This window comes from Cupressus sempervirens, chromosome 3 (assembly GCF_028749045.1).
Source record: "Cupressus sempervirens isolate cs-2001-9-10 chromosome 3, ASM2874904v1, whole genome shotgun sequence".
NCBI classification, from domain to species: Eukaryota; Viridiplantae; Streptophyta; class Pinopsida; order Cupressales; family Cupressaceae; genus Cupressus; species Cupressus sempervirens.
In genome coordinates this window covers 967,157,629-967,301,807 of record NC_143120.1, presented here as the reverse complement: position 1 = coordinate 967,301,807, position 144,179 = coordinate 967,157,629, and positions in this window count along the sequence as shown.

The window sequence follows — 144,179 nt, the reverse complement described above, 5'->3', positions numbered from 1 at the left end:
GCAAGAAGTTTTAATGATAGGAAAAGCACTAGTGGTGGAGCATTCTTTCTTGGTAGAAGACTAGTGTCTTGGACAAGTAAGAAAAAAAATTGCATCTCTCAATCCATAGCAGAGGTAGAATATTTGGCAGGAGTAGTTAATTGTTCTAACATTCTTTGGTTCAAACAATTGTTGTAAGGAATGAAGATAGAGATCAAGGATCCAATAGTCATATACTATGAGAACACCAATGCAATCAACATATCAAAGAATCCAATGATGAAAACAAAAAAAACCAAATTGCTATAAAATATCACTTCTTAAGAGAATTGGTGTAGGATAAAGAAGTAAGATTGGAATATAAAAATTCAAAAGAATAGATTGCAAACATATTCATCAAGTCATTACCTAAGAATGCATTTCTGTATCTAAGAGGTAAGCTAGGGGTCATTCCCCTATTTGATGCTCCCTAAATAAAGCTTAGTGGTGTATCAAAAAGAGCTAAGTTGAATATCAATCACTTGGTGCAGAATTGACAAGGGCATATTAATAGCAAATGAATTAGTACTTAAGGTACATTAATATTAAAAAAGTTGTTGTCTTTGGCATGTGTTGTCAAAGAAGGACAAGTTTATTGTCATATCTGATATAAATTTTTGTCACTCTAATGAAGGAGAAATTTTTTGTAAGAGGAAGAAAATTCTTAGCAAAAGTTATTGCATATAGAAAAAATCCAGTGAAAGTAAGAGCTCATACTAACAGAGGGAGTTCTCAAGAATAAATCCAAAATTTCATTATGTTATGACATGTTGTGTTGCCATCGATGCCAAAGAGGGATATTTTTGGATACAATTGATTAATTGTGTATTGTCTTTGATGTTACACAAATGTCATATCATTATCAATCAGTATATGTCAAGCTCACTCAAGCAATGAAGATAGTTTTTTGTGTTTACAGAGCATTCCTATGGTTGCCTAGTTTAGAAGGTAGTGTCTACCAAGTTAACTTAAGCATTAAATGAAAGTCTGTAGAAGATGCATGTTAACTGAGCTCACTCAGTTAATGAAGGAAAATTGGATGGAACTAATGCTAACTGAACTCACTTGATTGCCAAAGCATATTTGAAAGTTTGTAGTGTTAACAGAACTTCTATTGGTTAACACAAGAAATTGCTTCTAAGTTGGTTTCTACCAAGCTAGGTTGGCTAACAAAGGAATTTATTATTTTGACATATTAGCCAAATTGATTTATCTAGCTAATGAATATTAATTGTTATAAGTTGTATTTGAGCCAACTTGACAATATGAAAGATATAAGTGTAAGGTCAAGTTGAGAATTCTAAGTGTGTGAGTATATGATGAATATATTTGAAGATTTAATGATGAAGATAGGAAGTGAATTTGAAGGATAAGTAGAATATCCATGTGGAGCGAAAAAGCTATATTTGATTAGGAAGAATCAAGTACAAGCTAGAAAAGAGATTTGTAATTAACAATTTAGTTGCATTCAGATCAAGTCATCTCATTGTTACTCTCTAACCATTGTAGAAGTGATATAAATCTCCTAATAGAGTTGGCTAAATAGATATTTTTAAATCCTCTAACAAGGTGGTAGTTCTATCAAATTGTTTAAACACCTCTACAAAGGCCACTCCTAGTAGGGTGATTAAATCATCTAACATGGTCACACCTAACATTGTGTTTTATAACTTTTAATAGGGTTGGCTCCTAACAAGGCTCACTTTAGAAGAGTGAAAATAGTAACTAGTTGCAATTGGTAATTTTTTCCAAATTAAGTTTTCACATTAAATCCTATTGTCAAATGTGTTCATGTTATTTTATTTTATGTGTTTGAAACTAAGTTGAAGTACTGGTAATCATAGATATCATCTAAAGTTTACATGTTTAAGAATTTATCAAGAATAATTAGTACTTACTAAGTGACAACATTTTATGTTTTTTTACTAAGAATCAACAATATTTAGTATCTAAGGGATATGGGATTTATTTTAGTAGTAATTGAGTCACCCCTCCCCTCTTAGTTACTCCTCTTATATTTCCAATAAGAAATAACTTATATGGATGATGCATAAGAATTAATTAACTACAATAACATCTTATAATTAGCTCTCACCTTCCTTAGTTTACTTTTTTCCATTAAGTACTCTCCTTCAAATATTTTAATGGAGTTGGATCCCAAATGCAATCTATATGAATCTTTGATGTAAACTTGTGAAGATATTCACTAATCTACACCATGGTTTGGTAGACCATATATCCCTTGACCATGGAACCATCAGGATGTGGTCCCTATCAAACCAAGCCCTTCAAAAATTTCAATTTCCTCTCAACCATTTACATTGACCTAGTTGGTACAGGTCCACTCAACTCAATCTCCTCAAGTAGATGTCTGAGGTAGTGTTCTTGTCCATTGAAAAAAGTTGAAGGTACACACTTTTGCATCTCACACAAAAGATGAGAAATTTTTCTCTTCCAATGCTTTATGTCTATTTTTATCAATTTCTTTAGGTGATAACCACCTAGAAGATATTCATCATACAAAAACATATTAATGAGTCTAATAACACTTCTATACAAAAAATCTAACAAATAACACTTTTAACCTCATGTATTTCCCAATATAGTATATAATGTGTTTCATACTCAAGTTGTCAATGTTGTGTGGGAGAGATAGAGGTATAATATATTGCAATAATAATAAAATGATCTTTTCAATATATTATAAAATAAAATGATCAAATGTATATGATGTTTTACAAATTTATTATAAATAGAGAATAACATGACTTACCTTGATGAAGGTATGCCAACCATGCATTTGCTACCTAGACCAAAAATTACCTTTTTTTATATGAGATTGCTTATGTTTAGAAAAACTCTTGTGGAAATTTAATTTTTATGACTTCATATATGGTATAAGTTTATTTATGTGTTAATAACCAAGGAATGACACTTGTATTAATCTAGTTTCCATTGCTATTCAATTCAAGGGAAAACTTCAATGCATGATTGGATTTATCAATGTCATTACAAATTTTGACCATTTTTTTCTTTGTCACACCTTCCATCTAATATTTTACATATTGTCTCTATTACATTATTTCCAATATGCATAGCATAAAATAGATACGTGATTGGGAGGTGCTCGTAGTATGAGAACCTACTAAATTGTATAGAATATCTTTTGAGTCCTTTTGGAAGCTTCTCATCACTGCCTTGCTGAAATTCACAAACATCAATTATATCATTACTAAACAAAAGAAAGAATCCAAATTTTAATTTCATACCAAAACATGCATCTGATGGAGTGACATTACCTCAATGATTCATTCTATTATATTTCAACTTTCACATATGAGGTGTCATTCTTCATGGCTTTGATGTTGTCTCTTCTTTTCCATTGAAAAGATGTTATTTGATAATTCGATACTTATGATTTTTGTGGAGAAAGTGTTTATGCTACTCAAACACCTTCTTTAATAAACTTTTTAAGTGACAAGATTTCATCTTTGAACCACAAATTGGACATGCAAATTTTCTCTTTATCTCAAGACCTACAAGATTTGTATAATTGTATGACACATGTACTAGAAAATTCATATTTACAATTATAAGACACAATTTAAACATAAAAAATAAAATGTATTAGAACTATTACATACCAAAAATATGTGTTAATAATTTTACATACCACAAAAATGTGTTAGTTCAGGGGCATCAAGTATTTTCCATACAAGCATTGTACGAAATTGAAATTGTCTTTCACCAATTGCCTAGAGATGTTGTATATAGTGACCTCATTGGATAACTCCAACAACTCATCAATAAAGGGCTCAATAAATGTACATTCACATCTTTCACTTAGTACTTACCTACTTGAACGAACATAAAAAAAAAACATAGTTATTATGGCTATTTTGATATTGTTCTTATAAATTAATTTAGATGATTATTAAATGGAAAAATAATTGGTACAATAATTGTCAACATAATGTGATCCCTCTTTACAAACATCCAAGAAGAAATGTTATTATTAATAAAAAAAAATAGGCTAGACCAAGTAAAAAAATCTCATCTCTCCAAATGGATTGACAATCTATTGCAGATGAAAGCTTCAAATTATGAGGTTCTTCTTTAAATGTTGGTCACTTATCTTCTATGTCCTTAAATGGAGAACCACACATAGGAATTCACATAATTTTATCTTTAATTTTGTTCTGTGCATGGTAATCCATAAATTGTGTCAAGCTAGTACAACTAAATAATCATTGCAGACATGGAATAATGGGAATGTGCTAAAGAACCTCAAGAGATACCTTTTTGTTTATTTGATCTTACCAATATCTACTAATGTGACAATTAGGGGATTATGTTGCCAATTCATGTTTTTTATGATATATAATATGATCATTGGGACATGCATTTATTTTTTGATATATTCTAATATCTTTCATAATGGTTGATCATTCTCAGTAAGAGTGAGGTAAAATGTTTGATGGTGCTAACAAACACTCACCTATAAACCTATGGAAAAAAAATGTTAATATAAACAATATCAATGGTATGGTAACATAGAAGATGAAAAAAATGACACTATACCTTAGCATATGTGAGATTGCTACATTAGATATACCATTCATAACCTTCAAGTTTACTAGCAACAATATAATCAAGAGAAGCATTGTTTGGGAGCCTAGGTACAGGGGCTGGTATACCTTTTATATTATAGATATAACAAGGTTTTCTTCATCATCATCATTATATGTGTGACTATCATTGTCTTCATCATCTTCATTAGTTGCACTAGTAACATCCTCTTTAGTCCTATTCTATAGCACATTATTAGTTGCACCAATACCAACATCTTCAATTGTGTTCTCTACCTCAGGATTGTCTTCTTCCAGGGGAACATTACATTCTTCTTCAACATTCACACCTCCATGTTCCACCTATTCAAAATCCACATTCACCAAATGATTATTTAAACCCTTGCATTTTTTGCAAAGACAATAACATTTTCCATCACATTTTCTTTTGAATTGAAACCATAATCTAGCAATGGTCACCTTATTTTGTTTTGGGTTATTATTGTTAGGTGTGGACTTTCTTTACAAGAATATTTGGGCTATAAAATAATATCAAATATAAACATACAAGCATTAGCAGTATCTTTTATAAAATTGATAATAATAAAATAATTCAATATTATTATCTCTTTAATAAGGGTGACATTTAAAAAACTTATATGAATTTTATATATATATAAGAAATGTTTTTTATTAGATAAATATGTTTTACAGGGACCCTAAAACCCAAGAGTTAAAACATAAACAAGGCTGATAATAAGTATTAAAAGCCTAGCCAAAAAAGAACAAGTCTAAAGGTGTATAATAAGCACTAGGCCCAGCCGAACAACAAAGGCCATAGGAAAGACCACACTGTTTTTTGAAAAATGAAATAGGCAAAAGCCAGACCAAAAAGCAATAGCTATAAACAAAAGGATAGAGAAGAAATGTTGGTGCCTAAAATGTTGGTACCTATTCCCATTATATATATGGTACATGATTCATACATTCACCATGTTGTTGAGCTACCCGAAAGAGTTCTAGAAATCATAAGAAGTTTTCATGAATGTAGTAAAAGATCCATTTTAATTAGTTTGAAGTAAGAGAGAGAAGAAAAGGAAAGGAGAAAGGGAGGATTAATGTCTCTCCAGATAGCTATGCTTGTATCCCAAATCTTAAATTGCAAGCCCACAATTTTTCTTTATCTGTTCTTTTTTTTTGTTTTAAGTATGGTGATTACTATTCCTCAACATAATCCCCAATGGTTTTATTATCTTTGATTCATTGATTAAACCCACCCTAAAGTTTACCTGGATTCTTCTTGCCTTGGATTTTCTCTATTTTTAAATCATACCCATCTTGTTTGTTTTCATATTTTTAATGCATATTATATACAAGTCACAATATGTGTAGGTGAAAAGAAGTAGAATTATAATTCATGGCTGTGAATGTGGATACTCATTTTGATCACATGAGCAATACTAATTCTTCTTTCTCTTTAGTGACACTAAATTTTGCCCATAGTTTTGTTAGTGATGTGAGTTCTCTTAGTTTTAGGTGTTCTTTTGAATGGTCTTCCAATGGGGTAGGATATAGTAGTACATGAAGAAACATATATAAGATATGAAATAAATTCTATATCTGATTGCAATCCCTAAATTTGTAATTAAATACCCTAGTAATAATATGGGTAGTGTCTTAGGAATAGTAAATAATAGATTCTTTTATTAGTAGATATATGGGTAGTATTCCTAGCAATAATACCCTATGTAATGATTTGAAAAAAATGTACTATTTGATACCTGATGGAAATTTTCTTGGGTGTTTCTTACCACAAATAGGAAGTTTTATCCAAGCCAACAGGGAGAAATGCCATGGCAATATCAATAGGAAAGAAGCAGTTGACTATAATGCCCATCACAAATACTACCTTCCAAATCATTGGAATAAAAGATAGCTTTGAAGGTGAATTTTTTGCAAAGAAAATGGCTAGCACTATTAGAAATAAATACCACCATGTTTCTTTAAACCTCTCATTTTAGCATAGATAGGCTGAGAGGAAAGGTATTGATTGATGTGATATAGCAACTATAAAAGTAGAATATATACTAAACTATAAGGGACACCACTACGGTATGAAGTAATTCATCTAGAATTTGATGGCATACCATTTTTCTCACAAGTAGCCTGAGATGATATCAAGTCCATTGACAGATGAAAATATTTTCATAGAACATTCCCACGTCCATGGAAATCTTATTGAAATATAACTAAAAATTATTTAATCAGATAGCTTTCATGTATAAATGAAAAATTATTCCCACTATTTCTTGATTATGATATTATAACCTAATAGTTGCAATTGAAAAAATTAAAAAATAGCTCATAGACATTATATCATATTACTTTTTTTTCATCTTGGAAATCTTTACCAAATCTTTTCATTGAGACTATTACTCTATTGTTAAAAACTAGTGCTTATACTTTGATTAATTCTAAACTTTCTTCATATGTTCATATAAAAGGAAAGGTAAGATAATGATTTTCTAGTCATATTGAAGAGCTATGGGAATAAATTTAGTACACTAAGTTACGTACATAGGTTGAGAGGAAAGGTATTGATTGATGTGATCTGACAACTATAAAAGGAGAATATATACTAAACTATAAGGGACACCACTATGGTATGAAGTAATTAATCTAGAATTTGATGGCATACCATTTTTCTCACAAGTAACCTAAGATGATACCAAGTCCATGGATAGATGAAAACATTTTCTTAGAACATTCCCAAGTCCATGTGAATCTTATTGAAATATAATTAAAAATTATTTAATTCGGTAGCCTTCATATACTAATGAAATTTTTTTCCCACTATTTCCTAATTATGATACTATAACTTAATAGTTGCAATTGAACAAATTAGAAAATAGCTCATAGATATTATATTATAATACTTTGTTTTATGTCTTGGAAATCTTTACCAACTATTTTCATTGAGACCATTTCTTTGTTGTTAAAAAGTATTGCTTATACTTTGATTAATTCTAAACTTTCTTCATATGTTCATATAAAAGAAAATGTAAGACAATAATTTACCAGTCATATTGAAGAGCTACAGGAAGAAATTTAACATAGTGAGTTGCAATATTGGACAAAATATCCCATTCTCTATGTGGAGTGTATTAATAATCAACATATGACTAATCTTTGAATCGCTTATATCATCATATTTACTCCATTCATATATTAAGCTTACCAAACACAAGAAAACACCAGCTCAAGTCATTGCAAATTTTTTAATCAATGTAAAAATTGCTTCAAGCCTTTAGGTCATGAAATACATGGATATCTCTAAGGAAAAAAGGTTTGATAGTTCTACTTTTAATGTTTTCTTGTAATAGAAGAATTTATATCATTCACGAGTTTTATTTAATACTTATTCAATATATTTTATAAAATTTTTATGAATTTCCTATATTTTTTATATCTTTTGAATTTAGACCCTAGATGAATGGCATAGTTAAGGAATATCCTTCAATTTTTACCAACTAATTCAACTATAACTCTATTTTCTAGTCATTTGGATTGCTTTTTCTAAGGACACATAAGCTCAAATTCTTACATTTATAAGTTTCATCTAATAGCAACTACTGAATTAATAGTAAAGAAGGGGAGGATGACTATTATATTATGACATGTGGAGGTGAGACAACAATGAATAGTAAATGCCTTGTGAAGGCAAACAAACAATAGTGATAAGTGATAATAGATGATGATTAAAAAAAAAGCAATTATAGAAAAGCTCCAAATTATATTGATAGAATAAGAGGCAAGATATCTATCATACAAACTTTCAAAATACAAGTGACATTATGACACATAAATATTCACCAAAATAAGCCAATTCAACATGGTGTTGATGGTTGTAGGTGTGTGATCGATAGAAGATGGACACAATAGATTTCGATTTGTAGAGAAGAATGTAGGGCAGCATCAACTATTCGAGGGATATTTTGTGAAAGAATTGGCAAAAATATTCAGAGGCCAAGAAACTGTACATCTTGCTAAACCTTTTTTCGTGAACCCTAGGTTTCATTGTAGTCACTTGTAGGACCTGCCACTACATACAATATCAAATTTAGTTCTCATTTGAGAAGTTAGTAGGTGGGTGGGAACTATAGTAGGTTGATAACTCATTGCAAAATAAGTTCTCTATCGAGGCCCACCTATATCTATGGGCATGCAGAAGTTGGATCTATATATATATATATATGGACATTTTTTATCATAAAATTTTAGGCTAGATACATACCAAGTTGATTTAGGTGCAGATACAATAGTCTATGCTCATTTATTATATCTATAGTATGATGAGTAAAGAATAAGGATCTTCATGATAAGTGATGATTTGGAAATTGAAGGGTCTCCACTAAGTTCAAAAATAATTCATATGTGAAAACCATCCTCAATAGTAAGAATCAAAATGAAATTTTGTTTGGCTAGATATAAGAAAAATTATTAACACAATCAAATAAAACTTACCTAATTAGTTGTGGTTCCACTTCAACCTTGGCAACCATAATTTCCTATATCAAAATAAAATGAAGTTTAACTTTTTTTGTCTTTATATCCTAACAATGTTGAAATTTTGATGAAAGTACATAAGTATCATCAAAATTTTGACAGAAAACTTAAGTCTCATCAAAATTTAAACAAAAAATTCAAGTATCATCAAAATTTTGATGTTTCTGGGCTCATATTAAAAACAAAAGTGAATTTGACAAGCAAAATTGGCCAATTGTCAAAAAATATAGGTAAAAAATGGAACCCAAATGTACTAGTATGGGGTTAGTTACCAAAGAACTCAATAGTAACTGAGTGACCCATTTTTAGTCAACCTCCAATAGATTAGTTTAATCCATTTGTTGGTTTATGCAAGAAAAATTAGTGAATTTTATTTGTTTGTAAGGGTATTCAAGCCAACTAGACATTGGGTTTCATATATATGAAAGGTCAAGTTGTGGACTGAATTCTGCAAGTAAGAAGATGTGTGGAAGAAGATAAGATGTGAATAAAGAAGGATTTCTAATTAAGGGTAGAACATCCAAGGAGATACATAGAATATTCTAATCAGGGAGGATCTAGAGGATAAGCCAGAACAATGATATGAATCTGTAATCTAGTTACTTCATGAATTAGGCCAATCCTTATCACTCTATAATAAATGTTGCAGTTAATAAATCTCTTAACATAGTTGACTTAAAAATAATTTTTTAAAAGAACAATGATATGAATCTATAATCTAGTTACTTCATGAATTAGGCCAATCCTTATCACTCTCTAATAAATGTAGCAGTGAATAAATCTCTTAACATAGTTGACTTAACAATCATTTTGCAAATCCTCCAACTAGGTGGCATTTTAAGATTAAAGTGTCTTAAGACCTATAAAAACACCACTCCTAACATGGTGGTTTAATTTTTTTAACAAGGTCACACCTAATAGTGTGTTTTTTAACCTTTAATAGGGCTCTCTTTAGAAGAGTGAAAAGTTATAACTAGTTGCATTGGTGGTTTTCCCAAATTGGGTTTCCACATTAAATCATAGTGTCACATGTGTTCATGTTATTTTTTTATTTCTTTATCTTTCTACAAATAAGTCGCTAAAGGTTAATGCACATTAATAAATCAGATTGCTTTGTTAACTAAGTTGCAATATATATCTAATTCTAACCAAGATATGATTTTAAAGGAAGTTTGTATTGACGTCTTAGGGATTTGGAATTGTGCTAGTAGTAACTGACTCACCGTCCCCTCTCAGTTAATCCTCTTATTTTTCTAAGAATTGGTATTAGAGTTATTGGTTCTTGTAGAAAAGATTTGAAGGACTTAAGATAAAGATCAAGATGTCTTACATAAGAGAGATTCCAAATTTGAACAAAGACAACTTCAAATCATTGCAGGAACTTATGAAACTTCATTTAGAAACTATTGGAGATATGTGCCTAACATTCTTAGACTAAAATTATGGTTCACCTCTTGATCCTTTTATTGTGGATCAAATGGTACAAAAGAAGAATCACAACACAATGATGATTGACATTTCTTTTGCTCAATTATGTTGAATTTGATGAAGTCAAAGATTGTCCTACTACTCATGAAATGTGAAACAGGCTTCAAAATATTTGTGGAGGAGACAAAAATGTGAGGAGAGCCAAAGCATAAAGTTTAAGAGGTCCATTTGATCAAATAAAGATGAGAGAAGATGAAGACATTGCAAAATACAATAAGAGAATCAAAGAAAGTGTGAGTGCAATCAGCGCCTTAGGTGGAACAATAGAAGATACAAGTGTGGTTATCAAGGTATTAAGAACTCTTCTTCCTTTTTATGCAATTGGAATTTTAGCTATTCAAGAGATGAGATGTGATCCCAAAAGCGATATAACCTTGGATGCACTGGTGGGAATATTGAAAACTTTTGACTTAGATAATTTTGATAGCTATGTTCTTGGATCTCGCAACAAAGAATCATCATTTACAACCAAACTAACTCTTGGTAGAAAGGAAGGAAACTCAAAAGGAAAATAGTGTGATAGTGAAGAGGAAGAATAATCTAATGATGGAAGCCATTGAAGCCCTACTTGCAAGAAGGTTACCAAAAGGAAAAGGTAAATATAAAGGAAAATTTCTATTGAATTATTTTTCTTGTGAAGAAGTTGGTCATATTTCTGCAAGGTGTCCAAATAAGGAAATTAAAGATGATAGAAAATCCAAAAACTTAAAAGGAAAGAAAGTTTTAAAAAGCCTCAAAGACTACAAAGACAATGTAATAAATCTTGTTATATTGCTAAATATTTTGATAGTGATGATGAAGATATAGTGGCATATATAGCTATTAAAGATGAATTAGATGATGATGAAAATGAAAAGATGACACTTATTTCTCATGTTAGCAAGATTGACACATGGATTATAGATAGTGGTTGTTCTCATTGTAGACACCTAAAATCCTTTAGAAAATAAAGTATTTTTATTTTCTGAAAAAGACCTTGATGACATCATCATTTATTAATTAATTAATTATTTAATTTATTTATTTATTTTTATGCCATTAAATCCCTTTGTCTTGATTAAAAATATTAATTAAGGAATCCCTCCCAAAAATGTTTAAATCTTATTTAAACATTATTTTCCTTATTTATTAATTATTTTATTAATAAATTGACTAAAAATCCCAAAATAAATAAATAATTTATTTTTTGCCCAAAACTTGGCCAATTTTTTTAAGACCACTAACTTCTTCCAAAATCTTCTAATCCTTCTTTAATTTCGATTAAAGGCTAATCCCATCATTTTCTACCCTTAATCCCAACTCAAAATATTTAATTAAGGTTAAATATTAATCCTCATATTTCTTAAAAATGTTTTAATGAATATCTCCTCAAGTCAAACCTTTAAGATAAATAAACTTTATTTATCCTCATCCTTATGAAGTTCTAGACTCTTCTAAAAGGACTTTATTCTCTTCCTAAGCCTATCTCTAAACCTCCATTTTAGCCTAATCCACCCCATTCACCCATACTAACCAAGCTTAGCTACTAACTCACCAACCCTCATTGAATGTCATCCACTTGCATATCTCTAACAAGCTTAGTATAATCCTAAATCACCTCTAATCCCCCCCTAACCTTGTCACATTTCCTAAGCAAGCTTAAGACTTTCCTAAGCCAAGCAAAGTCAACAGTCTCAACTCCCTCCAAAATATCCTAACCACCCAATCATGAATGCTCTTACAAGTCCATAAAGACTCTTACAAGCCCATTCATTTCTCTTACAAGCCATTTATGAAGGGTCTTTATGAAGATATTATCCCTTGAGCCTCCTTTGTTGACTCGTCTTTGCCCTTTTCTCCATCTACTCACCCTGTGACATGTGTCACTCGCTGATTGGCTGTAACGAAGCACAATCCATGTGCTCTCATCTCATGCAATCTAAGCCCTCCATGAGCTTTTCCCCATCCTTGCATCTTAGCCCTCAAACCCTCAAGCCCTTAGCCTATAAATTAGATCCCCTCTCAAGCTATTTCATCACAATCCTTGAGTTAAAGTTATAATGCCCTTTTGAGAAGCCTAAATTCATACTTTTCCATAGACCCACGCCCAAATACCAAGAATCCATTGAAGTTAGTTTGAGAACCTTGAGCACACATCTTAAATCCATATCCAAATCAGACTCATCCCCAAATCAAGAGAATAATCTCATTGAGAGAGCCCCTTAATGGCTCACATTCTCATTTGAGTTTGTTTCCTCTTTGTGTCTCTTAAAGGTTATATTAGGGTTGTTAGTTAATATTTTGTTCTCTTAATAGATTAGTGTTTCTTACTAACATATTAGTATATATATTTTGGCACGCCCAATGGGACCCCACTATGGGTCATTCATTCATCCATTTCACCTTATGTTTTGTTCTTATAAACTAACCATCTAACGTTTGTTGTTATTTGAGTGGGTTGTAAGGTGTTTTTCTTGTTTTTGCAAGTTAAAGGAAACACTTAGGAAGAAGACACACCCTCTAAAAACTCAAAAATAATCAAAAAAATAATTTTTTTTTGGAAAAATCTATGCATTTTAAGTTCTGTTCATGCAGTGTTGTCTCCACAGTTCAGCGTCTTTGTAGATTGTTGTCTACGCTTGGTGAACTATCATCTGCGCCTGGTAAACTACCATCTCTGCAACCTCAACTGTCGTCTTCATAGATTGGCGTCTGCACCTGGTGAACTATTATCTGTGCCTACTAAATTTTCATCTCTACAACCTCAATTGTCGGCTCCACGGATTGGCGTCCATGCTTGGTGAACTGTCGTCTGCTCCTGGTAAACTGTCATCTCCCTCGTCACCTCTAATCTTCTATCATCTCTACCACTGCCAAACTAAACTATCATCTTCTTAGTTTAGCATCTCCACCTGATTTCCTATTTTCTATGTTGCCAAACTAAACTATCGTATCTGCCTCTTTCTCTATCGTCTCCGTAGATCACCGTCTTCGCAGTTCAGCGTCTCCACAGTTTGGCATCTCCGCCTGATGAACTGTCATCTCTGCCTATTATTGTTGCATTTTTACACCTAGGAAACAGAACAAAAAAAGTTGATTTTATTTTCCTCATAGTTAAGCTTCAAATTTTGAGATTTTTGGATTACTAATCAAATTGGCTTTTGTAGCTATGCAGGTTGGAGCATCTATGAAACCATTAACCATGTTTCTTGCAAATTCTCCTTACATGGTTTAATGATCTTGAAAAATGAACTTGAATGTTTAAACATTTTTCTTTGAATGAATGTTGCTCAAACACAATCTTGAATGCAAAAGATTAATTAACCTTTGCAATATCTCACAGTTCAATTTTTGGACATAAAAAAAACCTAACTCCACATTTTAAAAATTTTCAAGTTATAAAAATTAATAAAAATGCTTTGAGTGAGTTTGTAGTTGGACTCACCCTCTTTAATCACCCATCATTTTAACCATTGGTTGCAATCTCAGTGCCATCTATGGGTATGGGTCTACCTAAGAGGGTGTTAAGTGCTCCACAAAAATCAAACTTCACTTACTTGAGTTTTTATTAGTTTTTCTAAGTTAGAAAATTCTTTGAATGTGCATTAGTCTCGCTAACACTTCATTTGGGCATAAAAATTGAACAAATCTTAACGTGAAGGGCCTTCGGGTGCGTGCTTGACCATCGAGTTTCACACATCTTTCTTTTGGGCTTAAAAAAAAATCACACCAACTCTTGAATGCCTTAAAATAAATTAATCAACACTTGACGTGGAGGGCCTCCAGGCACACGAGTTTACTTTCTTATTGACCCTAACTCTTCTTCTTATTTGCATTCTTCGATCAATTTTACTTTGTTGGCACATTTCAAAGTTGGAATTGAACATTTTCATTTTAAACATGAGTCCTTGCAAAGTCTAGATCAGCACACATAAGAGTCAGTTGGTAAAAGAACAAATGTGTTTTTTAGCCCAAGATCATCCAAGTCTTCTCTCCTCTTGTCATCTTTCGAGGCCATCTTTGGTGCATAAGATTAGGATCCAAAATCTTGTTTAAGTTTTAGGAGGCTTGCTGGATTTCATCACCCCTTGGACAACCTCAACTCCAGCATTCCGGCGGAGTATAAAAATTAGGAGGTGAATCCAAAGACACCTCTCTTGAAATCAAGATTTTGTCACTCGAGCTAAGCCTCAAAGAACCTTATACCCTTGAGAAGTGAAAGAGGAGAAGTGGGTTACCACTCCTCTCGGCTATTTGACATCTTTTAGGTTTCATCTACAGATTTGGGCCTCACGTACCTTGGGTATATCAAGGACTCTCTAGCTAAAAAAACTATTAGCCTTGTAGACAACCATCTAGGGTGTTAATGTGTTTGAAGTGACTGATCAAAACATTTGTAAAACATACACACTCCTCGGTGCAATTATCACATTCTAAGAATCAAAAACTTCTATCTGGGTGTTCCTATCTATTCCTTGATTTTTTATTTGTTGAATGAATGTTTGCCAAACTTGGTCAATCCTAGCTTAGGGCATACTTAGTGTAGTCACTGCCTATTCCAAAAATTGAACAAGTTGAAGCAAAACAACCACGATCTCTCAAAGCCAAGCAAATTCAGGAATTCATGTCAGAACAACCCAAACCTAAATAGAAGTCTCACAAAGTCAAACTCAAGCCATCTTAGGCATACCAAGAACTTTCAACCAAGAGAAAAGAAATAACACCAAGCCCTCAAATTGCCAAACTTCACAAAGAAGAGGACAAAGCTACCAAAGAAGCCCTTCAAGATGTCGGGTTAGATCACACCATCCAACTTAACCAACATCCAGGAGTTAACCCTGCTTATGCATTACCAACTAGGCGTGATTTCTATGATTAGACCCCCTTGTTTCTCCACATCTTCTTGAATAAGCTCCACTTTAGAGTCATCCTTGTAGGTAAGCCAGCCATCTTTAGTCCTCCCCTTAAGCATTTTAGCTCATCCATCTCATTTAGAACCAAACCATCTAGCCAACAATCAAAAAACTTCACATCCAAGCTTTCAAAATTGTTGTCACCTTGCCAAAAGTTTTCCATTCCTAACATCTTCCAAATCCACCAGCCTCACCAAGGTTATCCCTTTGACAGAGCTTCATCTAGGGTAATCTAGCTTTGTTACTTGTTATCCCTCATCACCTTGAGCTAAAGGTTGGGATCCACAAGTGGTCAATCTCGTGTTCTTCCTAAAGGATCATTAGTCTATCCTTAAGTTGACACAATCACCACCATGCTTGCACATAGGAAAGCAGACCTTTCATGCTTTGGCATAGAAAAGCCTTCCCCTTTTGCATCCATCAACATTATTGCATCTCATCCCTAGGAAACATTCTACATTTTCATGCCACCTGTCACTCGCTTAGCCAAGAAGAAAGAAACAATGGAGCCCTATCATTTGGATCAAACAAAATCGCTCCCCTTGAGTAGTCAACCATCCTTTAGCCCAGAGAACACCATACCATCACCTACTTACATTGAAGCTTTCATGAACCAACCAAGAAATGTAGTATTAGTGAATTCCATTATAGACAAGAACACATAAACAATCATGGCTAACTTTCGAAGGGACAACATCGAAGTCTTGGACTTTGGAAGACCTCCTCCCTTATTAAAACCATCTCACCCATTGTTTGGGCAACTACCACTCCTGTTAAGCTCTTATGATTCAAATTATCCTCAATATATTCCAAAAGAAGAGCCTCAACCCACCCCATATGATCCAACAGACCCAAACATACCAGCCTCCACTCAAGTTGAAATCTCCCTTCCATAAGCCAATCCAGCCACCACCACTCCACCATTGGTCCATACCACTCCATCCCAAACCCCCTTCGCCCAAAATAGCTCATCATTCACTCCCTTCACTATTGCTACTACTGCTCTCCAACCCAACCTTCCAAATCCACCCATCTCCCAAATCAGTTCTAGTATCTTTGGCCAACCTCAGCAATATACAACATGGATGCCACCCATGGAGCCAAGTAATCAACCCTTCATCACCCCCAACTTGCTTACCTCAGCTCAGAACACAATTCCATCATTTCCACTAGGTCCTTGGAGCTCAGTCCCATCAACCACAAATTCGCAAGCTACTACCCTCACTCCACAAAGCTATCAAACCCCACCAGCTACTACCAATGTTCTGCCAAGCTCTCAAGTGACCCAAGCTCTTGCCACCACTCTACCAAGCTTTCAAATCCAGCCACCAAGCTATCAAACCCCATCAATTCTATTTCCAAGCTTTCAATTCCAACCACCTCCACCACCAACTAATCCATTAGCTCCTATTACTAACTTATTTTCTATGCCACTTCTAGGAGGAAATCCACCACCACCAACCACCAATTGCTTGGCCTCCTTTGCCATGATACCTTCCCAAATGGGGGAACAACCCATATATATTGGTCAAACTCCTCAAATCCAAAGTCAAGTTCCACAAGCTCCTTGATCCTTTTCCCAAGCTTCACAACCATCTTATACCTTACCTCCACAAAGCAATCCATTTATCCTACAGCCAGCCTACATTCCTCAATCCCAACCTCAAATCCAATATCAACAGCAAGCCTCACAACACATGTAGCAATATGTGCCACCTCCACCTTAGCAACCCATCATCCACCATTCAGTTTCCCAAGCCATGTACAATCCCTACCAACCCATACCTCAAAGCCATCCATATTCCATTGCCCCATCTAGCACATACCTACCTCAGGGCATTCCTACATTGGGGGCACCCCAGCCATCACCCATTAATTTAGAATGGGAAGCCATGAAAATAGCTTTGAAGAACATCCAAGAGGGAAATGATCCAAAAACCTTCAAGTTTGAGAATGTGTGTCCTTACCCATTTGACAGAGCCATTACCATGACACCATTTCCCAAGCATTTTGAGACACCCAAATTTGAAAAATTCAGAGGAAAAGGAGACCCTGTCACACATATCAAAGAATTTTACATGTACTACAAAGAAGTGGCATACGATGATGTCTTCCTCTTGCATCTCTTTCCCAAAAGCTTGGCCGGACCAGCTCTTGAATGGTTTTATAAAATACCATATGGCACAATTAAAAACTTTGCTGAATTGTCTAAGGCATTTGTAGCCCAATATGCCTATCTTGTTGAAACAGAGCTATTAATAGTTGATCTTGTCCACACTAAGAAAAAAGGTGGAGAAAGCCTTGCTGAATATTTGCAAAGATGGAAAACCCTTACCACTCACATATCTTGCACCTTGCCAGAGTCTCATTTGGTGAAAATGTTTATTGATAATGCCCATCCTAGCTTGGCTCACCACATGACCATGAACTGTTTGCATACCTACAAAGATATCAAAGAGAAAGGAATGATCCTTGAGCAATGACTCATTAAAGATGGTGTGGTCAAGATTTACAAGGAGGCCAACCAAAATCAATCACATTCCAATGACAAGTCTAGGTATTGGAACAAAAATAAGCACGTTGCAACAGATGGTGTCACTGACACCAGGCATGTGAATATTGTTGGTCCTTCCCAAAACTAGTCCAACCCACCATATCAACCAAAAAATCAACAAGCTATCAACTACCAATAGCAGAATAACCAAAGCTATCAAAACCACAATCCAAGACCCAACTTCCAAGGGTCTAGCAATCAAGCTAATGTCATCAATGTAGCTGCAGAGAAAAAGCCTAGATTCCAACCTGCACCTAGAAACTATACACCCCTTGGTGAGCCATTGGATGTCATTTTTGAGAAATTAGTCAAGGAAAACCTCATCAAATTTCCTCCTACCCAACAAATCGACCCAAGCCCATCCAAAGCTGCATGGTACAAAGACAATGAGTACGGCAAATTTCATAGGGTAAAAGAAAACACTACCCTCAGATGCATGAAACTGAAAGATTATGTGCAGGACCTCATTGATCGAAAAGAAATCATCGTTGGTACCCAAACCTCTCCCAATGTAGGCTTACAAATCAATCAAAATGCTTTTCGCCCTCACAACAACCAAAATCTTGGAAAAGCACCTATCTAAACCAACAACAACAACACCAACAACTGCCAACCAAACCAACAGCATGGGAAGAACAATGACCACACTTCATCCTATATAGATTATGGTAGCCTCATAATAGGTTTTATATCAAAGAAAGAGCCTTCTGTCAATGTTATCAATGTCCAAGGACCAAACAATGAGTGTGCAGTCACCACTTGAAGAGCACGATTTAACATTGCAGGCCCACCAGTTTCACTAGCACCATCAGCTCCATCAAAAAGCTAGTACAATATCTTGGAACACCTTGGGAACCTACCAACCCAAATCTCCATTTTAGACCTTCTCTGCACCAGTCCTGTGTACAAGAACATCCTTGAAAGTGCTCTCATAGAATCCCATGTCCCTTTAGATATCAATGCCACTGATTTTTGTAATCTTGTTGGACACCTTTCATCCTCATGTGCCCTATCATTCAAACCCGCCAACATACCCGTGGTCAAGCTAGATCACACCCTTCTACTTCGCATAGCCATTATGGTATCCAATTTTTCCGTAAAAAGAGTAATGATAGATAATGGATCAACCTTGAATATTTGCACCCTAAAATTCATAAAACAAGATGGGTATACTGAGGCAGATATCATCAATGAAGTTATCACCATCAAAGCTTATGACAACTTGGAAAGAGCCACAGAAGGAACTATTTTGCTGCCAATCAAGGTTGGGCTAGTCATCCAAGAAACACTCTGCCATGTTATTGATCTAAACCTACCATTCAACATCCTCTTCGGTTGCCCATGGATTCATGCCATGAAAGCTGTTTCATCCACTTACCATTAGTGTGTCAAATTTTTGCATCAGGGCACTGAGGTAAACATCCATGCCGATCCAGAACCCTTTTCTTACTGCAATGCAATTGAAGCCTCATATACAAACCATTATACTAGAATCAATATCGGCACATCCATCACTAGTTCATCCTACACTTGTAATGACCCAGAAACGATCCTCGCCTCCACCCTGTCTACCGTGAAGATCAATAAAAAAGGCTATGGAGAGCATAGTCTGTTAGATGCATTTGTTGTAGAGGCACTCCCACTTGATCCACCCATCCATGGATGACTGACATATCACAAAGATAAGGAAATTCCACATCCTCAATACAAATAGTTTGGCCCAATAACCTTTGTATCCTCGAAAATCCCTCTTCATGAGAAGCTCACTCTGGATATCAACAATTGGTTACATAAGGATGCACCTCCAAGAAATCAAGGACGCCTTGATCACTTCAGCTAGAAGTATCCCTAAGAACATAAGCTCATCACTGGAAAATGGAACTATCAAGGTGGTGGTCTAGGACCAGAGGAAAGAAGCATGCAGTGCCCCATCGAAGCACACAAGTGGGAATTGAAGTTAGGTCTTGGCTTTGGCATACCCACAACTGGGGGCACCAATGAGAACGGTCATGCTTTTTTGAACATTCACTGCGACCTTGTCAAAATCGAAGATATTCCTAAGGAAGTTGAAAAGAGAGCCTATGATGATATCCCAGACCAAATCCTCCTCGAAGACTCTGTTCTCCAAGAACTATCCATCCATTTCATTGACCTACCACTCACCCATCCAGAACACATAGATTGGGACCAACCATTCATCATACACATTGATGAGTTCACATCAGAGGAAGTGCTTCTAAGATTCATGGGAGCTGAAACACCTCACAAGAAAACAAAGCCAGATTCTGCCTATATCTATAGGCTAGATCCCAAGGGGTATTTTGGAGAAAATCCCCAACCTAGTTCCAATAGACCCAAAACTAGAACTAATGGTGAATCTGAGACTAGCTAAGGCAGCTAAGGGAATGCCTCAGCAAGAAATTCTAGAGTGACAACCAGAAAACAAGGATTTAGCATTGTCTCCTCAAGATAATCGACCAGAGGTGTCTTCTATTCTAATTGAGGATACTAGAGAAGTCAACATCGGTTCTTCAAAGATCCCCAAACTTGTTCACATTGCTGCATCCCTATCACAAGACCAAGCTAACCTCCTCTTTGAGGTCTTAAGAGAGAACATTGGCTGATTTGCATGGTCATATCAGGACATGCCAAGGCTTGATCCAAAGCTTTTAATTCATCATCTTGTAGTTGATCCAAAGATCAAGCCCGTCAGACAAAAGCTTAGAAAAATGCACCCCAAGGTGGCATTACTGGTCAAAGCTAAATTAGAAAGAATGTTAGTTACTAAGGTTATCTGGCATATTGACTACTCAGAGTGGATCTCTAACATGGTCCCCATCACTAAATCCTCTAGTGACATTAGAATCTGCACTAATTTCAGAGATCTTAACAAAGCTTGTCCAAAAGATGATTTTCCCTTGCCTAACATAGATATGATTGTAGATCTTACAGTTGGACATAAAATTTTGTCCCTCATGGATGGATTTTCTAGGTACAATCAAATCAAGATTGCAAAAGAAGATCAGCATAAGATAGCATTCACTACCCCTTAGGGAAACGTTTGCTACAACATGATGCTTTTTGGCCTAAAGAATGTTGGGGCTACCTATCAAAGAGCTATGACAGCCATTTTCCATGATCTTATCCATAGCATTTTGGAGGATTATGTGGATGATATCTTGGTCAAATATCATACCTTCATGGATCATCTTGCTAACTTGGAGAAATTCTTTGATAGGTTAGCCAAATATCATCTCATGCTGAATCCCAAGAAGTGTGTCTTTTGGGTCACATCTTGCAAGATTCCAGGCTTTATAGTTTCTAAACAAGGTATAGAGATCGACCCAAAGAAGGTCAAGGCTATCTTAGACATGCCTCCTCCCCACACATTGCGATAGCTTTGCACTCTTCAGGGAAAGCTTTAATCCATCTGGTGCTTCATCTCCCAGCTTGCAAATAAGTGTACACCATTTGCACATTTACTAAAGAAGGATGAGAACTTCAAGTGGGATCCTTTATGTTAGAACAGCTTCAATCAGCTCAAGCAGTATCTCACCAATCCCCCTATCTTGGTTCCACTAGTTCCTGGTCATCCCTTGATTTTGTACATATCAGCAACACCTACTGCTCTAGGGGCACTTCTAGCACAGCTTGATGACTATGGCAGAGAAAGATCCATCTACTACATCAGTAGAACCCTAGTTGGTTATGAACTCAATTATACTCCTATGGAAAAAGCTTGTTTGGGAGTTGTTTTCTCAACTCAAAAGCTTCGCCACTACATGCTAAGTCATACCATCCAACTAGTCTCCAAGATTGACCCTCTCAAGTATATGCTCTCTAGAACAACACTTACAGGCCATTTGGCCAAATGGGTTATGCTCCTTAGCGAATTTGACATCCAGTATGTGGATTGAAAGGCAATCAAAGGGAAAGCTATAGTAGATCACCTAGGTGATGCACCTCTAATAGATGCATATCCTTTGATCATAGAATTTCTAGATGAGCATATCTGTCTAATAGAAGAACAACCCCCATGGAAACTTTATTTTGATGGCTCATACAAATCTCATGGATCAAGGGTAGGAATATTGGTGGTCACACCTCAAGGAGATTACATTCCAAAAGCTTTTAAGCTACAATTCTCTAGCACCAACAATATAGCTGAATATGAGGCTCTCATAGCAGGATTAAAAATAGTTGCAGAATGGAACATTACTGAGTTACAAATCTTTAGCAATTCTCATCTCATCATCAAGAAAGTCCTTAATGAATATCAAACCAAAGATGAAAAGCTATTACCCTACAAAGAGCTAGTTGATCAACTAATCCAACATTTTACAAAGCTTCAGTTTACACAAGTGCCTCGAATGTAGAACAAAGCAACAGATGCTATGGCTACTATCAGCTCGCTCTTGGAAATTCCCCAAGCAGCTACATAGTATGAGTTTTTAGTCAAGCAGCTCCTCACACCTGCCTATGCAAATGAGGATTCAAATCGTGTTTGTATCTTGGTTGCTCCCCAATCCCCTTGGTACCATGAGATTTATTCTTACCTTAACAATGGTATCATATCCCCTCACCTCACATGTACCCAACACGAAAACCTCATCTAAAAATCATCTCGCTATGTTATCATAGCCAACACCCTATATCGTTGGGGTTATCACGATACTCTCTCTCTCTCTCTCGATGTTTAGACCAAAATGAGGCCGCGATGGTGTTAAAAGAAGTGCACTCTAGACTTTTTGGTGCCCACACAAGTGGTATTGCCCTAGCGCAAAAAATCCTTAGAGTAGGCTACTATTGGCCTACCATTGAAGAAGACTCCTGTGACTTTGTTAGAAAGTGTCTCCCATGTCAGCAGCACGCAAATCTTGTGCACGCTCTAGCACAGGATCTATAGCCTATTGCACCACCTTGGCCTTTCGCTTGTTGGGGCCTTGATCTAGTTGGAACTATCACACCTCTCTCATCTGATGGACATAAATGGATAATAACAGCTACAAACTATTTCACTAAATGGGTGGAAGTAGTTCCTCTAGTCTCAGCTACAGGAGTTCAGGTCTCCAAGTTCATCTTGTACCACATTGTTTGTCGCTTCAACATCCCATCCACCATCTTCACCGACTACAGAGGTAACTTTGAAAATCTCAACATGGAAGAATTATGCACTTCCCTCTACATCCATCACTACTTTTTTAGCCCATATTTCCCACAAGGTAATGGCCAGGTAGAGGCAACTAACAAAACCCTCCTCAAAATCCTAAAGAAAGTTGTCAATGATTCTGGCCGCGATTGGCACCTACAAATAAATCCAGCCCTATGGGCCTATCAAACCTCCTTTCATACATCCATAGGCACAACTCCATACTCCTTAGTCTATGGTGCCAAAGTAGTACTACCCATAGAGGTTGAACTTCCCTCCTTGCGCATATCTTTGTAAGGGAAAATATCAAATGAAGAATACAGAGTAGCTCGGCTCACCTAGCTAGATCTCTTAGATGAGAAGTGACAACAAGCCTATGATCATCTCACAGTCTATTAAACTTGTCTCAAAACAAATTTCAATAAGAAGGTGCTTCCATGAAACTTTCAGCTGGGCGACATGGTCCTCAAAGAAAACATGAAAGTCCAAGCTAATCAAGAAAAGAAAGGCAAGTTTGAACCTACCTAGCTTGGTCCTTATGTTGTCATTGCCTCCTTTGGCTCTGGAGCCTATCAACTATCTACACCAGAAGGAGAACTCTTGAATGATCCTACTAACATCATTCATCTCAAGAAGTTTTATGCTTGAAGATCCTTGGTATAACCAACTTTTGAAAAATACAAAAAAATAGTAAAGAGAAATAAGCGTCCAATGGTGAAAACTTGACAATTTAAGCACCTTGGATAGGTACCTTGGTGAAAACCTGGTAATTTAGGTGCCTTGTGTACTAAGACTAATCCATTATCTATCACTATCCTATCCCTCATCCATTCACCCACCATCCCATAACACACCTACTTGTTCCTTTGGTGTTCTAACCAAATATCCAAAATTTGATGAAGCTTGTAAATACCTCTTGTACAGCTTATAAATCTTGTACCTCAGCTTGTAAATCTTGTATCATCCCTTGTATCATAGTTTGTATATCCAAATCTTATCCAAAGCTTGTACCATATTCTATCTTGTAAATCTTGTATCCTAGCCATTATCCTATCACATGCACACAAAGAATCCCATTTTCCTTAAGCTTTTTGCAAACCATCTACCTATCCGCCTATCAACTATTACAGACATCCCACCCTTCACAAACATTTCCATCTCACAAAACCACAACATGAACAACCTTTTACATTTGTAACATATCTTGGTCCGTTAGCTTGTACATCCTCTTTAGCTTAGTACCATTGTATCTATCCAACTTTCATGTCAGTTCCTCCTTGATCAACATCTTGCACACATCGCACAACCCTTGGTTAGCTATTCTAATGCATCCTTTAGCTAGATCTCCTATCACCAAAGTGTTATCCTCTTAGTTCAGCTTGCCAGATGCATCACTCATCCAGATCCATCACCTTAGGTGCTCTCCGATAGATCCTTGTAGGATATAGCTTTCCTCATGTTTGATCTTTGTCCGTTAGTACCTCATCCTACCCATCTCATTGGCAAATAGTTCTCTTTTGGATTTTTACTTTCTTTTGATTTGGAATCTTCCCTTTGGGTCTTGAAGTCTCTTTTCCAAGCAATCTTTTTGTTCCCTCCTCAAGGTTGCCATGATCTTCCATATCATGGTATATTGTGAATGGGGCAATCTGAGCGTAAGGTCTTGATTAGGTCTTTTGTTTGTTTTTCTTTTCTGCTTGTGGGTTATCCAGTGTTAGTTCCACTCTGATTCTTTCAAGAATAATGTGTGATGTTGGGGCAATCCTTGTGTTCTTGTTTTGAGTTAGTTTGTCAGTCCTCTGGACAGTTGGTGAAAAGGCCTTGATGTTCTTGGTAACCTTGGAAATTAACGAACAGTCCTATAGCAAATCTAGTGCTCAACTACATGGTGGTACTTCTCTTTGAAGTATCCCCCCACTCAATAAGCTTCAATGGATTCCCTTCATCTCCATTAGCCCACATCCATATCTAGCATTTGTCCTACTGTAGCTTATGCATCAGTATCTCTTTGAATCAATCTCCACTTTTAGCTTTAGGGATCCACAATCCTAGTCTTAGGGATACACCAATTCAATCAATCCACCAAGCCTCATCTTTCGAGATCCACAATCTTAGTCCTAGGTATCTCTGAAACCCATCTTCTGCCCATCTAACTCTTTGAAATCCAGTTTCATTAGCTTTATAATCCCCTAATCCATCTCCCTATCTCAGATTCCTTTTTATAGCACTCCACTCCTTCATCCTCCACCTTCCCTGAAGTCTTAAGCTTGCTTCCTCTTGTGCCTTTGACCTCCCTTTATCATTCTCCCATAGCAAGATTTTGAGCTAATTCAGCCCCTTCTTGTTTCCAATCTAAGTCTCCTCACTCATCCCATCCCAGATTCTTGTATTTTTTCAAGAAGCCATTGAGCCTCACTTTCTCTTCCCGCCGCCTTCTTGAGGAGGCATCTCATAGTCCATTCTCTCCTCTTCTACTCTAGCCTTGGGCATCTTATTTTCTTATCTTTGATGCCATGCCACTTGCAGCATCACATCAAAGAGGAGCAAAATGTAGACACCTAAAATCCTTTAGAAAATAAAGTATTTTTATTTTTTGAAAAAGTCCCTGATGACATCATCATTTATTAATTAATTAATTTATTTATTTTTATGCCATTAAATCCCTATGTCTTAATTAAAAATATTTAATTAAGGAATCCCTCTCAAAAATGTTTAAATCTTATTTAAACATTATTTTCCTTATTTATTAATTATTTAATTAATAAATTGACCAAAAATCTCAAAATAAATAAATAATTTATTTTTTGCCCAAAACTTGGCCAATTTCTTTAAGACCACTAACCTCTTCCAAAATCTTCTAATCCTTCTTTAATTTTGATTAAAGGCTAATCCCATCATTTTCTACCCTTAATCCCAACTCAAAATATTTAATTAAGGTTAAATATTAATCCTCATATTTATTAAAAATATTTTAATGAATATCTTCTCAACCCAAACCTTTAAGATAAATAAACTTTATTTAGCCTCATCCTTATGAAGTTCTAGACTCTTCTAGAAGGACTTTATCCTCTTCCTAAGCCTATCTTTAAACCTCCATTTTAGCCTAATCCACCCCATTCGCCCATACTAACCAAGCTTAGCTACTAACTCACCCACCCTCATTGAATGCCATCCACTTGCATATCTCTAACAAGCTTAGTCTAATCCTAAATCACCTCTAATCCCCCTACTAACCTTGTCACATTCCCTAAGCAAGCTTAAGACTTTCCTAAGCCAAGCAAAGTCAACAATCTCAACTCCCTCCAAAATATCCTAACCACCCAACCATGAATGCTCTTACAAGGCCATAAAGACTCTTACAAACCCATTCATTTTTCTTACAAGCCATTTATGAAGGGTCTTTATGAAGATATTATCCCTTGAGCCTCCTTTGTTGACTCATCCTTGCCCTTTCCTCCATCCACTCACCATGTGACATGTGTCACTCCTTGATTGGCTGTAAGGAAGCATAATCCATGTACTCTCCTCTCATGCAATCTAAGCCCTCCATGAGCTTTTCCCCATCCTTGCATCTTAGCCCTCAAATGCTCAAGCCCTTAGCCTATAAATTGGATCCCCTCCCAAGCCATTTCATCACAATCCTTGAGTTAAAGTTATAATGCCCTTTTGAGAAGCCTAAATTCATACTTTTCCATACACCGACACCCAAATACCAAGAATCCATTGAAGTTAGTTTGAGAACCTTGAGCACACATCCTAAATCCATATTCAAATCAGACTCATCCCCAAAGCAAGAGAATAATCTCATTGAGAGAGCCCCTTAATGGCTCACATTCTCATTTGAGTTTGTTTCCTCTTTGTCTCTCTTAAAGGTTATATTAGTGTTGTTAGTTAATGCTTTGTTCTCTTAATAGATTAGTGTTTCTTGCTAACATATTAGTATATAAACTAATCACATGACTAGTGATAAAATTAAGTTTGAACACTCAAAAAACCCAAATGGTGGAAGTGTAAAATTTGGAAACAATGAACCATGTAATGTGAAGGGGAAAGGTCACATTGCATTAATTGATGGAATCAAATGTGATAATCTTTATTGGGTTGAAGGTCTAAGACACTATCTTCTTAGTGTAGCAAAACTAAACACCATTGGGTTCAAGGTAGCTAGGCTTCTAGATGGTAAAGAGAACCTAGTTGGAACTAGTAATTAGAAAAAAGCTAACCTATTATGTCCTAATCTCTCTAATAGTTCATGCTTCTTGGCACATGTAGAGGAAAGTAGATTATGACATAAAAGGATGTGTCATTTACACTTTGAGGATATGGTTACTATAAGGAAAAATAGAAGTGTAAGAGGTATTCCAAATTTGAAGAAACCTAAAATGGCCACATACAAATAGTGTTAGAGTAATTAGATATTTCCTAATTAACTTTAGTTTCTTAGGCTAAACTTTAGGCATTTAATAATTTATTCTTCTTTTAATTATTATTATGCAACCTAGGTTAGACCTTTTTAGGGTTTTGAGCTCCTTTATAAAGATGATCTCTGATTCTAAACATTGATTGAGATTATAATGAAAATAGGAGCAATGAATGAAAATAGGAGCAATGCTTCCTTAATTCCACTAATGCAATCATTAATGGGAATTTAGTAATTTTAAGATGTTTCACTTTTCATCAAGTCACAAGGCCATGAAAAGTGCACTTATATGAGATGAAAAGCTATGTAGGAACAAGATGATGATCTCTTCTTTAACTAAGTACATTAGCAAAATTTGTAAAAACTATAGAAAATACCAAAATTAAAAGATCACACAACCAAAAATAATGCAATAAAATTTTGGTTTGATTACATTCCATGAACATAAATCTATAAAATATAACACACTTAGGCAAGAATCGCTACATTCCACACCAAAAGAAAATTATTATTTCAGAACAATGGCGGCCTCGATTAGATATTTTAGTCCAAAATTTATAAATCTATTTATGCACAAACTATCTATCTAACTTGTGCTAAGTAGGACTCCATCCATTTTATATCATTAATTGGATGCATGAACCTTCACATGTCATAAAAAAAATAAAGCATGAGAAAATAAGAAAGAGAAAGCCTTCATTTGATGTAAGAGTGACTGGAAGTGCCAAAAATAAAAACTCAAACTTCACTAGGTGCCTATAGTTGTTAAACTACTATCATAATGCATTTTTGATGCATGGAAAGCTCTACTTTAAGAATAGATAGTTAACTATTGGCACACCTATGATTTCTTCAAAATATTCCACAACATTATTGAAAAGGTGTAGGTGTACTTGTGCACCTAGCACACCTAGCACAACAATGCATCTCAGAAGCAAGCTCCAAAAATGCAAAATTTCACTAAGTGTCAAAATTGAAATTTTGGCATCTAGGTTTTGTTCCCCTTTTTACTAGAGCTATCTTTGGATATTTTCCCTTGAATTTCTCTATTATCTTAATGACTTGAGCCACATCTAACAAGTATAAATCATTGTATTTATCTTTCCCTTTTTTCTTGTAGTTGTCCACTTTGATACAAGTCTTAGAAAAATCTCCAAGTTTCTCAACTAATTCTTACAAAGCTTTTTCTATTCTAAATGCTTGCCTAATGTCATCATCATTAGCAGCTTCTTCAAAAGTTATCCAAAATTTCTCAACTAATTCCTCTACTGGCATTATCTTTTCCAATGTATCATCTTCAAAAATGTCCAGACATGCATCACTATAATGTTTCTCAGCTTCCAAAATTTGCTCTTGGGCTTGGTCCTTGAGACTATGAATCTTTGCGTGCAATGACTCCATTACTTTATTACCATCCACAATCTTTTCAATCCAATCATCTATTTTATCTAGTTCCTCAGCTATATATACATCCATCAACATTTGATACCTTTGGCCTTTTATTTCTTGTAATGTCTTCAAGTCTTTTCCCTAGGTATGTACCTCATCCATTAGACCAAAATCTTGATTCAAAATTGCTACTAGCTTTTCTATGTTCTCCTGCATAACATGTAATAACTTCATATTTCATTAAATATTCAATACACCTTTCTCCTCAAAAATTTATTTCCATTGCTGACAAGCTCTCCAAAATGGGTCCAACTATATCACACCCCTATCTCTTCTTTCAATTATTGCATTCAAGGTCTCATCAAGATGTTTAGGGTCCAAGGGACCAACAAATTCACTTAGATATCCCTTTAGGATTTCATTTTGTTTCCAAAGTGATATTAGTTCTACCCAATCTTGCTCTAAACTCCTAAATACCTCCTTCATCCTTGTTGTAACCATCAGCTTCATAGTTTCCAAGGTTGGCTTCCCCTGCATAACTTCTAAGATATAATAATGCCTTGGAGTCAATTCTTCAACATTTGATTATAGAGGAGGGATAGTTACATGAGAAAATAAGTCCTAGCTCTAATCACTCATTATGAAGGCTGAAGCTTGTGCATCCCTTGATGGTGATTTAGGTTTCCTTAAAACTTATATCAATTCCATTCTATCCTCCTCTTTGGTGGTGAATTGTTGTTTCTTATTTCTTATCACATCTTTCCTCAGCCGCCTTAGGATATTGCACACTATGGATTTTCCTTTTGAGGATATTGCACACTATGGATTTTCTAAGAGATCTACACTAGGAGTCTTTGTATCTATGGAGCTCATAGTTCTCACCTCTTTGTCTTGGGAAGTTTGCTTTGGTTGTTCACTTATCTACCCTTCTTCTAACACTTCATTAGTAGATACTTGTTGTGACTCTTCTACATGTACTACTTGGAGCTATTCAACTTCTATACCTAGAGGAAGAGGGGTTGTTGATCCCTTGTCTACATAGAATGTGACTTATTCTAGGGATGTCAAAACTACCTCAGGTCCTTTTGATTTGGGGGGCATATGACACTAATCCTCTTATTGAGGTTGATTAGTTGGAGTGTCTCTTATCTTATCCTTGACCAACTTAGTACCCAAGAGCATAAAGTCAGAATCTAACGTCTGAAAGACATCAGTGCCTACCATGTCTTACTCATATATCCATTATTACATCTCATCTTCTGATGTTGTATTTTGAATGGGTTCATATAGGATAGATGATGGTGTGATCATGGAATTTCTCCTCCTCTCTAACATTTTAGATCTAGCAAGACAAGTTCTTTTGTTCAAAGGTAGATTTTCCTCTTCATTGTCATCACCCTCTTCTTCTACTTCTTCTAGAATTGGTTTGGGAACTATGGGGAAAGGAATCACTTTCTTGATCACCTTTTGCCTTCTTTTGACTAGAGTCCTAATCTTTCTTATTTTAGGTGTAGAGGGGAAGGCTTTCTCTACTTATCGAGGTAGGGAAACCTCTTGTACTTCCATTTATATTTTCTATTAGCTTAGTGTAGCTGGCATCACTTAGGGATCCTCTAGGGCTTGTGTAGCTTCTATATTTTTAAACCCTTGGAAATTATCCTCTCCTTGCTATGGAGGTGCTTGAATTTCTCCCTCTTTTGGCTCAGCTTGTTGAGGAGAATTCCTCTTCATGTTTCCCTTACCTTTACACTTTTGAGCCTGATAATACCCAACTGATCTATCAAGTTGGCGCACCATTTCTGGTCTTACTGGTGACTGGGTTGCAAATGTAGGCATCATGACCTTTGCTCCTTAACCTTTGGCTAGGAGGGCTTGAGCATGAAAGACTACTATTTGATGAATTGGATCAAGTTTGAATGGTTTCTTTATCCAATCCTATGTCAATTCGATGGTGTGCCTTGCCCTAAGGATGATATCTAAGTTTTCTTCTTTGTCTATCTCAACATTCATGATAGGCTTGTCACCAATCTTGTCCCTATTAAATAATAGGTTGAGCAACTCATTTTAGTCTTTTTACAATATCTTTAATAAGATCTTTATCTTTAAAGCCCTCTCTACTAGGTACAAATTCATCCTACAATAATCCTTTATGCAGATATTATAGTCATTTGTTGCATTCATCCAACGATCTTCAACTACTTCCTCATGCTAGAATGTTTTACCCACTAAATATTGCACTCTCCTGATATTGTCAAAACAAGGCCATAGAGAATTATACTCTTCCAAGGGATATTTATCCCATTCACATTCAAAAGACATGATGTCTTGTCTTTGATCCACCTAAAAAGGTCCTATAGTCATAAGCCACACCCAACATGTTTTGTGCTACTTTCTAACTCTGTCATATGAAAAAAAAAATTGTTAGGAGATCTCCAGGAGAATAAGTCTATCACTAGGACACCTAGGGAGCTTCTTAGGGTTGTTAGTTATACCTGCTACCCTTAAATATGTAAATGTCCATAACTGGATATAATAAGCTCTAACTAGTGATATCTATGTAACTACCTCCTTTGATATTCTCTTCGCATAATCAAATTCTATGAAATAGATTATTGCAAAGATGAAAGCATCATTCACTATCTTTTACTCCTTTATTTTCTCTAAAAGCTTCTTTTTGACCAACTGAGGGTATACAATATAGGGCCATGCATTTGCATCCTAAATGCTATCCCTCTTATAGAGCTCCAAATAATTTGTTGCTCTTGTAGCTCGTAGGTATACAAAATATGAAGTCATATAAAATTTCATATTATTCTTCGCTGATATTATCTACTCTCCCAAGTTCTCACTGAGAATGGAGGTCCAATCAAGTGGCATCTTTGTCATCTTCATGGTCTTAATAAAATGTGCCATCCAAATGTTAAGATTCCCTAATGCTGGCAAACCCATGACTCTGCTTAGTAATATGATGGAATATCCAATGTCTTCCTTCATGTATACTCTTGTCATGTTTACTTTGCCTACTTTCTTCCCTAGAGGAGTTTTCTCTATAAGGTATGAAGACTGAATAATCTCAAAAGCTTCCTCCACATGTTCTATATACCATTTTTTGGCTTGGTGATAGGTCAATCAAATGAATTGATCAGCCTTTGGGACATGGAACACCTTTTCAATGTTCTTAGGTCATAGATCAAGGACAATCTCTCTATTTATGCTTTGGACTACCCTCTCTTTAGTAACGTAATGCTCTACCAGTGTCATAATCAACTCTAAGGATTGCACTAGCATTGGATGTGATGTTATGTTAACTATTCCTAATCTAATTAAGGTGGAAACTATTGGTGATATCTTTGTTGGTTTGTTACATAGTGTCAAGAGGGTTCCCAAATTAGTGTGAACTAGTTTAGTATCTTGAATCTCTAAGTGATCATCTTGAAATCTTGATTTGGTCAGGACATCATGAAATTTGAATACCACCATCTTTGGAGCCATTATCTCGACAAAGGAGGATGATGAAGATGCCATAAAATCTACACAAAAGTACATCCATTAGCTCAAAATTGGAGAAATCTCAATTAATTAAGACCCTATGTTAACATGAACAAGAACCCTAAAACCTAATTTCTCCCTAAAAATTGTGTAGCAGGTGCACCTCATGGGTGTGCTTGGTGTACATTTTCTTAAAACTTATGGAAAATACCTAGTGCACATTAGTGCACCTCATGGGGTGCATTGATGCACACCTAATTTTCCCTTGGGTGTATTATGTTCAAAGAATGCATAGTGGTGCACCTAGTGAGGTGTGCTACTATGCACCCTAATTTATTTTAGACTTTGTTTATTTATTTTTTAAAGTTTTTAAATTTTTTAAATATTATGGAAATAAGAGTCATGCACTTGGGTAGATGTGTTGATGCACACCACTTTTATGTTTGACTTTTTTGTTTGTTTATGGGTGAAGGTGGAAGGGTGCTACAGAAGATGGACCTGACTTAGGGTGCAAGTGCGGTTGGGAGTCTTGGAGTAGGAGAAAAAAAAAATAGTGAGGAAAAAGGGACACCCCCAGCTTATATAGCCCCAAGGGCCCCGCATAGCTTTGTGTTGCACAAGTGTGTAGGTGCACTATTGCATAGTTGCACAACATACAACGTGTCTCTCTTTATTAGTTTGGTGCACTAGTGCACCTATGTAGGCGTGTTGGTGCACCTTTTATTTTGCAAAAAATACTCCCCATCCTAAAAACTCTTATTTTGGTCAAGTGGTTTCTCAGTCAGGACCCAGACATGAACTAGGACACTAGATGAAACCTCAAAAGGACGTAAACCCTAGACTAGGGATCTAAAAAGCCAAAAAAAAAGAAGTAGGGGGTCCCCATTTCTTGAAAAAATAGGGCATGCATTATGAAACTAATTTTTCTTCAACATGTTTTGGTTGATGCATCACTAAACTTTATTTAGTGAGCTTTAGATACAGGAATGACCGCTAGCTTACATGTTAGATACAAAAATGCATCCTTAGGCAATGGCTTGGTGAATATGTCTGCAATTTGTTCTTTTATGCTCACACATTCCAATCCGACTTCTTTATTTTGCACCAATTCTCTTAAGAAGTGATATTTTATAGCAATGTGCTTTGTTTTGATATGCATCACTAGATTCTTTGATATATTAATTGCACTAGTGTTATCACAGTATATGACTACTTGATCCTTAATTTCTACCTTCATACCTATCATCAGTTGTTTGAACCAAGCAATGTTAGAATAATTAATTATTTTTGTCACATATTCTACCTCTACTGTGGAATGAGAGATACAATTTTTTTTCTTGCTTATTTAAGACACTAGTCTTTTACCAAGAAAGAATGCTCCACCAGTAGTTCTTTTTCTATCATCAATACTTCCTATCCAATCATCATTTGTAAGTAATTTTAAGTCCAAATTGCCTCCCATTTTGTACCATAAGCCATATTCTTCAATACCATTTAGATATCTCATGATTATTTTGACTACCATCAAGTGATTTTCTTTTGGATTTGTTGAGAACCTTACCACCATACCAACTACTAATGAATGTCAAATCTTATATGCATTACATACTAACATTTTCCAATCATTGATCTATATGTGGTCTGATCTACCTCTTTGGAACCATCATTTTTTGAAATCTTATGTCTAGTAGACATAGCAGTTCCAACTGGTCTTGAGTCTTCAATTCAAAATTTCTTTAGTATCTCCTTGATATATTTAGATTGAGTAATGTAGATACCATCTTTCTTCTATTGAATATATAATCCAACAAAGTATCTTATCTCTACAAATATATACATCTCAAATTCCTTACTTATTTATTCTAAAAATTCTTTACACAAGTCATCATTTCTTGTGAATAATGCATCATCAACAAATATTTCTGCCAACACAATCTTCTAGTGTGGTCCTTTTTTGATATACAGACTATTGTTATCATTTTTTCTTTGAAAACCAATCTATACCAAGTAATTATGAAGTCTTTAATACCAAGCTTTGGGAGCTTTCTTTAGACCATATAATGCCTTGTGTAATTTGTAGATAGCGTCTCTTTTGCTAGAATCTACAAAACCTTCTAGTTGTTCAATGTAGACTTCCTAATCAAGAATTCTATTTAAGAATGTAGATTTAACATCCATTTTATAAACTTTAAATCATTTGTTAACTGCATATGCAGTAGAGTTCTAACATTTTCTAATCTTGCAATAGGAGCAAAATTTTCACCATAATCAATACCTTCTTCTTGAGAATAACCTTTACATACCAATCTTTCTTTTTTTCTAGATCCTTTTCCATCTTCATTCAGTTTGTTTTTGAATATGTACTTTGTGCCAATTACATTTTTATCCTTGGGTCTAGGAACAAGAGTCTAGGTTTTTTCCTTCTCCATTTGTTCTATTTCTTCATTCGTTGCTTCAATCCAACTTTCATTTTCCAAAGCATCTTTAACAATTCTAGGTTCAAATTTAGCAAGTAAACATGTACCTTTTAATTTTCCTCTTGTCATTAGTCCATTTGATTTATCTCCAATGATTTGATTAGGTGCATGATTCCTTCTAACATATCTTGCTAACATAGGTTCTTTAGATTCACTAATTTCATTATGAACTTCAATGTCAAGCTCAGGTTCTTTTGTCTAGGACTCAGGTCCATTAGACTCAATTTGAGCTTGAAGTAGGTATGGTTTCTTTTGACTATGACTCAGGTTGCACTATCTATAATTTAGTAGCTATTGGAGATATTTGTGACTCAAGAGATAAATCCTCCTTTATTTTAGATAGATTTGGCAGGGTATAAAATTCATAGTAAACAAATCTTCTATAATCCTTAGGCTCTTTATTGCCTTCTTCTTCACTCTTTTTTGCAAACTCATGAATTCTCACATGTACACTTTCTATGATTTTATGAGTAGACAAATTCAAACATTTGTATGGTTTACTTCTGTATGAGTATCCTAGAAATATTGCTTCATCACCTTTGACATCAAATTTGCCTTTTCTATATTCTTTCAAGATGTAACATTTTCTACCAAATACTTTCAAGTAAATTACATTGGGTTTGTAGCCATATCATAGTTCATAAGGAATTTGATTTGAGTCTTTCTTCAATTGTAATGTATTCAAGATATGTATTGTAGTACTAATAGCTTCCTTCCAGCATTTGATTAAAATATTACTTTCTATCATCAATGTTCATGCACAATCCATGATGGATCTATTTCTTCTTTCAGCTATATATCATTTTGTTCTAGTGTATTAGGGGTTGATACTTATCTTTTAATTCCTTTTTCAATGCAAAATTCATTGAATTCATTGGAGATAAATTCACCACCTCTATCTAATCTTAAGCATTTCAAATTCTTTCTAGTTTCTTTCTCTACTCTTTCGATGTACCACTTGAAATTTTTGAAAAGCTTTAGATTTCTCTTTTAGATACATTATAGTCATCATTTTTGAATAATCATCAACAAAAATAATGAAAAACTTTTCTTCATTATAACTATGTATTCCGATAAGTCCACATAAGTTTGTATGCACAAGCTGTAAGACTTATTGAGAATGATAGTTTTCACCTTTGAAACTAGTTTTTCCCATCATACCGATTTGGCAATATTTGCATAGACCCATATTAGGTTTCTTCAAACTAGGAATACCTCTTACTCTTTTGTGTTTTCTTATCTTAACCAAATTATCAAAGTTTACATGAAAATCTTTTGTGCCATAACTAGCTTTCTTCTACTTGAGCAATAAAACATGAACTTTCATTGAGATCAAGATAAAATAGGTTACATTTTGTTTGCTTGCCAAATCCAATTAAATTTTTTTTACCATCCAAAATTTTGGTATTTCCATCTATAAATTCTACCTTGAATCCAATGTTATTCAACTATGCCACACTCCATAGATATGTTTTGGTCCTTCAACTCAATTAAGCATTATCACATACAAGTTCATTGGTGAAAGAAATATGACCTTTTCCTTTTATGCAACAAGGTTCATTGTTTCCAAATCTTACACTACCTCCATCATAATGTTCCATATTTTCAAAATTTGTTTTATCTCTATTCATATGGTGTGAGCACCCACTATCAATAACACATGTCTCATTTTTCTAACATAAGAGATAAGTGCCATCTTATCTCCTTCATCATTAGATTCATCTTTTACAACAATATATACCATTTTATCTTCACTATTATTAGAATCTTTAGCCATAAGACAATATTTCTTACCTTTGTCCTTGTAGTTCTTATATTTTTTGAATTCCTTCTTGCCTTTGTACTTATTAGTTTTCTTCTCATCCTTTTTTTCTCTATTTGGACACCTAGCAACAATATGACCAACTTCTTCACAAGAAAAATAGATTAGAGGAATCTTGCCTTTGTACTTTTCTCTTGCTTTGGGGTATTTCTTTGCGAGTAGAGCTTCAACAATTTGTAGATCACTATAAGAACTATTTTTTGTTTCTTCGTCACTTCGTGATTAATTGGCCTTTGATTTCTTGCTCTTTTCTTTGAGTGAGAGTTTGGCTTGAAATGCAGATTCAATATTTTTTGAACTAGGAACATAGTTATCATAGTTATCTAACTCAAAAGCTATCAATCTTCCAACTAGAGCATCTAAAGTTTTTTTTTTATTTGGATCACATCTCATATTTTGAATATATAATACTCTAATTGCATAAATAAGAAGAAGAGTTCTAAGTACCTTGCTTACAACTATTTTTTCATCAATATCCCATCCAGATACTTTGATTGCACTTGCACTTGCTTTGATTCTTTCCACAAACATTTGTAATGTTTTCATCTTCTCTCATTTTCATCTAATCAAAATTATCTCTAAGAATTTCTACTTTTGTTCTTCTTACATTTTCATCTCCTCCATAGATGTCTTTTAGTTTGGTCCACATTTCATGCACCATTTTATAGTCCATTACTTCATCAAATTTTGCATAGCTAAGAGCAGATGCAATATCAATCATCATGATGTTATGATTCTTCTTTTTAACAATGTCTTCTACTGATAATGTTCTAGTAGGAGTCTTGTATTCAGCATCAAGATATTTACAACCTAAATCACTAACAGTTGCTAGATGTAATCTCATAAGTCCTTGCCATGCAGCAAAGTTGTCTCTGTTCAACTTGGGAATCTCTCTTCTATAAGACATCTTGATATTTAGATTAGGTCCTTAAAACCTTCTCTACAAGTAGCAAAAGCTCTGATACCAATTGTTGGAAATATAAGAGGAGTAACTGAGAGGGGAGGAATGAATCAGTTACTACAAAAATAAATCTCAAATCCCTTAAATGTTAGTACAAAATAACTTTGTGAAAACTTAACTCTATTGAATCTTGGCAAAAACACATCTCAATAAACATTGAAATAGCTTGGAAAATACTTAACATTAATTTTTTTATTATATTAACTATGATTAATATTACTTTAACTTAGTTGCAAATACATAAGAGAAATAGCATGAACACATTTGACACCAAGATTTAATTTTGAAACCCAATTTAGGAAAAACCACCAATTGCAACTATATACTATTTTCACTCGTTTGAAGTGAGTCCTATTAGGAGCCAACCATTTTAAACGTTATAAAACACATTTGTAGGTGTGACCCTATTAGAAGATTTAATCACCCTATTAGGAGTGGCCACACTAGAGGTCTTTAGATAATTCAATAGAACTACAACCTTGTTAAAGGATTTACAAATAGCTAATAAGACAACTCTGTTAAGAGATTTAGATCACTACTACAATGGTTAGAGAGTAACAATGACATGACCTGATTTGAATGCAACTGAATTACTAATTATAGATCTCAATTTTGGCTTTTACTTGATCCTTCCTAATCGAATGTATTCTTTTAGCTTCACTATGATATTCTATTTATCCTTCTAATTTGCTTCCTCACTACATCATTAGATCTTCAAAATCTTCCATGCATTCACATCTTTATGCACTTCACACACTCTAATGCTCAACTTGACCTCTTTATTTATATCATTAATATTATCAAGTTGTCTCAAATAAAAATTAATATTCAACTACTTAGTTAGCTAGAGCCATTAGATAAATCAATTAAACTCAATATGCAAAAATAAGAAAATCTTTTGTTATCCAAGTAGACACTAACTCAGAAATGATTTTCCTGTGTTAACCATTTGAAACTTGGTCAACACTACATATTAACAAAGTTCCTTTGTTAATTGAGTGAGCTCAATGAATATTGATTCCATCCCATGTTTCCTTCATTACTTGAGTAACCTTGGTTAATAATCATCTTTCATAGACTTTTCTTTGACACCTAAGTGAATTTGGTAGATATTGCTTTCTAAATTAGGCAAACTCTAGATTGCTTTGTAGACACAAAAAGCTATTTTCACTACATAAGTGAGCTTGACATACACTAACTAATAATGATATGACATATTGTGTAACATCAAAGACAATTCATAATTAATCAATTGTATTCAACACTAACATCAAGAAAAAATGTGCTAACCAAAGGATCAGACACTGAATCATTTTTATAGCTGATACAGAGTAAATCTCTTAACATAGTAGTTCTAAGAAATTTTTGTAAATCTCTTAATAGAGTGCTTGGTGCAGGAGCACATCTGCGACAGGAAGACAACCTACAATATGACTAAAATGCAGGGCACAAAGCAAATATCAAAAAATTTTGAGTTTAAAATCTGAAATCTGAAATGTTTGTGTGTGAGTTTAGAGTTTTATGTTTTAAAATAAATATCCTTTTTTTTGTGGTGGAAATGTTTAGGTGGCATTCTTATAAGCCTACCCAACATTATCCACTTAGGACTTAGTATGAGTTTATTTTAGATTATTTTGGGTGTGTTAAAGGTTTCTAATTTTTGAAAATATTTATGGGAAAAATCAAAAGGAAGAAAATGATGAATATTCCTAAAGCACCATGTGTAGGCATTCAAAATGTAACCGCCACAAGAAAGCTATGATGGATTTTTGGGAGTTACATTAGAAGGTGAATATTCCTAAAGCACCATGTGTAGGCATTCAAAATGTAACCGCCACAAGAAAGCTATGATGGATTTTTGGGAGTTACATTAGAGGGTTTTTCAAAAAGAGAGAGTGCATATTGTAAGAGAGATTTTTGAAGAAAGATTTTTGAAGAGAGGTTTTTTTGGAGAGAAATTTTTTGGGAGAAAGTAAATAGAATGAAGTTCTTGAGTTTTCTTGTAATTTTCTTAAGTTTCTAGTGTAGTACAAATGTGATTGTGTAGTATTCTACATATATTTTTCTATTTGTATTTAGATCAACATCTTGGAAGAAATGTAAAAAACAGATCTTAATAGTTTAATATTTTCTTATTTTTCATTTCCTATCAGCCGGATCTCTCTGTTATTTTGAGAGTGGTTTTTGCATGGTGATTTTATAAAGGTTTTGAAATCCTCTGCATCATTTTTGGTATCAGAGCCTAGAAAAAGATCTAGGTAGGGAAAGGTGATTGGGTATTTGATTTTGAAGTTATATGGGGTTCCATGGAGGAAAGAATCAAATCACATATTTGTTTATGAATGCTGAAGGAGAAGGGATCCAAAGGATTTTTGGATTTCTTTGTTATTAAATCACTTGGATGAATCAAAGGAAGTAAATCACTATCATTTGAAAGATAAATATTTGAAGTTGAAACTATTGCATGCATGTCAACATTCCTTAAATCTGAAGCTTCCTGATTTCGGGCAGTGTGGTGGAAATATTTTCCTTATTTTTTCATGAAGTATTTTCTTGTTATGCATGATATATTTTTTAAAACATCATTTAATGTACTCTCATCTAGTTCAAGTTTGGTTCATTTTCATTTAGAAATGAGCAAGTTATGCACAATTCTGTGAAGCTGGTATGTTCAGATTTTAGATTTACAGTCCAAAACTTTTTTTATAGCAGTCATTTATTGTTCCATAGAGACCCAAAAATTTGTGGGAGGATAGCTCATTACATTTTGAACAACTTTCATTCTTTCTAGAAAAATTTATCTTGTGATTTGAGGGGTCAAACAAACCCATTTCTAAAAACTGTCATATTTACTGTCACTGTTGCTACAGGAAGGCAGCAGTTTGTAAAGTCTTTTCTTTCTTGATTTTCATGGTGTCTAGAAGGAATGTGGTTGAAATAAATTCAATTTTAATATTTGGAAATAAATTCTTAGCTCCTAAATCAGTAGTATTGAGTTGGACAATTTGTTTTGGTCATGGTTAAAGTATGGTTAGTTTTCTTTAGTTGAGGGGATAAGTGTTTGACAAAATTCCTGTCACTGTGAAGACACAATTACCACTACTTGGAGTCAATGAGTGAAAGAACAAGACTAATTTTTTTGGGTGGAAAAAGATTTTTTTTGTTTAAGTCTCCTATGTTGCTAAAACATTTTATGTTCATGTAGCAGATTATGTTACTGTAGCAAAATACAATGTGTAGATTGTGAAGGTTTCTAGATTGATGAGTTTGAGCCTTTGAAGCAACCCTTTGAGTTGAGTATATCCACGAAAGGTTTCCAAAGTGTAGCTCTGCATCATAATGGAAGAAGAAGAATTAGAAAGACAAAGCTATAGCCAAAGACATTCTATATTCTGAACAAAGTGCAAGTGCAAGAATAAGGTATGCAAAGTTATAGTTGACAGTGGTTCCTTTGAAAATATAATCTCAATATAAATGGTTCAGAAATTGAATATTCCAAGAGTACCTCATGATTTACCTTACAGATCATATGGGTTAGGAGATGAATAATGGATTGATGTCTTTGAAAACTCATATGTTTCTTTTAATATTGGACCATATTTTGATACCATTGAATGTGATATTATGCCTTTAAAAGATTGTCACTTGATTTTGGGAAGAGCATGACAATATGATAGGTCAACTATATATGATTGTAGAGAGAACACATATACCGTCAAAAAGAATGGGAAGAAGATGCTTTTATTTCAATTGAAGGATGATGAAACATGGAAGGAATCAAGAAGTATAGGTCTTATTGATAGGATAGCATTTCCAATGCATGATGAAGTGAAAGAGGAAGTGAAAGAAGTTTTGGTAGAGGCAAATGAAACTACAGAGAAGGCAGCCATAAAGAGTGCAAATGTGTGTGAAGCTGGTACATAAATCTCAACAATGATACATGTAAGTTGTCCTTTGAAAGGGAAAGAACATGAAGAGCGGAAATAAGATAAATTGCAGCAAGAAGCAGTGCAGCAAGTAAATGTTGATGAGAAGAATAAAGAGGAAAGTCTTATGGGATTTGAGTGTGATAAAGTTATGGTTAGAACAGTAATGTGTCGTTTGAAAATAGAGATGAGTACAATGCTGAAAGGTACTCCTATGAAAGAGAGTTTGGAGGAAAATAATGAAGCCTTCAAAATACATGGTGTACTGAAATGTCAAGAGCAATGGCATGAGGATGGAGATAAAGATTGTGTAGCAGCAAGTTTTGAAGAAGAATTTGATTAATGGGAAGACTTTACAACCATCATGGGAGAATGGAAAAGGAATGATGGTAGTATGGAGACTCAGCATGAAGAAGTTTCCAAAGAAGAGGTATCAGATAATGCTATGGACAAAGAAGATGAGGCTGAATATATTTATGACAGGGCAACAAATTATTTTCAAGACATAAAATTCCGAATAAAAATTCAAGTGTATGCAACAATAATAAAAATTCAGAATGTGATGAAGTTACAAGTGTATGTAGCAGCCAGACAAATTCAGAATATGATGAAGTGGATGCATAGTGAGTAGCAAATAATTTTTATCTTATCAATGGAAAACAAACCAAAGGTAAAGATGAAGGAGAAAGAGAAAATTCAAATGATACAAGTTCAAGAAAGGCCAAGTTTTCTAATGGAGGAAAAGTACAAACCAAAAGTCAAGATGAAGGGATCCATATGTTTTTCTAATGCTTTGTTTTGCAGGTGTTTCTAAGGGACTTGGAAACTTTTGAAATATGGTGCAGGAGCACGTCTGTGACAGGAAGACAACCAACAATATGACTAAAATGCAGGGCACAAAGCAAATATCAAAAAAATTTGAGTTTAAAATCTAAAATTTGAAATGTTTGTGTGTGAGTTTAAAGTTTTATGTTTTAAAATAAATGTCCTTTTTTTTGTGGTGGAAATGTTTAGGTGACATTCTTGTAAGCCTACCCAACATTATCCACTTAGGACTTAGTATGAGTTTATTTTAGATTATTTTGGGTGTGTTAAAGGTTTCTAATTTTTAAAAATGTTTATGGAAAAAATCAAAAGGAAGAAAATGATGAATATTCCTAAAGCACTATGTGTAGGCATTCAAAATGTAACCGCCACAAGAAAGCTATGATAGATTTTTGGGAGTTACATTAGAAGGTTTTTCAAAAAGAGAAAGAGTGCATATTGTAAGAGAGATTTTTGAAGAAAGATTTTTGAAGAGAGATTTTTTTGGAGAGAGATTTTTTGGGAGAAATTGAATAGAATGACGTTCTTGAGTTTTCCTATAATTTTCTTAAGTTTCTAGTGTTGTACAAATGTGATTGTGTACTATTCTACATACATTTTTCTATTTGTATTTAGATCAACATCTTGGAAGAAATCTGAAAATCAGATCTTAATAGTTTAATATTTTCTTATTTTTCATTTCCTATCAGCCAGATCTCTCTGTTGTTTTGAGAGTGGTCTTTGCATGGTGATTTTCTAAAGGTTTTGAAATCCTCTGCATCATTTTATGGTGCAGGAGCACGTCTGCGACAGGAAGACAACCTACAATATGAATAAAATGCAGGGCACAAAGCAAATATCAAAAAATTTTGAGTTTAAAATCTGAAATTTGAAATGTTTGTGTGTGAGTTTAGAGTCTTATGTTTTAAAATAAATGTCCTTTTTTTTGTGGTGGAAATGTTTAGGTGGCATTCTTATAAGCCTACCCAACATTATCCACTTAGGACTTAGTATGAGTTTATTTTAGATTATTTTGGGTGTGTTAAAGGTTTCTAATTTTTGAAAATGTTTATGGGAAAAATCAAAAGGAAGAAAATGATGAATATTCCTAAAGCACCATGTGTAGGCATTCAAAATGTAACCGCCACAAGAAAGCTATGATGGATTTTTGGGAGTTACATTAGAAGGTGAATATTCCTAAAGCACCATGTGTACGCATTCAAAATGTAACCACCACAAGAAAGCTATGATGGATTTTTGGGAGTTACATTAGAAGGTTTTTCAAAAAGAGAAAGAGTGCATATTGTAAGAGAGATTTCTTGAAGAAAGATTTTTGAAGAAAGATTTTTGAAGAGAGATTTTTTTGGAGAGAGAATTTTTGGGAGAAAGTGAATAGAATGAAGTTCTTCAATTTTCCTGTAATTTTCTTAAGTTTCTAGTGTTGTACAAATGTCATTTTAGAGTATTCTACATACATTTTTCTATTTGTATTTAGATCAACATCTTGGAAGAAATCTGAAAATCAAATCTTAATAGTTTAATATTTTCTTATTTTTCATTTCCTATCAGCTGGATCTCTCTGTTGTTTTGAGAGTGGTCTTTGTATGGTGATTTTCTAAAGGTTTTGAAATCCTTTGCATCATTTTATGGTGCAAGAGCACGTCTACGACAGGAAGACAACCTACAATATGACTAAAATGCAGGGCACAAAGCAAATATCAAAAAATTTTGAGTTTAAAATCTAAAATTTGAAATGTTTGTGTGTGAGCTTAGAGTTTTATGTTTTAAAATAAATGTCCTGTTTTTTGTGGTGGAAATGTTTAGGTGGCATTCTTACAAGCCTACCCAACATTATCCACTTAGGACTTAGTACGAGTTTATTTTAGATTATTTTGGGTGTGTTAAAGGTTTCTAATTTTTGAAAATGTTTATGGGAAAAATCAAAAGGAAGAAAATGATGAATATTCCTAAAGCACCATGTGTAGGCATTCAAAATGTAACCGCCACAAGAAAGCTATGATGGATTTTTGGGAGTTACATTAGAAGGTGAATATTCCTAAAGCACAATGTGTAGGCATTCAAAATGTAACCGCCACAAGAAAGCTATGATGGATTTTTGGGAGTTACATTAGAAGGTTTTTCAAAAAGAGAAAGAGTACATATTGTAAGAGAGATTTTTGAAGAAAGATTTTTGAAGAAAGATTTTTGAAGAGAGATTTTTGAAGAGAGATTTTTTTGGAGAGAGATTTTTTGGGAGAAAGTGAATAGAATGAAGTTCTTGAGTTTTCCTGTAATTTTCTTAAGTTTCTAGTGTTGTACAAATGTGATTGTGTAGTATTCTACATACATTTTTCTATTTGTATTTAGATCAACATCTTGGAAGAAATCTGAAAATCAGATCTTAATAGTTTAATATTTCCTTATTTTTCATTTCCTATCAGCCGGATCTCTCTGTTGTTTTGAGAGTGGTGTTTGCATGGTGATTTTCTAAAGGTTTTGAAATCCTCTGCATCAGTGCTTACTTAGTTGTGATTTTAAATCCTTTAATCAAGATGAGAACTAATACTCTTGTAAGGCTTTAATAGGATAGATCTTTCATAGGGTAGATCATAGTTTATGATTAAAACTTTGTAGCCATGATTGGCCACACTTTACAACTATAGTAGTGAAGATTTGTCAGTGTCATCCCCACCCCAATTTTACCTTCTCTTTGGAGGGTTTTTGGGTAACCAAAATATTATGTGTTATGTTTTAATTTACATTATACTTTGGATGTGATGTTTGGTTACTTATTGAAGTCTACATGTTAGGTTATGAGATGGATGAATAGTGAAATGCTTTAGAGGTAAAAGTTTTATGTGTTGATTCACCCCCCTTCCTTATAGATCTCACTTTCCTATTGTTATTTCCAACACTCTATGCCCTCTCCCTTTCCCTTCCCTTTTTACATAAATATTCCATAATAAAAATAATAAAATAATAAAACTCACTCAACCAATACTAGGTGACTTACCTCAAGATCTTGCACAAAAATAATGCAGACCAGGAGAAATGGGAAAACTTCGCAAGAAATTTTACAAAAACATATCATAGTAGATATTTTTAGAAAGAAACAAACCATAACCTAGTAAAATTAGTTTAATTTTTTATTAGTTGGGTTGATTAAAAATTTCTATAGAATTGTCATTATATTAGTTACAATAAAATGAATAATCAACTATTCCCAACTAGCAGTATCAAATACATTTTTCCAAGATGATAATATTGTGTATGTAGATGCATCACTTGCATGACATGCATGAAGAAAATTCCCCAATTTATAATGAATAGTTGGATATAAAGTCTCCATATGTTGGCCCAACATTGGAATCTAAGGATGTAACCATGCATGTATTGGCATAGTCTCCCTGCAAGGATCCCAAGTATCTATTGATATTGTTAAATAGGGCATCACTATATGATCCAAAATATTATGAAGTATCAAAGCTGGGAATAACTACTCCCATGTCCCTGGAAAATGTAGAATAGGTTCAAGGTCCCTTGGCTCCCAAGAATTTGTAGCATCTATTCCTACTACTGGAAGAATAAATTCACTGAACAGTGGAGTGTAAGGAGTTGAAGAAGCAAGTTTTTCTTCTATATAAATGTCATCATCAAAAGGTTCATCTCCTTCCAAAAGCATCTACCATAATGATATTATCTCTAAACCATGTAAAGGATATTGAAGTGGTCTCCAACCTTGAAACACTCTTCTAAGAAGTGGTAGAGCAAATGTAGATGCAATACATGAAAAATTGTACAACTTGTAGTCCTCCCAATACTTGGATTGTAAATTAACAAATGTATTTGCAAGTGATTTCAATGTCATGTTACCTATTGCAACACTTTTATAGATTTTATCCAGTGCTCCCATAATATCCTTTGTGTTGTCTAGTTGTTGTTTCTATCATATATTCTCTTTCTAAAGAAAATCCTTCTCCTTCTAGTATATTTACATAGTCTCTCTCTTGTTCAATTATGGTGCATCTCAACTAGCTACTCCAATGATTCAATCATACATCTATCTCCAGATTGTGTAAGCACTTATTGTTTTATAGAATCTAGATAGATATTGAAAGTTCCAAAGCCATAAACTTGAAAACTGTCATATATGAATCCCAATTTAGGGAAAATTTGGATGTCATGTTCTTGTGCATATGCTTCAATTACTTCCTTGATAGATTTTGTTTCAGCATTCAGGTTTTCAAGATTGGTCAAGATCCTAGACAAAAATAATGATGACTAGGACTAATAGGTAGAGTTTGCAAGAAATTTTACAAAAACATATCATAGAAGATATTTTTATAAATAAATAAGTTGTAACTTAGTTAAATTGTTCTAGTTGATGATTAGTTGGGTTGATTACAAATTCTTGTAGAACTGTCTATAGATTAAGTACACTAAAATGAACGATCAGGTTTTCCCAACTAGCAAGATCCAATACAACATATATAGATGTATGTATGTATGTATGCATGCCTTATTATATTAATTTATATATCTATTTGTGTGTGTGTGTGTGTGTGTGTGTGTGTTTATGTATGAAAGTATGTATTTACATATATACATGTATGTATATGTATATATACATACATACACACATATGTGTGTGTCTATGTATGTATGTTTGTATATATACAAAGAGATCTTGTGGATAGTGGATTGTGGATTATAAAAAAATAGAAAATAAAACATCACATTAATCATTCCCTATTTATTTTGATTGATTCTCGAGAGCTGCATGCAAACGAGGGTGAAGATCTTTGAATGTCAGTGGGCATCCATGGAGATTTAATATTTTTGTGTTGTTCCCTTGTGATCACTACATTTCATTTTTGTGCCCTTGTATATGTATGTATGTATTTATATTTATGTATATACATATGTATATGGATATATGTGTGTGTGTGTGTGTGTGTGTGTATTTTATTGTATGTATTTATGTATATATACATAGTGATATTTTTTAAAGTACTTATTGATCCAACTACATACATATTCAAGAATCCAAATAATAAAACAATAAACTCACTCAACATGTAGCATGACCATAGATGCAATGGCAATGACTATTGATAAGTATAGTCCTCTTTTCTCTCTCATTTTTCATGCATTTTGAACTATTATTTCTTAGGAGACATTTTGTAATATTGGTTTCATTTTATGTAAGAGGAAATGCAAATATTCTTAGATGTACACATGGTAGATGTATGGGAACGTTAAAGAATTGTGATGAATTGCTTGTGAGAAATGAAGATCGACTTCCCATTAGAGTAACCCAACTTCTAGGTGTAATCACCTAAAAATGGTTATCTAGACCATAATGCCCCTTCTAGCATTTATTGCTAATGTTATCAAGTGTTTGATCACAAAAATAAAGTAAAATCAATTTATTTGATTTTAACCTATAATTTGACCATCATATTCTAAAAGCATATTTGATTAAAAGAATTTTCTCCCTTTTAATTCAAATATAATTCTCAAAAACCCATCCACACATTTCTTATTTCATAAATAAAAGAAATGCATTTTTGTCTATAAATGAGCCTTCTATTTTGACAAACTATTTTGTCTACAAATGAAAGTTCAATTTTCCATGTGTAGAGCCTTCTATTTTGACAAAATATTTTGTCTACACATGAAAGCGTAATTTTCCATGTGTTCAGAAGCCTCCCACTTTCATAAAACAAAATCATTTTCTACAAAAATGCATAATTTTCTACAAAAATGCATAATTTTCTACAAAAATGCATAATTTTCTATGAGTGGAGCCTTTTATTTTGACTAAGGACATTTTAATGTCAAAAATTAGGCAAGGATTATTCTCCACTCTTGATTAACCATTTCTTGTCTTTTGATCTCATCCATCCTATTTCTTTAAAAAGAGGGCTCTCCCCTTATATGACCACACACTCTTGAATATTGTTATGCTGCAGGTTTTCTAATAGGTTTTCTTGGAGCTTTTGGAGAACTTCTCATTTCTTGTCTCATTCTTTCATCCACTTCATATTAGTCTTAAGATCGTATTGCATGTTAGTGTAGTTTCTTTGCAAATAGTTAGATCACATAGCTTAATAGTTGGATTTGTAACATTCCCATCTCATTTTAGCATAGCTTGCATTGTGCATCTCATTCTAGTATACTTTCATTTTTGCATTGCATGATCCAAGAGTTCTTTGACACTAGCACTCTTGCTCTTGTCTAAAGAATCTCCCATTTTGTGGTTTACTAGTAAGGGTTGCGTTTCTAAGGCTCAACTGAGAGCTCTTATATGCTCATTTGTATGCCCCTTGCACTCCATGACTAGGGAGCTCTAAGTCAGCATTCGAGCTTTCCAATCTATGGAGAACCTTGGATAGAATGGTTTAGAGTGTTACACAAATACAGTGTACAATTTTGGTGCCCACTGTGGGGCTAGAACAAATTTCTAGCTTATTTTCTTGGTTTTATTTTGAGTAAATTATCATTTTTGTTTTTTTTTTGTTTTACAACAACTTCTTGGATCTAACTAAGTGGTTTTGCAGGTTTCTTACTTTTTCTTTAAGGCTAACCTTTGTGTAGATTCATCTAAAGGCTAGAAACCTTGTTTTGAAAGATTCAAGCATATCTACAATTTTTTTTTGCAAGTTGATGGTGCATCACATAGGTCTCAACCCAATTTTTGGATCATTTTGACTCGATTTGCGTTAGTTATGATGTTTTCTTTATTTTTCATAAAAACTCATTTCTGATCACAAATCAAGGTCTTTTTCAAAAAAATTTACATTTTTAAACAGCTCTTTAAATTTTAGAGTGGTTCCATTCGCTGTAGTTTGAAGTTAGAAGTCATATTAGGGTCAAAAAAATTTGATTTGATAAATCTGACCTGCTTTGATAAAATGGGTCTCTAGAGCACAAATGAAGAGATTTTTTTTAATTTCTTACAGTTTTAGAAAGCTCTCTAGACTTTAGTAGGGGTCTATTCTTTGCAGTTCCTTTTTTCGTTTCAAAATCATAGAAAATAAGTCCAATCTATTGACTAGGTCAAAAAGAAAGAGTGAAATTAAGGGCATTTGTGATTAACTTCCACTTTCTTTACATATACTTGGTTAGAGGATAACTTGGGTTTTATTGAGGCAACTAACTACTTTGTGTTGCAGGTCTTACTTGGTTATTATTCTTTAACCTTGGTTTTTTTGCAGGGATTTTCTTGTTACTTTGTCATTAAAAACAAAACAAAGTGACGAAGAAAGAGGAACGCATGCCAAAGAAAAACTCTTAAACAAATTTTCTGAACATTCCTTGCATAACGCATGTCAAAGATTAAAAAAAACAAACAAACAATGTGAAGACCCTTAAAAATGCACCTAGCCTTTGCTAGCTTCAAACAAGGTAAGCCTAAGCTTTTGTTCTTTGCTTAAATTGTAGCATTCATTTTTGAAATCTAGCTTAAGCTAGGAGGGTTAATTCACTTTCATTTGTGGCACTCTACTAGTCATTTTCATTTCCTAGGCACATTAAACTTGTGATTGAGGTTCTTTGGTGATAGGAGAGTATGCTCTTCACCCTTGTGGTGAATCAAAAATCTTGACCCACCTTTGGATTTTCAAAAGCAAGGGGATAATTGAATCTTTTCGGCATATTTGGGAGAAACGATTGGAATAGGAAAGTATGCTCTTCACCCTTGATGTGAATCAAAAATCTTGACCTCCAAGAGTTAATCCACTCAATGTTTAGTTAGGACCCTTTAGCAGGCTTGCTCTTGGACAACTTGAGAGGAATGAACCAAGTGGGGACAAGCAAATTACCTAGCTCTTCCAACCCACTATAAACTCAAGGCTACCAAGGACACAAAACTTTGGTAGACGTAGTGTTTGTCTTTGCCTAGTGTGATCACTTATGGGATTTTGACCATAGGGAGATCACTAGGCAAGAACACTTAAGATGCTCTTGTGGCCATGAGGCTTGTTAGCCACCGTGAGTTGGGGTGTCCTATAATTGGGAGCAATAAGAACACTATGAACGGAAGCCCTATCTAAACACCCTAGGTTAGTAGCTACCCTATTTATCCACTCAACTTCTTGGTGCAAGGTTGATCCTAGTGGGTTACCCGGATCTCTCCAAGATTTTACACTCACCATTTGTGTCCCTTGAGGGCACTTAGCGTGGGCTAAGTTGTTGAGTAATGATCTGTGACCTTTAGGTAGATATGCTTGGCATGTGTTTTCGATTGTGCATGACCTGTGTAAACGTTCCTAAATATCAAACACAACGATAGCATTCATACGGTTTCATTGTTTTCAAAAATCACAACTACATGTTGACAAGGTTGCTTTGTCCCTTGTTCAACTGATTGAGACATGTAATTACCCCTACTATCTTCAAAAAAAATTCTTGTTGATTACTGCTTGGTGCTACTGTATGTCTTGATACAGAAACAAAACAACCTACTAGAAATATATCATTCACAATATCATCCTACAAACTATTGCTTGGCTACTAAGTGTAGCCCTTCCATCAAGAAAATTATCACACCTTATGCAAAGTTCTATCATGCGATACTTTATGTTGAACCTTTGTCACATGACCTCTAGGAAAGTATCACCTAGTGTATTTTGGGTCAAAAATAGATTCTACGGTTAGATTTTTTTGGGTCTAAGGAGCATCATGTCAATCACCCTTGATCCTGCCTATGTATCAGTGTGTGAAGAATTTGTCCTAGGTTGAAAAGATGGGTTTAGTCTGTCGAATATAAGTCTTGAAACATCCTTGATGAATCACTTGTCAAAATCCAATTATTGTTCTTTTCTAGCTATTCACCATTGAGCTTCTTGCTCATCCGCTTAGCTCAAGCCACCAGTGCTATAAGATCTTGAGCACTGTTTGACAAGCCATCTATCACACTTTGACAAGTGACTAGTCCTAATTGTAAAAGCTTCAAATTTGGCTCGCTTCTCTTGTCCTAATTTAAAAAAAAAGACAACTCTTTACATGCCAGTCACAACTAGACATCGAGTTGGTAAAGGTAACCACACACCTTTAGTTTTAAAATAATTGGAAACACCACCCAAATGAACTCACAAGCAACCTTGTGATCACAATCTCGAATCTGCCCAAACACAAATGGTCAACATTCAACACAACCCGCTTTATAGTTTTGAGAATCCATTTGGTACACCTTCTGAGACATCCAACGATACCAGTGGTATAGCCACTATGGTGCACCTTGATGAAATCAAATGTCGCTTAGAAGAACAAATGCATGAAACACAAAGAATCTTGGATGCTATATACACTACCAAAAGAGAAAACCAACATGTCGACACTGACAATCAAGCACACTGTGAAGGACCTAATGGAACTTATCCACACAATCCTTTTGGGAATGACGATGGAAACCATACACCACCAAGGACTCCTAGAGCCACCATGGGCACATATCCTTCACCACCTAAGCCTCCTCATCATGATAGTGATGAAGAAATAACCAGCAAATATATGATCAAGTTCCAACAAGATGGCATTGCCCAAAAACTAATGCTTAGGGCGTTAGAAGAGAATGGAGATCAATACTTCCACTACATGGCGGCAAAGGGATGGAAGCTACCCCAAGGTTTTGATGTAGAATGTGTAATTCATAAACAGGAACCCACTAAAACTAAAATCTTGAGAGAACAAGTGCAAGAAATGATGAAAAAGTTTGCACAACTACAAACATCAAAAGAGCCACCTAAGACTTATTTCATTGATTTGATATGTGCTCTACCATTTGATAGGAGTTTATGCATGCAACTATTTCCTAGGGATATAGAGTTTCCAAAGTATGACAAATATGATGAAAATGACGATCCTCACAATCATGTGAGGCATTTCTATGCTCTTAGCATGGATTTTATGCATGAAGACACCTTTCTTATGCATTTGTTCCCTAGAATTTTGAGAGGACAAGACATGGAATGACTTACCAAATTGAGTCCCCCTCTTAAGACATTTGATGAACTTTCACAATGCTTTATCCAACAATATTCATACAACATCCAACATCCTATGACTGTGTTGGACTTATGCCAAATCAAGCAAAAATTAGGGGAACCTTTTGCCATCTACCTCCAATGGTGGAGATCTCTATACTCACAGTACCCTCAACAAGTTCCTGAACCTAAAAAAAATGATATTTTTATCAACATGCTCATAACTAAGCTATATTTTGATCTCAAAAAGCAACTATTCACATCCTTCAACACCATGATTGAGAGTGCATATCGCATTGAGGATGTTGCTATCAAGAAAGGGGACATTGTCATAAACAAGGATAAAATTAACAATGGAAATGGTAAAGACAAAGGCAAACCTTGGAATAAACACAAGTATGTTGTCAATGATGGAGTAGTGGACACTCCTAAGACTAAGGAACCTGCATTTAATCTTTCCAATGCCATCTATGCAACGAAAGAAAAAGAAGTTTCAAAGCCACAAACCTTTGACAAAGGCTCTAAATTTTCAAGGAAGTGATATGTTTACACACCTATGGTTGAACCTTATGAAGTGATTTAAAAAAATTTAATTGCAAACAAGTTGGTTACCTTGCTAGACAACTTATGTCCTTATGATCCACTAGTAAGACCTCCATGGTGGAGAGAAGATCATACTTGCAGCTATCACTAAAGTAAAGGGCATTACACAAAAAATTGCTTCAAGCTCAAAGATGTGGTTCAAGACCTCGTTGAAGCTGGCAAAGTTGTCACAGATGGCCTTGTTAAAAATGATCATCATAAGGCTTTCAAAAAACCATTACTTGAATACAAAAAGTGTGAGAGCTCAAAAGTGGCTGCCAAAAGGAATCATGATGCCAAAATCAGTTATGCTTATGCTGAAACTGATAATGTTATAGGCATGCTTGAGCCTATTGAATACATATGTATGGAAAGCTCCAACAATGACAACTAGCCAAATTATGATGCTAAGGATGAACAACCAATAGTGGTCTTGAGGAGACGATCTACTCCTTAAGACCATATTGATACTAGACCCAAGATGGTGCTCTAAGTGGCTGAGTCTTTGTCTTCTCAGAGTGAACCACTTAATGTTGTTACTAGGGGGAAATCTAAGGTTTTCCTAAAAGTTGCTCATGACCCTAAAAATGCTTCATCATCTAAGCAACCTATTACTTCCAAGACCTCCAACTATGATCTTGTTAGCCAACTACAATGCACACCAACACAAATCTCCATTTTTTAGTTACTAGAGTTATCTCCTTTGCATAAGGATATCTTAGAGAAAGCTCTATGCTCTACCAACGTCCCCAAAGACATTGATGCAGAACAGTTCCAAGATATGGTAAATCACATTTCATCACCTCACCACCTTACATTCTCTAAAGAAGATGATCGAGCTCTCAATCATCCCCATAACCTAGCTCTCCACATTGAAGTTCAAATCTTTTGTACCCGCATCCATCGAGTCCTAATAGACAATGCTGCAAGGTTAAATATTATCTAATTCCAGGTAATCCAACAGTTGGGCATGTCAGAATTTTCCATTGACCCTAGGCAAAAGATCACCATCAAAGCCTATGATGAGGTTGAACACCCTTCTAAGGTTTTAATTGTGCTACCAACCTGAGTGGGTCCGGTGGAAAAGGATGTTATCTTCTAGGTCCTAGACATACATCTCACATATAACTTTTTGTTGGGATGACCATGGATTCATGACATGCAAGCAGTGCCCTCTATGTACCATCAATGCATCAAATTCCCATTTAATGGTACTGAGATAATTATCCTCAGTTGCAACTCGATGTCAATCAACACATTGAACACTGCTGAAATGCTAGTCCCACACAACAACTCTTCTCATGAGCCAGCATCATCTTTCACAGAGTGTGAACAAAAGCTAAAAATGATGAGCCTTGGTATGGGTGAGTACACTTTGGAATCTATTTATGCCTTACCAACTTCCCCTTGGTCCTATGGGAAACCAGCTACTACAAAGAAGCCTTTCGCTTCTACTATGACACTTTTTGGCACTTTTGTACAATCCTTAGTACCTCTAGAAGCAGAAAAGGAAGAACATGCCATTAAAGATTGGATCTAAAGAGAAGAGGAAGGTGAGGAAGTTACAGTGACTACTCCTATTTCCCCCAAAAGATATAGAAAAGGCTATAAATTTTTGACAAAAATGGGCTATCAGGGTCATGGGTCCTTAACTGGTTGGTTGTAAGAATGCTCTAGTTGAACCTTTAAGTCATGCTCAAGGTCGTGATACTTGAGACAGCAGTGGTCTGGGCTTTGGGCTAGATTATGATATACCAACATGTGGTCGAAGACTATCCACATCTAGTGAATCAAAGGATGATGACCCTCCCATGATGGCTACTACCTCACAAGATGAAGACTTTGTACCTCTCACTTCCCTCCTTTGGGGAGAAGAAATATTGACCACTGATAATGATGAGGAAGCTTCCACTTCCCAGAAAAAGGAACCAACAAAATCTACTCCTGAAGACATGAACAGAGGATGAATTAGACAAAATATTTCTTGTCTCATAGCTAGGGATTAGAGTACAGATTCTTATGAGTATGAGTGGGAAAGTCTATCAGATTCATCTTGTGAGTTAGGGGTGGATGTAATTCATGCTTATACAACCCAACCAAATGTAGTCGAATGGTCTAGTATAGGGTCGGATGAGTTTGAATCACACCATGTCTCAATGGAACATGCTAGTTCCTCTAGGTCTATTCCTAAGCTGGACTCCTTTGCGACATTCTTTGTAGGCTCTACTTCACAAGTCACCAGAGATGACTGCTTCCGTATCAATCACATTGAAACTTCCTGCTCACTCTTGCTAATTCACCCAGATCTCATAGATTGGTCTCTCCAAAATCAAAGCCCTAAAATATGGTCTTTCCAGAGTGACTATGAGATCACTTGTTACCTGAATGCCATTAAACCTGTCACTTCTTCCACCAGTGAACCTACAGCTAACATGATAGAATCAGATATCAAGTACCTTAGTTAAAAAATTAAAAGGAAAAATAAGCGGCCATATGGTGAAAACCATATTGTGGCGGTGTTTGATCCTCAAAAAAGTAAAAATAAAGACATATCTAAGGGTGAAAACCTCCTTGAGGCACCTATGGATGAGGTACTTGGTAGTCTACTGAGCTATTTTTAGGATAGATCTTCAGTTCTAATTGAACCTACACAACCTATCAACTTGGGTATAGAAGGATGTCCTCAAATTATTCATGTAGCTCAATCCTTATTAGACAAAGAAAAGATAGTTTTCTCAATTCTTCCAAGACAAGAAGGTCAACTTTGCATGTACATACTCTGATATGCCTAGGCTTGATACAAATCTCATCATGCATCACTTATCAATCTCACCTAATGTCAAGCCTATCAAATAGAAGCTAAGAAAAATGCATCCACATGTGGCCCTACTAGTCAAGGTTGAGTTGGAAAAATTATTGAGTGTAAACTTCATTAGGGCCATTGATTATGCAGAGTGGATTTCCAACATTGTGCCTATCTCTAAACATGACAAATCCATCTGAGTTTGTACTGATTTCAGAGATCTCAACAAAGCATGCCCCAAGGATGAATTTCTACTACCAAACATCGATATGATAGTGGACATGGCTGCAGGTTATGAAATCTACTCTCTCATGGATGGATTTTTTTGGGTATAACCAAATCAAGATAGCCCTAAAAGACAAAAAAAAGATAGCTTTTACATGTGCGTGGGGTAACTTTTGCTGGAATGTCATGCCTTTTGGGCTTAAAAATTTTGGTGCCACATATCAAAGAGCAATGACAACCATCTTTCATGATATGATGCATAAAAACATGGAAGACTATGTTGATGACACACTTGCTAAATCTAAAAAATGAGACACACATCTTGGAGACCTTAGTTTGATATTGGACCATATGGAACAATTTCAACTCAGGCTAAATCCAAAAAAATGTGCCTTTGGTGTCACTTCTGGTAAATTGCTAGGTTATATCATTTCAGAAAAAGGCATTGAGGTTGATCCTAAAAAAATCTAAGCTATCATGGATATGCCTCCACCAAAGAATATCAGCTAGCTTAGAAGTCTGCAAGGGCATCTCCAATCTATAAGAAGATTTATCTCTCAATTAGCTGATAAGGCTCAAGCTTTCAATAAAAATCTACATAAAGTATCTACCCATGTCTGGAATAGTGACTATCAATAGAGTTTAGATCAAATCAAAGGCTAATTGGAAAAACCTCCAGTTTTGATGCCACCCATCCTGGGAAAACCTTTGATTCTGTATATTTTAGCTACGAATTCTTCTCTAGGAGAACTCTTAGCCCAAAGTGATGAGATGGGTAAAGAAAGAGCCTTATACTATATTAGTCAAACTTTGGTAGCCTATGAACTAAACTATACAAGTATAGAGAAGGCATGCCTTTCTGTAGTATTTTCCTCTCAAAAACTCTGACATTATATGTTGGCACATATAGTTCACTTGATTGCTAAGATAGATCCTTTGAAATATCTATTAAACAAAGCTGCACTTATTGGTCATCTTGCTAAATGGATGATGATTATTTTTGAATTTGACATTCAGTATGTCGAATGTAAGGCAATTAAAGGGTAGGCCATAGCTAACCAGTTGGCTGACTTTCCACTTGAAGATATGGCACCTATACAAATTGAACTTCTAGATGCCTTGATCATGTACATTATGGAGAGAACATGGAAGATGTTTTTTGATGAATCACATACATAGAATGGAGCTGGAGTAGGGGTTTTGTTTGTTTCCCCTCATGGCTATACAATCCCAAAGTCCTACAAACTCCTGTTCCCATGCACAAACAATATGGCAGAATATGAAGCATTAACAAATGGGATCAAAATGGCTCTTGAATGGTAGATAATAGAGCTACACATTACGATGATTCTCAACTTGTTTTTGATTAGACAAATAGGTTTTATAGGGAACCTGAAACACAAAAGTTAGAACATAAGAAGGCTGAAAATAAGCGTGATAGCCTAGCCAAAAAAGTTTTAGTTCAAAGGGGCCAAAGGAAAAAGTACTGAGAAAAGACCAGGAAAAGGAAACAGACAAAGCTAGCACAAAAAGCCAAAAGACAGTGAAGAAAAAAGGAACAAGCAAGAGTTATTCCTCGTTCTTTCGCTCTAGATCTTGCATCACTTGAGTAGCCTCAAAGGCCTGTTGATTCTCCTCCATTTCCATTTGTTGCCCTCTTTGATTCCCCTAGTCCTATGCAAGAGTGGAGTTGTCCTTTACAAGGTCGTCCTCCCTTACAAAAAGTAAATAACGATTCTCAACTTGTTGTGAACCAAGTAAATAATGAATATCAAACAAAGGATGACAAGTTGATCCCTTACAAAAAGTTGATAGATGCTCTAAGGAATTATGTTACCTTTGTAACATTCCAATAGATTCCTAGAGTAGAAAACAAGGCTGCTAATGCTATGGCCACCTTAGCATCTATCCTCCAACTACAAGAACATGAATCGTGCTTTGAGTTCCTGGTGGAAGAATTATGTCATCCCGCCTATGATTCCTCACATAACCAGGTGATCTACACTATTGTACATCATGAATCCTCTCGCTACGTGGCTATCTTCTCCTACCTACATGATCATGTTATCCCTAAAACCCTCACATGTAACCAAAAATCCCAACTCCTCCATAATGCTTCACATTACACTATGGTCTCTGGTAACTTGTATAGAAAGTGTCTAGATGGAACATTTCTTAGGTGTTTAGAACTAGAAGAGTTTGAAAAGGCACTTGCCAAAGTCCATGAAGGCATTTGTGGGGCACATTCTAATGGCCTTGCACTTGCCCGAAAACTGCTTAGGATAGGTTATTACTAGCCCACCATGCAAGCTAATGCTATTCACTATGTGAAGTTTGGTCAAAAATGTCAGCTTCATGGAAACTTAATACATGCTCCTGGGTGAGATTTAATCCCTTCTATGACATATTTTCCATTTCAACAATGGGCTTTTGACTTCGTAGGAAAGATCCATCCAAACTCATGTAGCGGTCATAAATTCATCATCATAGCAATAGAGTATTTCACTAAATGTGTTGAAGCTATACCATTATCTGTTGCTATAGGCAAACATGTTGCACTATTTATACTAAATCACATCATTTGCTAATATGGTATCCCATCCTCAATTGTTACGTACAATGGAGGGCAGTTCAAGAATAAGGACCTAAAGTAGTGCAAAAATTTTTGAATCAAATAACACTAGTCCTCTATTTACTATCCCCAAGGGAATGGTATAGTTGAAGCCTCCAACAAAACATTGCTGAAAATCTTGCATCGTATAGTTCATAAGTCTAGGAGAGATTGGCATCTATAGATAAATCCAACACTTTGGGCCTATAGAACTACCATCCGTACTCCTACAGGGGCCATGCTTTTTTATTTAGTCTATGGCTCTGAGGCTATTCTCCCATTAGAAGTAGAGATCCCCTCCTTGTGAGTCTCTTTATATGGGTTGATAAATGATGAAGACCATAGAGCTATGTGGATACATGAGTTAGAGATTCTTGATGAGCATCGTAAGGTAGCTTTTGATCACATGAGAGCTTATCAGAAGTGCATGTCTGCTCAATATAACAAGAAAGTTCATCCACATGAGTTTCAATTTGGTGACCTCATGCTTAGAAAAAATCCAAAAAATTAATAGCATAGGGAGCAGAAAGGGAAGTTTGAACCTAATTGGTTAGGCCCATACATTATCACAGCAGCATTTGGGTCTAGGTCTTATCAGTTGTCTACTTCCTAAGGTGAAGAACTCGCAGAACGTATTAATGTTCTACACTTAAAAGAAGTTCTATTCTTAACAACTTACTACTTAACTATCTTGTACATATCTATGATCCTAAAAAAAATCCTAAAAATTGCAAAAGGTCAAAACCAAAAAAAAAAAAAAAGAAAAAAAGAAAAGAAGGGGTACAAAAGAAGTAAGAACACCACCTTTGATTCAAAAAGGGGCAAGATATAGCACTTTTGGACTTCCCTAAACAACACAAGGCCTTCAATGCTGAAAAGGGCTATAGTTGAATGGTTGATTTTCTGTCTCTGAGACAAATTTTTTTTCTTTATGGATTTCCATTACAATTAATAGCAGACAGGAATAAGCGAAAGCCATAGCATTTATAGTTGAATTATTCAAAAGTATTTGGTGCAAAAGCATTTGCTTATCTAGGGTTAAGAAGCTTATAGCATGGAATAGAGTAGTCTATTAGGCTGGTATTTGATCTAGAATTAATTTCACATATACCCAATTGACAAACACTTTGGGTTTTAAGTTCTACTCTACCAATCAGTGGTTGCTCAGCATTAGGGGTAGATGGAGAGAAGGAATGGTTGTGGCTTAGAGGAAACATGGAGTCTGATTATGTATTGAGATACCATAGACATGAATTACAGGAAAATCAATGCACATCTATGCTATCCACTTTGGCCAATGATTGCCAATGTTTATTTTAGCCCTCATTCAACCCGCTTGGCATTGTAAATTCCCTCCATTGCCTCTTTAGGTACCTCACGTGGTCCTAATTACCCTGTATTCCACCAAATCTCACTCACATCCTCTGTTTCACCCCTATAGATACAAAAAATATCAAAAAAATTCAAAAATTGCCTAAAAATGCCAAAAACAATTCAAAAATTGCCTCAAAATGCCAAAAAAAATTTCAAAAATTTCCTAAAATTATCAAAAAAATTTAAAAATTGCCCAAAAAAATCAGAAAAAAAACCCACAAAAAGCCCAATACATTCAAAAGGGGGTAACAATTGCCAACCATGGTCGTAAAAGCTCAAAACATTTACCACCCCAAAATTCCTCTCGATTTTTGATATTAAGAAGAAGCGTGGTAATGTCCTAAAACATAATTCTAGGCTTAGGAAAATCTAGCACAAATCAGATACCGAAAGAGATGCTGCAAAGCCAACTGTCGCCTTCCTTCCATGCAGCCATTATTAATGTGAATCAAGAAGGAATTTTAGTCTTATTTAAGTTGCATTGGCCATGATTAGTCTAACCACCTTCAACAAATATATCGATGGTATCTTAAAAGCCTCGATATCCATCGGATTCTTTCATCTTCATATAGCTGGGGGCACAAAATAAGTAGGCGTAAGTGTAAGAGCTTGGCTACCCTTTTAGCGCCTTTTTCAAAGGCCCAAGTGTCCTTTTCGGACCCTTTTAGCACCTTTTTAGGCCCAAGTACCTTTTTCAAGGCCCATCAACTGCCTTTTCGGCCCAAAGCACCTTTTTCAAAGGCCCAAGTGTCCTTTTTTGACCCCTTTAGTGCCTTTTTAGGCCCAAGTGCCTTTTTCAAGGCCCATCAAGTTCCTTTTTAGGCCCAAGCGCCTTTTTCAAGGCCCATCAATTGCCTTTTTAGGCCCAAGCGCATTTCTCAAGGCCTATCAAGTCCTTTTTAGGCTCAAGCACCTTTTTCAAAGCTCATCTGGGTCAAAGCACCTTTTCCAAGGCCCTATTTTGTCTTTTTCTAGGCTCCAAGTGTCTTTTTGGGTCAAAGCGCCTTTTTCAAGGCCCTATTTTGTCTTTCTCAAGGCCTAGGTGTCCTTTTGGGCCCCCAAAATGCCTTTTCATAGACCTTGAGAATGTTTGTCTCAATGCACACTTAGGAAAACATCCCAATGTTGTCCTTGTAATCATCTGTAAGGGCTATTAGTACACATAGAATTACACTTTACACACTATAGCTCTGTGAATGTTATGCAAGTTTGTAGACATTTAGTTCCCCGCATACAAGTAAAGGTTTTCCCTACTCTACAGATTGTATTATTCACAATTTTATGGAAATTACCTTTACAATAGTCTTCAAAAAATTTCCAAAAACATTCACATATTCTTCAAAAATTCCAAAAAAATCCATATATTCATAAAAATGGTTACAAAATAATTAAAAATTTTTTCAATAAAATCACTAGATCATCCACCTACGGCATGAGATCGCCACAATCCACTTGAACAAATACTTCCTACCACACAATACACAAAGTCACAACATCAGCACAATGCTCGTCAATGTCCTCCTTGTGGAGGTGGGGCATTTGGGTTTCCCATTGGGGGTACTCCTGTTTGTGCAGTCCCAGATGATGAAGCTCTTGGTGTCAGTCTTACACCTTCCCAAATTGTATCCATCAAAATTGAGATATGGCCGCGTCTCAACAAAGTATTCATCTGAGTAATAAACATCGTATTTGAGAAGGATATTCCTCTCCTGTGCTCTGGAGGGACTAGCTAATGGTACAATCCCATGTAGTACATTGCCTCTCGTGCTAGCTTCTCTAACTTCTCCCTCACTTCATTCATGTTTGCTCAAAATTTTACTACCCCAACTACTGTCATTACTTGTTGAGCAATGTCTCGCTCCCTCTTATATGTATTCACAGTCATCTTCCATGATTCCCTCTCATGTTTTACTTCATGCATCTGGTTCATGAAGTGGGTGATCCTTGCATTGCAACATTTAATTGATGCTATGATTGATATGCTATGGCATTAGTCTTTTCCATAGTTTCTCTAAATGCTTCCACCTGAGCTTGTAACAACACCATCTCATTGCAAATTCATTCCACCACCACCCGCTCTGCTGCCAGAGATGTCTCTGCAGTTTCTGCCCGCACTTATTCTGCTGACAGTGTTGCTTCCTCTCGCTTCACTTCCTCCCATGCTCCATCTTCTTGAGCTCTTTCAATCAAACCTTGAAAGAACTCTACATCTTCCTCTATGTTATCAACCAACTTCATCTCCACCACCAACACTTTCTTTAGCTCCAATTCCATTTCCTTGGTTGCATCATGAACTGGTGGAAACACCATGCTAGGTTGTGCTTCCTTAAATGGATGAAAGGCAGACCTTAGAGCACCACTTTTATTCTCCTCAAGGATGTTTCTCGTATCCCCTAAGATGTTTTTTTCCTACCTCCATGGTGATGCAATAGGCTTTAGCACTGGTCCTTGCTCCATATCTTGGGAAGGCTCTTCCATTTGCATTTGCTCCTCTGCCTGGCTATCTGTGAAACTGATATGCACATTCGCAGTATCACTAAGTCTCTCTAGGCTTGGTGATCTTATTTCCTCTATTGGTTTCTTTTCCTCCACGAGTCATGTTGCACTCTTCGCTAACAACTGAAGAAAAGTAGGGTCCTCTACATTGTCCTCCGTTGGATCCTAGACTGGTAGCTCCACTTGGCTTGCTCCTACCACTTTTGGGTTGGATCTACCAACCCTTTGATGAGACGATGCTCCTCTTGGTTCTGACTACTTATGCTTTTCTCTTCTCTGTCCCCTCCACCCCGTTCCATCCACCAAGCTATCACTTCCCTCATCAATCCATCCTCCCTTTCTAGTATCTACCATCTCTAGTTCTTGTTGCACTTTATCTTGAGCGCTGGCCATGAATCTAATAATTCACAAACTTTTTTTACTTCACTCCAATTTTCAAGACTACTACTACTCTTGTAGACTTGTGAATTGGTTCACTCAATGTAGCTGCTCATTTATAGAAAAACTTCCACATACATTATTTTCTCTACGTGTCATTTCACTCATCTTATTGTTACAAAGTGTCAAGTCAAAGTCATAATAGGAGTATGTGATGTTGTCTGTTGATTTGTCAATATTAACTTGGGTAGTTGTGGATAGGTGTCTCACATATCCTTTGCTATTATACTTTTTGCTCGATTTGTCCATTAGATACTGAACTTTTCATGATACAACATGATTTTTTGATTTCCACTATCCTTTAATGGTCCAAACCGACTCCCACTTTTTCTTTATTCACTAGGATAAGAAAAAATTGCATGTTGTTAATACTATCACACACTACTTTGCAATATGATGTTTTCTTTTCTTCAGTCCCATGTCTCTTGCTACTCAATGATGTTCAAAACTAGAGGAGGAAAGACTATGGGATATGATCTTTTATTTGTTTTTTACTTGATGGTTTAGTTCCAATGATCTGATGAATCCATATAAAAGGGGTGTCTACTATAAGAGCCTCTATCTCGTGTTGGATGGCCGTGTATACCTCGACTCATTTTGTATGGACGCTTTAGTGAGGTTGGTTCTTCTCCTTGCCTGTTGGAGTGAACTCTTCATGCTATAGTAAATACTGATACTCATCATGTTAAGTGAATGTATGGGTCACTACAAGTATCCTTTGCACACTTTTTTCTTAGGTTACGAATGCTAGGGTCGTTGCGAATAGAAAACTTCCTGATTACTTAGCATAAGAAGGATCTCTTGCATGTCTAGTGTGCTTGTCTTCAAGAAACATTCTGGTCATCCTAGCCTTTATGCTTTGATGCTTATGTTCCCTTGCTAAATTAAAAGGGATAGGTTTTCTGGTCATTTTGGCTTCTTGTGCCTTAATGCTTACACCTCATCCTGACATCTAGATAAGATCATATTCATATCTTCATAGATCATGCTAGTGCTGATTGTATGATCTTATAAAAGCTTGATGATGAAATTAGAGTCTAAATTTTTTGTACTCCTTGCTAGTAAACCAATTTACATATTCGTTTGCATAGTCTTGCATTCCTTCATATGGGGAGAGCTCTCTCTTTATCTTTTTCATACATCTCAACTAACTACTTTCATCTCATCTTTTACTTTCTTCTTGATCATGTCTTTTCACTCTCTTGATCTTTCGCTTCACCTCTCTAATATTCTGTCATCAAAAGGGTTAACCCTATCATCACAGCTATCTACCCTTTTGTATCTCTTAGTATTTTTGATCTAGCTAATTTTTCCATCCTGGATATGTTGTGGGGATTGAAATCAAAATTTGAGTTTATCTTTTGGGTCAAAATCACATTTTCACATTCTACCTTCTTCTCTATAGTTAGCTGACTGTTGGAGGTCTAGTCCTTGAATCTCCATTGGGGCGTCTTCATTCCTCCATGAATTCACTATTACCATGCTTCATGTCTACTTCACTTCACAACTTTCACCTCTATATCATTCTTTTCAATTGATTTGACCTCATTTTCATATTTCATCATTGGTCAACTCTTGTTAACTTGGGGCATTCCATCCCTTCTTTATGGCCAACCTTTGGTTCTAATCACCTATTTAACATTATGGACTTTTCTATATCTCAATTTTCTCATATCTTGCTCGTTTCTACACTTCCTCTCTACCATTTCCATTTCAATCCTGAGGGGACAGACATAATCTATCATTACTATGCTTGACAACATTTTCTCTTTCAGGAGCATATGCTTGACAATCTACATTTTCTCTTGATCTATCTACTAGTGTTCTAGACTATCGCTATCAGTTTGGTCACTCAATGCTTGCTAAATCCATCACTATTATAGTCTCTTTATTCTTTGACTACGTGTGTTCCCATATCGATCACACATTAGTTAGACAATAGCTTCATTCTTTGAAGTTAGAGCTATCATGGCTTCTTCATTTGATGTGTTCCCATATCGATCACATATTATATGAATAATTTTAAGCTTTTTCTATTCTTTGACCACATGTGTTCCCACATCGATCACACATTAGTCAAAAATTGGCAAATGTAATCACCTTAAAATGGTTACCTAGACCATAAAAGCCCTTCTAGAATTTATTGCTAATGTTATCAAGTGTTTGATCACAAAAATAAAGTAAAATCAATTTATTTGATTTTAACCTATAATTTGACCATCATATTCTAAAAACATATTTGATTAAAAGAATTTTCTCCCTTTTAATTCAAATATAATTCTCAAAAACCCATCCACACATTTCTTATTTCATAAATAAAAGAAATGCATTTTTGTCTATAAATGAGCCTTCTATTTTGACAAAATATTTTTTCTACACATGAAAGTTCAATTTTTCATGTGTAGAGCCTTCTATTTTGACAAAATATTTTGTCTACACATGAAAGTGTAATTTTCCATGTGTTCAGAAGCCTCCCATCTTAACAAAACAAAATCATTTTCTACAAAAATGCATAATTTTCTATGAGTGGAGCCTTTTATTTTGACTAAGAACATTTTAATGTCAAAAATTAGGCAAGGATTATTCTCCACCCTTGATTAAACATTTCTTGTCTTTTGATCTCAACCATCCAATTTTCTTTAAAAAGAGGGCTCTCCCCTCATATGACCACACACTCTTGAATATTGTTATGCTGCAGGTTTTCTAACAGGTTTTCTTGGAGCTTTTGGAGAACATCTCATTTCTTGTCTCATTCTTTCATCCACTTCATATTAGTCTTAAGATCATATTGCATGTTAGTGTAGTTTCTTTGCAAATAGTTAGATCACATAGCTTAATAGTTGGATTTGTAACATTCCCATCTCATTTTAGCATAGCTTGTATTGTGCATCTCATCCTAATATAGTTTCATTTTTGCATTGCAAGATCCAAGAGTTCTTTGACACTAGAACTCTTGCTCTTGTCTAAAGAATCTCCCATTTTGTGGTTTACTAGCAAGGGCTGCATTTCTAAGGCTCAACTAAGAGCTCTTATATGCTCATTTGTATGCCCCTTGCACTCCATGACTAGGGAGCTCAAAGTTAGCATTCGAGCTTTTCAATCTATGGAGAACCTCAGATAGAAGGGTTTAGAGTGTTACACAAATATTGTGTACACTAGGTACTTTAAATATAGACCCTTTCTTAAATATTTTAGATGTTAACATGGAATTTAGATGTTAGGAGGGTGGGGGGGAATGAACTTACACCTTCACAGGGTTGGTTGGTGTTGATTAGTAGAGACTATTAAACTATTTTCAAAACCAAGTAAAGCTCAACATTAACCTATGATTGTATGACAACTTATTGTGTGAATCTCTTGGTTTCAGGAATTGTAGAAGGAGGTCGTAGTTTAATATGCAATCTCAATTCATATGCATATGACATTAGGTGGTGCTAAAAAATGCAACAAGTTTTCATTTTTGTTAGAGGTCTTTAATTAGGTATTTTAAGTTGTAGGCCATCACGAACATTGTAATTTTGACTCTTATAGGCAAGGGTAATGTCATTAGCATGAGAAAATATTAAGACTTTCTATATGTTGGCTTTCTTGTCCATAGTAGCTAGAATTGTACTATTCATAATGATCTATAATTTTGAAAAATTAATAGGCATATTAAATAAATGTAAGTGTGGTGAATTTTTCAGCTCTATCTATTGTCGAAGCATATAGAACACAACTACATATGTATTCTCAATTCAAAATCTAACAAATAGGGTGGGTACCTTCAACTTGAAGAACCCTACAGTAGAATCCTATAGCTTGGACACTCTATGGCATTTTTTCTTAAAAATATGGAGACATGTAGACCAATTTAAGGATGACCTAAAATAAAAATGGTTAAGTGTATAAATTTTCTAGAACTTACGTCAATTTTTTAAATTATGGTAGTTTTCTAACATTAGATTTTTCTACTCTAGTGCTTGTTGATGGTGACAAATGGATTGTTCTTTCAAGATATAATGCAAACAAGTTTACTATGATTGAATCAATATATGAAGTGAGGTATGTAGTATTTGGTACTTTTCTAATCTATATAGATAATGGTCATTGTTAACCATTTTAGCCCCCTTCCTAAAATTGTAATGTTTCCAGTCTCATGAACATCTAGGGTGATAGCCATGTTTATGTTTTTTTTTTTATTCATTCACTACCATGGAAGCATGTAAGGGATATATAAAAACCTTTTTTTTTCTTTTCTTTTTTATATCTCTAAATCTTACAAAAATTTCCATGTCGTATGATGTATTTCAAGTGGCAATGATGTGAAAGTCCTTTTCACTCTGTTACTCTAGTTTAGGGTCTAACCATTAGATGGGTCATGAAGGTGTAAAAAAGGTTAGCTGCATGATTGTAGGCCAATATGTCAACAAGGGTTCAAGTTGTCAAGTTGCAATGAATAATACAAACCAGTCCATTTAATGGCTTTCACATCTTTGCATGTGGTTGAAGTTAGCCCAGAGTCATGGTGGTGAGGTTGTGGAATATTATCATCTTGGAAAAATGTATTTTAGGTTGTGAAATATTCAATATGAGAAATATATCTACCATAGAATGGAAACTTCTCAAGCCTTGGCTACACAAGAAAAAGAAATAGGACATCAATATGATGCTAATCAACCCACTGTTGGTTTTCAATCCTAACAGTAAGGGGACCACAATTTCATGAATTACCAACTGAAAGATTATTGCCATGTAAATCATAATGGTAATGATGGAATAGCTCATAATAGTAGAAGAAAAAGGAGAGTTGTAGAGGAAGCTCCACCCTCTTCATCAAGTCAAGCTACAACTTTGAAGACTATTCCAAATACCACAAGTGCAAATGGACAATAGAATCTTCCTACTCCATTGCACAATTAGGACAACAAAAAGACAAAAGAGCAATATCTTGCTCCCATTCAGATTCTAGACCCTATAGTCACCAAGGTTTCAGCCAAGTCAACATACAACCCTCTCAACATTATAGATCAAATGAAGAGGAATAATATTTGTTTTCTGATGTGGGATGTTCTTGAAATCTCATCTCAATTGGAATTGTTGCAACAAGAATTAAAGAATATCAAAGTGCAAAATAGACTAGCCACCATGGAAGGACCAACTAGATTTGTGTAACCTAAAAGGGAAGAAGAGGCAAGTAAGAAGCTTAAGCCTTCCCTTTTTTTATATCTCTTTTATTATAGGAGAGAAACTAGTTCACAAGTGCATGATAGACTCTAGAGCTAGTAGCTCAGCTATGCCAAAGTGTGTGGCTAATGGCCTTGGTATTTAGTATGAGCCAATGACCTAAGGGTTTATTCAATTTGATGGTAGTTCTATCACAATAGTTAGACTATTTAAAAATATGAAGTTGGCATTACATGCTTGTCTTGGTTGTACTTTCACACAAGGCATATCAGTTGTTGATCTCCTTCCACATTTTTCTATTTGCCTATCTAGAGACTTTACTACACAAATTGGTGGTTCTATTGTATCTAACTAATCCTACATGTTCTTTAGGACAAGATATGGAAAAAATTCTTCCATTGAGTCTGAGCCATTGGCCCTCAATCACATCAAAACTTATACTCCCAACCTCATAAATATGAATTGCACAATCTATGAATAAGATGAGGAATGTATAACCCATGAATATGCTACACTCTTAATAGGGGTTCTTGACTATCTTTTGGATAAATGGTGTAATTCTTTCAAACCTAATCCAATACAAGAAGCTGAGGAGATAGGTCTTGGAGCTTATTGTGTATTTGAGGAGGGGGCTCCTATTCCCAATCTCATTAAAGAAAAAGAAGATACAAATGGATTGTGGAATATGTTCTTTGATGACTCAAGAAACAAGAATGATTCATGTGCTAGTGTAATGCTTGTTTCCCTTAGTTTGGAGAAATATTACTTTTTATATAGACTCTAATTCCACTATACTAATAATGTGGCTGAGTATGAAGCCTTGATCCAAGGTCTCCAACTTGCACAAGGGAGAGGCATTCAATTCTTGAAAGTATTTGGGGACAGCAAGGTTTTTGTAAATCAAATCAAAAATCAAAATGTCATAAAGAACAACCTTCTTAAGTCATATAAACAAAGAGTTTGGGATCTACTTGAAGGCTTCCAACCATTCAATATTTAGAATGTTCCTAGGACTAAAAACAAACATGTTAATAGGCTTGCAAGTATTGGTGCTCATCATCACATGCTTGATGAAAAAGAATAATAGATCAAACTTGTTGTAAGGTCTATTGTCCTAGATAATTGCACAAATTGTCAAGTATTTGATTCTAATTGTTAATTTCCTACAAAATGAAGTAGAATGCTCTACTAAAAATCAATCTAAGCTAGAAGGCTAGTATGGAGATCAGATTATAAATTTTAATTCCAACAAATTGCCTAAAGGTCTAGTCACTCTAGAAGGCATATTTAAATTTGATGATCAAGCAAGAAGCAAGGGTTTGAACTTTGACTATAAGGAGGGATGACTACATGCTTGTCACCATTGTTGATGGAAAGACTCTTAGCTTGGGAAAGGTATGCATTGAGACAGAACAAGAGGTTTTCATATATTTATGTCAAGAATTTAGTGATGTTATTTCATAGACATATGAAGACTTAAATGGTTTTGACCCAAGCTTATTCCAATATACTATAGATTTAAACTATGATGCAAAGCCTATTAGACAAGAACAAAGGCTAGTCAACCCTAAGATTGAACTATTTAAATGAAAAAAGAGTTGTCCAATATTATATAGGCTAATATCATTTTTCCCATTAAGCACTCTTATTGGGTAGCTAATCTTGTTCCTATTAGAAAGAAGAATGGAGAAACTAGGTTATGTGTAGATTTTAGGGACCTTAATAATGCTTCTCTTAAAGATCACCATCCCCTTCCTTCTATGGAATTTTTTTCCAAGGTTAGTGGCTCAAAGAAGTTTTCCTTCTTAGATGGTTTTTCATGTTATACTAAAGTGTTAGTCCAAGAGTCATACTGATACAAGATAACATTCACTACAAAGTGGGATACCTATGCTTATCGTTAAATTCCATTTGGACTACCCAATTTAGGTGCTACTTTCCAAAAGGAAATGGAGATGGCCTTGAAGGGTGTACTAGAGAATTTTTTCATGGTATATCTTGATCATATAACTATCTTTTCAAAACATACAACATATCACTTTGATTATTAGAGGTATGCTTTCATCATATGCAAAGAGTATGGTGTGTCTCTAAACCAAAAGAACTATGTGTTTGCCACTGATCAAGGAAAGCTCCTAGGACACATTGTATCAAGAGATGGACTAGCAATAGATCCAAAAATTGTGGAGGCAATTTTCTCTCTCCCACTTCCCAGCCATAAGAAAGGATTGCAAATTTTTCTTAGTAGGATCAACTTTGTGAGAAGGTTTATCTCTAATCTTGCTTCTATGGTGAAACCCCTCACAACCACGTTAAAGAAGAATATAATGTTCACTTGGATCGAGGAAGAAGAGGCCAATTTCAAGGAGATCAAGAAATTAATTACATCATATCCCACACTTGTCAATCCCAATTTTGTTAGAGATTTCATACTTTACTCCCTTAGAGGAGAATCAAGAATATTAGTTGTTCTAACATAGTTGAATGAATAGAATTTGGAATATACAATTAGTTTTTTTAATGAAGGGCTGAAAGATTATGAGGATAGATATAGCTATATAGAGAAACAAGTTATGGTTGTTGTAAGGGCTGTCAAAAATTTCACACATCTTCTATCTTATAACAAGGTCTAGCTCTTGGTGCCACATGAAAGTGTGAAGGATTTCCTTCTGAACAAGGATACCAATTAAAAGAGAGTTGGATGAATCACCAAAGTTATGGAGTATGACATTAATATCAAGATCACCAATCTTGTGAGAGGAAAAGGATTGTGTGAGCAGATGACCTCATCTTTTGAGATGCTTGAAGATATTTCCCTCTTAATACAAGTTGACCAACCAGTACAAAATGAAAGACAAAATGATTGGTTGCACAACATGAGTATCTTCTTGATAGAAGGAAGATATCCCCAAGGACTAAGTAGAGGCAAAAGAAGAAAATTTAGATTATAGTCTATTCCTTATGTCTTGGTGGATGAAAAATTATCTAGGAAGAATTCTGATAGAGTCCTATTGAGGTGTATCAAAATTGATCAGATTGGCATGTTGTTAAAAGAGTTTCGTGATGGCCTTGTTGGTGGTCATTTCTCAGCTAGGATTACATCAATGAAGATAATGAGGGATTGTTATTATTAGCAAACCTTGTTCAATGATTCTCATAAGTGAGTGAGGAAATGTGAGAAATGGGCATTCTTCTTATGAAAGAAAAGATTGGTTGCCCTTCCTCTTTATCCTATTCAAGTATATCAACCTTTTTCTCAGTGGGGTTTGGATTTCACTGGTCCAATAAATCCACCTTCCATCTCTAGTCACAAATGGATATTACAAGCCACATATTACTTCACAAGATGGGAAAAAGTGGTAGCTTTGAAGGACGCAACAGAGGCTTCAGTGGTCAAGTTCCTTGATGGAATAATGACTAGATTTGGTGTTCCTTTAACCATCTTATTAGATAAGGCCAAGTCTTTTGTTGGAACTCAGATACGATCTTGGGATCTAGGACATGGAATATATTTGAGCACTTCCTCAAACTACTATCCCCAAGGAAATGGCTTGGTTGAATCCTCCAATAAGAAACTCATCAAAATAATAAAGAGGACAATTGAAGATAATCAAAGGTGTTGGCAAGCCAACTTGAGGACTACCCTTTGGGCTGATAGAAGTACACCCAAGAGAGAAATTGGGAACTTACATTCTATATTTGTATATGGAAAAGAAGAAAGGCTTCCAATTTGTCTTGATTTCCCTTCTCTTGAGTTGGCTCATCAATTGGAGCTAGCTAATAATGATGCCATGATAGTCTAGCTACCATAATTGATTGAACTAGAAGAAAAAATATACAAAGCTATGCATACACTTGAAGAACATTAGAAATAGGTCAAAAGAAGATTTGATAAGGAGGCTACAATTAGAATCTTCAAATAAGGATACCTTATTCTCAACTGGGATGTAGCCATAACTAAACTAGGTAGACACTCCAAGTTTTATGCTATGTGGAGTGGCCCATATGTTATCACCAATTGTAAAGAGGTCAATTATTTTTAATTATCTAGGCCCGACGGTGATATTTTACCAATTCCATTTAATGGAATTCACCTTAAACATTTGTTCTAGATAAGGTTGAGGTTTTCTATACATATTATAATAGTTTTCTATTTTCCAAAAAGTGTACAAGCACATGCTATTTCTCTATGAGATAGAAATTTTTGAAGTTTACAATTGTAGGGGTTTTAATTTTGCTGTAAAATAGGGCTCATTTTTGTGACTCAAGCCCAATGGATTGCTTAAGGTCACTGGTCCATGCTTAGCAGAAAAACATCCCCTCTAAGTCATCAGTAATGTTAACCATTTTAGCCCTCATTCCTAAAATTCTAATGTTTCTAGTCTCATGAACATGTAGGGTGATACCTATGGCTATGTTCATTTTTCTATTCATTTATTTCTATGCAAGCAGGTAAGGGATACATAAAATCCTTCTTTTTTTCCTTTTCTATATGCTTAAGTTTTGGAAAAATTTATGTATTCTATGATGCATTTTAAGTCACGATGATGCAAAATTCCTTTTTGCACTATCACTCCAATTTAGGGCTTAACTGTTAGATGGGTCATGAAAGCACGAAAATAGTTAGCCACATGGTCAAAGGCTAGTATGTCAATAAGGCTTCAAGTAATTAAGTGAGGATGAAGGATAAAAAGATTCCATTTTATTGCTTTAACATCTTCACATGTGGTTGAGATTAACCTAGAGTGAGGGTGGTGAGGTTGCAAAATACTTTGTACTCGCACCATCGTACATGGTTTAGAGAAAACCCTAGTTAAGGATGAAAAGCTATACAAGCTCATTAATTAAATCAACAAAGGTTAAGACTAAGATAATAATCTTAATCTGCTATGGTGAAAAGGTAGTCATTTTAAAGCTTAATCATAGAGTCGCAATAGTTAGTGGAAGGAAATAGAGAGAGGTGATAACAGAGCAATAAATGGTTGAGGGTTCTTTTGATAGCTTCACAAGTTGACATAGTCAATGGAGAAATAACATGGAATAGTTGCAATCAAGAAGAAATAATTAGCTTCAAAGTGTTATCACAATGTCACAGTCTAAAGGGTATTGATGACTTTTCAGGTTGCAAAGCTGCAAGGAACATCAAATTGTCAAAGGGTGTGGTATTTGCACCATCGCAAGTGTCTAAGCTACTATAAAATCTTAAGTTGTGATGGTGTAGATGGTAATGCTAATAGTTAGGATTCTTAGTAGTCATAGTGTCACATGCATTTCATATTAACCTAAGGTTTATGGTGTGAAGTGGCGATTTCCCTCTGTCACACTCTATGAGGCGTCACTCGAACCCGTCATGCCATAGTTGTTTAGTTGCATTTTAGATACTTTATATTTTGGGACCTTGTTATATGTTGGACTATTTTGGATTGATATTCAAACTATTTCATACTATGGGACACTTTATTTTATGGTGATTATTTATGATGTTAGAACTTATTGATAATGCTTGATGATTATTAACATTGTGATTTTATTAATGGGTACAAAAGTACATTTTAATACATATATTAGATGGATTATATATGTGAAATCATAACATGTTGTAAAATAGTCATATCATGCTTAGTTTGATTATGTTAGTATTATATATGCACAATAGCTTAGAAAGAGAAATATGTTATTTCAAATTTAATTAGTAAATATTTTATGTTTGATTAAGTTATGAATATAGATTTGATCGAGGATTTATATATGCATATGATGGACTACTGATATATGGTTTGAGTGTGTAGGAAATAACCATGGTAAAATGGAGAACCAAGACTATACCTTTGTATTAATTGAGAATGCCAAGATTAGATCTAATGAAGAGATCTTAACCTTGTTGTTAAGTATTTTACTTTGTGAATATAATTTGAATGATTTTTTTAGATTAGATTCCTTTTGTGAAAATTGATTTTTCACTCATAATGTTAAATGTATATTTTATAGTGTCACTTGACGCTCGTGTTATTATTTGTTTAAGTGGCAAGCTACATTGAGATATTGGCAAAAGACACCCAACCTTATTCCTAACTAGTTAGAAATGTTTAGGTTTTTATCCCCTTGGACAAAAATATCTTATAAAGCCTTTTATTACATTAAATTTGGATTTTAAGTTTAAGGTGACTTTAAAAGGCTTTAATAGAGTCCTAATGTGTTCTTTTGGTAAAATTAAGTGACCTACATGTTAGTACTATATATTAGGGTTTTAATTTTGAATTTTGTTTAAATCACTTGTGTAACCCTTTTAAAATCTCATTTTTCAAGTATTATGAAAATGGGAAGAAATCTTACCCAACTTCTCATCGTATCTTCAGTGAGTTAGAGTTCCAATAAAAAAGGGAAACTTAGGTGGAGTTAAAGTGATTTTTTCTCTTTTATGATGGAGAAAAATGAGTTTAGTTTCTTATTAAAGGGAAATTTGAAAATAGATTTTGCATTCACTCACTATCTATTTTTAGAAATTTACTATTTTTTTTGGAGATTTGTTCAAGGAAGGATAGAGGGCTCTTCTCAAATTGGTTCATTTGCCATAGCTTGGAAAAGGTTGGAGGTCTTGCCATATTTTATGAATTGTGTATTGTATTGTTTTACTGAATAAAAGTTATGTAAATTTGGCTACAGATGCATGCATGTATTGTTCTTGTTGTATTGTTGGGTGTGAATTAATTTCTATTATTTTTCTTTTTTTTTCTTTCTCTTTCATTTTGAAAGTATGATGTTATGGGTGTGGAAGGACATCACTCACCCTTGGGAGGGAAGAAGTGCCCTTTGGGTGAAGGGATTAGCTGGGCCTTTCCCTTGAGTTTAGAGTCTTTTCCCTGGAAGGAAGAGGGTTATGCATGTATTATGGGCTGCATGTGCTAGTACAATATTGTTATGCACTTTGGGGGTGATAAGGGGAGAAATTTTGTGACAGTTGGTAATTATTTTGTATGCCTTGTGAAGGATGATTTGGTTTTATGTATTTGGCTTCTCCTCGAGGTTTTACACACACCTTCACCTATTATATTGGTTGCTACGGTAACCTATTGTGTAAGCTCAAAAAAGGTGTTAAATATTGTATCATGTAATTATTATTTTATGCAGTTGTGCTTGATTGTTACTTGATTGGTTTTGGTTCTCCAATCTTGGTAGGTGGTCTCATAGAAACCTAGTTTGGTGGGTGAGCTCTCCATGGTTGTCAGTGTTATTTTCTATAGGTTTTCCAAATAGATTTCTATTGAATAAAAGCTCAAAAGATTTCATTTCCTATTGGAGTTTTCAAGATCATTTATTAGGGATAATTGTAAAAGTGTTGTAGTGTAAAATATTATGTGTAGATCTTCATTTATGCAATTTTGATTTGGTGTAGGGATCCAATTGTGATTGTAATATTTGAAGAGACATTTCAATGTTGTGAATACATTTAAATTTAAATATTTTCTTGAATATTATTAAAAGTATATAAAATTTTTAGCAATAATTTATTAATGATTTGATATGATTTCTTAAAATGTTTCAAAAAATTAAAATTGAATAGTATATATGTGTGTGTGTCTTGTTCAAATTTTGGGCATGACATTTTGGTATCAGAGCCTAGTTTCCAAAAACATTACGGTAAAAAGAAAATGGGTTCAGTGGAATGTAGAAATATATCAATTTTCTTATTTCAATATTTTTATTTCCATGTTAAAATGATGGAAAAAGAAAAGAAAAGAAAAGAATGATTTTACATCTTTTCATTTTAAAATATTTGATTTTTGCACTAATGTGAGGAATAGATTAAAGATAGCAAAAAAAAAGCTTTTCTCACTTAGGTGCAAAGTCCAAAAATTAGAAAATTAAAAAAAAAATGATTTTGAGAAAAATATTTAATTCCCGCACAAGGAATCTACCCACTATAGATATTTTCTTAAAAATCATTTCAAAACAAAATCAATCAACTAGAATGTTTCTTAAAATCATGACAAGGATATAGAAATTTACTATATATAAAATTAAAAAAAATATTCTTTAAAATATTTTATCATTGTTCTTAAACATATGTTTATATTTGACATATTTATAATTTATTATTTAGTTTTTATTCTTTTAAAATTGAGATATATTATTTGGTAAATATATTAAATATAGTTTTGTATGTAATATTTAATATATTATTTATAAATTTTTTTAACACTACACACACACACACACACACACACACACACACACACACACACACACACACACACACACACACACACACACACACACACACACAAACAAAATAAAGTAAAATCTACCAAAAATTTAAGTTTTAAAAGATTAAATTATATTTTAAGCTATTTTAATCCTAATTTATTTAATATTTAATAAATATAATAGCTGAAGAATAATTGCAAGTAAAATCTTTTACATAACACAATATTTCTATTTTCAATGTTGCATACGCTTTATTGTGGTTGGTAATTGCATTGTTGCGTAAGAAGTTTTCAATTTCTAAAATATTTAGCAAACTACTCAAATTATCCATCCTAAATTATTTTTCCATTATTTTTTTAGCATGCTGAAATGTGTCTTCAAACTTAATATTCAAATTACTTATTGTACTTGTTGTAGGCTAGTATTATTGCATTCACTTTAACATATTAGAGGACTAGTTTATAATGTATCAACCAATCACTTTGAATTATTTTTTTATTAGTTAAATGATTTTAAAGTTTATATATTAATTTATTAATATAATTTCTTATTAAAACTATTTTTCTGCATGATGATTGGCTCATTTTATTTGGTCTTATAGGACACTTTTTTCGGATGCCTCCTCCATATTGATTTTTTTTTTGGATATATTTTTGGTACTTATTATGTTTCATTAGTATTTAATATTTTTATATTGTTGATGAAGTTATTTATATATTTAGTTATAACTACTTGTATCTATTACTATTGAAACTTAATTGTTTATGTGATATTTTGTAATATATTCTACAATACTAAAATTATATTATACATAATGAATAAATTAATATTATACATCTATTTTATTTTATTTTTTACTATATTAATTAATTATTATAAAAATTAATAGTTATTTCTATTGCAATGTTTTTACGGGAAGTGCATGCCAGTATGTGGCACTTGTTTACTTTTGTTCACATGTTATCCATCCCCACCAAATATCCTCCTTAGCATCCATGCATTATCACCACCTTCATGTATAGGCATAACAAAAAATAAAATAAGATAAAGAGTCATCTTCATCTCACGTAAGCTTTAACTTTCCCTTACTAAATAACCTTTTATTTGTTTTCTTATTAGGAAGATTCTAGATAAGAGGATTATATACCATTTATGAGATATGCATCATTTATAAGATTATAGTTTTGATTTTACCATAGTATAATTAATTTTAATATTAAAACTCAGAATAAGTTATATTTAAATTAAGAATTATATTTATATTATTAGATAAGAAAATAAAAATGGATTTAGAGTTTGACTATTTCTAAACTATTTATATACTTTATTACTATTTTTCAAGGGATAATTAATATGATTAAAATAATACAATTATGTAGATTAATCATGTGAATTTAGTTAATTCCACTCTTTATATATGTATCATATCATGCTAAATATATTTGATCATGTCTCTTGGTCTATAGAATTGAGTGATTTAATTATTTTAAATTTTTTATTGGGCATAAGAAGTCATGCACTTTATTTTTCTATCATAATTATCTAGTTTTGTTCCAAAAATAATTTAAAATGAAAACGAGTTTGATATGAATATAAGTCGACCCCTATCTATGTATTTTATAATTTTCTTGAGTTGGAGTCTTGTGTTATATGTGAGATTATATAGATGATAAAGATGTTTACAAATTTCATTGTTATTTCTTAGTACATTATACCCTCCCATTGATGATTATTCTTGTAAGTCATGTGTGACGTTGTCTTAATGTAAGACGATATTATGAATTGTAATGCCCCGCCAAGGGATCCAAAGAATTAACCCTAAGTTTCTCTAAGTTTTGTAGCATTTTTTTATTTTTTTTAAACATGAAAGTTAAAACCATTCATAACATAGTAGTGAAAGCAATGACATCACTCAACTAAAAGTAAACATAAACATAAATAATAGGTCTCATTATTCAAGGATCCCTTAATGTCGAATCACATCTAATTTAATTATTAATGATTCCATCTAATACTACATTCACATAAATAATAATGAAGAAGTCCAACATTCTTAAATTACATTCTCGATTGCTCAATCATCCATTGCACATGCCATAGGGTATGAAAGACTTAAAAGAATATACATGTGTGGAAATAAAGTATGTATCTTCATCCTAATTCTAGTCCATGATGCAATAAGTAAAAGAAACCACATGTCATACATGATACATCATCATAAAAGATATAAACATTCATCATAACAGATAACCATAAATCATAACACATAAATATCTAAGTGCACAGTTCCTCCCAACCATAAATAGCATCATTAGACCATCGTGGGCCCTAGCCATCCCTCCATGTGTAACATTCAAAACCATCGAAGAGATCATCAATATTATCATAGCAGGAATGTCACTCCTAAAACACGCTACATCATATGTAGAAAGAAATCTAACATGCAAAATAAAGCATAAGATAACATCATCTAACATATGCAATCATCAATGTAAGGATATGCATCCACCATCATAATCCATGAACAGAATGAAGATAGATGCCAACAAAGAATGCATCAGCCCCAGTGTCTCAAATGGATCTCAAATTGTAAGAGTGAAAAAACACTACCACCTAACCGTGTGGAACCTAAATAGTCCACTCCCACCGTGCTGAGGAGATAGTCTCAAGTCCCAAATAGGTTATCAAATCACAAAATATAAGTACTCTCTAAGTCCAAGAAATCCTAAAAGTATACTAACTCAAAGGTTCCAATATAAAGGGTTGACACCTAATCCCAGAGGTACACAAAGACATGTAGGAAACCTACTATGTAAGTGGGAAAGTTTCATCACACGGATCATGCTAGAGTTACCCTAGTAGTCTCCCAATAGACCCTAACCCCCTAGTGATCCCTATGTGACCACTAGTATCCTCTCATACAGACGAGGCATACTATGGAATGCAAGGTCGCAACCAAGCATTCTCTCTACTCCCATCCTAGTCTGTACTAGCACTCAAGGCATGGGCGAGAACAAAATAGTTATCTTTTTAGGTTCATTAAGTTAGTATTAGGTGTGAATATTTTCACTTATTAAAACAACTTACAATGAGTTACCCTAGCAGCCTCTTAGGGCCTCGGCCCCCATTGCAGGCCACTTGCTGACACTACAAGTAGATAACCTACCCTAAGCTCATGGAATCATAAATCACAAAATCACCACAGTCCTATACAAGCGATTGGAAAAATACCAAGGAATAATCCATAATAAAAGCATCGAGTCTCCATGAGCAAAAGAAAAGCATCCATAGATAATCATGACCACAACAATTTTTTATTGGCAACTGAAAATGCCAGCGATAATCACAATATCCATTGGTTCTCAACAAGCAACCAAAAAGTATCTCAAAGAAATAATACTGATCGAAGACTCCAAAAATGGTTGAGTCAAAACATGTCACAACATGACAACTTCAAGATCAAAAAAAACACTTTAGTCCCATTAAGGCGACTGGAAAGTAACCCAAGTGTAACTGATCGATGACTCAAAAATAGTTAAGTCAAGTATCTCAAATACATACACCTCAGCTTCATACAAGAAGATTGGAAAGCAATAACAATCAGTAAATACAAACATCTCATTGAGCATACCATCACATTACCATGGTTGGGTTTAGAAAGATCAAGATCAATGTGCCATCACATTCACATAACTCCCAAGCCTTTGGTAGACATCCTATGACTGGTCAACAACTAGTCAACCCAAAAACCCAAAACAAGAAGCACAAAGAAAACACAAAATGCAAGCACATGTGTTGGTTAATCAAAATCACCTAGTTGAGATAAATGTGGGGTTTCAATTTCATTTCTCAAACGTATTTTAAGTGTCTAAGATTTTGTGGTCAACCCACTTGTCCCCTCGATCAAGACATAGAATTATCCCTCCAGTATTTAAAATAATTTTCTAAAATAATCAAAAGATACTTGTTTGCTTACTTCAATCATTGAACTAGTTCCTATTGTCTTTTTAATAAAATCATTCGCACTATTTTACTAAAATCAATGTTACTAGTAATTGAATACAACCCCCTTAATATTTAATTCAATTTCTCCAAAAATAATTAAAGGATAATTAACCATCTACCAAAAAAAACTACCCTCATTATACGTTGGATCAACTTTCCTAGAATATACCAAAGAAATAACATTTATTAATAATTTAATAATTTTAGGGCTTCAATTAAGCCACTTCTCATAATAATTAATCTTAATTAATTCATATTAATTAATATTAGCTAACCATATTAATGAATCTACAATTTTTATTTAACCGAATACATCATCAATTAAATTTAATTAAACTAATTTTAAATTAAATTAATTGATGGTTATGAACTAATTGCTTATATTAAAATCCCCACAATAAGCGGTTAATAATAATTAACCTTAACTAAACTAATTTTAATGAAGTTAATTATTAAATTCTAAATATAAAACTATATTTACATGTGTTGACAAATGAATTGCATGGATAATTTTCTTTTATTACAATTATAACATAATGACCAAATATCGATTAAAATTGCATGTAACCCTCACCAAGAATTATCATTTACCCACAACACTAACTATCATTTCATCCTTACTATTATGTCTTTAAATATTAGTTTAACAACAACGAAGATAATTCTCATTAACAAATATTATTAATTTAAATACTAATTAATAATAATATAAAAGTTAAATGATATATCAATTATTAATAAATGATATAACATTAGAGTTCTTTTAAAAAAAAATTGCATCCAATTAAATTAAATTTATATTAATAACTAAAATACTAAAAAAAATGATTAATTATTAAAAGGAAGTAAAATTATTAATAAAATTTGATTTGATAAATATAATAATTAATTGTTAATAATATATATTCATATATAATAATTAACTTTTAAAAATTATTAATATTTAATAATATTAATAACATATGAAAATCAAAATATAAATATTCAATTTCACCCACACATATTTCTTTAAAAAAAAAACATAACTTATATATAACCTTATCATCAAATTCATATAGTAATATTATAACATATAACATTACCACCAAATTCATGTGTCAACATTATACATTATAATATTACCCACGAATTAATAAACTAGGTTATAGTAACATTGTTTAAAGTAAGTGGATGCTAGTAATATTCCCTATGTACCCTGCAGTCATTAAAATTATTGTAGACTATGGTCGTAGCTTTATTGCCAACCCACGAACCGGGGCTTAATACAGGCGGTAGTGCCGAAGCAGTTTGCCATCGTAGGCCTCTAACGTCAGTCGTGGGTACACTGCATTCGCAGGTACTCTACCACTTCTAATCGCAGGCCGGAGGGGTACAAAATTCATCCCTCCCCAAAACTTAATAAATTATTTTTTTATTCAAACATTTTTTAATAAACACTTTCCAAAAGTGATTCCCTCTTTTTTATAAATAGTTTCAGTAAATTTTAAAGTGACATATATATAAACATATGTGTGTGTGTGTGTGTGTGTGTATTTAAAAATAAATGTTTTTCAGTAAATGTTTATTCACAGACATATATAAATATATTTATTATTTAAATAATTTCATCCATAGCAAGGTTAAAAAGTTTTTAATAAATGTATTCAAATCTGATTCTATATATATATATATATATAACATTTTCTCCAATAATGCAATATATACATAATAAATAGGAATTCTCCTACAATTATCGCTCTATAGATTTACCTAATTAATCCATCTTATAGGTTTTTCCATATGTATCTAAAAACCCTAGCCCCATAATTTCATCAGATCTACGCATATGAAAATTTTTTATATGGAATTTAACTACCCATGAAAAAAATGCATACAACCAAGATATGAAAATCCTCAGAAAGCATTCAGAAGACACGAAGAAGACATGAAGTGCAAGAAGTGGAAATAACATAAGCCAAAATCACAAGTGTCTACCTAAACACTGATGCTAAATCACTTCTCCTCAGGATCAGTAGAGAAAGCTCCTTCCTTCTCCAACATTCCTTGGGTCCTCCAACATGCTCCCTAAGCTTCTAGGAGTGCTTGAATATAAAGAACTCTTAGGAAGCACCTAGAATGTCTCTAGAAACAACCAGAAGGTGTTGACAACTAAGCACAAGTCTTTTCCAACCTTCTAGATGAGTCACAAGGTTATAGACACCATGTGCCTAATTTGTGCGCTAACTCCTATGTTGTTGATATATGTGCATTCAAGAGGTGTGTTTACTCCTAGGTAGACTTATAACTTTTATTTTAATTCTTTTATCATTTCTATTATTATTATTTATTTATTATTTATCATTATTATTTATTTATTTTTATTATTAATTTAATTTCTTTTATTTAATTCTTTTTTCTCAATTAATTCCCATTTAATTAATTAAAATCAAAATATCTAAAGATCATGATATTATATTAATTTTTCCCAAATAAATAAATTATTAATTAAATCTTTTAATTTTAGACTTAATTAATAAAAAATTCACCATAGACGTCCAAGATAAAATATGAAAACCCATCACAGAAAAATCCATACAAAATCAATCTAAAGGGTCAAAATCACGAATTATGTCATCCAACAAATTTGGAAGGTAATGTATCTCAGATACTTGTCCTACCTTTCTAGGACAAATGGTTTAAGGGTTTATGATTTGGACTTGAGAATTTATCTCCCCTCTCTTACCATTGAGACAATGTGATAGGGTACGGTCATCCTGGTAATTCAGGGAAATTGATACCCGGTACCTGCAACCTACATAAAAACCATGCATGTACATACAATATTTAGAAATGCTAAGCTAAACAGACAATGGCAAGAAGTGGTGCATCGTGTAGATCCTGACTAGCAGGTGCCTATGACTCCCTTCCTTAACCACATCAGAAATGCCATACAATAAGAAACCAACACGCACACCATACACATGCAAGTATGGGGTAAGTATCCATAAGAAAACACATACAAAATAAACCATCTAACTAATCATCATCAATAATAAGAAATAATGTAATAATCATCATGCATCCATGAAACATAGAGTCTAAGTAATCTCATCACATATAAACTGAATCCATAGCACAATATCTGATAGTCTCAAAACTATGCTAGTCTAACAAAGTTTGACCATGATAACAAAAATGTGACCTAGGGGTAGGCACTACATCCACCCCCCCTAGAATTAGCCTTACTCCTGGAAGCCTACATGAATGATAATACTAAAGAACTCACTGTGCGGGTCCCATCGAAACCTTTCCCCTTGTAGGGGAATATGATTCCACCGGTGACACTACAACACACTTACAGCAATATGATTTTGGTTTAATGATAAATCAAAAATCATATTGATCCAACATTCATTCTTTTAACAACTACTAAAATAGATTCCTAATACATTCTAAACAAGAGCAACATAATGCTCGCAAAGATAATCAAAGGCATACTACCTTAAAACATAGATAAAAGATACATGTTTTGAAAACAGAATAAGTTTCAATTTCTGTTTTGCCTATGTTTAGGTTTCAGTATAATTTTAGGTTTGAAACCTGAGAGTTGAAGTATGAAAAATATGCAAGTAATAGTTTTAAGTTTTGTTTTAGTTCACCTAGTTTCAAGTTCTAAAGAGATACGTACATAATAGTTCAAAGTCCTAGTTTGTTCCAAAATACCTAGAGCTCCCAATGTAGAAACTTGGGCTCTGATATGAATTGTAGATGTTGAGTACATTTTCTCAATATCACATGGATGTTTAGTTTAGAAATTATTTTACCTAACTATAGGGTGATGTGTCTAAACATGTAGATCTTAGAGATTAATGTATAGTTAAGATTTTTGGGTTGGTGCCCTATATGTTATTCTAGTGAAATAAGGATGGAGGAGTGTGTGTTATAACCACAACTTACACTACACTGCATTGTCAATATTTCATTGTGTATTAGTTTATATCTATACATGACTTATATTAGAAAATATATATTATAGTAAGATTGTTAAAGACAATCATCCTATAGCTAATCTTGCATTAAGAGACTACTATAGTATTACTAGTTAAACTAAACCTTAGCCTTGGAGGATGTCAAGGAAGATAGTTGTACTATTGGTATGCATTCCAAACACTCATGTATCATTTTTTTCACCTTTATTTATCTAGTATTTCACTACATAGATCAATCACGTTGTTATTCATATGGTCAGTACAATTGTAGTTAGGAGATAACTAAATTCCTCCTTCCCCTTAGTGACCTAGGTATGGCCACATTGTGACTATGATGTAAATTATGTAATAACTGTGACTTAGTGATTTTTCTTTTGTGTTGTAATTTTTTTATTTTGTTTCTCATTATTTTATATCAACAATATAAAATTTGATGTTGGACTACTTAGCCAATTTTTCTTAATGATGGTCCTATCTTGCCTCTAGGACATGCCTTATTGTCTTGATTAAAAGTTTTCTAATATGGCCACTCTTGATTTTTTAATAATTCTTAATTATTTATTTTATCTAGCTTTATTATTCATTATGAGGCATTTTCTTGCAAATTATGTTGGCAAAGTAACTCTTGAATGATCAGACCATAAAGGGATTCCTAATGAATTAGGTAGGAAGTAGATCATTCAGGTCTGAAGTTTAATAGATCTATATATTCTCATCCTCTACTATATTTTAGTAGGAATAGCTAGCCTCCTTTAAATATTTTCAAGTAAGTGTCGAATCACTACATAAGATTAGTGTAGTATTATAGGTTAACCTAGTCTGCTATAGATAAATGACTTTTGTAAGTGATAATAAGTTTAGCATGAGGAGTATGCCTTATAATTTTTTTTGGGTGACTCCTAGGAGGAAGTCAAAGGCAAGATGGGGAGGATGTAGGACCCCTCCTAGTTAGTACTTATTTAAATACATTTTTTCTATGGTAATTTTCTATATAAGATAATATTAGATGTTTTATGCTTGAGGCACCTATGTATACATTGTGTCTATATATGTATATACTATAATTGATAAAACTAGAGTATTAGAATGAGACTAGGACCTATTGCACATGTGTTAATATTTATCAATTCAAGTGATAATTTGATGATGTTACGAAACTATTTATTATCTATTTATTTATTCTATTTTTGATGTTGAAACTTGAATTATAGTTAAGTTGATTTTGGTATGTGAATGTTTAAATCAAGATTTAGCCACGAAATGTAATGTTACTTGAAAATAACATGATTATTCATACTACTTGAAAAAAAAGAACCTCATCTCCCTATATTCTTTTATCGTCAGATAGGCTCTAGCCATGAAGTTTATCTATAGAATCAAAATAATTAACGCATGGAGTATCAAGCAAAGAAATCCATACATTCATGAGAGAATGCAGTTCAAATAAGATCAAAGTAACCTTATCTCTTTGATGAACTCCAGGAGGATGTTCATGCCTGGGGAGGAGGATGTGAGGCCTTACTCAGACCCATCATAGTATAGCTATTTATTTGCATTTCAGATACTTTATATTTTGAGACCTTGTTATATGTTGGAATATTTTGGATTGATATTTAGACTATTTGATACTATGGGACACTTTATTTTATGGTGCTTATTTATGATGTTAGAACTTATTAATGATGCTTGATGTACTTGGTTGGTGATTTTATTAATGGGTAGGAAGGTACATTTTAATGCATACATCAGATGGATTATATATGTGAAAATCATGACATGTTGTAAACTAGTCATATTGTGTTTAGTTTGATTATGTTAGTATTATATATGCACAATAACCTAGAAATATAAATACATTAATTGAAATTTAATTGGTAAATATTTTATGTTTGATTAAGTTGTGAATATAGATTTGATATATGCATACAATTTATTTATCTTGGACTACTAATATACATTTTGAGTGTGCAAGAATTAACCATGGTAAAGTAGAGAACCAAAACTATACCTTTGTATTAACTATGAATTCCAAGGTTAGATCTAATGAAGAGATCTTAACCTCATTGTTAGGTATTTTACTTTGTGAATGTAATGTGAATGAGTGTTTTAGATTAGATTCTTTTTGTGAAAATTTTATTTGCCACTCATAATGTTAAATGTATATATCATAGTGTCACCTAACACTTGTGTTATTATTTGTTTAAGTGGCAAGCTAGGTTGAGATATTGGCAAAAGACACCCAACCTTATTCCTAATTAGTTAGAAATGTTTTAAGTTTTTATCCCCTTGGGTAAAAATATCGTATTCGTGCTTTTATTATATTAAAATTGGATTTTAAGTTTAAGGTGACTTTAAAGGGCTTTATTAGAGTCCTAGGATGTTCTTTTGGTAAAATTAAGTTACCTACATGTCAATATTATATGTCAGGGCTTTAATTTTGAGTTTTCTTTAAATCACTTGTGTAACTCTTTTAAAATATCATTTTTCAAGTATTACAAAAATGGGAAGAAATATTACCCAACTTCTCACCTTATCTTTAGTGAGTTGGAGTTCCAATCAAATAGGGAAACTTAGGTGGAGTTAAAGTGATTTTTTCTCTTTTATGATGGAGAAAAAGGAGTTTAGTTTCTTATTAAAGGGAAATTTGAAAATAGAGTTTTCATTCACTCACTCTCTAGTTTTAGAGATTTTCTTTTTGTTTGGAGATTTGATCAAGGAAGGATAGAGGGGCCCTCTCAAATCAGTTCATTTTCCATATCTTGGAGAAAGGTTGGATCTTTTGCCAGTTTTAGGAATTGTATATTTGGTGTATTGTATTGTATTTTTTTACTAAATAAAAGTTGTGTAAATTTGGCTACAGATGCATATGTGTATTTTTCATGTTGTATTGCTGGGTGTGAATGAATTTCTATTCTTTTTCTTTTTCTCTTTCTCTTTGATTTTGAGAATATGATGTTATGGGTGTGGAAGTACATCACTCATCCTTAGGAGGGAAGAAGTGACCTTTGGGTGAAGGGGTTAGTTGAGACTTTCCCTTGAGTTCAAAGTCTCTTCCTTGGAAGGAAGAGGGTTATGCATGTAGTATGGGCTGATGTGCTAGTACAATATTGTTTTGCACTTTGTGGGTAATAAGGGGAGAAATTTTGTGAGAGTTGGTAATTAATTTGTATGCCTTATAAAGGAAGATTTGGTTTTATGTATTTGGCTTCTCCTCAAGGTTTTAGACACACCTTCAACCATTTTATTGGTTTCTATGGTAACCTGCTATGCAAGCTCAAAAATGGTATTAAATATTGTATCATGTAATTATTGTTTTATGCAGTTGTGCTTGATTGTTTCCCAATTGGTCTTGGTTCTACAAGCTTAGTGGAAGGTCTAATAGCGACCTAGATTGGGAGGTGAGCTCTTCATGATTTTCAATGTTATTTTTTACAGGTCTTCCAAATTGATTTCTATTGAAGAAAATTTTGGTAGATTTCATTTCCTATTGGAGTTTTCAAGATGATTTATTATGTATATTTGTAAAAGTGTTGTATTGTAAAATATCATGTGTAAATCCTCATTTATGTAATTTTGGTTTGTTGTAAAGATCCAATTATGATTGTAATATTTGAAGAGAGATTTCAATGTTGTGAATACATTTAACTTTAAATATTTCCTTGAATATGATCAAAAGTAATTGAAATTTTTATCAATAATTTGTTAATCATTTGATATGATTTCTTAAAATGTTTTAAAAAATTAAAATTGACTAGTATGTGTGTGTGTGTGTCTTGTTCAAATTTTGGGCATGAAGCACTCTTGTAGAGTTAAAGCTTCATTTAAGATCAATGGTTGTGAAGCTACAAAATTTTGATGGTGGTCAGCCTAAACTATGTTCACAACATCACATGATTTAACATGCTTGAGGTTTGGTAGTTGTGAAGGGGCAAAAAAGGAAAAAATGTATGGCTTTGCATCAACACAGTTAAATGGTTGTTATGTCCAAACCACGATGAGGGTCCAAGAAGGCCAATTTTATGATGTTTGCAAGGTTGCAACAACTAGAAAGATAAAATAATAAAGAAATTGGAAGTAGTGATGAGGCATAATATGAGAAGGTCATGATTTTGCAAGACTATGTAGTCAACATGAATTTCAAGTTGCAAAGCTATGAATAGGTGCACACACAGGTCAATAGGATAGTTAGAATATTGGGTGAGGTGGAAAAATGTTTTGATAATATGGGGCCACATGGTGAGTTAAATGGTTGAATTTAGTTGACTTGCTGATATGGCTGATCTAGCATGTCATGAATGTAATCCATGTAATAGTTCCAGAGATTAAGGAGAAATGATTTTCTCACTTCCAACAATTTTCTTTAGTGTCCTTGACATCATTGCATCTAGTGTTCCTTAAATGTAAATCATCATTGATTTTGTTTGATTTGATCTCTTGTGGCTAAGTACACTCTTCTCCTTACTCGTTTTATCATTTCTTGCATGCATTTTTACTTCTTGATCATATTTTCTTTTGATTCTCAGTTATTTCTCTCATCTACAATCTAATCTCATGGTCATTAAAGTTAAACTCAAGGTTTTATCTGGGTTATGCATGTACCCTATAAAGGCAATTTTTTTATTGTTAAAAGGATATTCTTTGTAAGTGTTCTTGCCTCTTATTCAGTAGAAATCACTACAGTCATATCCATTCTGAGCCAATTAAATTTTTGTAACTTGATTGTACCTCATTTTCCTAAATATATTTTGGTGATTACAATGCTATGTTCTCATGTTCATTTCAAGTAAGCTAATTTGTTAAGTGAATATATTTTATTCCTTGCATGGTTATATTCATTCTTGAATATTACATGGTGTTAAGATTGAAAGAATATTGATAGTGATATGTCTTGTGCTATTGGATTATAGTGTAGTTATCAAGAAGAAGTAGGTCAAAATACTATTTGGTGTATCACCACCTCTAGATCAGAATAGGTAGTTTGGTTTTCATGCATTTCCTTCTCCTCTTTCCCTTCAAGATGTAGTTAGGTGCACCCTAATAGTAAGGAAGTTGATCTTCTCCTGAGATTCAATTTTTGATTGCAAAGGCCCATACTTTTGACATTGTTTTCATGTTACACGAGGTTGCCTAAGGGTCATATCTTAAGTAAGGGTGCAAAATTTTGAGTCAACAATCATCAATTTTTCAAAGTTGTGGATGAGTTAACCCTTTTTAAAAATTAATAGAATTAGGCATGTGAATTTTATTATCGCACTCTCATTACAACTTTCTATGTAGAGACAAATGATTATTCCCTAGGATTAATGATTTTGGATATATATTTTTAGGGTTCCAAATCTAAAAACCATTTATCCCAACATCTTGATTTTGTAATCTAGTTTCTTTAAATTTGACTTAATAATTTTAGGTTCTTCCATAAGTATGATCCAAGTCCCAAAGTATGGTCATCATCTTGCCAAACCCATATTGTTGAAATGAGATTGTTGAAGTAAAGAAGATTGATGAAACTATCATGGAACAATCATTATTTTGTCATTGATGTCAATCCTAATACTTGTTGGTGAAATAATTGCTTACTTTCATCTAAATGCTATCATTTTTTTGATTGATGATGATGATTTTGAAAGAAAGGATAATAAGAGAACTGAGAGAAAGGTTGAGTTATTTGGTGTATATAAGGAGCACTAAGAGAAAGTAAGACATTGATGATATAGTGTATTATTTATCTACTTAAGTTTATAATGAAACTATACATAAAAAAATACTAGAAGGAGGCTAAGTAAAGAAAATTGTCTACCAAGCCCGACCAAGAAATTGGTGCAAGCTAAGAAAAGTTAGTGCATACCAAGCACAAAATAGTTGAAGGTGAGCAAGAAAGTTCAATATGTAGTGACTAAAGAAAGTTAGTTTGATCCAAGCAAGAAAAATATAGTTGGGTGCCAAGTAAAGAAAGTTAGTATGTTTCGAGTGTAACAAAAATATAGTAAGTGTTGAGTATTAGGGATATGATAGTATTGACCAAGGAAGGAAGACTTAGTTGATACTAAGTAACCCAGTGTTGATCAAACATCATAAGGTTGTTATTAATAAGTGAACAAAGTGGATGAAAAGTGACAATAAAATGTGTTAGATCAAATATTTGATGAATGTGAGCCAACAATGTTGACTTCTTGAATTGTGTGAAGATTGTGGAAGATGTCTACATTATGAGGTGGTGGCACAAAATTTAGGATAAACTGTTTTGAGGTGAATTCAAAGAGAATTATAGAAGAAATTTCTAGAAGGGACTAAAATTGAAAAATGGGTAGATTTATTGAATCTTACCTAACCCTAGAATGGATGATTGTGGTTAAGCAGAAAAAAGCCTAAATTCTCTATACATAGACATAGCAATCTGGAAGCAACAATTGTCATGTCTGAGAATCTATGGAAGACAAGAAGTATAGGTTTTTCCTTCATATGGTGGATGAATATAAGAGTTTGCAATTGGAATGCAAACAAAGAAGGCTTAAGAGGATGAATTCTTGATGGGTGAACAAGTTGTTAGATACAAAAAGGATGAAAAACAAGGAGAATGGAGGACTAAACTAGAGATTAGTCATCTACAAGTGAGTTGTTTTTATTATTAAACAAAGTCCTTCTGTTATTAACTAACAATTGTATTATTTTGGATAATAGTTTTCAATTAAGGTTGACCTAAAAGTCATTAATAAATCCTTTAACATGGTGACATTCTAATAATTTTCCAAAAGTCCTCTAACAAGGATCATTCCCAATAGAATGATTGAAATCCTTTAACTAGGTCACATTTAATAGTGTCCATTATAACCTTTAATAGGGTTGGCTCCTCATAGAGCTCACTTCAAAAGAGTGAAAATTAGTAGCATGTTACTGTTGGTTTCTCCCAAATTGGGCTTGTACATAAATCCTTGTGTCAAAATGTGTGATTGATTTTTTGGTTTTGCCTGTTTAAATTTCTTCAAAGTTATTTTGACATAGGACAACAATATGCATATGTTTAATTATTTATACATTTGGACCTTGGATAACTAATTCACCCCTCCCCCCCGCCCCCCCGCCCCCCCCCCCCCCCCCCCCCCCCCCTCCACTATATTATTCTAAAGTATTCAAACAATTCGTATTGGAGCACCAAATGGTTGTGATGAGGAAGTTTGAAGGTACTTAAATATAAAGATCAAGATGTATAGAGAGGAGGTGCCCAAGTTAAACAATCAAAAATTTCTAGCACTTCTTGGACAATATGCACAGTTAACTATCACCACTAAGCATGTTGATCTAGTTGGAACCCCAACTATTGATCAATAAAAATAGAAGAAAAAACACATTCAAGCAAAGTTGGAGATTGCATCTTCCCTAAGATACACAGAATTCGATGGGATCAAAGGATGTGATACTACTAAAAGATGTGGGATGGCCTATAGGTGATCTATGGAGGAGACAAGAATGTGTTGAAAGCCAAATCCAAAAGCCTTAGAGGAAAGTTTGTTGAAATTAGAATACAAGAGGGTGAGACTATAGTCCAGTATTGTGCAAGAATCAAAGATATTTTTAATGCTATTCAAGGATCTAATAGAACGATTGAAGATGAGAATGTGATTAGAAAAGTATTGAGAACCCTATTGCCTATATGTGCTATTAGAGTGTCTGTTATACAAGAACCAAGGTGTACCCTTGGTAGATATCTAGCCCTTAAAGGATTGATTGGCATACTCATTATTTTGAACTTTCAATTTTTGATAATTTCAAATCTAAAGATGTTGAATCTACCTTTAAAGCTAATCTCACACTAAAAGATTGTAAAGATAAGGAAAATTCAAAGGCCAAACTTGCTAGTAGTGATAGTGATACAAATGATGAAGAGCTAGAAGAACTGGAAGTATTGCTAGATAGGAAGTTTCATAGAGGAAAAGGAACATGCAAAGGTAAGTTACCTATCATATGCATTTATTGTCGTGAGGTTGGTCATATTGCAGCAAGATATCTTGATAAATCAAACAAAAAGAATGTAGAAAAATTTAGAGTTTGAAGAGATGATAGAAACAAAGGCCACTAGGATAAGGGAAAGAAGGCTTGTTACATTGTTGAAGAAGAATCAAATGATGAATCTGAAGATCATGATGATAAATTTTTGTATGTTGCTATGAAGAATGATTCTAATTAAGATGAGGCAACTACATTGATATCTTATGTGAAGAAAAGTGATAGATGGATCATTGACGATGGCTGTTCACATCACATGATTGGAGAAAAAAGTAAGTTCAATACTCTTGAGGGGTATAATAGAAATAGTGTTAGATTTGGTAATTATGCACCTTGTTTGATTAAAGAAAAAAGATCAATAAGATTGATAGATAAGATTAAGTGTAATAATTCTTACTATGTGGAAGGACTTAACCATTATCTAATAAGTGTGTCACAATTGAATAGTTTAGGTTGTAAAGTTGACTTTGATAACAAAAAAGCTAAGATCTATGACACTAAGGGAAAAATAATTGGAAGTGGAGATTAGACTAGAGGTAATCTATTTTATCTTGATGTGAATGATGCTACTTGTCTTGTTGGACAATTTGATGATGTGTGGCTATGGAACAAGAGGTTATGTCATGTAAGTTGTGATAATTTGGTAAGTATCAATAAGAGGAAAAGAGTTAGAGGTTTGCCAAAACTAAAGAAACATGATAATGTAATTTGCAAACAATCTCAGTTAGGCAAGATCACAAAGTCCAGTTTTAAAAGTAAGACTCATACTTTAAAATAAATTCATGAATTAGTTCATAATAATTTATGTAAAGCAATTGATGTGCAAAGCTACAAATGTGATAAGTACATTATTTGATTTTTTGATGACTACTCAAGAATGATGACAGTGATGTTCTGAAAAGAAAAATATGTTGATTTTCAAATATTTAAGTGGTATCTAGAAAGAGTTGAAAAGGAAACTAGCAAGAGCTTGAAATTTATGAAATTTGATAGAGTTGATGATTCTACATCAAATGAGTTTGAAATTTTTTTTAATGATAGAGGAATCAAGAGACAAATTTGTGTACCTAAGAACCCTCTACAAAATGGGTTTTCTGAAAGGAGAAAAAAAATTGTAATGGATTGTTCTAGAACACTGATGATGGAGAAGAATGTTTCTTTGAAATGCTAGAGAGAAGTTATTAGTACAACTATCTATCCCTTGAATTGAGTGAAAGTCAAGAAAGGTACAAACTCCACACCTTTAAAATTATCATATGAATACTCACACAATATCAAATATTTGAAGGTATTTGGAAGCAAGTGTAACATTCTTAAGGAAAAAAGAAATCGTAAACTTGATGCTAAAAGTGAATAAGGTATATTCCTAGGCTATTTCACAAGTAAAGCTTATAATTATTTAAATACTAACACAAACAAATTTGTTGAAAGTGCAAATGTAAAGTTTGATGAATATATAGAAGTGCATGAAGATGAACCAAAGAAAGCTCCTATAAACTATAGAACCTTGATGTACTACTATGAAGACATGTCTATTGATGATGATAATTATGTAAATCAACTTGCTAATCAACAAGAATTAGTGACTGTTGAGTCACATATAGTAGATGTCAAGTTGCATTCAAGAGTCAATTTGTAGTTAGAAGTTGTGGTACATTGTGATATTGAGATTAATGTACATGAAAGGAAAGCCAAGTTACCTGATAGAGAAGTGCATAGTGACTCTAAAATTGAGAAACCCATTGTAGAAAGAAGAATAGAACCAAGATTGTCAGAGTTTGTCAAAAGACATCACCCTATTGGAAAAGAATTTGGGGATAAGGAATATAGATCAATAAAAAGGAATAGGTTGAGAAATGATACGTGTTTGTTAAGGATACATCTGCCTAAGTCAATGAAGGATGAATTATAGAATGAAAACTAGAGTAAATACATGAAACAAGATATTGATTAGACTATAGAACAAGAATGGTATTGGAATCAGTTGGGTCTACAGAAACAAAATGGATGAGAATGGTGAAGTCGCAAGGAATAAGGAAAGATTATTTTGCATGGGATATTTGCAGGAAGAAGGAATTAACTATGGAGAGACATTTTCCCTAGTTGCAAGATTGGAAGGAGAAAGAACTCTACTTTTTTACACTTGACACATAGTTTTTAAATTTTATTAAATGGATGTGAAGTTAGCATTTCTAAATGGTATACTAGAAAAGGAGGTTTAGATAGAACAACTAGAATGATTTTTTCATCCAAACAACAATAATATGGTATTTAGATTACACAAAGCTTTATATGGTTTGAAGCAAGCTCCAAGAGCATGGTATAAGAGACTTCACAACTATCTCGTGAAGATTGGTTTTGAGATGTCTGATAACAAAAGAAACCTATATTTGAAGAGTAAAGGAGGTAAAGGAATTTTACTAGCCAAAATATTTGTTGATAATATCATATTTCAAAGACAAAATGCATTGTGTAAGACATTTGCAAATGCAAATGAAGAAAGAATTTGAAATGTCTATGTTTGGAGGGATAAAGTTCTTTGTTGGATTGCAAGTATATTAGATGAAATATGGTATTTACATCACTTAGTCCAAGTATGTAAAGGAAATATTGAAAACTTTTGGTATGGAGGATTCAAAATGTGTTAGTACTCCTATGGTGAGAAGCTAAAAAATATTCAAAATTGATGATTCTGCTAAAGTAAATCAAACATTGTACAAGTCTATGATTAAGAAATTGTGATATATAGTTCATAGAAGACCTGACATTGTATTAACTATTGAAATTGTTGCATGGTTTTTTGCAAATAATAAGGAGAATCATTTAATGGCTATTAAAAGAATCATGAGATACTTGAAAGGAACTGAACATTATGGTCTATGCTACAAGAAAAATGATAAGTTTTAATTGAGAGCCTATACTAGTGATGATTGAGATGAAAACATTGATGACAAAAGAGTACAAGTGGAGGACCATTTTTCATAGGAAAGAGATTGGTCACCTGGACTAGTTAAAAACAAAATTATATATCACAAACTACTGTTGAAGCTGAATATGTGGCTACTGCATTGAATTGCACAAATGTGCTATGCATCAAACAGTTACTCAATGGAATGAAGGAGTAAATTATTGAACCTATGGTACTTTATTATGATAATACAATTGATATAAGCATATCAAAGAACCATTTGATGCACATAAAGACAAAGCACATTTCCATCAAGTATCATTACTTGATAGAGTTGGTTCAAGACAAAGAATTTGGAATGTGATATGTGAATACTAAAGAATAGATAACTAATATATTCACAAAAACTTTACCTAAGGATGCACATGAATATCTTAGAGGCAAACTAGGGGTGATTCCCCTATCCAAAGCTACTTAAGAAGAAAGAGTAGTGTGCTACATCAACTGAGTTGAATGACATATTTTACAACTTGATGTAGTGGATCTTACTTTAGGACCTACCTGAAGTAAGAAAGGAGTTGAAACAAAATATTTATAGTCACATGCAAGGTGATAGAGGTAGAAATTGAATTGATTATATCTACATCTATAGATGACACATCTTTGACATTATTGTCAAAGAGGGATATATAAGAAAGAGGGAGATACAAGATATAAAGCTAAGTGAGATATAATAGAAAGAGGGAGAGATTACTAAAAATATGTTGGCAGAGAAATCAAAGGAAGAGATCAGAGATGAGATAAAGGCACACATATTGATAAAGGGAGATATTTCAATACAAAGTAAAAAGTTTCTTTTTGGTATTTGTTTGCCATCAATGCCAAAGAGGGAGATTGTTGAAGTGAAGGAGATTGATGCAACTATCATGGAACAATCATTACTTTGTCACTAATGTCAAACCTACTATATGTTGGTGAAACAATTTATTACTTTGGTTTCAATGCTATCATTTTTTTGTTTCATGAAGAGGATATGAAAAGATAATAAAAGAACCTAGAGATGGGTTGAGTTCATTTGTTTATAAAAGGAACACTAAGACTAAGAAAGAAATTGATAATATAGTGTATTTCTTATCTACTTAAGTCTATAATGATAGTATACTTCAGAAAACACTAGAAGGAGACTAAATAAAGAAAAGTACCTGCCAAGCTTGACTGAGCAATCAATGTAAGCTAAGAAAAGTTAGTGTAGGTTGAGCAAATTATTATTCAAGCTGAACAACAAAGTTTAGTATGTGTTGAGTGAAGAAAGTTATTTTGAGTAGAGAAATGTAAATCTAGTTGGTATTGAATAAATAAAGTTAGTATGTACCAAGAGTTAGGAAAATATAGTAAGTGTCATGCATTAGGGAAATGATAGTAGTGACCAAGAAAAGAAGACTTAGTTGATGCCAAGAAACCCAATGTTGGACAAGCATTAGAAGACTATTTTTGTCAAGTGAATAGTGTAGATGTTGAGTGATAGTAAAATGCGTTAGATTAAATATTTGAAAAATCTGGGCTAACAATGTTGATTTCTTGAATTGTGTGAAGCGTGTGGAAGATTTCTATGATGAGTTGGTGGCATAGAATTCAAGATAAACCATTTTGTGGTAAATTTAGAGAGGATGGTAGAAGAAGTTTCTAGAAGGGACTAAAATGGAAAAGTGTGTAGATTCATTGAATATTACCTAACCCTAGAATAGACAATTGTGGTTATGTAGAAAAAGACCTAAATTATCTATATATAGAGCTAGTTGGCAAGAAGAAAAAATTGTCATGTGTGAGAAGCTAAGGAGGACAACCAGTCTAGGGTGTTTCTTCATATGGTGACCAAATATAAGAGTCTACAATTGGCATGGAAAGAAAGAAAGATTAAGACGATGAATGCTTAAAAGGTGAACAAGTTTTTAGAGATAAAGATGATAAAATCCAAGCAGAATAGAGGACTAAACTAGAGATCTATAATATGCAAGTGAGTTATGATTGTTATCAGACCAAGTCCCATTGTTACTCTCTAACAATTATATCAGTTTGGATAAATCATTTGGATTAAGGATGACCTAACATTCATTAGTAAATCCTTTGATAGGGTGATATTCTAATGGAGGTTTTTAAAGACATGAGCAAGGCTCACTCCTAATAGGGTGATTGAAATCCTTTAACTAGGTCACATTTAATAGTGTGCATTATAACCTTTAAAAAGGTTGGCTTCTTATAGAGCTTACTTCAAAAGAGTAAAAATTGGTAGTATGTTAGTGGTGATTTTTCCCAAATTGGGTTTCCACATAAAATCCTTGTGTCAAAATGCATGATTGATTTTGTGGTTTTGCATGTTTACATTTCAACAAAGTTATCTTGACATAAGACACCAATATGCATATGTTTAATTATTTTTATAATTGGACCTTGGATAACTGATTCAACCCCCTCACCTCTAAGTTATTCTAAAGTATTCCAGCAATTGGTATTGGAGCACTAAGTGGTTGTGAAGAGAAATTTTCAAGGTACTTAAAGCTAAAGATCAAGATGCATAGAAAGGAGATGCCCAAGTTAAGCAAGGAAAAATTTCCTACATGGCAAAGCTTGACAAAGCTACATCTATGGGGTCTTAGAGAATATGCACAATCAACTATCACCACTGAGCATGTTGGTCTAGCTAGAATGCCACACCTTGATCAATTGAAATAGAAGTGTTGTCACCTAGATTACACCCTTATGTTGAAGTTTAACTTTCAACAATCTAGAGAAACATGTGATCATTCTTGGCTTGTGGGTATGCCATATTAAGGATTAACCTCCTATATAAAGAGATGGCTTCCCTTGAATCACCTCTTGAAATTGAATTTAACTTTGTATAAAAACGGGAGAGAGAGTAAACATAAAATAAACTTTAACTATAATTGAAGGTGATTCACCAAAAATATGGAGTGATACAACCTTGAATGAATCTCACAACTTGAAATAACTCAAAACCTTGATTGTGTTCCAGTATGGTCAAGAGCCTTTGCAACTACTAGACTCAATTTGAATGTGGAAGCCCTACAATCTACTCCACAAATCAACATTTTAGAACCTTTCTTAAGCTTTCTACTAGAATATTCCATCTCTTGGTAGGGTTTTGAACACAGGAGAAATCTTCAACAACTACTACTAAAATTGTTTAGGGGCTCTAAATTCACTCTTTTCTCTATGTTCTAATTTTTTGGTAAAATAATACATTCAATTCCCCCTTTTGACAAATTCTAGTCTTTTCGATTGCCATTAATGATTTGTATGCATATTCACTCAGTGCAACCTATCCTCCACTTAGTTTAGTATTTAATGCTTGGAAGACACCTTCAACTCTGTAAGGTCTCCTGAGTTGGTAGGAACTACAAACTCAAAGAGAAATTTGAACTCAGTAGGGTTACCACCATTTGGTCTGAACCTTGTATGTGTTAGGGTCACCAACTTTGTATCTGCATCCTGAAATAAATATGCAATCTAACTTTTCTTGGTATGGTCTCGTGACCCAACCTTGCTTGGTAAGGCCTTGAACTTTCATCCTCACTTGGTGATCCTTTTACATCTTGAATGCTAATATAGATCTTTCTACTTGCTAGCGAGAAATGATGTTAGATGAATTCTTCTAAATCATAGTTCTAGTGATCTCCATAGGGAACTAAGTTGAAATGGTTGAGTTACCTAACTCATTGACCTGGATATCAAGAACTTTATGACATTGGCTTGCATTCTCTAGAGATTTCTACACCCGTTTCTTCCTCATTTTCTTTTTTATGTTTTTAGCTTTAGATTTATTTTCATCTTTAATTATGCCTTTTTTCATATAACTCTTGGAAAGATGACCAAGTTTTGTACAAACAAAACATCTCTTTGTAATGTTTCTTTTCCTCATGTGATGTTCTACACAATCTGCTCCAATGTGCCCAAACTCAACATGGTAGTGACATCTACATCATGTATTATAATCCCAACAAAATATTGGTTTCACAATTTTCTTTGTTGGCTTCTACTTCTTGGGTTTGCACTTTGAAGATTTGTGTCCTTGTTTGTTCCAATTGGGACACTTTCCTTCAAAATTAGATTTCTATGTGCATCCACTTGCTCTATGACCATGCATATAGTGGAATTCTAACACTTTCCATTGAATTTTTCTTTACCATTTCTCCAACATTTATTTGATGTTTGACCTATCTTACCACAATGATTGCAAGTAGCTATTTTTGTTCTTTTGAGCTCCTTGCTGAGATCATTCACATTCATCTATATATCCTACTACAACTTTTCCTTTGTGTCTATATTGAGTTTTCTCATTCAACTAATTCATTATTTCTTTAGATTTCATCATTCTCTTATCAGTATTCTTTTCCATGCTAAGATCATTCTTCAGTCTTTCGTTCTTTGTCCTTAGATTAATAAGCTCTTGATTTCCATCATTGAGCTTATCAACAAATTCTATTTGCTAAAGGATAGTTGTTGAATTTCATTGTCCTTTTCATCTATCTCTTCTATGGATTTTTCCTTTTATTCCATAACTTCACATAATCTAACTAATTATATTTCTTTCTCTCTTTTTACCTTTCTAACTTCTTCTTGAAGATTGTAATTCTTTTCAAGTAGGTCTTTGATTGCTGCATCAACTTCATCTGAATTTCTTTCTGAACATAAGTCTTAAGATCTTTCTTCAATGTAGAGATTTTCATCCACTTGTGTTGCAATATCTTTCCTTCTTTGCAATGATTGGGAGAGTTGCTCCTTTTCTTTCTTGATTGGTCCAATAGCTAATTCCAAATCCAAATTTGCATTCTCAGTAGCCTTTTCTAGCCTATATACCTCAATTGCCTCTTATTTTATCTCAAGTTGTTAAACTTCTAATCTGAGAACCAAATGCTCTACTACCAATTGTTGGAAATATAAGGTAGGCTAGGTTACTAAGATGGGAGGGGTGAATTAGGAATCAATAAAACTTTAAGTCACTTCACCAATTAATGCTTCATATATTCTTATGATCTAATTGCATACACAAAAGAATGAAAGAAATAAAACATTTGTAACACTTTGACACAAGATATGGTGACCTAAAAACCTTCCAAATAGAAATTAAAATTGGGGTTGGGAGGATACCCACAAGATTTAGTCCTACAGCATAAAGTTGGCTTATTAAGGCTTACAATTGACCATTTCTAGTGATCAACCGTGTTAGGAGCAGTAAGGACTGTTAGGTCCACCTTGTTAAATGATTTATAGATATAAAATGAAGTATGAACTTTGCTAGGAGATTTAACAAAAGACTATTAAGTCTACTTAGTTAAAGGATTTGAGTGATGCACTTGTTAGAATGAATCAATGGCTAATCTCTAATCTGCAACTTTGATTTGTTAAATGAGATAGATAAGTCTCTGCTTTACCATATATTTCTTGTAGCCTTACTCGACTTGCACTCATCTTCTTTTTCTTATTCTCATACATATATATTCATGTTTGGATATGATACAATACATTACACACACACACACACACACACACACACACACACACACACACACACACACACACACACACACACACACACACACACACACACACACACACACACACACACACACACACATCAATATAATTAATTACTTATCATAGTTAGTTACAATACTAAATTCATCATAATTCACAAAGTCGGCCCATTGCTATAACTTGGGTTTAGAAGACACACTCGGTGATGTTTTAATACATGGAAAATATTGTCAACACTCACCATACTTTGGCACTTAGTTAAGATTGAAACTCGGTCCATACTTATTACTTCAAGTAGTTGGAACTTGGTAAACTCTATATGACTCAATGAACACCACAAGAAACTTGACAGATATTGAATCACTCAGTTCACATTCTATGACTTGGTCAACACATAATTCTCTTTGTTAACACAATTAGCTCAGTAGACATTGTATAACTTGGTTAACACTATAAAGCTCAGTTAACACTAAGAAATTCATTACTTCTATTGGATAGCTTGGTAGACTCTACTATGCTTAGCTAATAAAGTAAACTATCTCAGATGCTTGGTAGACACTGTGACATTCTTATTGTGTATCATGGTAGAAATTGAAACACTTGGTTAACACTGCTAGATGAATGATAACCTTAGTAGCAATGTAACTAGTTGACCAAATGTTAAATCACTAATAGAAAATTTGACCTTAATGTCAATAGGTGTCACCTCAAAAATATTTGCAAAATATACCAAGTGACCTTTTCTTCCATTCATATTTCCTTGCATCTTGATTATGAAATCAATTTTCTTCATATTGAAGATTTATACTATTTATTCATAAAAAAAATAACATTGGTTTAAATTATTTACCATGTTATAATTTGCATGCCACTACTTTTAATTTTGAAGGAGGAGGAATCTTTGGCAAATACAACTTTCACTATTAATATTGATTTGGCCATGACTAATATTGACTATAGTCTATATAACTTACCACAATCTCTTCAATCCTTTGTGGAGGATGACTCCTTATTGAATAATATTACTAATGAGTGAATGACTTGAGTGGTCTTTATTCATCACTTTTAATTTCCATCATTTAAATAGAGAGAATGAGTCAATCTTGGAATATAAAAGTATTCATTCACATAATGGGTTATTTTCATGTGATGAATCTACTGATATTCTCATTGGAAAGAGCTATATATTTGTATATGATAAGTCTTATTATATTCTTGTGGAAAAAATGGTTATTCACATTTTGTTAAAGTTGTGGCATCTAGTAACACTATAATAGAAACCAATATTCTTGGTGCTATACTATCAATTGTTATTTTTAATTCATAGAATATTGATTAGGAATGAGTAGTTATGGTGGGCCCCCACTAAACAAAGGAAAAACCCTAGGTGATTCCAAGATCATCTTCAAATCTATAGTGTACAAAATATAATCTAGCATGTTCCCCTATGTGATTTGCATAATAATCCACATTTGGATCTATGTTGTTCAAAATACCACTCTAGTGAGAACCAAAAACCTCCCCACATTGAATTTGACATTGTTCAAGAAAATCATTACCATAAATATATTCACAATATAAAGATAATGGATAAAGAATAGAAGATCAACATCTTTACTTTCATGTGGTGTAGAGAAATACCATTCTTGTAAGAATTAGTTTCCTCACACTAAATTATTAAGTAATTTGTTTTGACAAATATTTTGACAATATGAAGAGAAAGTGAGAAAGGGTCTAAAATTTGTGTCCTAAAATACCTTGAAATTTTCTTATTAACTAAAGTGACAAAGGATCAGGAATAAAAACCAAACAATAATACCAAATCTAGTTGACAAAAAAGAAAGGGTTCAAAAAAAGTGAAACACTATAGAAACTAGCACCAAAACCAGAAAAAATTTAACTAAATTACCACCAACACCAAATAGTACAAAAAAAAAAAATTTAGCTTGCTAATCCAATAGAGGCAAACTCAAACCTAACATGAACCAAAAACTCACATACACACACAAAAACCAAGCTCTAATACTGTAGCCACACCCCAACATAGGACCACTACTTTATCATCTCCTTGAGCTTCTTTCAGAAGGAAGGTTGCTTAGAAGGACAAGAGGAATTTAATCCCCTAAGCCATCCACCTCCTTAGTGGCAATATGAAGACCTTGCCTTTACCATGGGTTTCCTCCCTTGTTTTTCTTTTTTGTTTCCTTTCCTTTAGCTTGCTTTGAATCATGCCAACAAACTTTTAACACTAGTTCATTTGATCCCCTAGCCGAACCTAAGACTCCTTCATAAATGCTAATGAAATGAGAATCACATATTGCATTCCATATCAAAATAATTTTTGGCATTTCTTCCCAAAATTCCATAATCACAAGGCTCATTCCCTTGTGATGGAAACACCTATTGGTAAGTAGATATCTCTTTTTCTCTTTCATTTTTCATGTCTTTATTTGACTTGAACTATTATTTCTTATGGGGCATTTTGTAATATTGGATTATTTTATGTACGAGGCAATGAGGACATTCCTGGATGTACCCAAGTTAGATGTATGAGAACACTAAAGAATTGTGATGAATTTCTCGCAAACAATGAAGGTGGACTTCCCCTGAGTGTACCCCAACATCCAAGTACTTTAAAGATTGATCCTTTCTTAAAGATTTTAGATGTTAATGGTGAATTTAGATTTTTTTTGTTTTCGGTGGGTGGGGGGGATGGGACCAAATGAGCTTTCACCCTCATGTGATAGGCCCTGATTAGTAGAGAATATTAAACTATTCTTGAAACTAAATAAAGCTCAACATTAACCTATGATTGCATGACAATTAACTGTGTAAATCTCTTGGTTTCATGAAATGCAGAAGGTGGCTCTAGAAGAACCAACTTATCAAAGTTGTATTATTTTGTTTCTCTTTTATGTATAATTTCATCACTTGATGTGATAAGGGAAAGATAAACAATTTCTTGATACACATCATATATTTCACAATTTCAAAATGATTGTAGGCATAAAAAAGTAAATGGGTTCTATTAGAGAGAAGGTACAAATGAACCCAAAATGAATATTTATATATAAGAAAAAGTGGAAGCTCTGAGGTGTTAGAAATATAAGAGGAGTAACTAAGAGGGGATGGGTGTAAGGTCCCTCCTCATATGTACTTATTAAATATGAAGTTCTCTGTTAAATCTGATATAGGAGATTGGTATGGATATGAAATAATGTTTTATGGTTTAGATGTCCTAATAAGAACTAAGATCAGCTAATACAATCATGTTTTAAATACTCAGTGATTCAAGAAAAACTACATTATCTCAAATATTTAAACATTAAATTTTCACTAACTATGATATGAAGTGTTTTCACCTGATGATGATGATGTTGATTATGGTATCCCAATGATTAGGCTATACACATTCAAATAGTTCAGTATTCTGTATTGGTGATGTTTATGATGTTTAGGTATATGCATTCCTAATGATATAATTCTAGTATGTTAATCTGAATTAATGAATAAATTATGTTCTATTGATCATGTAATTACTAATGATTAAATGTGTGCAGGAAGGAGAAAGGGTTATTTAAATAAAAGTTGATGTTTTGATTTATGTGATTATCTAGATGAGTTTTAAACATATGCATGTGATTTTCTTCATCTATTGATGTGTGAAATGAGTGTACAAGATTATTATTCAAGAAATCTAACAAAGAATTGTAACTGAACCCTATGTACCATTTTTAAAACTAAGGTTGAGTCTAAGAAAAGATGCAGACCCCGTTGTCTGTATTTTATTTATATCATGGATTGAATGAATGTATCATTTGGTAATCACTAAATGTTAATGTTTTGTAACAGTGATTTTATAGTGTCGCTTTACACTTGTGCCTCATAAATGCATTTCAGCTTGTTAGTTAGGATTAACCAACTAACCTAAAGATCGAAGTTAGACTAGGTTAGTGACCTTTTTACTAATCAGTTAGTAATCAAGATTAATTACCCTAATTAGGATTAGTGATTAGTTTGTATTTTTGAGAGTTGTTAGAAAGTCCGTAATTTTTCAAGCTTTTTGATAGGTCCATAAATAGTCCTAGAGGCAAAAAATCATGCAAACTAAGTACATTAGGGGTATGGGTATGGGTTGGGGGCATTTTCCACCCCTCTAGCCCCTTTTGTTGACTTTTATGGTCACCCAAATATCCCATTTTTGCTTTATTGCGAAAATTGAATATTTCTTCATGAGTTGGATGAGTTAAACTCCACCTTGAGGTTAGCCTTCTGACAAGTTGTGTTAGAAGACTCTATAACTTTTAGGTAAGTAGGGGGGATATTGCATTTTAGAGTTGGTTGAGCTAATATCCTTTTTAGAGGAAAATTTTAGAGTGGAAGAGTGTTCACCCAACCTCTAGTTTTAGATAGCAATTCAAGATTGAAAGAGAAGGAACAAGGAAGGGAAGCTCATCTCAAACTGTTTAGTTGTCATAACCTTATTGTGAAGGTAGGAATCCCTCAAGCTAGTTTTGTTCATGATGTGTTTCATGCTTAAGTGGTTTCCTTGCATATGTATGTTCATGTGTTTGATGAATATGTTTGGGAGGGATTGAAATGGGTTTTTCTTAAACATTTTTTCTTAGTATTTTGCTTTGATTTTTGAAGGGATTGTATGGGTTGTATTGGCATTACTACTCTTGGATAAGGTAGAAGTGGCCATGTATGGGAGGAGGTCTTCTCAAGATGAGGAGAGGGAGAGAGAGTAGGGTGTTATGGGCCCCTACTCATTAGCACAAACTATGTTTTGAGTTTTGGAATTTAAGAAATGGAAGTACGAAAGTTCTTGAGTTTATAGCCCCAAAAGGGCACTTGTTATGGTGTTGTGACCAATGTCTCTTGTTGGAAAAATCCACCTTCTCCTGAGTTTGGTTGAATGATGAACTTCTTGTGCAAACCTGGATGGGAGTGCATGTTTGAAATTGTCTTCATGTTAAATGTCATGCCCAAAAATTTACAAGGGCAAAGACACATCCAATTTTTTTTTTAAGCAAAAAGTTAATTCCACTAAGATTAATATGTTTTATTTCACAAGTTAAAGTATAGGTACATTGAAGATAGATACAGGTTCTCCTAAAAATATCCTGACATCCTAATTAAGTTTTAAACTGAACATGAAGGAATAGGTCGCTAAATCTGAACATTCATTATTAAATTGATTTCAACATTTGTATCGTTATTACATTACTTTTAAAACAATGTAATTAAAGTCATTCAAATAATGATTTAAAAATAAAGATAAATCGAATTCCTTCGAAACATTGAAAACCCAAAGGACTAACCACATAATATAATCATCTAACATTCAAATAACTAAACTTTATTAAATCTAACATAAGAAAAACATCTTTTCGATCAAAACTTTAAATAAATAATTAATATAGTTAACTAAAACATAAACTACAATTCTAACTTTAATTTAAACTAAATTTATTATCCTTGTACTTACCACATTAATAAATAAAAAACAAATAATAATATATTAAACTTAAGTTAACTAATTAATAAATAATAGAATTAAATAAACAAATAATTTACTCACTCTAATAATAAAACTAATTCTAACTAACTCAATAATAAAATGTTAACTAATACTAACTACACTCTAGTTAATACTAATTTCTATATTAACAATTGCAACTAGAATTTATACTTCACAAATTAATTTTAACACAAAACAACATTAACCACAACTTTTAATAATAAATTTTAAAATCTATGAAATTCTAGCAAAATTTAATTCCTGACTAACATTACTAACCAACACTTTACCAATACTAAAATCTAACTTAATAAACTAACTACGAAAATTCTAATACCAACTTAATTAAACAAAAAATAATAACAACTGCTAACATCTAAGATTTACCAAGACTAACCTACCCTTACTAACTTAACAATCCTAACCACAAACTCTCTTAACCCTTAACCCCTTTACCTAACCCCTTCTTCCCACACTCTCCAATAGTACCCACATCTCCCAAGGACAACCCATGCTAACCAAGGTAGAAATGCAACAACCAAGTATGTCGAGCCAAGTCAAAAACAAAAAAAGTGGAAAGAAGAATGTAAAAGTTAAACAAGTCTACACCAAATTAAAATTTGTTCATTTCTTCAATATGCATGTCACGTGGTCCCAAGGCTGCCCAAGTGGGGACCAAGTAGACACAAGGAAGGCTGACCCTCTCTAAAATCATGCATGCCTACTAAGGAGACATGGAGTTAATAGGGTAATGTCTTTTCAAAGGGCCAAAGCTTTAATTTTTTTTTAAACTATGTTTATTTTAAAACTCCATCCTTTTCCCACTTGCAACCTTACCCATAACAAAGTGCAGACAAGGATTTATGACAAGGAATGAGTCAGGGGTATTAACTACATGTCTGCCAAGGGAGTGTACACCTAGAAAGTCAAGGAGGATAAAAAGATTTTAAAAGACTTTGGACTTAAAACAACCTCCTACAATCAAATTTGCCCCCAAATCTCATTTGGTAGGGAAAATTTATGTCAACTTAGAAAGGGGCACGTGCTACTCTTTAATGCAAATCTTTTGGGCCTTTTATCAACACCTAAAATGGGTAAGGGAGGATAAGCTTAGAAGGAGTTATGATGTAAAGTTAAGTAGTTGGAAACTTAGGATATTTTAGGATTTTAACATATGTTATTTCCTTTCCTTTTGTTATTTATTTATTTATTTAAAGTTTCAAAAAATGTTTATAGAAATCAACAAGGATATTTAGGGAATCTTTTAGATTCTCTATTGCAAGGAAAATAATTATCCTTTCTACCATTCAAATTCTAGTGAGCATTTTTTTGCTTGGAGATGTGTGTGTGTGTGTGTGTGTGTGTGTGTGTGTGTGTGTGTGTGTGTGTGTGTGTGTGCGTATTTGTCCATCCTTTTGTCTAAGTATGGAAATTTCAAATTTTTTTATTAGTCGGGGGGAGCAGGGGGAGGGGGGTTCTAAGTTGATTTATAACATAGATGCTAAATGTAATGCTTGAACATTTGAAAAGGAGCATCAAGCTTCCTCATACTCATGAAATTTATGAAGTGAAATACCATCCATATCATCGGATTCTGTTTAACATATTTGAACTTTTAATTGCAAAATTTCATATCATCATTTTTATCTAATTAACCTAAGTCAATGAGTAAAATTTTGAAAACATAAAATTTCCATATGAAAAGTAAAAATATCATTTCATCCCTTTTTTGATACACACCTAAATATAACTGAGTTACAAGGAGAAACTCATAAGCAAGGATAATACTCAATCATTTTTTTTGTACTGACCACCTGATTCAAAGGCTTCTCCAAGAAATAACTAGGAAGAAAAACCAACATTGTTGCCATTTCCACAATAAGTTAACAATAATGTTTTAACATAGGATTTCAATCTCAAAGATAAATCTCCCAACATAATTGAATTCCAATAACAATTTGAATTTCCTTTTTGGCCATTCACATGGGATCCATTACGACTTATGCAACACATCATAGTGATCATGGAGAGAATGAAAACTAACTAGGAGACTAACTATTATAACATGAAGAAAAAATTAGACATTCACTCCCATCCCGAGTTTGCACAACAAGTTCAACATTGAACTAGACTAGGGAGAAGGTGAATTTTTCCAACAAGAGATGTCAGTCACAACACCATAACATATACCCTTTTGGGGCTAAAATCTCAAGAACTTCCATTCTTCCACAGATGTCCTTTTGAGGCTGATATCATAAGGACTTTCATTCTTTCACTTCTCAAATTTCAAAACTCAAAACATGGTTTGTGCTAATGAGTAGGGGCCCATAACACCCTACTCTCTCTCTCCCTCTTCTTGTCCTAAGAAGAGACTCTACACTATTGGAGTCCAACTAAAGACCTTCCCCCATACATGGCCACTTCTGCCCTATTTGAGGGTGAGTAATGCCAATATGACCAATAAAATTCTTTCAAAATTCAAAGAAAAATACCAAGGAAAACATTTATGAAAACTTATTTCAATCCCCCCCCCCCCAACATATTCAATACACACACAAACATAAAAATGCAAACACAATAACTTAAGCATGAACAAAACATGAACAACATGAGCTAAGGGATTCCTACTTTCAAAATTAGGTTATGGAAATTGAACAAATTTGAGATGAGCTTGCTTTCCCCTCCTTCTCCTTCAATCCTAAATTCCACTCTAAAACTAGAGGTTGGATGAACACTAAAACTCTCTCAAAATTGCCTCTAGATAAGATCCTAAACTCAACCACTCTAAAAAGAAATAACATCCCCACTTGCCTAAAGTTCTAGAGGCTTCTAACTCAACCAAACCTAAGGCTAACCTCAAGGTGGAGTTAAAGTTATCCAACTCATGATGGAAACAATAAATTTTCATAATAATGCAAAAAATGGAGTTTTTAAGTGACTATAAATGTCAACAAAATGGGCTAGGGGGTGAAAAATGCCCCCAATCCATACCCATACCCCTTGGGTACTTAGATTTTTTGATTTTTGGCCTTAAGGATTAATTAGAGACCTATCAAAAGCTAGGAAGTTTTAGGACTTTCTTGCAACCTTCAAAATGTAGATTACTCACTAATCTGTATTAGGGTAATTAACCTCAATTACTTATTGATTGGAAAAAAGGTCACTAGCCTAGTCTGACTTAGACCTTTAAGTTACTCGGTTAACCATAACTATCATGCTGGAATGCATATACAAATTCACAAGTGTCAAGCAACACTGAACGATCACTATTACAAAGCATTAACACTTAATGATTACAAAATGATACATTCATTCAATCTATGATACAAATAGAATACAAACAAGGGGGTATGCATCTTGTTAGTCTTAGCCTTAGTTTCCACAATTGGTACATAGGGTTCAGTTTCATTTCTCCATTAGATTTCCTAGCTAAAATATCCTGAACACTCATTACACACATTAGTAGCTCAAGTAAATCACATGCATATATTCAAAACCAATCTAGATAGTTACATAAATCAAAACATGATTTTTTCATATAATTATTTCTACTCACATTTAATCATCAGTAATCACATAATCAATATAACATAACTTATTTATTAATTCAAATTAAAATACTAGAATAATCATCGGTAGGCATGCATATACCTAACATCATAAACATCACCAATTAAGGAATACTAAACTATCTAAAAGCACAAAACCTAATAATTGAGGTACCAAAATCAACACTCTTATCATTAGGTGAACATGCCTTATATCATCATTAGTGAAATTTTAATGTTTAAATAGTCGAGATAATGTAGTAGTTCTCAAATCACTGAGTATTAAAACATGGATGTACCAACTAGTCTAAATTTTATTAGGACATTCACAACACAAAACATTACTTCATATTTGTTCAAATCTCCTACAACAGATTTAACAGAGAAAAACATATTTAATAAGTACATGCAAGGAGGGACCTTACATTAAAATTGTTTGTCTCTTAGTTAGTTTCATTCTCTCCACAGTTACCTTGATGTGTTTGCAGATTTTTTAAATGGCTACCCTATTGAGGAGCCAAGTAGGAAATTTAGAGTTGTTATTTAAATTCAAATGTTGGGAGATTTCTTTTTGGGATAATGTGATTGTTAAACTTATTGTGGAAACGACTACGATCTTAGGTTTTCTTCTCTAGTTCTTTCTCGAGGGAGTCCTTGAATTAGATGATTGAATTCAAAATAAAAAATAAAACTGGAGTATGATCCTTTCATATCATATTTCTTGCAATTCAGTTTGTATGCATGTTTTGATCAGATAATGGATTCAATGATGTGTTACCCTTTTTGTAACATTCTTATGGTTCAAAATCATATTCATTTGATTAGTATTAATTAGATAAGATGATAATATATATTAAGTTATGAAATTTGAGTTCAAAATATGTTAAGAAAATTCACTGTTTGATTAGGAGATCATTTCGTAATTTTCATGAATGTTAGGAAGCAAAAAAATTTCAACTCGAATACTCAAGTATTACATTTAATCTTAATATCATCTTTATATATATATATATATATACACACACACACACATATACAATATATGTACATATATGTATATATGTATGTACATATATACATATATATATATAAATATATATATATATATATATTTATATATATATATATATGTACATACATATATACATATATGTACATATATTGTATATGTGTATATATATATATATATATATACATATACAATATATGTACATATATGTATATATGTATGTACATATATATATATGTATGTATGTATATATATATATATATATATATATATATGTATATATATGTACATATATATACATATATATACATATATATAAATAAATATATATATATATATGTGTGTGTGTGTGTGTGTGTGTGTGTGTGTGTAGATATATATATGTATATGCTTTTTTATTTAAGTAAATTGGACAATCAATTACTTAGAAATTAAAAAATTATATAATTTTCCTTGTCTTTGAAAATATAAATTGCTTTCAAAATCTATATTTTAGAAAAAAGGACTTGATGAAACAAATTATTTTTGTCATCTTAGAGCTAAAAGTTCTCTAAATTTTGTATGAGAAGAAAATAATTTCTTGTAGGATGGAGATTATTCTCCTATAGATTCCTTTTCAAATCTATTTTATGTGTTAAATTAATAAGTTAAAAAAAATTGCAGTGCATAAACATAAATAAATAAATAAAATGTATAAAACAAATATCTAAAACCCACCCACAAATCTTTTAAACTTTACTCCTCGTGACATCACCTGTTCCCTTCCTTACCACCAAAATTGTCACATCATATTGGATTTGCTTCAAGTTGAAAATTTGCATTAAATGCTTTTAATGGGATTAGATTTAGAAGTTTCCCTTAAATCCCATTGGTTTAAGGAGATTGCATGGGATTCGACTTAGAAGTTTCCATAAATTTACATATCTTAAATGCAAAACACCCCACATGACATGGCAAGAGAGAATAAAGCTTGCTATTTTGAATTTGCATTAAATAGAGTTGGAAAAAGGTAGTAAGTTTAATTTTGTATCTTTTTGGTATGTTTTATTTAAACATAGATGTTAGAAATTAGTGTTAGAATATGTTAGATTTTAAATTTAGATAGTGTGTTATTTTGTTTAAATATTTTAGTAAAATTTAAAGTTAGGAATTGTTAATCTATAGTTAAGTTTAGTTAGTGGAAGCTAGTAGTTAAGATTAGTATTAGTTAGTGTTAAATTTATTCATTAGATTTTAATTAGTGTTAGTTAAGAGTTTGAGTTAGTATACTTTAGTTTAATTTAAGTGATTTAATTAATTTAAAAAGCTGATTTGATGTTTTAGGAATTTAGTTAGTGTTATTAATATGTTAAAAATTTTGAAGTTAGTTGCTAAATGATAAGATGTAAAGATGGGTTAGTTTATTTATTTATTTTGGGGGATTAAGTTATTTAGTTGTTTTAAATTTATTAGTTAATGGTAATATGTTAAAGTTAGAATACAATGTATGTTAATGTTAGTGTACTTAGTTATTGTTTTAATATTAATATTATATTAGTTAAGGATGTTAATTAGTATTTTGAATGGTTGTAACATTAATTTTACTAGTAGGTTTATTTTATTTTTTAATTTATGTTTGAGTATTGAAATGTATATAAAAATAATATAATGTTCTAAATTAAGGTAATTATATATATATATATTACTAGGTAATATTTAATTAGTATTGGTAATCATCAAGATATGATTGACTACATAAATTTTAATAATATTATTTTGGTAAAATCTAAGATTAACTTTAAATGATGAGTTAGTATGTTAATTAGCATACGACTTAAAAATTAATAATGTTTAAATCTTTTAATTAATTGTATTTGGGTTGTTTAATTTAAATAATCAATTTAATAATGAAAGTTTAATTTAACAAACTATTCCTATGCGATGGTTATAAACTAAAATATAGTCTTAAGGTATTGTTAGGGGAACGTATACATCTACATTTCAACCTACCATAGTTTAAAGTGTGAATGAAACATATCAAATTATATCAAAACCTATTGTGACTTATGTATGTCTTTAGTCAACCAGTTTTAATGTAGTAGTTTAATTAATCTTAGAAAAAATAAAATCACATGTGTTCTTGCCCTATATTTTGGGCATGACATTGTGGTATCAGAGCCCATTTTCATGACACTTGGGCAATAATAGGTCCATGTAAAGTGTGGACGTTTAAATTTTACTATACAAATTATGGATTTCTCTTTGCTGAATTTTAAGGAACTAATATAATTCTTTCCAAGCAATGATACCAATGAGTAAACATAAGCAAAACTTGGAGTTAGTATCAACAATTGTAAATGGTCAACCATAAACCGATAACCCAGCCTTAAATGACTTGAAAACAACTAATTAGATGCAAGAATATTATATTTATATTAAATTATATTATGATCTCATACAGAATTCAAAATTTTATTAAGCAGGATCACCTTGAGGGAAAACTAAGTTAAGGACCCTAAAAATATCTTTGAATCATGTGAGTGGAAATGAGTAAATGACCTAGAAGTCAATGAGAAAGTGTTCCACACCATCTTTAGTAGAAGTTAGATTTTGTCTGACCTGATCACTTGTGGAGAATTTAAACTCATATTAGTTATGGAAGTGATCAAGTAAATTGGTATCAATTTAAACATTATGACACAAGTAAAGGAAACCTATGGTTTTCATAATTAAAATTTAGTACCTTTGGGTTGAAATATTGAATAGATTAAATGAATGGTGAGTAAATAGGAAGGTAACACTTGAAGAGTATATCACATTACGATGCTATTGGGATACCTCTAACCTATTAAGAATTTAATAGATATTGTTCTAGTAATCCTCGAAAAGAAAACAAGAGCTAAATTGGAATTGACAAGTAACCTTTGGAAACATCGAACGATAGGATTACTAATGCAAGGAGCTATTCAACAAGTGAGATATCTTGGAACACACAAAGAAAGGGAGTATCTCAGTCTACTATGAGGAATAGAACCCTAATCAAGGAGTAAATTTATCTAAATATGGTGATAAGTATGTAACATATAATATTGAACTGATAAGATAGAAAATGAAAACTTTTGAGTTAGGGTTATGTGAGCCTATTTATGTTGACAAGTTTATTGTATAAAATATGAGTAATACCAAATTTTAACTATCAAGAAAATGCTCGCAGACTCTGGATTGAAATTACTGGATCAATTATAATCCTACAGTTAGAGAAAGTAAAGTCACAATGAGGTCATCAACCAAATATGAACTAAAGGTTCAGGTATCAGAGTTAAGTAATAAGTGAATTATAAGCCACGCGGCATGTTAAGAATGATGATGATGACCTATATCATTGGTAAGGAGATAGTCGTAATAGTGAATAAGTAAAAATTGACAACATCCTAATAATGGTTTTATACCTAACTAGTTGCAACCCTGCAACCTAAGGATGAATTCATAAGTCATCTATGACTAGGAGACATGAAATATGAAATTATTGATAAGAATAGTAGCATTTAGTGCATTCTCAAATGATAATTAGAACTTGTGTAAACAATGGAATAACATGGATAATGGTATATATGTATATGAGACCATACCAAATTTGGTGAGATTGATAACACAACTTTAGTCGATATATTGTGGTGAATTCGACCTAAGCAAGATTATTGGTAGGAGCCATAATATGAAATTATAGTGAATTGAGGATAAGAGATTTGATATTGTAACTACAACTCAGAGTATGACTCTACTACCACTAAAGTTTCCCACATGTTTAGATTCTTCAAAAAGAAACCAATGTAACAAAAAGGGAATGGAAGGGGACTTATCTTAGTATCCTCACATTTGCACTTTTGAGTGAGTTCTGATTAGGCCAAACCCCTTAGTACAACAAACCCTAATTATAGGGTGATGTCGATGAAGATAAGTATGTAGTTAGTATGTGGGATTAATCATAGGTTGAGTGACATGGTCTTTAGGCCACCATCTAATTTCAATTCAACATCCCTACAATGTTATTGGAGGACCTAAGGTTTCTCATTTCCTCCAGAGACTATTGTGCAATTGTATTATGTCAGTAATGTAAATTTTGTAAGTAAGTTTATTTATTTCCTTATTTGTCTGATTTAAAATTTTGATATTTTAATGTTCTTTCCTTTTCGCCAACAATGTGATGTGGGGCTATTTAACCAACTATATTATTGATGATGATATTTTCTCTCTATGTCATGTCTTTATTCCTTGATTAAAATTTCTCTATAGTGGCCACTCTTTATTTCTTTTGTTTCAAACTTTCACATTGGATGTTTCATCTTTGATGTTGAATTTAAATTTTGAGGCACTTTCTTCTAAATTTTGTTGGCAAAGTGACATATGATGGGCCTACCAGAGGGATTCTTTATAGTTAAGTGGATGTATAACACTAGTGTATGGGGTCATTAGTGAGAGTATTTATGTCCCGCCTCTCCCAAAATTTCAAGAATAGGACTAGTGAATGTTTGTTGACTATTATGAGTAATGAAATTGCACCCCAACATAAAACTGGTTAAGATTACGAGAAAACCAAGTGGACTTCTAGATAAAAGGGTGTATGTGTAGTGATGGACTTGTTGAGTGTCCTATCAAGAATTAGTGTGTCATGGAAACTCTAAAGGGAAAGTATTCAACCTGGAATAAAGGGCCAAGCTGCTTAATATGAAACCTCATTTGAGGGAGTCTTGTACAACTGTTACCTGATGAGTGGGTATGTGAAATTTAGAATATCTTATTATATTATTCTTATAAGAGAATCTATTAGTATCTTATACTAGATTAGAATGTTGCTTATATGTGACCAATATGTTTAAAGAAGTGTTTCACCTTGGAGAACATAACCATTTTAGAGTTATGGATTGAACTTTGCTTTTAGTAAGAATAATAAGATAAATATGTTATCATTCAAGCATATGTATGTGAATTATTAATCATTATTTTAATAGGAGTAAATTTTGGTACAAGTTTAGACAAGGTCTATCTTAGAAACAAATATTTTAGTTGTGTGACTTCTAGGAGGAAGTCAAAGGCTACTAGGGGAGGATGTAAGGTCCCTCTGCATGTGTACTTATTAAATATGAATTTCTCTATTAAATCTAATATAAGATATTGGTATGGATATGAAATAATGTTTTATGGTTTAGATGTCCTAATAAGAACTGAGATTAGCTAATACATTCATGTTTTAAATACTTAGTGATTCAAGAACAACTACATTATCTTGACTATTTAAACATTAAATTTGCACTAACAATGATAGGAGATATTTTCATCTAATGATGATGATGTTTATTATGGTATCTTGATGATTAGGTTATACACATTCAAATAGTTCAGTATTCCTTATTGGTGATGTTTATGATGTTTAGGAATATGGATGTCTAATGATATAATTCTAATATGTTAATCTAAATTAATGAATAAGTTATGTTCTATTGATCATGTAATTACTAATGATTAAATGTGTGTAGGAATGAGAAAGGGTTATTTAAATAAAAATTGATGTTTCAAGATTTATGTGATTATCCAGATGAGTTTTAAATATATGCATGTGATTTTATTGAGCTAATAATGTGTGAAATGAGTGTACAAGGTTATTAGCTAGAAAATCTAATGGAGAATCCAAACTAAACCCTATGTATCATTTGTGGAAACAAAGGTTGAGTCTAAGAAAAGATGTAGACCCTATTGTTCTTATTTTATTTGTATCATGGATTGAATAAATGTATCATTTGCTAATCATTAAATGTTATTGTTTTGTGATAGTGATTTTATAGTGTCGCTTGAAACTCATGCCTCATAAATGCATTTCAACTTGATAGTTAGGGGTAACCTATTGGCATTATATTGTATTTTTCATTAGTGACAACACTTATTTGATTTTGTATGTTCACCAAGCTCATCACTCAATCTTCAATTTATACTGAGCATTCAGTGGTTTTCGAGTAAGTAAATCACTTAAGAAGTTCACACTAAGCATTTTTGAAGCTACCAAGTGAGCGTGCAATCTAGTAGTGTTTACTGAGCATATAGTTATCACCAACTAGATAGTGGTCACCGAGCTTCATAGTGTCTACCAAGTCATTAGTTCATGTGATGAGAAGCTAGTTCCTACTAAGTGATGGATGTGTAGTTTTTACCAAGTGTAAGCAAGGTAAATGAAGGATTCAGTATGTACTGAGTCTCCAATGGTTACCGAGTTCAAAGCTATGCTATGTGATCAGTACGGACTGAGCCTCTACTTCTACCAATTGCATGACGATGTTGTGTAATGTAGTGGACAGAGTATCAAAAGTTCATCGAGTCAGCTTCAAAACCTGAGTCTTCTACTATTTAGCTAACTTAATAATATTTTGTTTACTTGTGTTTTAGCCAACCTTGTAATTGTAAATATTGGAATGGTATATATGTAATGTATTGTACCATTTTCAATATATGGATTTATTGACATGTATGCATGAAAATATCAAGGAATGGATATGTAATGCAAATCAATAGTAGAGAAGATTATTCAGCAAGGTCATCAAGGAGCAACAAAGTTATATCAATCACAAGAGGTGATTTGTACTTCAAGGATCTAATCAGTAATCAAGTTGTAAGTTAGATCCATGTTTCATCCTAACAGGTGAATTAGTTTTCCAAATTATTTAACAGGGTAGACTTAACAGTCTTTGTTTAAATCTCCTAATAGAGTGCATACTTCATTTTATGTTTGTAAAACCTCTAACAAGTGGATCTAGTAGTCCAAATTTCTCTTAACAGGGAAAATCATCAGAAGGGGTCAATGTAAGCCCTAAAAGTCCAACTTTATACTATAGTAGTGAATTTTTTTGGGTATCATCCCCACCCAGTTTTACTTTCTATTTGGAAATTTTATGGGTCACCAAAATACTATGTTCATGTGTCATGAATGTTTATCTTTTCTTATGCATGCAATATATTAGATGGATTACTGATGAATGGATTAAGTGCTGAATTAATTTAAAGTAGTTGAGGTTACTAATTCACCCCTCCCCTCTCAGTAACCTAGCTAGTCTTGATTATTTCCAAAAATTAGTATCGAAGCTTTATGGTTCTCAGGATAAAGTTTAATAGCTTGAGCAAAGATTAAGGGTAATAGAGATATTCAGACTTGACAAAGCTATTGACAGTGAGAAGCTAGATCTAGAGATGGCCATAGCTCAACTCAAGGAAGAAAAAGAGCATCTTTCCCAATCTCTAAAAAGAAGGAAGAAACTTGCAAAATAGATGAATGACCATTAGTATGTTGAAGAAAAGATTGAAGACTTTTTCCCATCAAGCAGTTCAGATGAAGCAAATGAGGCCATCAAAGAACTCCTAGAAAATAATAGCTCTCTAGAAGAAGAGGTAAGAAAATTGAAAAGAGAATAGGAAATTTAGTCAATAAGAATGTGTGAAATCTTGGAACAAAGGAATAAGGAAAATGAAGACTTGGAGGCAAGGAACAATGCAAATCAAAATCAATCTCAAAATAGCAAGAAAGTCTTATCAATCAGCTCTCCAATGCAAATGAGGAAATCATGAATCTAAGATCTAAAAATGAAAGTCTAAGGAATGATCTAATCATTGAAAGACAAATCAATGAAAGATTGAAAGCTGATCTAATTTTTGAAAAGCAACTCAATGAAAGGATGATTAAATATCAAACAAACATGGATTAATTGAATCAGTAAAGTAAGCAGAATCTTCATAGGCAACAAGGTAAAGCAGGACTTGGATACAAAGAAGAAAGTGAATCTTCCAAGCAAGGTACCCAAAAGAATCAAAAACCTACTTGCAATTAATGTAGTAAGTTAGGTCATACATAAAACAAATGTTGGAGCAATGGAAATACAAAATTCAATGAAAATGCTAAAACTATAGTCAACATGGTCATAGAGCTAATGAATGCAAGGATAAACCAAAATTTGAAGGTAAATCTCACAAATGCAAGAAACAAGGTCAAAAGGAAATTGAATGCAGATCTAAACCATTCAATCTAGCTGAACAACTTGTAAAGGCAATATTTGGTTGGGACTACAATACCTGGTGTAAATGTCATTATTGTGGATAATATGGACACATTGGCATGAACTATGCAAGGCATCACTTAAGAAAGCGAGATACAATAGTAAGATGTTATACATGCACTGAACTTGGTCATATATCCAAGAATTGCATGAACATAGGAAAGATTGAAGATGAGAAGAAAGCTAAAGCTGATAACATCAAGAAGTAGATGAGATAGAAGTGGATTCCTAAATCTACCAAGGAAAATAGTTCAAATGATGGTCATGTCACTCAAGAAATGGGTGACTCCACCATTTCCAATTAGATTCTTAAAGGAGGATTTGGAACTATATCTTCAAGTCAAATCTTGAGCAGTTCTAAATGAAAGAAAGTAGAAGATCCAGATCAGTATTTTAGATACAGAGGGATCACATGAAATCAACATTCACCAAGCAAGGTCATGAAAAGTAAAGTTTTGTTCAGTCATCGAGTCACAAGCTTCTACCAAGCTAGTGAGTGGATGACAGTCTATCACACACTATGTCATTGTGATACCAAACATTAATGGAGAAATTTTCATCAAAAAGGGTAGAATTCGACTTCCTTTTTCACCACAACTTTAGTATACATAGAGCTAAGTGATTCCAGGTGTATCCAAGCAATTTCTAGTGAATTTGCACCAAATTTTTTTTTCATAAAATTCATATTTTTCATTTATCGAGCAGCAATGGCATTTGAAAGTAGTAGTAGCAACAAGGCAAAAAGAGGATCTAAAATGTTGGTTAAAGGTGTGGAATGGAAACTACCTAACTTCAAGATAGTACTAGTAGTTATGGTGTCACTGGACCCTAATGGAGCTCAATCTCAAATCCCTCCAAAGGTACTTCTAATTAATGAAATTCACACTCATTTTAAGTGTTCTATTCAAGATATTAGAACCCTAGAGATTGATAGTGCCCTTGAAGAAATGTGTGTTGATGGCTCTCTAAAACCCGAGCATAAGCACCTAGAAACAAAAAGATTAATCCATATCTTGCATATGCCAAGGAGCTTTCAGATTAACTGGATTAGGTATATCCTTAGTCATGTGCATGGTGGAGAATTATGGTTAGAACAGCCTGTGTTAATCACCAAGAAAGTGATTCACAAGGTTACATGTCTTTCCATGCTGAGCAAACCCAAATCTACCAAAACCCTAGGTTGGGATGAACTTCAAAAGAAAAAACTAGCCAAGTGGGATGGTAGAGGTTTAAATATTAGCACTATTTCTAATCTTGAATTAAGTTTTGGTACTCACATCATTGCACACAAGATTTATAGCTCTGGTCATTTGAATAGTGTGCCATGTGAGGCAGTGGATTTTTCATATAAGGTTGTGAAGAAAAAATTGTAATTTGATCTGTTAGAATTATTGTTGAAGCAATTGAACAAAAATATGGACAACATCAGAACATCAAAGAACAATCCCTATAAATTTGGTTCTTTATTAACATGTCTTTTCTTTTATGTTCAAAAATTTTTACCATCAAAAGGTTCTATAGTATGGAGAAAAGATGTTCCTATTTTGTACCAAATAAATGATTTTATTGTAGAAATGGGTGAAAAATTTGATAGCATTATGGACAATTACTTTGAAGTTTTCAAGGGAAAGATGAATAATAGGTTTAGGATTCCACCCAAGCTTGTTGAAGACTACAAAGATGATGTATGTTTTATGGTTGATTGTGATAGAGTGTATATTCAGGTGGTCAGGCCTAGAATTGCATGGTAGAAACCTCTTCCAAATGAGGTCAATATTGATGAAACTAGAGATATCATTGAAGCACTAGTGAATGAGCCAATAGATCCTCAGCTACCAATTTTTGGAACCAATGATGAAGCTAAAGCAAGAACTGAGCTTGAAATCAAGCTACCTCAGGCAATTACCAAAGGCAAAAGAAAGGTAGCCAAGTTGAAAACTACAGGTGCTCCTCTAATTCTTACCAAGGGTAAAGGTGAAGATATTGAGGAATCAAAAGAAGAAGAAGAAGAACAAGAATCTGAGAAGGAGGCAAAGCTAGCAAAGAAGAAGGGCAAGGTAACCATTACCAAGCCACCCAAAGCCTCCATAATAGTATTCAAAAGAAGATCCAAAAGGAAATGAGATAGTGAAGTTGTGCTTGTTAAGCCCACTCCCACATTTCAAGAAAGACTCAACCAATATAGAGTAGGTGCTAGAATCAATAACTTTAAAGAACTCAAGTATGAATCTAGAAAATCTTGCCTAATCAATTTTCTTCACAAATCCCTGTGGTATTATTAGAAAAACTCAAGGTTAGGTGGAAATCAACTAAATAGGCAGCCGAAGACATATTTGAGCAAACCTTGAGAAAATTGCTACCAAATCTTTCAAATGTAGATGTAAAGGTAGCTATGAAAAAGATTGAAGAGAAAATGATGATGAGATTACATAGTTACTTGATTTTGATAAAGGAAATTCAGCATATAGTCAAGGATGCCACATCCATGTGGGAAAATATTTATCATTTGCACAAACCCAGTGATGACCTAGTGGAAATTAGGGATGATGATGATGATAGTGATGATGAAGAAGATGATAACACTCCTTGGGTCACTTTTCATGTTGAAGATTATTAGGCAATAAAGGATGATGATGAAGAGAAAGAGGAAGAAGTTGAAGAGGAAGACAAGGAAGAAGATGAAGAAAGTGATCCAATGAGAAGAATGCTGAAGTCATTGCTTCCCTTCCTCACTCTCCACGTAAAATTGCTACATCATCAGGGTTGGAGAAAGCTTCAACAAGTATGAATGCAACCACCTCAGGTATGTCATCTGCACAATCATTATTTTCTACCTCACAACTCTAGGTATTTGCAATGGAAGTGTCTACCACTTCACCCACTGAGTTGCAGCCCTCTTCATCAGCCCCTGATGTTGAAAATGATTGAAAAAGATCATGAATGAAGAATAATGGAACTGGTAAAGAATGTTTTCAATCATTGTTTTGTCATTGATTTCAAACTTGCTACTTGCAGGAATGACAATTGCTTAAGTGATCCAAATACTATCAATTCGTTGATTGACAAGGAGGAGGCAATAAATAAGACATAACTAGAGCACCTAGAGAAACGTTGAAGTTATGATGCTGTAATGAAGTATAAGGATTAGCTAATTTATTGATGAAATAGTGTATTGATGACATACTCTAAGAGGATGGACGCACTAAGACACATCAAAGATGTAAGGATTAACTAAGTCATTTGTAAAGTTTAACTAAGTTCATTTGAGAAAGTAGAGCAAGCTAGTTAGAGTCAAGCAGATTCTTAGTTGAAGCTAAGCAAGTTCAACTACAGTGTGTGCCAAGAAATGCTTTAGGTGTCGAGTAATTGTTTCAGTGCCAATTAATTGTTCAAGTGTTGAGTAACTCAGGAAAAGACTTCAGGTGCCGAGCATCAATAAACCAATGATGTTGAGTTGCTACATTATTTGTTAAGTCAAAGATTTGCTGGATCAGTAAGGATAAGTTTTTTACATTGAATTCTATGAATTAGTTGGATGATAAGGATGATGAGTAGATGTCACAGAATTTTATGTAAACCATGCAAACCAATTCAAGGCGAATGCTGGTGGACTTATCATGAAGTTTCTAGAAGAAGCAATTTGGAGGGAAAACAATATTGTTCTCTTAGATCAAATCAAGATTTGAGTGGGAAATGAAGAACATAAATTTTTTATGAGTTACAGGTTAGAGATCAAAAGAGTGGGAGATAGAGTTGATCATAAGTTTCATCATGTGAAGAAGCCAAGAGAAGGCTAGTGTGAAGTGTCAAGAAGAGGACACATTGAGGAGTAAGGACAGAGCATCAAGACTCTGAGTTGATCAAGTGACCATAGAGTGCATTGGCATTACGAGTGGAAAAACTCAAGGAGATAGTTCTTGAAGGGTGAACAAGCTGTCAGCACTGCAAGGAAGAAAATCCAAGCAAAGAAAGAAACTAAAGAGTGATCTAAAATTTGCAAGGTTAAAGTTGCAATCTTTATCAGGTCAAAACCTTTCTAATACTTTCTTACCATTTTGTTAGATATTGAAATCCTACATTGCTACATTAGCTTAACAACTAGGTGGATAAGCCTCATGAAAAGGATAGAAGATCCCCAGGAGAAGGATAAGAGATCCTTAGGAGAAGGATAAAGAGATCCTTAGGAGAAGGATAGGAGATCCTTAGAGAGGGATACAAGATTCTTTTGAGAAGGTGACTGTAAATCCCATGGACTTGGGTGAGCCTAAAAACTCTATGTAAATCCTTTAATAGGGTGACATTCTATGTTGAAAGTTCTTAAGTCCTCTAACAAGGCACACTCCTAATAGGGTGTAGAAATCCTTTAACAGGGTCACATTTAATAGTGTGTTATAGCTTTTAATAGGGCGGGCCTTTAATAGGGAAGACCATTAGAAGTGGTTGAAATCAATTGTGCAGTTATTTTGTGGGTATCATCCCCACCCTAGCTTTACCTTCTTATTCTTGGAGGGTTTTTGGGTCATCAAAATCCTTTGTGTTATGGTGTGATGCATGTTAAGAAAGTAAAAAGGATAATACTTTTGATTCACTCCTATTTTACTAGAAAGTTTGAATTAGACATTACAAGACCTTGAATAACTAATTCACCAAGCCCCCCCCTCCCCCCTCAGTTATTCTAAAGAATTCTAACAATTGGTATCAGAGCTCATTGCTGATTTGTTTCAAGGTACTAGTAGCAGGAAGATGAAGATGTCCAAGAGAGAAGTTCCCAAGCTAAACAAAGAAAACTTTGTTGCATGGCAAAGTTTGATGAAGCTACACCTCAAATCAATAGGTGACTATGCACAGACCTCAATCACAGTTGATCATGTAGACCCTACAGGACCTCTCAGCGTAGATGACATGAGCAAGAAGAAGGAGCACAATCAAGTGATGTTAGATATTGCTTCAGCACTAAGCTATGCCGAGTATGATGACATCAAAGAATGTGGTACTGCACATCAGATGTGGGAAACATTATCAAGAATTTATGGAGGAGACAATAATGTCAAGAGAGCTAAAAGAGAGAGCCTAAGAGGAAAGTTCAATGACATGAAAATGGAAGAAGGAGAGAATGCTGCTCAATATGGTGCAAGGATGAAAGAAGTGATAAGTGCCATAAGAAGCCTAGGAGGAAAGTTAGCAGAAGAAATAGTATGTAGCAAATACTTGAGAACTTTGCTTCCCATCTATGCTATAAGAGTATCAACCATCCAAGAGCTAAGGTGTGTACCAGGCAATGCATTTTCATTTGAAGGAATAATTGGAAGACTCGCTACCTTTGAGCTATCCAAATTTGACAACTACAAGCCAGAAAACTTTGAATCTACATTCAAAGCCAAGATGACAATAAAAGACAATGAGGAGGTGCAAAAAAAGAAAAAGAGTGGGAAAGGAAAGTATGTATCTAGTGACAGCAGCACTGATGAAGATGATGTAGACCAATTGTAGGCATTACTAGCAAGAAGATTTCACAGAGGAAGAGGCAAATTCAAAGGTAAGCTACCAACCATTTGTTTTAATTGTAGTGAAGTTGGTCACATTGCAGTGAGATGCACAATAAAGAAAAATTACAAGGATGGAGGCAACTTCAAGAACAAGAAAGAGGGGACAACAAAGACTACAAAGGTAAAGGAAAAAGATGCTACATTGTTGAAGAAGACTCTGATGAGAATGATGATGAAGTAGTCTATGTGGCTATGAAAGATGAATCAAATGAAGATGAATCAACTGCTCTAGTAACCTGCATGAACAAGAATGATAAATGGATCATAGACAGTAGATGCTCTCATCACATGACTGGAGATAAAAGTAAGTTCATTTCCTTTACTCAATATGAAAGAAATAGTGTTAGATTTGGTAACAGTGCATCATGTCAAATCAAAGGGAAAGGTAGTATCAAGCTTACTAAAAAGATATCATGTGATAATGCATAGTATGTTGAAGGCCTGAATTACAACTTGTTAAGTGCCTCACAGTTAGGCAAAATAGGATGCAAGGTTGAATTTGAAAATAGAGTTGCTAAGATTTATGATTCTCAAGGAAGTCTAATAGGAAAAGATGATTAGACTAGGAGTAATTTTTTTTACCTAGACATGGAAGATGCTTCTTGTCTCATTTTTCAAACTGATGATGTATGGTTATGGCACAAGAGGCTATGTCATGTAAATTTTGAGAATCTGATAAGCATCAGCAAAATGAAGAAAATTAGAGGTCTACCAAAGTTGAAGAAGCCTGATAACACTATGTGCAAACAATGCCAACTAGGGAAGATGACCAAGTCAACTTTCAAAAGAAAAGCTTATACTTCTAATGAAGTATTAGAGCTAGTTCATACTAACTTGTGTGGTCCCATTGAAGTACAAAGCTACAAAGGTGAAAGATACATAATGCTATTTGTAGATGACTATTCAAGGATGATGACAATCACGTTCCTGAAACAAAAATCATATGCATTCCAAATGTTCAAATGGTACTTGGCCAGAGTTGAGAAAGAGACTGGGAAGAGCCTAAAATGTCTCAGATCTAATAGAGGAGGTGAATTCACATCAAGAGAATTTGAAGAATTTTGGAATGAAAGAGAAATCAAAAAGCAGACATCAACACCTAGGACTCCACCTCAGAATGGTATAGCAGAAAGAAGGAATAGATTAGTCATTGACTATGCCAGGACCTTAATGATGGAGAAAAATGTTGCACTCAAGTACTAGAGGGAAGTTGCAAGTATTTCAGTCTACACACTCAACAGAGTTCAAGTCAAGAAAGGTACAAATGCCACACCTTTTGAATTATGGTATGGGCATTCTCCTAATGTAAAACATTTCAAAATATTTGGATGCAAATGTTATATATAAAGAGTCTAGAAATGGAAAGTTTGATGCAAAGATTGAGGAATGCACATTTCTTGGTTATTCTACTAGAAGCAAAGCTTATAAGTGCTTGAATGTTAACACTAAAAAAGTAGTAGAAAGCATAAATGTGAAATTTGATGAGCTTGCAAAAGTTCTAAGTTTTGAGAACACCAAGAAAGTAGAAGGATACAAGACCTTTGAATACTTTTATGAAGGTATACCTAATAATGGTGAAGTTTCAACTCAGAATGACAATCAGCAACAAAATCTAGCATCTGCCGAGTCACAGATAGTGAATGTTGAGCAGTAGACACATTCAGAAGACGAGCTACAGAATATAGAGAATGTTCATTCAAATTCTAAGAACAGCCAACATGAAGGAAATGAACAAATACTTGATGAAAATATGCATGAGGATTCAAATTTTGAGAGACAGCATGCAAACAAGGAAAGAACCAGTATTGGCAAATTATGTAAGAAGAAATCATCCTATAGATCAAATTATTGGAAATAAAGAGGCAGGACCAATGACAAGGAATAGACTCAGAAGTGAGACATGTCTACTCAGCATAATGGAACCAAAAATAGTAAGTGAATCTATAAAAGATGATGACTGGTACAATGCTATGAAAGAAGAAGTAGAACAAATTGAGAAGAACATGACATGGACCTTACTCTCAAGACCAACTGACAAGAATGTAATTGGAACCAAGTGGGTGTTTAGAAACAAGTTAGATGAGAATGGTGAAATCACAAGGAACAAGGCAAGACTAGTATGTAAAGGGTATGGAAAAGAAGAAGGATTAGACTATGGAGAAACTTTTGCTCCAGTTGCCAGAATAGAAGAAGTAAGGATCTTACTGGCATATGCAGCCTTCAAAGGATTTAAAGTCTATCAGATGGATGTAAAGTCCACATTTCTGAATGATATACTTGAAGAGGAAGTCTAAATAGGGTAACCATAAGGTTTTGTTGATGAGAAGAATAAAAACAAGGTATGCAAATTACATAAGGCTCTATATGGACTAAAGCAAGCCCCTAGAGCTTGGTATGAGAGACTTCACAACTATCTAGTGCAAATGAGATTTGAAAGAACTGATGATAAAAAAAAAATGTACATCAAATTAGAAGAAGGTAAGGATATCCTTATATCTGAAATCTTTGTGGATGACATAGTTTTTGGAGGAAAAGAAGCACTTTGCAAAATTTTTGCTAACAAAATGAAACATGAGTTTGAGATGTCTATGTTTGGAGAAATCAAGTTTTTTGTTAGATTGCAAGTACATCAACTAAAACATGGTATATTCATGACACAATCAAAGTACATCAAAGATATACTCAAGATATTTGGATTGGAAGACTCCAAACCAGTCAGCACACCAATGGCAATAGGACATAAGCTATTCAAAAATGATGAATCAGCTGAAGTCAATCAAACAATGTACAAATCCATGATTGGAAAACTACAATATGTTGTACATAGAAAACCAGACATAGCATTAGTAGTTGGAATAGTAGTTAGATTCTCAACTAATCCTAAAGAAAATCATCTCATGGCAGTAAAAAGGATAATGAGGTATCTCAAAGGAACTGATGATTTTGGCCTATATTACAAAAATAATAAGAAGTTGAGCTCAATGCATACACAAACGTGGATTGGGGAGGAAACATTGATGACAGGAAAAGCACTAGTTGAGGAGCATTATTTTTAGGTAAAAGTTTAGTTACTTGGACTAGCAAGAAACAAACATGCACATCCCAGTCCACTGCAGAAGCAGAATATGTGGCAGTAGCAGTCAATTGCACAAACATTGTGTGGCTCAAACATCTATTGAAAGGAATGAAAGAAGAGGTAATCAAACCTATGATACTGTATTGTGATAATACAAGTGCTATAAACATATCCAAGAATCTAGTAATGCATGCAAAAACAAAGCATATTGCAATCAAGTATCACTATGTCAGAGAATTGGTAGAAGACAAACAAGTGAAGATGGAGTACATTCACACAAAAGAAAAAATTGTAAATATCTTCGCCAAACCATTGCCCAGGGATACTTATGAATATTTTAGAGGCAAGTTGGGGGTAATACCCCTAACTCAAGTAGTCTAAAGCAATAAAAAAGCTGTCCTGCATCAACTGGAGTAGATCATTGAAATATCAGAAGAATGATGTAGAGGATGACTATAGGAACATAAATTCTAGATTAGTCATAAGCATTATGACAGAGGGAGAAAACATGAGATGCAAAGGTTATATTTAGCATGTTCAAGATGCTATATCTTTTGCATTTATGTCAAAGAGGGATATTTATGAGAAACTGATCAAAGAAAGGTAAACATATGGAAATGTATGAGATGAGTAGTAAGGATGCAGCAGTCAAGAGGGAGAAGTAGAACAAAGGAATTAGTTTGTATCAGAAAAAGAGGGAGACATGATACAAAGAGGAAGATATGTAATGACAACAAGTTTTTTGTTTGGTATATAATTTTGGTGGTAACTAAGTTGATTAGCTCAATCAATTGATCAGTTTGGTTTGCCATCAATGCCAAAGAGGGAGATTGTTGAAAATGACTGAAAAAGATCATGAATGAAGAATAATGGAACTAGTAAAGAATGTTTTCAATCATTTTTTTGTCATTGATGTCAAACTTGCTACTTGCAGGAATGAGAATTGCTTAATGATCCAAATACTATCAATTGGTTGATTGACAAGGAGAAGGCAATCGATAAGATGTAACTAGAGCACCTAGAGAAAGGTTGAAGTTATGATGTTGTAATGAAGTATAAGGATCAGCTAAGCCATTGATTGAATAGTGTATTGATGACATACTCTAAGAGGATGGACACACTAAGACACATCAAAGATGTAGGGATTAACTAAGTCATTTATAAAGCCTAACTAAGTTCATTTGAGAAAGCAGAGCAAGATAGTTAGAGCCAAGCAGATTCTTAGTTGAAGCCGAGCAAGTTCAACTACAATGTGTGCCGAGAAATCCTTCAGGTGCTGAGTAATTGTTCCAGTGCCAAATAATTATTTAGGTGCTGAGCATCAGTAAACCAATGATGCCGAGTTGCTACATTATTTGTTAAGTCAAAGATTCATCAGATCAATAATGATAAGTTTGTTATATTGAATTTTGTGAATTAGTTGGATGATAAGGATGATGAGTAGATGTCACAGAATTTTATGTAAACCATGCAAACCAATTCAAGGCGAATGATGGTGGACTTATCATGAAGTTTCTAGGAGAAGCAATTTGGAGGGAAAAAAAAATGTTTTCTTAGATCAAATCAAGATTTGAGAGAGAAATGAAGAAAAAAACTTCTTTATAAGGAGTTATAGGTTAGAGATCAAGAGAGCGAGAGAGGGAGTTGGTCATAAGTGTGGTCATGCAAAGAAGCCAAGAGAAGGCTAGTGTGAAGTGTCAAGAAGAGGACACAGTGAGGAGTAAGGATAGAGCATCAAGACTCTGAGTTGATCAAGTGACCATAGAGTGCATTGGCAATATGAGTGGAAGAACTCAAGGAGATAGATCTTGAAGGGTCAACAAGCTATCAGCACTACAAGGAAGAAAAGCCAAGCAAACAAATGAATTGAAGAGTGATCTAAAATTTGCAAGTTTAAAGTTGCAATCTTTATTAGGTCAAAACCTTTCTAATACTTTCTTACCATTGTGTTAGATATTGAAATCCTACATTGCTAGGTTAGCTTAACAAGTAGGTCGATAAGCCTCAGGAAAAGGATAGAAGATCCCCAGGAGAAGGATAAGAGATCCTAAGGAGAAGGATAAAGAGATCTTTGGGAGAAGGATAGGGGATCCTTAGAGAGGGATAAAAGATTCTTTTGAGAAGGTGAATGTAAATCTCATGGACTTGGGTGAGCCTAATAGCTCTATGTAAATCCTTTAATAGGGTGACATTCTAAGTTAAATGTTCTTGAGTCCTCTAATAGGACACACTCCTAACAGGGTGTAGAAATCCTTTAATAGGGTAGGCCTTTAACAAGGCAGACCACCAGAAGTGGTTGAAATCAATTGCGCAGTTATTTTGTTGGTATCATCCCCACCCCAATTTTACCTTCTTATTCCTAGAGGGTTTTTGGGTCATCAAAATCCTTTATTTTATGGTGTGATGCATGTTTACTTTTCATGTCTAATTCTATGCATGTTAAGAAAGTAAAAAGGATAGTACTTCTAATTCACTCATGTTTTACTAGAAAGTTTGAATTGGATATTAGAAGACCTTGAAAAACTAATTCAGCCCCCCCCCCCCCCCCCCACCCCTCCCAGTTATTCTAAAAAATTCTAACACCTGAGTCTACAACTTTAGTAGTGTGTGAGGCATCCAATTACACAATTGTGCCAACTTCATCAGTAGAATGTATAGTAAGTTTTACAGTTTTGGCCACTACAAATTTGAATGCATCAACTTTTGTTCCAGTCAATTTTCTTAGTTGTAAGTACTCTAGTTTGTGTTCCACCTATTGTTACTTCATTTTTTGTAGCACATCAGTTTTGGATATAGTTAGCACTTCTTTCAATTTTTCTTCAGTTGGACCCATGCAAGATTTTACTACAAGTCCACCTATTTCTACTATTGTTTGTATTTCTAAGTCCAAGGAAGTAAGCTTAGAAGTAAAACCAAAGAATCCTCTAAAACTTCTGCTTGCTAGTAAAAGAAATTGATGAAGCAATTAATTTGGAGAAGGAAATTGTTATTCCTAAGTTAGATCTAGATACTACCATAGTTGATGAAATGAGACTGGTCAGCCAACTTTTGGAGCAAAAGGCAAGGCAGAAACAATTAAGAGCTGAAAGAGATAGAAAGTTTACAATAATTGAAAATGCTAAGAACATAATAACTAAGGCTATAGGTGTTGATGTGGATTCATTTCAACATATTTTGTTGAAATTGGAAGAAGCTATAAATAAATTCAATGAAGACACTTTTGGCCAAGAAAAGCTTATTGAGAAGGTAGAGAAAAGGTTTCATAATAAGGTGCTTGAGCACATTGCTTAGAACATTACCATTAACCAAGTAGAGCTATCTACAATTTTGAGCAATATTGAACACTCTTTTTCCAATGTGACATCATTTTTTGCTAAGTTATGTGATGTTATTGAGTTTACCAAGGAGAAATTGAATAAGATTGATGTAGATATGAAGGCAAGTGATCAAAGGCTTCAACTTGACCCCAGTTCAAGCTTAGTACATCACATCAAGGTGATATTTTTGTCAGCTATGTAGGCAAAATTGCTAAGAGTGGAAGCTAGGATCAAATCCACACTAATTTATATACAAAACATTATCCTTCTAGTTATGGACTCAATGAAAAAACACATTGCATATTCAAAAACATTGGTCAACAATTTTTCCATAGTAGATCATATGATTGAACTTTCTGCAGAAGTTCAAGTGGAACTCTCCACCTGTAAAATTTTGCAAGACAGCTGGGATAAGACATTGGCTCTTATTCTCAAGGTACACTGAATTTCTCTCACATTTTAGTGTCTCTATTTGAATCTATTGTACAACTCTTTAGTGTTATTGCAAAAAAGGGGGAGTAAGAGGTAAGAGACCTATGGAGACAATAAGGAAGAAAATAGATTGACATATGTATAGATAAAGGTTATGTATATATTATGCCATGTTTATGGGGGAGATATGTAAGATATGTATATAAAGTAGCTTTAGAAAGAGAAATTTTTAAAAATAAAAAATTAGTATGTTTGTGTACATAAGTCTTGGCTCATAATTGTTTTTTTCACTAATGCCAAAAGTGGAGATTGTTGGCATTATGTTGTATTTGTCATTAGTGACAAAACTTATTTGGTTATGTATATTCACCAAGCTCATCACTCAGTATATAGTTTATACCAAGCATTCAGTGGTTGCCAAGTAAGTTCATCACTTAAGCAGTTCACACTGAGCATTCCTAAAGCTACCGAGTGTGTAGTCCAACAGTGTTTACTGAGCATATAGTTATCACCTAGTAGATTATGGTCCCCAAGCTTCACTGTGTCTACCGAGTCCTCAGTTGTCTGATGAGAAGCCAGTTTCAATTGAGTGATGGATGTGTAGTGTTTACCGAGTGTAAGAAAGGTAAATGAAGGATTCAGTATCTACCAAGTGACACTGAATCTACCGAGTCTCCAATGGTTACTAAGTTTGAAGCTACACTATGTGATCAGTATGGATCAAGCCTCTACTTATATCAAGTGCATGACAATGTTGTGTAATGCAGTGGATGCTAAGTATCAAAAGTTAACTGAGTTAGCTTCAGAATGCAAGTCTTCTACTATTTGGCTGACTCAGTAATATTTTGGTTACTTGTGTTTTAGCCGACCTTGTAATTGTAAATATTGGAATGGTATATATGTAATGTATTGTACCATTTTCAATATATGGATGTATGAACATGTATGCATGAAAATATAAAGGAATGAAAATGTAATGTGAACCAACAACAGAGCAGAGTATTTAGTAAGGTCATCAAAGAGTAGCAAAGTTACATCAGTCACAAGAGGTGATTTGTACTTCACGGATCTAATTAGCAATCAAGTTGTAAGTCAAATCCACTATTTCATCCTGATAGGTGAATCAACTTTCTAAATCGTTTAACAAGGTAGACTTAAAATTCTTTGTTTAAATCTCCTAATAGAGTGCATACTTCATTGTATGTTTGTAAAACCTCTAACAAGGTGGATCTAGCAGTCCAAATTGATCTTAATAGGGTAGATCATTAGAAGTGGTCAATGTAAGCCCTAATAGGCCAACTTTATACTATAGTAGTGAAGTTTTGTGGGTATCATCCCCAACCCATTTTTACTTTCTATTTGGAATGTTTTTGGGTCACCAAAATATTGTGTTCATGTGTTATGAATGTTTTTTTTTAATTTTATGCATGCAGTATATTAGATGGATTAATGATGAATCGATTAAGTGTTGAATTAATTTAAAAATTTTGAGGTTACTGATTCACCCCTCCCCTCTTAGTAACCTAGGTAGTCTTGATTATTTCCAACATAACCAAGTAACCTAAAGATATAAGTTGGACTAGGCTAGTGACCTTTTTTACTAATTAGTTAGTAATCAAGATTAATTACCCTAATTAAGATTAGTGATTAGTTTGCATTTTTGAGAGTTGTTAGAAAGTCCACAATTTTCCAAGCTTTTTGATAGGTCCCTAAATAGTCATAAATGCCAAAAATCATGAAAATCAAATACCTAATAGAGATGGGTATGTGGTTGGGGGCATTTTTGACCTCTCTAGTCTCTTTTGTTGACTTTTATGGTCATCCAAATATTCAATTTTTGCTTTATTACAAAAATTGAATATTTCTCCATGATTTAGATGAGTTAAACTCCGCCTTGAGGTTAGTCTTATGACAAGTTGAGTTAGAAGACTCTAGAACTTTTAGGCGAGTGGGGGAGTTATTTCATTTTGGAGTTGGTTTAGTAAATATCCTTTTTAGAGGCAAATTTGAGAGAGGAAGAGTGTTTAACCAACCTCTAGTTTTAAAGAGCAATTCAGGATTGAAGGAGAAGGAAAAAGGAAGGGAAGCTCATCTCAAATTGTTCAGTTGCCATAACCTTATTGTGAAGGTAGGAATTCATCAAGCTCATTTTGTTCATATTGTGTTTCATGCTTGATTAATTTCCTTGCATATGTATGTTTGTGTGTTCGATGAATATGTTTGGCAAGGATTGAAATGATATTTTCTTAACTATTTTTCCTTATTATTTTTCTTTGATTTTTGAAGGGATTGTATGGGTTGTATTTGCACTACTTACCCTTGGATAGGGAAGAAGCGGCCATGTACTAGAGGAGTTCTTTAGTTGGACTCTGATAGTGCAGAGTCTCTTTTGAGGATGAGGAGAGGGAGAGAGAGCAGGGTGTTATGGGCCCCTACTCATCAGAACAAACCATGTTTTGAGTTTTGGAATTTAAAAAATGGAAGAACAAAAGTTCTTGAGATTATAGCCCCAAAAGGGCACCTATTATGGTGTTGTGACCAACGTCTCTTGTTGGAAAAATGCAGTCTCCATAGTTTGGTTCAATGATAAACTACTTGTGCAAATCTGGATGGGAGTGAATGTTTGAAATTATCTTCATTTTAAATTGTTTGTCTCTTTGTCAGTTTCATTCTCTCCATGGTTACCTTGATGTGTTTGTAGATTTTCAAAATAGCTACCCTATTGAGGAGCCAAGTAAGAAATTTTTGAGTTGTTATTTAAATTCAAATGTTGGGAGATTTCTCCTTAATAATCCTATTGTAAAAATGTGATTGTTAAGTTTTTGTTAGATTTTAGAAATTAGCATTAGAATATGTTAGATTTTAAATTTAGATAGTCTGTTATTTTGTTTAAATATTTTAGTAAAATTTAAAGTTAGGAATTGTTAATCTATAGTTAAGTTTAGTTAGTGGAAGTTAGTAGTTCAGATTAGTATTAGTTAGTGTTAAATTTATTTAATAGATTTTAAGTGGTGTTAGTTAAGAGTTTAAGTTGGTATAGTTTAGTTTAATTTAAGTGAGTTAATTAATTTAAAAAGTTGATTTGATATTTTTAGGAATTTAGTTATTGTTATTAATATGTTTAAAGTTTTGAAGTTAGTTTCTAAATAATAAGATGTAAAGGTGTGTTAGTTTATTTATTTATTTTTGGGGATTAAGTTATTTAGTTGTTTTAAATTTATTAGTTAATGTTAATAAATTAAAGTTAGAATATAATGTATGTTAATGTTAGTGTAGTTAGTTATTGTTTTAATATTAATATTATATTAGTTAAGGATGTTAATTAGCATTTTGAATGGTTGTAACTTTATGTTTACTAGTATGTTTATTTTATTTTTTAATTTATGTTTGAATATTGAAATGTAAATAGAAATAATATAATGTTCTAAATTAAGGTAATTAATAAATATATATTTTATCAAGTAATATTTAATTAGTATTGGTAATGATTAAGATATGATTGACTACATAAATTTTATTAATATTATTTTGGTAAATCTAAGATTAACTTTAAAAGATGAGTTAGTATCTTAGTTAATATACGACTTAAAAAGTAATTATGTTTAGATCTTTTAATTAATTATATTTTGGGTGTTTAATTTAAATAATTGATTTCATAATGAAAGTTTAATTTAATAAACTATTCCTACACGATGGTTATAAACTAAAATGTAGTCTTAAGATATTTTTAGGGGAACATATACATTTGCATTTCAACCTTCCACAGTTTAACTTGAGAATCAAACATATTGAATTATATCAAAACATAATGTGACTTTTGTATGTCGTTAGTCAACTAGTTTTAATGTAGTAGTTTAATTAATCTTTTTAAAAAAAATTGTGTGTGTTTTTGCCCCATATTTTTGGCATGACAAGGGGTGAACCAAGTACCAAAAAAAAAAATCCTTGATCCCTTAGATGTCAATACAAATCAAAAATTTAATTAAACTGAATTCTGAAATAACTTTGAAAACACACATGCAGTTAGTTTACACTAGCATATGTTGTAACTCGGTAAACATTGAAATAACTCGACAACTACTTAACATGAAAATCATAAGATATTATCTATGATTATCCTTATTTAACTTAGTTGCAAATACATAAAATCAATAACATGAACACAAGTGTCACCAAGATTTAATGTGGAAACCTAATTTGGCAAAAACTACCTATTGTAACTAGTTACTTATTTTCATTGTTCTAAAGTGAGCCATGTTATGAGTCAACCCTATTAAAGGTTACAACCACACTATTAGGTGTGACCCTATTAGAGGATTTGATTGTCCTATTAGGAGTGGCCTTTTTAGAGGTCTTTAAGACACTTCAAATAGAAATACCACCTTGTTAGAGGATTTATGAATAGCTATTAAGCCAACTCTGTTAAGAGATTTAGATCACTGGTGCAATGATTAGAAAGTAATAATGAGATGACTTGATTTTTGATGCAACTGAATTGTTGATTACAGATCTCAATCCTAGCTTTTATACTTGATCATTCCTGATTGAATGTGTCTTTTCATCTAAACAAGGATACTCTTCTTATCCTTCTAATTCACTTCCTCTAAGCATCTTCAAATCTTCTATTATGCTCCACAAATTCAATCATTAACTTGACCTTATTTTTATATCTTACACATTATCAAGTCAACTTGTAACGTAGTATACTTAATATTCATCTCCTTAGTTTCTTATAACTAACAATTGAACTTAATATGCCAAAACAAGAAAATCCTTCGTTAGCCAACCCTGCTTAGTAGAAACTAACTCAAAAACAATTTTTCTATGTTAACCAAGTGAACTCAATTAACACTATAGATTTACAAAGGTCCTTTCATAACCAAGTGAGCTCAGTTAAAACTGGTTCTATCCATTAACATTTTCTTTATGAACCAAGTGAGCTTAGTTAACACTCAACTTCTACAAACATTCTTTTGATGCCCTGGTGAACTCAGTAGACATTATCTTCTAAACTTGGTAAATTCTAGAATGCTCAACAGATAGAGAAAACTATCTTCATTTCCTGAATGACTTTGGCATACACTAACTAGAAATGATATGACATTTTGTGTAACATGAAAGATAATACACAATTAATCAATTTCTTCAATAATCTCCCTCTTTGACATTGATGGAAACACAACATGTCATAATATAATGAAATTTTTAGAGCAGGAATAAAGTAAGGAACATATCCTTAGTTTCATTCTTATTCTCATCCATTAGAACTCCCTCTATTAGTGTGAACTCCCTCTATGTTTAGTTTCTACCTCTATTAGAAAAAATATATCTTCAACATCTTCTTCTGATAGAAAATTTCCCTTCTTTGATATCAGACCAAATTCTCCCTCTTTGACATCTCTGGAAATATATACTCTCCCTCCTTATAAAATTTCTGTGAGATATGAAAGAAAACTTCTCCCTCTTTGACTTCTTATGCCAACGACAATATTCACTGAATATTAATGTACCACACATATTGATTCATATGCAATGTGCCCTTTTCAATACTACATCAATTGACTAATCTTCAACATGCTTTGGTTGATGCATCAGTAAACTTCATTTAGTGAGCTTCAGATAAGGGAATGACTCATAACTTACCTCTTAGATACAAAAATGCATCCTTAGGTATTGGATTAGTTAATATGTTTGCAATTTGTTCTTTAGTATTCATGTATTCCAATCTTACCTCTTTATCTTGTACCAATTCTCTCAAAAAATGATATTTTATAGCAATGTGCTTGGTTTTTGTATGCATCACATAATTCTTTGATATATTAATTGCACTAGTGTTATCACAAAATATAATCATTGGATCCTTAATCTCTATCTTCATACTTGTCAATAGTTTCTTGAACCAAATAATATTAGAACAATTAACTACTACTGCCACATATTCTCCCTCTAGTGTGGACTAAAAAATACAATTATGCTTCTTTCCTATCCAAGACACTAGTCTTTTACCAAGAAAGAATGTTCCACCACTAATGATTTTTCTATCATCAACATTCCTACCCAATGAGAATCTATGAATGCTTTCAAATCCAAATTGCCACCTTTTTTGTACCATAATCCATAGTCTTTATTCCCTTTTAAATACCTCACAATTCTCTTGATTTCCATCATGTGATTTTCTTTAGGATTTGTTGAGAGTCTTTTCACCATACCAACTACTAATGCAATATCAAGCCTTATGTGTACTACATATTTCAATTTTACAATCATTGATCTATGTGTGGTCTAATCTACCTCTTTGGAAAGCTTATGTTCAATAGACATAGGTGTTCCAACTGGTGTTGAATCTTCCATGCCAAACTTCTTTAATATCTCCTTCACATATTTGGATTAAGTAATGTAGATACCATCTTTCTCTTGCTAGATCTTTAATCCAACAAAGAATTTTATCTCTCCAAACATGGACATCTCAAATTCTTTACCCATCTCTTCTAAAAATACCATGCATAAATCATCATTTCCTATAAATAAAGTCTCATCTAAAAATATTTTAGCCAACACAATTTTCTTGCCTGGTCCTTCTTTGATGTATAGGTTATTGTTATCATTTATTCTTTAGAAACCAATATTTCTCAAGTAGTTATGAAGTCTTTCATACCAAGCTTTGGGAGATTTCTTGAGACCATACAATGCTTTGTGTAATTTATAGACCATGTCCTTTTTTCTAGGATCCACAAAACTTTTAGTTATTCTATGTAGACTTCCTCTTCAAGAATTCCATTCAAGAATGCAGATTTTAAATCATTTATGTGTTGTGTATGCTAGTAAAGTTCTAATACCTTCTAATCTTGTAACATCAGCAAAATTTCCACAATAATCAATACCTTCTTCTTGAGAATAACCTTTACAAAATAACCATGTTGTTTTCTAGAAATTTCTCCATCTTCATTCAACTTATTTCAAAATCCCCATTTTGTGCCAATTACATTTTTATCCTTGGGTCTAGAAACAAGAGTCCAAGTATTATTCCTTCTATTTTTTCTATTTCTTCATTCATAGCTTCAATCCAACTTTCATTATCCAAAGCATCTTTCACCGATCTAGGTTCAAATTTAGCAAGAAAACATGTACCATTTAAATTGTTTCTTATCATTATTCCATCTAACTTGTCTCCAATGATCTAATTAGCTACATGGTTCCTTTTGACATATCTCTCTAGCACATGTACTTAGGATTTATAATTTGTTCCATTAACCTCTTCATGATCTTCTATATCAAGCTCAGGTCCAATTGTCTATGACTCGGGTCCATTAGACTCAGTTTACTCTAGCAATGGATCGGTAGCTTTTGACTACAACTTGAGTCCTTCGAATTGTGACTCAGGTTTTATTGATTGCAATTCAGTAGCTTTTGGAGATTTTGGGGGCTCTGGAAATGATGCCTCTTGACTTCTAATTTGATTTAGCAATGTATCAGGTTCATAGTAAAGAAACCTTCTATAATCTTTAGGTTCTTTGTTGCTTTATTCTTCACTCCTTTCTGCAAACTCATCAATTCTCACATGTGCACTTTCTATGATTTTATAAATGGATAAATTTAAACATTTCTATGCTTCACTTCTAAAGAAGTATCCTAGGAATATTCCTTCATCACCTTTAATATCAAATTTACCTTTGCTAGATTCCTTTTAAGATATAAGAATTGCTATCAAATACTTTCAAGTAAGCTAGATTAGGTTTGTAGCCATACCATAGTTCATAAAGAGTTTTATTTTAGTCTTTCTTCAACTATACTCTACCCAAGGTATGCAATGCACTACTAATTGCTTCCTTCCAGTATTTGATTGCAACATTATTTTCTATCATCAAGGTTCTTGCACAATCCATGATGGATCTATTCCTTTAGCTATACCATTCTGTTGTGGTGTACAAGGGGATGATACATGTCTCTTAATTCCTCTTTCAATGCATAATTCATTGAACTCATTTAAAATGAATTCACCATGTCTATATGATGTTAAAAATTTGAGCTTCTTTCCAGTTTCTTTCTCTACTCTTGCCAAATACCACTTAGATTTTTGAAATGCTTCCAATTTTCTTTTAGACACATTACAATCATCATTCTAGAATAATCATAAAAAAAAAGAATAAAATACCTATCTCCACTATAAATCTCTATTCCAATAGGACCACATATGTCTATATGAACCAATTCTGTAACTTCTATTAATGATAGTTCTTGCTTTTGAATCTAGTATTTTCCATCTTTCTAATTTGAGAATTTTTTCAAAGACTTGTAACTAGTTTCCTCATACTAGGAATACCTCTTACTCTTTGGTTTTTACTTATTTTGATTAGATTATCAAAGTTTACATGACATAACCTTTTATGCCACAATCATCTTTCTTGTACTTGAGCAATAAAACATGAACTTTTACTAAAATCTTGGTAGAATAGATTACCTTTTGCTTGTTTTCCAGACCCAACCAGATTTCCTTTTTCATCTAGTCGTCTTGCCTTCCCATTCATGAATTCTACCTTGAATCCAATGTTATTCAACTATACTACACTTGGTAGATTATCTTTTAGTACTTCAACTCAATAAGCATTATCACATCTAAGTTCATTGATTAGTAAGATACAACTTTTTCCCTTTATGCAACAAGGTTCATTGTTTTCAAATCTCACACTACAACCATCATAATATTTCATGTGTTCAAACTTTGTTTTATCACCAATCATATGATGTGAGTAACCAATATCAATAATCCATGTATCATTCTTGCTAACATGAGAGATAAGAGCCATAATATCTCCTTCATCATCAAATTCATATTTTACAACAATATATACCATTTCATCATCTTCACTACTATCTCAATCTTTAGCTATAAAACAAGATTTCTTACCTTTGTCCTTATAGTCCTTAAAATTATTGAAATCCTTTTTTCCTTTGCACTTCTTTTCATCTTTGTCTTGTCTATTTGGACATCTTGCAACATTGTGTCCAACTTCTTCACAAGAGAAATAGATTAAATGAATTTTACCTTTATTCTTCTCTTGGCCTTTGGGATACCTTCTTGCAAGTAATGCTTCAATGGATTCAAGATCACTATTATAACTATCTTCCTCATCACTCTCAAATTGTTTTCTTTTATACCTTTTAGCTTTCTTCTTGGCTGATACCTTGGATTCAAATGTAGACTCAAGATTGCAAGAACAAGGAGTATAATTATGATAGTTATCTAGTTCAAATGCAATCAATCTTCCAACTAGATAATCCAAAGTTATCTTGTTATTTGGATCACCATCTCATCTCTTGAATAGTAGACACTCTAATTGCATAGCTAGGAAGAAGGGTTCTGAGTACCTTGCTTACCATTTTTACATCTTCAATTGTTCCTCCAAGGGCTTTGATAACATTGACATTAGCTTTGATTCTTTCAACATGTTTTGTAATGTTTTCATCCTCTCTCATTTTCATCTGATCAAACTAGCCTCTCAAGATTCCAGCTTTGGTTCTCTTTATGTTATCATCACCTCCATAGATATCCTTTAGTTTAGTCCACATTTCATGATTAGTAACACATCCTTTGACTTCATTAAATTCAGAATAGTTAAGAGCTAATGCTATTCTATAGTCATTATACCAGTAGGAGCTTTGTAAGAAGTGTTTAAGTATTTCAAACCTCAATGACTGATGGTCACCAGATGCAACTTCATAAGTTCCTACCATGTTGCAAAGTTGTATATGTTCAAAATGGAAATCTCTCTTCTATAAGACATCCTGACCTTTAGTGTAGGTTCTTAAAACCTTCTTTGCAAGCACAAAAAGCTCTAATACCAATTATTCAAAATATAAGAGGAGTAACTAAGAGGGGAGGGGTGAATTAGTTACCATGAAAATAAATCCTAGATCCACTAGATGTCAATACAAAGTAAAACACTAATTAAATTGAATTCTATAGTAACTCAGAAAACACACCTACACTCAGTTTACACTAGAAAATGTTGTAACTTGGTAAACACTAAAATAACTCAGTAACTGTTTAACGTGAAGAATATCAAGATATTATGTGTGATTATCCTTATTTAACTTAGTTTTAAACCCTCTTAAAGGTTATAAAATACGCTATTAGGTGTGACCCTATTAGAGGATTTGATCACCCTATTAGGAGTGGCCTTGTAAGAGCTCTTTAAGACACTTCAAATAGAAATGTCACATTGTTAGAGGATCTACAAATTGCTATTAAGTTGACTCTGTTAAGAGATCTATATCACTACTACAATTATTAGAAAGTAAAAATGAGATGACCTGATATATGATGCAACTAAATTTCTGATTATAGATCTCAATTTTGACTTATATACTTGATTCTTCCTAATCGAATGTATCTTTCCAGCTCAACATGAATATTATACTTATCCTTCTATTTCACTTCCTCTACGCATCTTCAAATCTTCTATTATGGTCGACACATTCAATCATCAACTTGACCTTATATTTATATCTTACACATTATCAACTCAGCTTGAATACAACTTAGAATACTTAATATTCATCTCCTCAATTGGCTAGAACCAAGAATTGAACTTAATATGCAAAAATAGAAAAATCTTTCATTAGCTGACCCTGCTTGGTAGACACTAACTTAGAGATGATTTTCATCTATTAACCAAGTGAAATCCATTAACACTGCATATTCAAAAAGTTCCTTTGGTAACCAAGTGATCTCAGTTTACACTAGTTCCATCTAACATTTCCTTCATTAAACAAATGAGCTCAGTTAATACTCAACTTCTACAAACTTTATTTTGAAACCTGAGTGAACTCAGTAGACACTATGTTCTAAACTTGGAAAACTTTGGAATGCATAGTAGACATGGGAAATTGTATTCATTACTCAAATGAGCTTGGAATACACTAAATGGAAATAATATGACATTTTGTATAACATAAAAGACAATACACAATTAATCAATTATATTCAACATGAGGGACATGTGCTAATTATTCAAATGAATATTTATATGAAAGAAAATATGGGAGTTTTGAGGGACCATCCATAAAAGATCATGAATCTACTCCATTTTATGTTTTTAGACTCTTAATGATTTTACTATTTTTATCTTAAACTATGTGATTTGTAGGAACAAGTGAAACTAGTGAAGGACATGGGCTAGGATGCATATATGTTTTCCATATCTTGGTCATAGATATTACCATGTGAGCCAATTTTTAAACCCTTAAACACATGTGACTAGAAATTAACAATACCTTTCTTTAAAAAGTTTCTCTATTTTGGTGAGAACAAATGGCACAATCAAAGGTGGAATTAACAAAGTTGTAGTGGGCTACTACACAACCTTATCAATGAACTCTTAAGACCTGGTAAAAATTAATACTATTTTCTAATATGGACATAGTTATCTTTGTAATTTTATTCAAGCTATAACCAAATCATGTTTGACAAGCTGTTGCTTCAATTTTCTCCTTGAGAAGTTTTTTCCTCAACTAACTCATTTTTTTAAAATTTTGAGCTAATTATATTTTCTAATATTGAGCACAAGAAACACGTTAAGAAAATTGTTTCAATAATAAATAATGGTACTTACATAATTTTTGTAAAGATCTACAGTCAATCTAGTTTTTGGGTCCAAGAATAGTACTCCTTGGTATAAATGTTGCTCAAAACCTAATTATTGTAGTAGTGTGGCTAATGGTGGCAATTAGTTTGAGTTCATTAAAACAAGTTGGTTTTCCTGTAAATATGCACGTAGGTCTCTTGTCTTCATTGATATACCATTTTCTTCATTTTCAAACATATTACAATTGGTCTTTGTAGCTTACCGAAGTGTATCATTATGTCACTCATTTAGAACTCCTTCATTTGAATTTAGTGTGTGTCAATAGCTGTAAGAATCTTGAACAATGACATCATCATTTTCTCTACTTAAAAAGATTACTTTGTGAATATCTAGATTCTTCTTTCTTTGTTATATAATTATGATATATCACCACAAGATGCGAGAGTTATTCAATGTATGATGCTTTCTTCCTTTTTATATCCTCAAGTTTCAATGCAATGGATTAATTTTTTATTAATTGGATTCATTTATGACAAAAATCTTATTCTTCAAATTTATACTAAATAGGTGTCACAAATTCAATTGGGACATATGCAACCATTATGAACATAATTGGAACATGGTATTTTATTCAGTGGTTGGGTTTATTCCAGTGTTTCTTGACACTATCATTTTGTATTTTATTTCAGCTATCTTTCAAAATATGTATGCCACCAATGAAAATGTATTTGAGTTGTTTGAGAAGGATATAGATTTTCATTGGCAAACAAATTTTTTAGTTTTCTTCCATCTACACTATATACCAATATGGTAATAGGCTAGCAAGAAGATATGCTCACATCCATCCAAATGATCTTCATTTTGAGTGTCTTGAAATAATGGTTTGGCATCAAAAGGCCTAAGCTTCAACATAAGACTTTACTCTGCAGCATTCTAATAAGTGAGTATTCAGATGTTTTTTAGTCCTAAGAGTAATTATATATTTAATCTCAAGAATTCATAAAGTATGGCTTAGAATTTTTGTCCTGAGCCTTCTCATCTTTAAATCAAGGTCATACTTTCCACAAAAGACATATTCTTGTTTATCCTATTTAACCCATTTTCTATCATCTTTAATACCCTAGTCATTAGATCATTGTGAATGTGAAAATCCGATCTTCTCTATAAGATGGTGTTCCATCTAAGTGATTCTAGTGTTATAGCACCTACCACAACACTTTCCT